This window comes from Oncorhynchus clarkii, chromosome 13 (genome assembly GCF_045791955.1).
Source record: "Oncorhynchus clarkii lewisi isolate Uvic-CL-2024 chromosome 13, UVic_Ocla_1.0, whole genome shotgun sequence".
Classification (NCBI taxonomy): Eukaryota; Metazoa; Chordata; class Actinopteri; order Salmoniformes; family Salmonidae; genus Oncorhynchus; species Oncorhynchus clarkii.
This window is the reverse complement of record NC_092159.1, coordinates 8,452,922-8,567,921: the sequence shown is the minus strand read 5'-3', so window position 1 is coordinate 8,567,921 and position 115,000 is coordinate 8,452,922. Positions and strand designations below refer to the sequence as shown.

At 44.4% G+C, this 115,000-nt stretch overlaps 9 protein-coding genes across 11 annotated transcripts in view; 4 read left to right on the top strand and 5 right to left on the bottom strand.

Annotated features, from left to right (window-relative positions):
- Positions 1-13,011, top strand: part of LOC139424336 (guanine nucleotide-binding protein G(o) subunit alpha-like) — a 33,327-nt gene extending 20,316 nt beyond the window's left edge. The window contains exons 5-9 of the mRNA XM_071176069.1: positions 731-859; positions 7,249-7,378; positions 7,521-7,592; positions 10,624-10,711; positions 11,020-13,011. Of these exons, the coding sequence (XP_071032170.1) occupies positions 731-859; positions 7,249-7,378; positions 7,521-7,592; positions 10,624-10,711; positions 11,020-11,210 (610 nt within the window). The 3' untranslated portion in view covers positions 11,211-13,011. The remainder of the gene's footprint in view (positions 1-730; positions 860-7,248; positions 7,379-7,520; positions 7,593-10,623; positions 10,712-11,019) is intronic.
- A 1,044-nt stretch (positions 13,012-14,055) lies between these two features.
- On the bottom strand, positions 14,056-15,357 carry LOC139423737 (neuropeptide B-like). Its single transcript, XM_071175352.1, has 2 exons — positions 14,925-15,357; positions 14,056-14,254 (listed from the first exon to the last, which is right to left on the bottom strand). Exons 1-2 carry the CDS (start codon positions 15,192-15,194, stop codon positions 14,126-14,128), a joined length of 399 nt encoding a protein of 132 aa, XP_071031453.1. The 5' UTR covers positions 15,195-15,357; the 3' UTR covers positions 14,056-14,125.
- Positions 15,358-17,141: 1,784 nt separating this feature from the next.
- Positions 17,142-28,077, bottom strand: LOC139424335 (N-sulphoglucosamine sulphohydrolase-like). The gene is made up of 11 exons (XM_071176068.1): positions 27,704-28,077; positions 27,344-27,504; positions 26,812-26,917; positions 26,447-26,532; positions 25,808-26,041; positions 25,580-25,661; positions 24,456-24,659; positions 22,278-22,434; positions 21,460-21,666; positions 18,576-18,677; positions 17,142-18,314 (listed from the first exon to the last, which is right to left on the bottom strand). The coding sequence occupies exons 1-11, from the start codon at positions 27,792-27,794 to the stop codon at positions 18,206-18,208; spliced, it is 1,539 nt and encodes a 512-aa protein (XP_071032169.1). The 5' UTR covers positions 27,795-28,077; the 3' UTR covers positions 17,142-18,205.
- A 4,016-nt stretch (positions 28,078-32,093) lies between these two features.
- On the top strand, positions 32,094-41,836 carry LOC139423736 (sodium-independent sulfate anion transporter-like). Its single transcript, XM_071175351.1, has 15 exons — positions 32,094-32,255; positions 32,997-33,105; positions 34,696-34,888; positions 35,809-35,894; positions 35,967-36,046; positions 36,647-36,789; positions 36,881-37,059; positions 37,465-37,537; positions 37,778-37,889; positions 38,231-38,286; positions 39,357-39,497; positions 39,629-39,756; positions 40,092-40,191; positions 40,320-40,453; positions 40,618-41,836. The coding sequence occupies exons 1-15, from the start codon at positions 32,128-32,130 to the stop codon at positions 40,717-40,719; spliced, it is 1,764 nt and encodes a 587-aa protein (XP_071031452.1). The 5' UTR covers positions 32,094-32,127; the 3' UTR covers positions 40,720-41,836.
- Positions 41,837-48,322: 6,486 nt separating this feature from the next.
- LOC139423734 (uncharacterized) lies at positions 48,323-59,718 on the bottom strand. Of its 2 annotated transcripts, none has more exons than XM_071175350.1 (4): positions 59,575-59,718; positions 54,224-55,426; positions 51,378-52,582; positions 48,323-48,908 (listed from the first exon to the last, which is right to left on the bottom strand). In XM_071175350.1, the coding sequence occupies exons 2-4, from the start codon at positions 54,977-54,979 to the stop codon at positions 48,770-48,772; spliced, it is 2,100 nt and encodes a 699-aa protein (XP_071031451.1). In that variant the 5' UTR covers positions 54,980-55,426; positions 59,575-59,718; the 3' UTR covers positions 48,323-48,769. The 2 variants fall into 2 exon arrangements, with proteins under 2 accessions (XP_071031451.1, XP_071031450.1); XM_071175349.1 differs by having other exon boundaries at positions 54,224-55,379; positions 59,575-59,714.
- Positions 59,719-62,780: 3,062 nt separating this feature from the next.
- Positions 62,781-63,700, bottom strand: LOC139424221 (zinc finger protein 79-like). Its single transcript, XM_071175901.1, has 3 exons — positions 63,604-63,700; positions 63,026-63,512; positions 62,781-62,811 (listed from the first exon to the last, which is right to left on the bottom strand). The coding sequence occupies exons 1-3, from the start codon at positions 63,698-63,700 to the stop codon at positions 62,781-62,783; spliced, it is 615 nt and encodes a 204-aa protein (XP_071032002.1).
- A 7,450-nt stretch (positions 63,701-71,150) lies between these two features.
- LOC139423674 (zinc finger protein 479-like) lies at positions 71,151-78,975 on the bottom strand. Its single transcript, XM_071175285.1, has 3 exons — positions 78,805-78,975; positions 77,284-78,139; positions 71,151-73,873 (listed from the first exon to the last, which is right to left on the bottom strand). The coding sequence occupies exons 2-3, from the start codon at positions 77,575-77,577 to the stop codon at positions 72,833-72,835; spliced, it is 1,335 nt and encodes a 444-aa protein (XP_071031386.1). The 5' UTR covers positions 77,578-78,139; positions 78,805-78,975; the 3' UTR covers positions 71,151-72,832.
- Positions 78,976-81,880: 2,905 nt separating this feature from the next.
- On the top strand, positions 81,881-94,453 carry LOC139423680 (uromodulin-like). Its single transcript, XM_071175290.1, has 9 exons — positions 81,881-82,298; positions 82,718-82,804; positions 87,653-87,658; positions 91,442-91,623; positions 92,834-92,991; positions 93,237-93,500; positions 93,639-93,798; positions 94,235-94,310; positions 94,417-94,453. The coding sequence occupies exons 1-9, from the start codon at positions 81,881-81,883 to the stop codon at positions 94,434-94,436; spliced, it is 1,371 nt and encodes a 456-aa protein (XP_071031391.1). The 3' UTR covers positions 94,437-94,453.
- A 5,642-nt stretch (positions 94,454-100,095) lies between these two features.
- On the top strand, positions 100,096-108,618 carry LOC139423668 (uromodulin-like). Of its 2 annotated transcripts, XM_071175276.1 has the most exons (10): positions 100,096-100,123; positions 100,484-100,580; positions 103,194-103,997; positions 104,167-104,253; positions 104,710-104,897; positions 105,884-106,035; positions 106,474-106,722; positions 106,864-107,014; positions 107,771-107,846; positions 108,030-108,618. In XM_071175276.1, the coding sequence occupies exons 2-10, from the start codon at positions 100,517-100,519 to the stop codon at positions 108,047-108,049; spliced, it is 1,791 nt and encodes a 596-aa protein (XP_071031377.1). In that variant the 5' UTR covers positions 100,096-100,123; positions 100,484-100,516; the 3' UTR covers positions 108,050-108,618. The 2 variants fall into 2 exon arrangements, with proteins under 2 accessions (XP_071031377.1, XP_071031378.1); XM_071175277.1 differs by lacking the exon at positions 100,096-100,123 and having other exon boundaries at positions 100,492-100,580; positions 103,200-103,997.
- Positions 108,619-115,000: the final 6,382 nt, after the last annotated feature.

The following is a 115,000-nucleotide window of genomic DNA, read 5'->3' as shown; positions in this document are numbered from 1 at the left end:
TGATTCTATAAGGGAGCTGCAGCCCCTCCAGAACCTTGTGATTCTATAAGGGAGCTGCAGCCCCTCCAGAACCTTGTGATTCTATAAGGGAGCTGCAGCCCCTCCAGAACCTTGTGATTCTATAAGGGAGCTGCAGCCCCTCCAGAACCTTGTGATTCTATAAGGGAGCTGCAGCCCCTCCAGAACCTTGTGATTCTATAAGGAAATAAGTGATGAAATGCAACGCAGGAGAGATGAGTTGCAGGCTCCTGTCTATCAGAGCAGAGAGAGAACATACTCGCTTCTCACACAGCCACGCGTTGGTCTCAAACATGGGTTACAATGTTGCACAAACCATAAACGCGACCCAGCCAGAATCTACTCTTAGAAATATTAGGCCCGGGCTGAAAATCTACTTTTTCACATTACGTTTTTTTTTTGTGGGGGCAGGAGAATTAATCGAAGAGGCAACTCGAATGAACTTTGATTTGCTTTTTATTATAATTTTGAAACAATTATTTTTCATGCTTCGAGAGGAACCGGAATAAAACAGTCCAAAACTGAGAGGTGCTGGATCCTGTTCCGGCAGGATCCGGCTTAAATTAAGCACAGCCTGACAGGCATACTGTATGTCTCTCTGTCTGTCTCTCTCCATCTCTCTTTCTCTAGCTTTTGAAATTGTTACCTTTTCAGATATACAATGTTTAGATCAAATAATCTAATATTTGTCTTTCTCATCCTCCTCCTGTAGTTTCTTTGAGAACATGGGTCGTATCATCTCTCCGGACTACGTTCCCACGGAGACGGATGTCCTGAGGGTCAGACTGAGGACCACCGGGGTCATAGAGACGCAGTTCAAAGTCAAACACCTGCTCTTCAGGTAAATAATACTATTGTGTGTCTTCTCTTGTTGTTGTAGAAAATAAAACCTTCCCAAAATACGAAGGCCTACTATCAGGGCTCTACATTGTAAAGAAATGAATTGGTAGCACTGGTGCTCCCAATTTTAAAAATGTTAGGAGCACCAGATTAAATGTTAGGAGCACCAGATTAAATGTTAGGAGCACCAGATTAAATGTTAGGAGCACCAGATTAAATGTTAGGAGCACCAGATTAAATTTAGGAGCACCAGATTAAATTTAGGCGCACCAGATTAAATGTTAGGAGCACCAGATTCAATTTAGGAGCACCAGATTAAATTTAGGAGCACCAGAAAATGTTTTCCCAATTGATTGAGCGTATATTGGGCCTATATGAATTCTAGCTACTTCTGAAGCACATGTTGTGCCCTAGAAACTAACGCGTAACACTTCTAAGACATGTGTTTATTATAAAAGCTCCAATGTTGATATGAATACCTGTCATTGAAATTACAGAGTCATTCGTGTAATATTGTTTTTTTTTTACATGGTGTAAAAGCATCATTGCCCTATTGAGATATATTACATTGAAAATGGTGCACTGTCTCTTTAAAAACGTTGTGCGTTGACTATATGCAAGAAATCTGTCATTAATTCATGAATTAATTAATTGCTATGGTTATTGATCTCCTGAAGAAGCTATCCCTTCTCCTTTCGTTCCAACTGTTTGGATATCAGTGGAGGCTGGTGGGAGGAGCTATAGGAGGATGGGCTCATTGTGATGACTGATATGGAATGACTGGAACAGAGTCAAACAGGTGGTTTCCATACGCTCTGTGTTTGATACCTTTCCATCCATTCCATCCCAGCCATTACAACGAGCCCATTCTCCTGTAGCTCCTCCCACCAGCCTCCACTGTTCGATAATACTGGTCAAGGTACCAGGTTGTCAGCTAGCTAGCCAATGAGGTGACACGACCGAACACAGAGTGAACAAGTGGTTAACGATGCACAAGTAGTTTTAGAACAGCCCACGACGCAATGCTCCCAAAATAAAACTTGTGGTCACACGGCAAAATATTTTAGTCGCGTTGGTCTTTAAAGCCCCGCTGACAATAGTTTTCAGGTTTTAACTTAAAAGTGATCAAAAATACCTGTGACAGGTGCTGGTATCTTTTCATCTTTGGGACCATGTCATGTCATCTCACACAGCCTCATTTTGTCACTGTGACTTTATCTCTAACAGCCAATTTGGCTAGTGCCAATCAGACAAACTTATATCTGATTGGTCTGTGATTGAGTCAGCAGGAAGTCAATATGTCAATACCCTAACAGGCCTTATCAACACACAGTGGACTAGAGTCTGATAACCGGGCACACATACAAACAAACATAGCAGGGATGTGACAAATGGAGAGAAACGTTCATGTTAAACTGCCACTTATTTTTATCGGCTTCCATTAAAACAGTAAGACGAAACAACTGTTCCAATGGAGCTCCTCTCTCTAAACAACTGTTCTAATGGAGCTCCTCTCTCTCTCTCTCTCTCTCTCTAAACAACTGTTCTAATGGAGCTCCTCTCTCTAAACAACTGTTCTAATGGAGCTCCTCTCTCTCTCTCTCTCTCTCTCTCTCTCTCTTTCTAAACAACTGTTCCAATGGAGCTCCTCTCTCTCTAAACAACTGTTCTAATGGAGCTCCTCTCTCTCTCTCTCTTTCTAAACAACTGTTCCAATGCCGCTCCTCTCTCTCTCTCTAAACAACTGTTCCAATGGAGCTCCTCTCTCTCTAAACAACTGTTTCAATGGAGCTCCTCTCTCTCTCTAAACAACTGTTCCAATGGAGCTCCTCTCTCTCTCTCTCTCTAAACAACTGTTTCAATGGAGCTCCTCTCTCTCTCTAAACAACTGTTCCAATGGAGCTCCTCTCTCTCTCTCAACAACTGTTTCAATGGAGCTCCTCTCTCTCTCTAAACAACTGTTCCAATGGAGCTCCTCTCTCTCTCTCTCTCTCTCTCTCTCTAAACAACTGTTCCAATGGAGCTCTCTCTCTCTCTCTCTCTCTCTCTCTCTCTCTCTCTCTCTCAACAACTGTTTCAATGGAGCTCCTCTCTCTCTCTCAACAACTGTTCCAATGGAGCTCCTCTCTCTCTCTCTCTCTCTCTCTCAACAACTGTTCCAATGGAGCTCCTCTCTCTCTCTCTCTCAACAACTGTTCCAAACACAATCTGTATCCCAAGTGGGACTCTATTCTCTAAATAATACACTACTTTAGACCAGAGTAGTGTACCCTATAGGGAATAGGGTGTCATTTGGGATGCAACCCACACTCCAGTCTCCTACACCTGCTCTGTAAAATTCACTTCCTATGAATTATAATAACTAACAATATTACCTCTGCATTTCATATGAATTATGAAAACGTAACAATATTACCTCTGTATTTAAAATGATAAACCATATTACCTGGGCTGTGGCGAGAGGCTTTTCATAAGGTGCCTTTGTTTTGCATCTAAACATTGTCACACTGCATTGTGGGAACTGCATGTCAATACGACACAGACCCTTTTACCTGTGTGTGTGTGTGTGTGTGTGTGTGTGTGTGTGTGTGTGTGTGTGTGTGTGCGCTTCACAAATTGGCAGAATATCTGTGTGATGGCCTCTGTCTAGGAGCAATACAATAGTTGATTTGGTTTACCTGAATCAACACCACACCACACGCACATACAATCAGCATGTAGGGTCATGGACACATGAAATTGAAAGCTGTCAATCAAACTGCCCTATAGATGCTTTTATTGACAAAAATGACCCATCACATAAAACACACACACTCTCTCACACACACACACTCTCTCACACACACACACACTCTCACACACACACTCTCTCACACACACACTCTCTCACACACACACACTCTCTCACACACACACCCCACTCTCTCACACACACACGCTCTCTCACACACACACCCCACTCTAGTCGTAAATCTCTGTGGATGGGGGTACGGGGACCGAGTCCCCCGTTTTCAATTTCCTCAAAGACAATAACCCTCAGCACAACACAACACGGACGGACAGACGGGGAAAAGGTCAAATCTCTCCAAAGAAAATGATTTTTTTTGTCCATTTCATCTTTGTCTAAACAAGATAGATACTGAAGTGGAGGTATCTGTTATACACACTTACGGAGAGAGGAGAGGAGAGGAGGAGAGGGGAGGGGAGGAGAGAGGAGGGGGGAGGAGGGAGGAGAGAGGAGAGGAGAGAGAGGAGAGGAGAAAGGAGAGAGAGGAGAAAGGAGAGGACAAAGGAGAGGAGAAGGGAGAGGAGAGGAGAGGCAGAAAAAAACATATGACAGTTCTCTGGAATATCTTGTAACATTTATGAGATGAGACTTTTCCTGTGTGTATTTCACACCCAATTTCACTTCAATTTATGTTTTCAAACACATAATAAATTATGAATCACGCCAAATGTTCATTATTTGAATAATTGAAACGTAAACATTGGGCCAGGCATGTTGCACCACGTCTCTGGGCAGAGGCTCTTCCTGGTCTTTATATAGGGTGTGTTGTGCTTTGAAATGTTTGACCGTCTGTAGACGTCTCGATACATACGGCCCCTGTAGTAGTCTACGTTTCAGCCCCATAGGTGTGTGTGTGCGTCATCTAGATGTCAAATAAAAGTATTTTGAATTATTGCTGGCTGACAGGAAGTGGTTTCTGTTTGGTCTCTCTCTTGGTCTCTCTCTCTCGGTCTTTCTCGTTTTCCTCCTTTCTGGTCTCTCTCCTCCTCCTCACGCTTTGCTTTTGTTGTTTTTCTGTCACGTTGACTACTGCTAAATCCCACAGCCACTGCGGGGGCACTGCGGGGCACTCACTGCGGGGGCACTGCGGGGGCAGGTTAAATGGTAGAGCACTAAAAGGACCAGTGGATGAATGGGTGTGTAAGGCCTTCGTTGTCACCCATTGTCTGCCTCTCTTTCGAAAAGACACAGGCTTTCACAGGCTTTTTATGACCCATAGTTGTTGACAGTGTGTTTGCGTTGTGGGCGGAGCTGTAATACCTGATTAGGTAAAAGGAGGAGAGGCAGGCTTCATTATAATATCTGCATTCTCTATTCTCTCTTTCATTCTCTCTAAAGTATGTGGTGAGGGACCCAGAGGAAGATGGGGATGGAGAGATGTATTCCTGAACCTCACACACACACACACACACACTCTTCCTCAGTCAAGGTCAACGTAGGTCGCAGATCGTTAGCTAACCCCTAATTAACTATGTAATGAAAGAACACTTGTTTAATCCTCCAATCACATCGTCTCCTCCGTCTACCAGCCCTCGCCGCCCAGATATCACGGGACAGTTTAGTGCATACACACACACAGCCTGCTTACCATTGACCTGTGACCCCCTCATTCCGCCTCTAGAGAGATGAGACACCATCCCAAGTGGCACCCTATTCAGGCCCCATAGGGCTTTGGTGAAAAGTAGTGTACTATATAGGGAATAGGGTGCTATGGGGACGCGGCCTCTCTCCATTTCACCTTGTCTTCATCAGAGCATCAGATAATTAACCAACATTGATGAATGACCAAGGAATTTACAAGTTAAGTGGGGCTGGGGGGGGGGAAGAGAAGAGGGTGGGGCTGGGGGAGGGGAAGAGAAGAGGGTGGGGCTGGGGGAGGGGAAGAGGGTGGGGCTGGGGGAGGGGAAGAGGGTGGGGCTGGGGGAGGAGAAGAGGGTGGGGCTGGGGGAGGGGAAAGAGAAGAGGGTGGGGCTGGGGGAAAGAGAAAAGAGGGTGGGGCTGGGGGAAAGAGAAAAGAGGGTGGGGCTGGGGGAAAGAGAAAAGAGGGTGGGGCTGGGGGAAAGAGAAGAAGGTGGGGCTGGGGGAAAGAGAAAATGGGGTGGGGCTAGGGGAGGGGAAAGAGAAAAGAGGGTATTGGCTAGCATCATTAGTTCATTTTGTGATTTTGAGTTGTGGTTGAAATTCGTTTTTTTTTATTGGCATTCCATACATGGGGCCCTATTGCCTCTGGTCAAATGTAGTGCACTATATAGGAATTAGGGGAGTCATTTGGGATGTAGAATGCATCTCACTGTATCTGTCTATTGCCTTGGACTTATTTACCTCAGATAAAACCCTCAAAACACATCAAGAGAAATAAACTATTAAGTCCAATTAGCTACAGACCAGATGATCTGCTGCTCAAATGATATAGATGTGGCTGGATGATATGATATACTGCACACACACCGAACACAGTGATAACACTAGCTGAACAGATGTTATAGATGTGGCTGGATGATATGATATACTGCACACACACCGAACACAGTGATAACACTAGCTGAACAGATGGAGCTGCTAGACATCGTTGTGTACGAATAATAACCCCAAATAAATAGTATGCGAAAAACAAACCGTTTTAGGATGTGACGTTTTGTAAATTGTACTCTGATTGCATCCTCTAATGCGCCATTGCGTTAACCCCTGCCATTTGTTCATTTTGGTACAGCGTGTCAATTTATCTGATTATCAGCTGATTTCACACCATATTAGCCAGCACCAGTTTTAGTGTAGAATCTTCAGAGAGCAGAGACAAACTCACCAATACTCAACATGGACTGTAGCATATCAAGTTAATTGCAGATTAATAATTGTTATGGTTTATTGCGAGTAAAAAGTGATTTAAAAAAAAAACGGTATTCATTGCCGCAGAGTGTGACGGTGTTCAACCGTTCGCCCCCGGACCTTTTAGGAGGGGAGGAGAAAAGAGACTGGCATCACTAAATCCCAAATGAGATCCCTTGTTGTTTTAATGACGTTGGCTTACGCTAAAATACTACAGAGGTTTCCATCATCTCTGGCTTATTCTAAGCCCTCTGGCCGTGTCCCAAATGACACTCTATTCCCCATATAGTGCACTACTTCAACCAGAGCCCCGTGGGCCCTGATCAAAAAGACTGCTCTGAATCGGGAATAGTGTGCCAATTGGGACGCAAGCTCTGTGTGGACCTCGAGGGGCTTCACGGAGGACCCAGGTGTTCCTGAAGGACCCAACCGACGGTTCCCTCAATCTGAGTAAATTAATGAACTTACTAATGGTCTTTTAGCTAATTGATAAACACACACACACTATCTAAATAGTAGCAGGTGTCCTATTTGAACCTATGCTGTGAACATCCTGCTGACAGCTAACTGTCATTATCACATGGATCTAAAACACTCTAAACACATTGGCCAAACCACGACCACACTAATAACCTGTCTCACTGGCTGCCCAAGTTCACTACTCCACATAATCAATGACTCTGATGTGTTCCATCTAATGTACACATTTCTCACTCGCTCATTAAAAAAATGATATATTTATACAAAATAATTCTCTCCCCCTTCCCCCTCTCCAGGATGTATGATGTAGGGGGTCAGAGGACAGAGAGGAGGAAGTGGATTGGTTGTTTCGAGGACGTCCGGGCCGTGGTATTTGTTGTTTCTCTCAGTGGATACGACATGACTCTAGTAGAGGACCCATGTATGGTGAGACACCCTCTCTATTGTTACCCCGACATCTTTACCTGTCATTTCCCTGATGAACACTGTGACAATATTACTACACATGGTCTGACGTGACAGACGCCTGTTTTACTAATGTTACATCTAATGATTTCCCCTCTTTCAGAACCGCCTACAGGAGAGTCTGAAACTCTTCTCTTCCATCTGCAACAACATCTTCTTCAAGAGTACTTCAATGGTAAGAGACAGTCTCTATACTGTAGTACCTCAATGGTAACACAGTCTCTATACTGTAGTACCTCAATGATAAGAGACAGTGTATATACTGTAGTACCTCAATGGTAAGAGACAGTCTCTATACTGTAGTACCTCAATGGTAACACAGTCTCTATACTGTAGTACCTCAATGATAAGAGACAGTGTATATACTGTAGTACCTCAATGGTAAGAGACAGTGTATATACTGTAGTACCCCAATGGTAAGAGACAGTCTCTATACTGTAGTACCTCAATGGTAAGAGAGAGTCTAGATACTGTAGGACCTCCGTGGTAATAGGCAGTCTCTATACCGGGGTACCTCAGTGGTAATAGACAGTGTCTATACCCTAGGACCTCAGTGGTAATAGACAGTCTCTATACTGTAGGACCTCAGTGGTAACAGACAGTCTCTATACCGGGGTACCTCAGTGGTAACAGACAGTCTCTATACCGGGGTACCTCAGTGGTAACAGACAGTCTCTATACCGGGGTACCTCAGTGGTAACAGACAGTCTCTATACCGGGGTACCTCAGTGGTAACAGACAGTCTCTATACCGGGGTACCTCAGTGGTAACAGACAGTCTCTATAACGGGGTACCTCAATGGTAACAGACAGTCTCTATAACGGGGTACCTCAGTGGTAACAGACAGTCTCTATAACGGGGTACCTCAGTGGTAACAGACAGTCTCTATAACGGGGTACCTCAATGGTAAGGCCCTAGTCTAAAGCCCAATTCAAATGAAAAGCACATTTTTTTTTCCCCCCAGTTTGTAAACAACCTTGTACACGCTGTAATTAGAATACACAGGAGTGAATGAGAGAGAACAGATGGACCGTCAACGATGTCAGAAGTCTGACAGAATGGTGTTTGGTAAGAGATCATGTGACCAGCAGGCTGGGCGAGAAGAAAATTTGCCAAACTAGCCTAGCATGCAAAGTTCATTTATTTATCTTTTCAAATGTTGTAGTGCACAGATTTTGCCATGATTTATTTTATTTTATTATGGCTAGAAAAGTCCCATCCGTACAGAAACTCTTCCATTGGTAGTTACAGCTACTTGGCCAAGTCTAAACAGGGTTTGGTTGACATGGTTGTCCTCTAGTTGTCCTTTTGCTAATGGACAGGATGGAGAAGACGCTACACACACACACACACGCTACACACACACACACGCTACACACACACACTCGCTACACACACACACACGCTACACACACACACGCTACACACACACACACTACACACACACACATGCTACACACACACGCTACACACACACACACACGCTACACACACACACACACTATACACACACACACACACATACACACGCTACACACACACACACACACACACGCTACACACACACACGCTACACACACACGCTACACACGCTACACACACTACACACACACACACTACACACGCTACACACACACACACACACACGCTACACACACTACACACACACGATACACACACTACACACTCACTGTTACGCATAGAGAGTCCATGGGGAGGACAGAGTGGGAACGGATGAGTGAAGCAAACATGGAGGAAGTCTTTCTCCATCTCGTTCTCTCTCTTTCTCACTTGTCATTTATGTCACTCGTGGCTCCTGAGTGGACATGCCTCTGCAATGTCTTTGTCACCACACACACACACACACACACACACACGACCGACCACAGCCTTTGTTCTAATAGGTCCCTTGTCACTCGTAATTAAACAGCGAACAGTAATTTAGATGTGCATTCTGCTTGCTTCCAGCCCACACACACACACACACACACACCAACACACGCACCCGCCCTCATCAAATGAAGGACAGTGTAACGAGCTTGTTTAATGGGACCTCCTTTAGTGTGTTTTTCATGCCCACTTGGTGTGGTGGTGTGTGCATGCGTACGTGTGTGAGACCGAGTAATTAATCTATCAGGGCGTGTCTGTGAGTCTGCTAACCTATAACCCTCCACCCACTGTTCCACTGTGTTAATTACACACCACATTCACACACACACACACACACACACACACACACACACACTCTCTCATTATTCTCTTCATTCAATTCAGTTCATCCATCATTATCTAGCCAGTTGTTGTTCTTTTAACCAAATGAACCAAAGCCAGGTAGAATGAGAACTCCTCATAGACTTTTAATTGGTCAACTAGTGAACTAAGATGCGTCCCAAATGTCACCCGGTTCCCTTTATGTCCCTTCATATGGGCCCTGGTAAAAAGTAGTGCACTATATAGGGAGTAGGGTGCCATTCTGGTCAAAAGTAGTGCACTATATAGGGAATAGGGTGCCATTCTGGTCAAAAGTAGTGCACTATATAGGGAATAGGGTGCCATTTGGGATGCAAGCCTCTGAGTCAGAGTGTTGTGTACTGTGAAAGGGACAGTCAGTGGAGGGACAGTGTGTTGACTCACCCACAATACTTGCGACAGCTAGCTCAATCAATCCTCCTGTAGCCAAGGCTTCACTAGGTAATTGATCTGAATTCGCCAGTGATCGCTCTCCCAATCTCATGTACAGATTTGACCAATCATCAACTGGCATTTACGGTTGATTGATGAGCAATATAGTTCTGCAGTTATATCCGTATCACATGGAAGTGATATTTACAGTAAATGGTTTGTCACCAGTAACCACAATATTATTCTTGTTTGAATATTGATTGAACGTTGATTGAACGTTGTTTGAACGTTGTGTGAACGTTGTGTGAACGTTGTTTGAACGTTTGAACGTTGTTTGAGCGTTGATTGAACGTTGTTTGAACGTCCTCCCTGTTGTTCATCTGTATGTTTGTTTACCACTTTATGTATTTGTGTATAATTGCCGACCAGGGATGTCGGATAGTTTGTATTTATTAATGTATTTGTGTATAATTGCCGACCAGGGATGTCGGATAGTTTGTATTTATTAATGTATTTGTGTATAATTGCCGACCAGGGATGTCGGATAGTTTGTATTTATTAATGTATTTGTTTATTTATTGCAGATCTTATTTATGAACAAGATCGATCTTTTTCAAGAGAAGGTTTTACATTCGGGGCGGCATCTGCGGCTGTATGTGCCGCAGTTCAAAGGTCAGTCACACTGACCACACCCTAATACACACACACACACACACACACACGACACGTGCACCACACGCAATAGGTAAAACATATGTGACCAGACTGATAATGCTATTGCAATCCATTGGTGTTGGACAGGAAATGGCCGCCTTTGTCATTGATAAAATAACAATATACAGGCTTGAGATCAGATGAAGTCATCATGATAATACAACATCTTATCAAGATATGAAACTAACTCTGAAAACGGTATTGCCTTAAACCCTCTTTCTTTCCATCTCCCCCTCTTCCCTCTCTCTCGCTCTCTCACCCCTCAGGTGCAGACTGTGACGTTGACGCTGCGGCCCGATACATTGCCGGAATGTTTGTGTCTCTCAACGCCACGCCCAGCAAACTCATCTACCACCACTTCACCACGGCAACGGACACCTCCAACGTACAGATTGTCTTCCAGGTCGTCATGGACACCATCATCAAAGAGAACCTAGAGGCCGTCTCTCTGCTATGATTGGTTCTAAGAGTTCCTATGAGTTCTAACAGTTCCGATGGTGCTGGTTGGCTTCTGGACTCTGGGGTGAAGTTTCCCTCGGTACAGAGCTAGACGCAGCTTCCCCTCAACAAATCATAACCTTAAAGGGTCAATCAGCTGTTGCTACGTCCATTTTTGGACTTAGCAACTGGCCCATTGATTCTTGAATGTAACTTATAAATAAATGCCTCATGAGCTTAATTCAAAATATAAGCTTGTTTTACTCTGTTTGTAAACAACGTAAATGTGAACAAATAGCCTCAACATGGTTAAAACTAGAATGTTGATATCATGGATTGACAGTCTTTGCATCCATAGCTCTAGCTATGCATTTGAGAGAGGTTACAATTCTCCAGCCCCGTCCCTCAGCTGTTTACCAAAACGGGCGGGGAGACGGTTTGTTATCGTTTCAACTGCTGATTTCCCCTTTAACCGTTAGTGGGGATAATGGAAAACTGACCCAAGATCAACTGCTGATTTCCCCTTTAACCGTTAGTGGGGATAATGGAAAACTGACCCAAGATCAGTGACTAGGGGCTCCGGCACCCTACTCCGTTTTCTGGTTCTGGAAGAAAAGCGTGTTGAAGTCGACTTCATAATGAAAGACCCCTCGGTTCAGTTCCTCAGGAACTGTTTACATGACTTCACGGAACGAGGAGGAGGTCCATTGGAGAACATTTCACTTCCTGGAACGAGGACGAGGTCCATTGGAGAGCATTTCTCTTCCTGGAATGAGGAGGAGGTCCATTGGAGAACATTTCTCTTCCTGGAACGAGGACGAGGTCCATTGGAGAACATTTCTCTTCCTGGAACGAGGACGAGGTCCATTGGAGAACATTTCACTTCCTGGAACGAGGACGAGGTCCATTGGAGAACATTTCTCTTCCTGGAACGAGGACGAGGTCCAATGGAGAACATTTCACTTCCTGGAACGAGGACGAGGTCCATTGGAGAACATTTCACTTCCTGGAACGAGGAGGAGGTCCATTGGGGAAACATTTCTCTTCCTGGAACGAGGACGAGGTCCTTTGGGGAAACATTTCACTTCCCTCTCCTTGTTTTTGTGAACAATCATGGACTATGGTACATATTTATTTGTGTTATTGTTGTTGTTATGCAACCCTAATCAGAATAGGAATAATACAACATCAACATTTTAATTCTTAACATACTTGTTATATTTCTTATTCGTACCAGAGCTCATAGGAGGGACCCTGTAGACGGTAATGATAGGCTTCCTCTCAGCTTTGGTTGCTCGGTTACTGTCATCCAGCTAAATGCTCACTCAGCTTAGTGCATGTCTTAGTGTGTGTGTGGGGGCAGGCAGGCAGGAGGATTTACCGTTTGTCCATTAGATGCGCGGGCAGTGTGGTACTGATGTGGAGGTGTGGAGTTATGGGTCACTCATCCATACAGACTGTGTGTGTGAGGTAAGGGGTTCACTCATCCATACTGTGTGTGTGTGTTAAGGGGTTCACTCATGCATACAGACTACGTGCATTTTCCTTCCATCCATCAATGCCTATCACTCCTTAATGGGACAGAGATCACAGAAAACAACTGGCATTATTTAACTGCAGTAAATCTCATCACTCTTGTGTCCTGCTCTCCTTTCCCTCCCCCTCTCTCTCTCTCCCTCTCTCAAACACCTCTTCCTTTTTCTCTCGCTCCTCTTTTTTCTTAATTTACATGTTTTATTCTGTCATTCATTTGGGGATTTTTGTCTAAGTTGCTCAACAGACAAGTATCTGTTGGAAGACTATTGCTATCAAACTATTGTCTAAGCATTTGAGAAATAAAATCTTACCATTATGTATTTATGTGAATCATTCCTAATTGTGCCCGTTTATGGGGGTCTTGGGGGGTAAAAAAAGTATATTTTTATGTACGCCTTGTAGTATTTAAATTCTGTTTAATATGTTTCTGTCATCTAATAACATTTTAATCTTGAGTTTTTGGGTTGAGATTTGGACACAGAATTGGATTATAATTCAGTCGATCTTGTGAAATAACTTGGTGTCTTCAGATTAATTGATTAACACACTGCGGAGTGCCTTGATAAAGCCCTTAGCCGTGGTATATTGGCCATATACCACAAACCCCTGAGGTGCCTTATTGCTGTTATAAACTTTGTTACCAACGTAATTAGAACAGTACTTTTTTGTCATACTCATGGTATATGGTCTGATATACCATGGCTTTCAGCCAATCAGCATTCAGGGCTCTAACTACCCAGTTTAGAATAGGCTATGTAGTGCAACTGACTGCAGAAAAATGTGTTTCAGTGAAAACCATTGTCTGGATGAAAATACTTAAATATAAGTGATTTGTGTTGCTGAGGCTTCGAAATAGGCTAGGTCCTACTGCACAAAAGAACATCTTCATTTGTTTCCACAATGAATATGTAGCCTAGGCTACTATCAGTCAAGCATAAATACAAAATGTACACCAATCAAATTAGCAATATTTGTTCATTTTAATAAAATAAATAAAAGTACTTGGACAGGTTCTGCTCAGCAGGCAACGATTTATGAACGTGTAATAATAGCCTACATTAGGCAACGCAGGTAACCTACAAGGGAGGGTCTGGGTGGGGGTCGGCATAGGAATATAGGGGGGTGACAAAAGATAGCTTTGTAGCCTAGTAACAACTTCCTCTCACACACATTGCACTTTGGGTTTTTCGTTTGGTCTTTTTTTGTTTTGTTTTACACCGCTAGTATTAAACAAACATTATTCACATCCGTTTTTTTTATTTATATATATATAAATGATGAGAAAACATTCAATGTCATCATCGATCACCGGTCCTTTTTCTCTCACGCTGCCTGCGTTCTCGCCCGTCTACCTCGGTCAACTGTTGTTGTTGGCGCCGGCGGGAGATTTGTTGGGTCTCACGCGGCCAGGCAGTCCAGCGAGTCGAGGGAGAGGAACACGTCAGCCTTGCACTGGAACGTACTCGTCCCGTCCCGCAGCAGCTCGCAGCTCTTCAGGTTGGGAGAGATGTCTGTCACACAGATAGCCTGAGAGAGAAACGGCGAGTTAAATGATGTTCAGTCATTAATTGTGGCACATTAAAGTAGACCTGTTTGGGGGAAATGTGATGAAATGTAGAAAAATAGAAATGGATACAAATGTTCAAGAAATTAAAATGATTTGTACTTATTGTCACATTGAAATATAGACCGACTACTGAGACATTTTGTCTTTTCAAAGGTTGGTTTTAGTTCCGTTTTTGTCACATTCAGGTTACTATTTATAGGCTATTATTCAAGTAGGTCTAGCCTATAGTCTACAATGTATTTTACCGGGTATAAAGACTGCTAAAACGTTTTAATTTCTTTGACAGTAGGCAAATTGCGCGTCTCTTTGGTGCTGAAGGACAGCGCCTTTTACGCAGTGGTCTGATATCTGGCGCGCTACTTCCTAGTCGATTCCAATTTATATAATCTCACGTTTAAAAGATGTTTCAACTTTTAAATGTGACTACGGCACTTTGCCCCCCAAAAAATACATTGTCAAATTTTGCCATTGTAATAATGGTAATCAATTCACTTCATTCATTTGGGTGCAGGTAGAATCTCAGCAGAAATGTACTGTATTTTACCACATATCGAACTAATAGGGCCTCTCTTTGGGTACCATCTACCTTAGACTTTAATTCAACGATTTTACCTCCCAAATCACACTTACCATGTTTTTGAGTACGGGGGTCTGTCGGTTACCGTCAGTCACCAAGTTGTTCTCGGTGCCGGTGTTCTCCCCGCTGTCCATCACCGTTTCTTCTGACTCAGACCTCCGGATGTACGGGGACCTCCGGATCCCGGACAGCAGACCCGAGGCTCGGCCGACCGAGTGGTAGCTCGGTCCGGTGGACTGCTTGTACCACGCCTCGATAGGGTGGCACGAGATAAGCATGGAGATACCGACGCACACCACGGCGAATCTAACAGACCTCTCCATCTCGTGACTCCTTTTTTACGCAGCTGGATGGAATGTCGGTTTGACGGTTGGTTCGGTTGGTTGGTTCGGTTCGGTTGTCGTCGGGATGTTTTTGGTTCTTCTGTTCTTGTCTTCTTCCCTGGTGAGCTGTAGCCTAGGTTACCAATATCAACGGACGTTCTTGTTGGCGGGTTCTTCCCTTGGTTGGGTGTTCTCGAATGTTGTGACCGTTTTATATAGGCGCGCGGCACGATCGTGACCTGTCAATTGGATCAGAAAGATTGAATGATTCATCTTTTACGCACGCAGATGAACAATCCAATCCGGATTTATGCGTTTTCTCTTTACCCCTGTGTTTGGGGAGGTTGACATAGTGACATCACACCGATCCTCATCTGTTTCTTGAAAACTAGAAAGTAAATTACGTTTATTGGCATATGACTTGAATTCCGTCATAAATGGTCCAGCTTCAGATGCTTTAACTTTACAGAAGTGAGAGAGAGAGAGAGAGAGAGAGAGAGAGAGAGCCCACTGAATGGATTAGGAAATGTGTTCAAGTGCTCGTAAATTATAGGCTATCCTAAAAAGCACACGTTTTCAGTTGTTAGTTTATCCTTCTGTAGAACCCCGTACCCCCACAACAGTGTAAATAAGATCCCCATTTTTAGATAACAGCCTATATAACCAATGAATGGTGTGGCTGCTGAACAAGTTGAGACTAAATGACTTGGTGTTACCTTAGAGTCTAAACTGTCATGGTCAAAACATAAATATTCAACGGTTGTACAGATGGGGAGAGGTCTGTCCGTAATAAATAATCATCTGCTTTTATGACATCTCACTCCAAAAAGCAAGTGTGGGCTCTAGTTTAGTCTTCTCTTGATTATTGCCCAGTCGAGTGGTCAAGCTGCAGCTGGCCCAGAACAGAGCGACACGTCTTGCTCTTCATTGTAATCAGAGGGCTCAATTTACACACAGCTCTGACACACACACTTAACCCACTAGACATGTCACCAGGGGTCTTTTGTTTTACAGTTCCCAAATCCAGAACAAATTCAAGAAAGCGTACAGTATTATATAGTCATTATTGAAGGGAACTCCCGTCTCTTATTGCTTAAATGAACAGCAAACCTGGTTTCAAAAGACAGATAAAGCAACACCACAAGGCACAACACCTCAAGGCACAACACCACAAGGCACAACGCCTCTCCCCTATTTGATAGTTTGGGTGTACAGTATGTATTGATATGTAGGCTACATGTGCCATTTTAAAAAAAAATTGATGTTCTGTCCTTGAGATGTTCTTGTCTATTACTGTTCTGTATTATGTCATGGTTTGTGTGGACCCCAGGAAGAGTAGCTGATGCTATCGCAACCGCTAATGGGGATCCTAATTAAATACCAAATACCACCTTGTCGTCCATACATGACCAAATGGGAATATAATAATTACAGGCTCCATTAACTTTTTTTTTTTTTAACTAGGTTAACTTAAAAGTGCTGACCAAAGGCCATCTCCAATATCGGAGAACAGATCATCAATAATCTGACTAAATAACGCGAATGGAATTGAGTAGTCTGATTTAAAAACGAATCGGTGAATCAAATCGTCGGTGGTTCTTGTGATTCAGCCTGATCTGATGGTAGCCGACTTGTGTGATCCACATGCAACAGGCTGATGATATAATATAGCCTAGAAACAATCCTAGATTTTCGTCTTGGGCTATAAAATATGTTTTCAGTGCACTGTTAGGCCTACGTAGCCTGTCACACATGCGTTTTCATCATCAGAAATAATTAACACAAGCTTGGAATGAAAAGGTCTGTAAATAAAACAGAACATTTGTTTCCTTCTTACATTTCCGTTCATCCCATCCCCAAATATAAGTTTGATACCAAAGTTCATAAAACGATATCAGCTTTTAAGAACTTAAATACAGATGACATTATGAAATAAACAACAAATAGGAGAAGCAAAAAAATACTTTATTTGACAAAATACATCAAATCCCAACGACATCTAGATGTTAAACTGACATCATACAGAACATAAATCAAATCCCAACGACATCTAGATGTTAAACTGACATCATACAGAACATAAATCAAATCCCAACGACATCTAGATGTTAAACTGACATCATACAGAACATAAATCAAATCCCAACGACATCTAGATGTTAAACTGACATCATACAGAACATAAATCAAATCCCAACGACATCTTGATGTTAAACTGACATACAGAACATAAATCAAATCCCAACGACATCTAGATGTTAAACTGACATCATACAGAACATAAATCAAATCCCAACGACATCTAGATGTTAAACTGACATCATACAGAACATAAATCAAATCCCAACGACATCTAGATGTTAAACTGACATCATACAGAACATAAATCAAATCCCAACGACATCAAGATGTTAAACTGACATACAGAACATAAATCAAATCCCAACGACATCTAGATGTTAAACTGACATCATACAGAACATAAATCAAATCCCAACGACATCTAGATGTTAAACTGACATCGTACAAAACATACATTGTGTGAAGTCCAGAACATTTGCACTGAAGCTATACCACATTTGTTTTGTTTTTCAGCCATCGATGGTCTTAATCACAACCCATAGTTCTTCCTGTTCAGGTCACGAGGTGGTTTCTGGTCAAAACTCCTGGCCCTATAGTCATAACTCATGGGTTATAACTCACATTAAAATAAAGACAGTTGTGGCTGGCACAAAATCCCCAAGTACTCCTTTAATGGCCACATGTACCCTTAACCTCTACCTGGTACAGCCAGAAAAGGATGGGTCATCGTCGGAGCCGGATTCCTGTCCTTCTTTATAGGGAGATGTTCCTGGCCACTGTGATTCGTCTTCTGCATTGATTGCTCTGTGGAGGTTCCGGCCGGCTAACTATGAAGCACACTGTGACTACTGCTGATGTTAAAAGGGCTTTATAAAATAAATATGATTGGATCCACAATCAATCACAGTCCAGTTGTGGTCTAGTTGCGGTCAGAGTCCGTTGTAGAGCGGTCGACAGTGTGGTTCCAGTTTGTCCTCCAGCACAGCGTCTGGTCCACAGACCCACGGATCCCCAGTGGCCCACTGCCACTTCAGCAGCCTGGCAACATTACATTAGGAAATAATTAACATAACACATAACATAAGATATAACATAAGAAATACCCCCAAGGGGGAAATGGTTTGGCTTTCTCGAAATTCCCAAGTTTGTGTTTGAAGAATTCCATATTTCTTGCTGATTCCATCCTGGTTCTGGGAATCTTCCAAACCGGATTTCTGGGAATTTTGCAACCCTCCATAATATCCATATCGATGATACACTAATCTATCCATAATATCCCTATAGAACAGTAATACTAACCTGTCTCTGAGGCTCTCCAGGACCGGGGCGAGAGCCGGGTCCCCAGCCAGGTTCACAGCCTCCTCTGGGTCCGACCGCAAGTCAAAAAGCTCCCAGCGGTCCCTGTCGTAGTCATAGAAATAGAATGAATTTCCAGGGTTAGAGGTTCCAAGCCCATTCTATTAATTATATTTCTATGGTAATAGTAGTATCATAGATATAGAACCATTTATTTTATATTGTATAGTTTTATATTGTATATAGAATCCTATGCTTTAAATTGTATAGTTTTATATTGTATATAGAATCCTATGCTTTAAATTGTATAGTTTTATATTGTATAGTGTTTATATTGTATGGTTTCATTTCTATGTTAATGAAGATGGTACTACTGTTCTTATACCGCTACATAAGAGAATAATTAAGCAAATACTAAAGGCCCAAAGGTGTGTGGTCTATTGACATGTCCCTCAACCCCCCCCTATTGACATGTCCCTCAACCCCCCCTATTGACATGTCCCTCAACCCCCCTGAGGTGCTTTATTGCTATTATAAACTGGTTACCAACATAAATAGAAAAGTAAACAAGTATTTTTGCACAACAGTGGTATATTTAAGCAATAAGGCACGGGGGGGTGTGGTATATGGCCAATATACCATGGCCAAGGGCTGTTCTTAAGCACGACACAACGTGGAGTGCCCGGATACAGCCCGTAGCCATGGTATATTGGCTATACCACAAACCCCCGAGGTGCCTTATTGCTATTATAAACTGGTTACCAACTAAATTAGAGCAGTAAAAATACATGTCATCATACATGTGGTGTACGGTCTGATATACCCTGGCTGTCAGCCAATCAGCATTCAGGGCTGGAACCACACAGTTTATAATGTCTGATATACAGTGCATTCTGAAAAGTATTCAGATCCCTTGACTTTTTCCACATTTTGTTACGTTACAGCCTTATTCTAAAATGGATTAAATAAATAAAAATCCTCAATCTATACACAATACCCTGTAATGACATCACAATACCCTGTAATGACATCACAATACCCTGTAATGACATCACAATACCCTGTAATGACATCACAATACCCTGTAATGACATCACAATACCCTGTAATGACAAAGTGAAAACAGGTTTTTAGACATGTTTGCAAATTTATTACAAATAAAAAAACAGATACCTTATTTACATAATTATTCAGAACCTTTGCTATGAGACTCAAAATTGAGCTCCGGTCCTTTCTGTTTCCATTGATCATCCTTGAGATGTTTCTACAACTTGGATTTACCACAGGCGGACTCCAATCAATTGATTGGACATGATTTGGAAAGGCACACACCTGTCTATATAAGGTCCAACAGTTGACAGTGCATGTCATAGCAAAAACCAAGCCATGAGGTTGAAGGATTTGCCCGTAGAGTTTCAAGACAGGATTGTGTCGGGGCACAGGTCTGGGGAAGGGTACCAAAACATTTATGCAGCATTGAAGGTCCCCAAGAACAGTGGCATCCATCATTCTTAAATGGAAGAAGTTTAGAACCACCAAGACTCTTGCTAGAGCTGACCGCCCGGCCAAACTGAGCAATCGGGGAAAAGGGACTAAGTCAGGGGGGTGACCAAGAACCCAATGGTCACTCTGACAGAGCTCCACAGTTCCTCTGTGGAGGGAGAAACTTCCAGAAGGGCAACCGTCTCTGCAGCTCCACCAATCAGGCCTTTATGAGTAACGGGTCTGAATACTTATGGAAATGTATTATTTCACTTATTTTATTCACAAACATTTCTAAAAACCTGTTTTTGCTTTATCATCACGGTGTGTAGATTGATGAGAAAAAACAACCATTTCATACATTTTAGAACGAGGCTGTAACGTAACAAAATGTGGAAAAAGTCAAGGGGTCTGAATACTTTCCGAATGCACTGTACATACGGCTGAAAAGTTGTTTCAGCCAATCAGCATCCAGGACCCAAAGTTCCCGGTTTATAGTCTAGTATAATAGTGTTGGATGTATCGGTCTAAGCTCCTGACTCCGAACCACAACCGCCACTGCAGCGACGGGGGTTCTCTGGGGTTTCTACACCCCTCACTATGTCTATCTGTCCTCTCTAAACTCAGATACAGAAAGGGATCTCCTTCAAAAAGTACCTGTAGTAGTATTGTTGCAGGGTCTTGAACCAGCCTGTGGGTCGCCTGGCCAGGGTGTTATTCAGATATATAGTAGTGTAAAATATAGTATAATAATGTATAATATAATAGTGTAAAATATAGTATACTAGTGTATAATATAATAGTGTAAAATATAGTATAATAGTGTAAAATATAGTTTAATAGTATATAATATAGTGTATAATAGTGTATAATATAATTGTGTATAGTATAATAGTGTATAATATAAGTGTAAAATATAGTATAATAGTGTATAATATAATAGTGTATAATATGTGTAAAATATAGTTTAATAGTATATAATATAAGTGTATACTAGTGTATAATATAATAGTGTAAAATATAGTATAATATTATATAATATAATAGTGTATAATATAGTATAATAGTGTATAATATAATAGTGTATAATATAGTATACTTGTGTATAATATAGTGTATAATATAGTATACTAGTGTATAATATAAGTGTAAAATATAGTATAATAGTGTATAATATAATAGTGTATAATATGTGTAAAATATCGTTTAATAGTATATAATATAAGTGTATACTAGTGTATAATATAATAGTGTAAAATATAGTATAATATTATATAATATAATAGTGTATAATAGTGTATAATATAATAGTGTATAATATAATAGTGTATAATAGTGTATAATATAATAGTATATAATATAATAGTGTATAATATAATAGTGTATAATAGTATTATACCAGTACCTGTAGTAGTATTGTTGCAGGGTCTTGAACCAGCCTGTGGGCTGTCCGGTCAGGGTGTTGTTCAGCAGGTCCTGGAAGGTGGGAGAGACGTAGAAGTCCTGGTCTATGGGGAAGGGCATGCGGTAGTGGAGGTTGTGGAGCAGGCGGTACGCCCCCTGGTGGATGGAGCGGATAGGGTAGTACATGGTCACCTCATGGAGGGACTGGCTGCCGTAGACATTGCGGAAGAACAAAGAAAACATTTTAAAAAAGCAATAATCCAAAGTACAGTGTAGTAATGAGTAATTACAATACTCGTTAGACTGAAATAATAATTAAACAGTAATAAGGACCCTGTAATGTAAAGTGTTACCTAATACACACAAAGAAAGAAAGTCACACTATGGGCCAGTTTCTCGGACACAGATTCTAACTAGTCCTGAACTAAAAATCATTCTCAACGGAGAATCTGCATGGAACATGATGTTAAGTCCAGGACTACAGTAGGTGTAATCAATGTCTGGGAAATCACCCTATTTATATATATATATATATATATATATATATATATATATATATAGTCTCAGTGGTTAACTGGTTATAACACCAACATATAACACACCGTGCCTTCCTTCCTTCCTTTGTACCTGGCGTAGACAGTGTGCCAGGCAGCGGGTGAGGGTTTTACCTGGCGTAGACAGTGTGCCAGGCAGTGGGGAGGGTTTTACCTGGCGTAGACAGTGTGCCAGGCAGCGGGTGAGGGTTTTACCTGGCATAGACGGTGTGCCAGGCAGCGGGTGAGGGTTTTACCTGGCATAGACGGTGGGTGAGGGTTTTACCTGGCGTAGACGGTGTGCCAGGCGGCAGGTGAGGGTTCGGAGACAAGGGCAGGGAGGAGGGAGCGGCCTGTGAGGCTGACAGGGGTGGTGGGGGTGCCCGGGAGGAAGTATGAGGGGTACGGGATGGAGAACCAGTCCAGTAAGGTGGGGGTGATGTCTGGAGGGAGGTAGAGGGGGAGAGATGGTTAGGTTCTATCACAATTTATCCAATTTCCTTGCCTCCTTAAAGCACATTGGAGAAGAACATCCAAGGTTTCCCCTCTGAACTTCTCCACCAATGGGCTTTGAGAAAGAGGAGAGAGAGGATGTGAGGAATTGTGGAAAGGCAAATTGAGATTTAAACATAGTGGTTAAATTACTTTTAAAATCCTTCCTTCCTCCTTTCCTTGAGGTGATCTCCCAAACATATACCGTAGAAGGGTAGTTATGTCTCCCCCTAATGGTAACAGTGGTATTACACATGCATCAAGAAATACATCCACACATCCATTAATTCATTCTCCCCAGCTATTATCAGTCAATCCACCAATACCTTCTTCCCTCCTCCCTTTTCCTCTCTCTCTCCCTCCAACCATCATTCTCTCTCCCTCCCTCCACCATCATTCTCTCTCTCCCTCCAACCATCATTCTCTCTCTCCCTCCAACCATCATTCTCTCTCTCTCCCTCCAACCATCATTCTCTCTCCCTCCCTCCAACCATCATTCTCTCTCTCCCTCCAACCATCATTCTCTCATCCCTCCCTCCACCATCATTCTCTCTCTCCCTCCAACCATCATTCTCTCTCTCCCTCCAACCATCATTCTCTCACTCCCACCAACCATCATTCTCTCTCTCTCTCTCCCTCCCTCCAACCATCATTCTCTCTCCCTCCCTCCAACCATCATTCTCTCAACCCTCCCTCCAACCATCATTCTCTCTCTCTCCAACCATCATTCTCTCTCCCTCCAACCATCATTCTCTCTCTCTCCCTCCAACCATCATTCTCTCTCTCTCCCTCCAACCATCATTCTCTCTCCCTCCAACCATCATTCTCTCTCTCTCCCTCCAACCATCATTCTCTCTCTCTCCCTCCAACCATCATTCTCTCTCCCTCCCTCCACCATCATTCTCTCTCTCTCCCTCCAACCATCATTCTCTCTCCCTCCCTCCACCATCATTCTCTCTCTCTCCCTCCAACCATCATTCTCTCTCCCTCCCTCCACCATCATTCTCTCTCTCCCTCCAACCATCATTCTCTCATCCCTCCCTCCAACCACCATTCTCTCATCCCTCCCTCCAACCATCATTCTCTCATCCCTCCCTCCAACCATCATTCTCTCTCCCTCCCTCCACCATCATTCTCTCCCTCCCTCCACCATCATTCTCTCTCTCCCTCCAACCATCATTCTCTCATCCCTCCCTCCAACCACCATTCTCTCATCCCTCCCTCCAACCATCATTCTCTCATCCCTCCCTCCAACCATCATTCTCTCATCCCTCCCTCCAACCATCATTCTCTCATCCCTCCCTCCAACCATCATTCTCTCTCCCTCCCTCCAACCATCATTCTCTCATCCCTCCCTCCAACCATCATTCTCTCTCCCTCCCTCCAACCATCATTCTCTCATCCCTCCCTCCAACCATCATTATCTCATCCCTCCCTCCAACCATCATTCTCTCATCCCTCCCTCCAACCATCATTCTCTCTCCCTCCCTCCAACCATCATTCTCTCTCCCTCCCTCCAACCATCATTCTCTCTCCCTCCCTCCAACCATCATTCTCTCATCCCTCCCTCCAGTAGGCTGACGTAGGCCTGGCTGGTCCCTCCTTCCCTCCCTCTCACCCAGTAGGCTGACGTAGGCCTGGCTGGTCCCTCCCTCCCTCCTGCTCCCCCTCCCTCCCTCCTGCTCCCCCTCCCTCCCTCTCACCCAGTAGGCTGACGTAGGCCTGGCTGGTCCCTCCTTCCCTCCCTCTCACCCAGTAGGCTGACGTAGGCCTGGCTGGTCCCTCCTTCCCTCCCTCTCACCCAGTAGGCTGACGTAGGCCTGGCTGGTCCCTCCCTCCCTCCTGCTCCCCCTCCCTCCCTCTCACCCAGTAGGCTGACGTAGGCCTGGCTGGTCCCTCCCTCCCTCCTGCTGGTCCCTCCCTCCCTCCTGCTCCCCCTCCCTCCCTCCTGCTCCCCCTCCCACCCTCTCACCCAGTAGGCTGACGTAGGCCTGGCTGGTCCCTCCCCATCTCTCCCTGTGTTCAGGTGATGACACCAACATGGGTTCTGCGGTGCCTGATCCGTACAGGTTGGTGCGTCCGTTGGGGAAAGGGATACCGTTATCAGAGCTGTAGATCACCAAGGTGTCATTCTCATAACCAGCCTCCCTCAACTCAGCCAGCACCAGACCAATACCTATGGAAGACAGGAGAGGACACGTTGTGAACAGAGTGCCCCATGGTGGCGGTGGGGTTATGGTATGGGCATAAGCTACGGACAACGAACACAATTGCATTTTATCGATGGCAATTTGAATGCACAGAGATACCGTGACGAGATCCTGAGGTCCATTGTGAGGCCCATTTTTTTTTAAGGTAATGTGGCCAACAGATGCATATCTGTATTCCCAGTCATGTGAAATCCATAGATTAGGGCCTAATGAATTTATATCAACCGACTGGTTTCCTTATATGAACTGTAACTCAGACAAAGTCTTTCAAATTGTTGCGTTTATATTTTTGTTCAGTATAGTTTGTGAAATGTAGAAAACAGAACTCTGAATGGGTCATGTGATGAGCGATTGTGTTGCCTCCCGCCATTAGTTCATTTTGGTAGTGAGTCAATTTATCTGATTATCAGCTGTTGTCAAACACGTGAGGTGGGAAAAGACGAGTGAATTCTACTAGAAATGAGTATGCAGTTTAAGTATGTAGTACGCTAGTGTGGGTATTCGGACACGGCCGTGGATGGATTCATGGTGTAGAATCAGACTAATACCTACAGCGGAGAAGTTTACTTGTCATGTATTAGCTGTGTGATAAATAGAGTTCAAATACACGTCTGTGAGTGTTCTTGCATGTGGGTGTGTTCCTCTCTCTATTCATGTCGGTGTGTGTGTGTGTGTGTGTGTGTGTGTTCCTCTCTCTATTCATATCGGTGTTTGTGTGTGTGTGTGTGTGTGTGTTCTTGCATGTGTGTGTTCCTCTCTCTATTCGTGTGTGTGTGTGTGTGTGTTCCTCTCTCTATTCATATCGGTGTTTGTGTGTGTGTGTGTGTTCCTCTCTCTATTCATGTGTGTGTGTGTGTGTGTGTGTGTGTGTTCTTCCTCCTCTTACCCTGGTCCAGTCTGCTAACTGTAGTGTACTGGGCAGCCAAATCAGCTCTCACTACAGGGGTGTCTGGGACGAAGTGGGGCACCTGGGTAAGTGTTAAATTACATATGATAATATATTCAATGAAATAATTAATGACCGTACTCTCAAATAGCAGGTGTAAAGTGATATAGTGTCTTAGAATAGATGAGCATAGAACAGAGAACAACAGAACCAGCACCAAATCCTTACCTTGACTTGGTCTGGGGTGTAGTATTCTGGCTTCCAATCTGGAATCCTCCCCGTTCCACTCTGGCCGTTCCCAAACTTCTCACAGAATGCTCCGTACTGCGGCTGGGAATGGCCACAGCGGTGGGTGTCGTGGAACGCCACATACAAGAAGAACGGTCTCTCTTCCTCTTCCTTTCTCTGGGTCTGGAAGAACTTCCTGACCAGTAGTTTGATCCGGGTGATATTCCGACCCACCTAGTAGTAGGAGTAGTAGCAGTAGCAGTAGTAGTAGCAGAAGCAGTAGTAGCAGTATAGGAGGAGTAGTAGTAGTAGTAGTAGTAGTAGTAGTAGTAGTAGCAACGGTAGTATAGGAGGAGGAGTAGTAGTAGTAGCAGTAGTAGTAGTAGCAGCAGTAGCAGAAGCAGTAGTAGCAGTATAGGAGGAGTAGTAACAGCAGTAGTAGTAGCAGTAGTAGTAGCAGTAGCAGTAGTAGTAGTAGTAGTAGTAGTAGTAGTAGCAGTACAATTTATTGGTTGAGCTGATTAACTGTTTATTAATTATACACCAATTTACAATCATAGATTGTCATAAAATAAGATTCTAAAATAGCATAATAACGCTAAACAAACAATATATAAAATAATGGTTTAATGATTGTACCTGAAGTACAGAGTTGTTTTCCTCTGTGTAGGCGAAGTCAAAGGGATAGACAGGACCAGGGCCTACGTGTTTCTTCCCAATGATCCCTGTATGGAGGAGGAACAGGGAAACTGGCACTCTGGTACACTCCATCAAAACACACATGTCCCCGCGCACGTGTCATGAATGTGTGTGCGTACGTGTGATGATGAGTGTGTGTTATCTACCTGTGTGTGTGTGTGTGTGTGTAAGGTCTTGACAATGCTACGTGTGATGATGTGTGTGTTATCTACCTGTGTGTGTGTGTGTGTGTGTGTGTAAGGTCTTGACAATGCTACGGGTGGGTGTGTGATGATGAGTGTGTAGGGTGAATGTGTGTTAACTACCTGTGCGTATGTTAGCTTGGCCCAGCAGTAAAGGTAGGCTTTGTACTCCGTCAAACGAGTTGAAGTGATGGACTCCCTGGTGCAGGCCGTACATACCATTCTGATGCTGAGGACAGAGGAACACGGGAAAACAAAATGGATGAATATTAGACCTGCCCTGGAAGGCAACCTATTCCCTATGTGGCTCTGGTCAAAAGTAGTGCACTGTATAGGGTATAGTGTTCCATCTGGGATGTCCCCACTTTATGTTGCTGTATGCAGGCTTCTACACCTGCATTTCTTGCTGTTTGGGGTTTTAGGCTGGGTTTCTGTACAGCACTTTGAGATATCAGCTGGTGTACGAAGGGCTATATAAATAAATTTGATTTGATTTGATTTATGCATCATGAAGGAAAATTAGGAGTGTGTTCCAAACGGCACCCTGTTATTTAGTACACTACTTTTGACCAGGAACCATAGGGAGGAGGTGAACACACACACTTTTTCCTCTCTCTCGCTCTTGCTTTCTCTCTATACACACACACACACACACCTGTGGCAGGCCTGTCAGTATGGTGGATCGGCTGGGAGAACAGCTACTGACGGAGGTGAAGGCATTCTGGAACACCAGGCTGCGTCGACCCAGAGCGGCTAGGTGAGGCGTACGGACCACGGTGTTGTTATAGACTGACGTCTCGAAGCCTGCGTCGTCCGCTGAGAGAGCGAGGGGGGAAGGGAGTGGAGAGAGTGAAGGGGGGAGAGATGAAGTGTGTTGACCGAGTAGCTAAGTTGAAGAACTGATGTCAAAAACTCACAAATACATCTGATCGAATTCATTGATAAGTGACACGCAGTGTCGATCTTTGATTAATTCAACTGCAGTTAATATAACCCAGAGCAAAAAGTGACTTACCGATAATAAGAAGAACGTTCCTCTTCTTGCACTCTACAACACAGCATATTACCGCCAGCAACAAAACTATCACATCATGACCAACAGCCATATCCGTCTCATAAAGTTCCAAATCATAAACACAATCTTTTCAGTTGCAGTATATTGCAGAGTCCACTTTAAGAAAATATAGCATCAGCTCTATAAAGCTTATCTTAAACACTCCAGTCAAAGTGTTTGTTTGACATTATTGACATATTCTACATTGAAGTAAGCCTATCCTCTATTTACTGATTACTTTCGCAATAATCAATGTTTTGTTTTCTCTTGTTCAAAGAAAATGCAGTGTGAAAATCAATTTGATCTACTCCCGGAAACAGCGCGAACACAGCGCTTCAAACCCCGCCCACTTTGGTCACATGATCGTGGTCACATGAGGCGGAGTGTTTAAGTTTTGCCTGGAGAAGAGTGGACGCAACGGAAGTCTCTCTTTTTTACTTTCTTGCTCAGCGCAAGTGACATTTAGGGAAGCTGGTTTCTTGATCAGCACAAGTTACATTTAAGGGAAGTGGTCACTGCAGTGATTATGTTGCTGACCTCGCTTAGTTGCTGCGGTCAGTAAACGAAAAAATAGATGTATTGTGATTGAAGAACACAGGCGTTTCATAAAGAATAGATCGCCTGGAAATAGGTTTGTCTATTTAAGTAATTCATTCTATGTCCATTCCACTGGATCATTTTATTTCCAATCAGTATTTGCCTGCCCAGTATGTGTGTCCGTGTGTGTATCCGTCCGTCCGTGTGTGTATCCGTCCGTCCGTGTGTGTATCCGTCCGTTCGTGTGTGTATCCGTCCGTCCGTGTGTGTCTGTCTCTGTCTGTACAATGTATATTGTAATAAACCCAGGGTCATTACAATGTGTGTGTGTGTGTGTGTGTGTGTGTGTGTGTGTGTGTGTGTGTTTGTAAGGTCTTGGCAATGCTGTGTGTGTGTGTGTGTGTGTGTGTGTGTGTGTGTGTGTGTGGGTACGTGTAATGATGAGTGTGACGGGTGAATGTGTGTTAACTACCTGTACGTATGTTAGCTTGACCCAGCAGTAAAGGTAGGCTTTGTACTCTGTCAAACGAGTTGAAGTGATGGACTTCCTGGTGCAGGCCGTACATACCATTGTGTGCGTGCGTGCGTGCGTGCGTGCGCGCCTGAGGCCTGAGCAGCTATGAAAATGACTGTGGACCCAATGACAAATTTAAAACTGTATGAGACCAGAATGCAAATTGTAAAGTAGATCTTCAACCAAATTGTCATGTGATCGTGGCTAGCCAGTGTCAAATAAATTTGGCAGCCAGCGCCATAGCAGTATATTCTACATGGGATGTGGTGGGTTGGCATGGTGATACCATAGCAGCATATTCTACATGGGATGTGGTGGGTTGGCATGGTGATACCATAGCAGTATATTCTACATGGGATGTGGTGGGTTGGCATGGTGATGCCATAGCAGTATATTCTACATGGGATGTGGTGGGTTGGCATGGTGATGCCATAGCAGTATATTCTACATGGGATGTGGTGGGTTGGCATGGTGATACCATAGCAGTATATTCTACATGGGATGTGGTGGGTTGGCATGGTGATGCCATAGCAGTATATTCTACATGGGATGTGGTGGGTTGGCATGGTGATACCATAGCAGTATATTCTAAATTGGATGGGGTGGGTTGGCATGGTGATGCCATAGCAGTATATTCTAAATGGGATGGGGTGGGTTGGCATGGTGATACCATAGCCATATATTCTAAATGGGATGGGGTGGGTTGGCATGGTGATACCATAGCCATATATTCTAAATGGGATGGGGTGGGTTGGCATGGTGATACCATAGCCATATATTCTGGATGGGGTGGGTTGGCATGGTGATACCATAGCTGTATATTCTAAATGGGGTGGGTTGGCATGGTGATACCATAGCCATATATTCTAAATGGGATGGGTTGGCATGGTGATACCATAGCCATATATTCTAAATGGGATAGGTTGGCATGGTGATACCATAGCCATATATTCTAAATGTGGTGGGTTGGCATGGTGATACCATAGCCATATATTCTAAATGTGGTGGGTTGGCATGGTGATACCATAGCTGTATATTCTAAATGGGATGGGGTGGGTTGGCATGGTGATACCATAGCCATATATTCTAAATGGGGTGGGTTGGCATGATGATACCTTAGCCATATATTTTGGGTGGGTTGGCATGGTGATACCATAGCTGTATATTCTAAATGGGATGGGGTGGGTTGGCATGGTGATACCATAGCCATATATTATAAATGGGTTGGCATGGTGATACCATAGCCGTATATTCTAGATGGGATGTGGTTAGTTGGCATGGTGATACCATAGCTGTATATTCTAAATGGGATGGGGTGGGTTGGCATGGTGATACCATAGCCATATATTATAAATGGGTTGGCATGGTGATACCATAGCCGTATATTCTAGATGGGATGTGGTTAGTTGGCATGGTGATACCATAGCAAATTCTAAATGGGATGGGATGGGTTGGCATGGTGACCCCATAGCCATAAATTCTGGATGGGATGGGGTGGGTTGGCATGGTGATACCATAGCCGTATGTTCTAAATGGGATGGAGTGGGTTGGCATGGTGATACCATAGCCATATATTCTAAATGGGATGGGTTGGCATGGTGACCCCATAGCCATAAATTCTGGATGGGATGGGGTGTGTTTGCATGGTGATACCATAGCCGTATATTCTAAATGGGATGGGTGTGCTGGCATGGTGATGCCATAGCCGTATATTCTAAATGGGATGGGTGTGCTGGCATGGTGATGCCATAGCCGTATATTCTAAATGGGATGGGTGTGCTGGCATGGTGATGCCATAGCCGTATATTCTAAATGGAATCAGGTGGGTTGGCATGGTGATACCATAGCCATAGATTTTAAATGGAGTGGGTTGGCATGGTGATAGTTAAATCAATCTGCGTATGTTCTTTTGCCTCGACTGAATTTAGAAACAATTTAGATTCAATAAATAAGTGAGACAAAAATATTTTGCTCATGCTCTGTTGGCAGTACAGTAGAACTCAGAACTCGTGAAAGTAGAGTACAGTAGACTGACTGATAAATGCACGTAGCTCACAGTCTAGTTCATCTTGGTTGGCACCCTGATATAAATCTCAGACTTGTGGGTAGGATTTTAATAGTTAAAGGAAAACAACCCTTTGGTACAGTATTTGTTTCATGAGTCCATTGTTGACAAAGTCCCAACATGTTATGCTAGTCAGCAATCCAATTTTTAAGATAAGCAACTTTCAAAATACCGACATCATCACCATATGATGCCGAATACGTCATACGGGGATGATTTCTGTATTTTGAAAGTAGCTTATCTTGAAAACTCGATTGCTGACAAGCAAAACCATTTTCCTTTAAGTCTGTCAGGAGACGACAGTCTACAGTATGTCCTCTATTTTACCATCTTTGTCTTCGTTCTTTATGGGCTTTTATTGCTGGATTTAATGGACCACTTTTCTCCTTTCTTTCTGTTCTTTCATCACAGTGAGTGCACCAGTAATACCACACATAGAATGGAGACACACTGGGAGGATCTTGCCTTTCTGGATTCTAGAATGATGTGAGATCTGACGGTTCTGGGAACGTTGGTGATTCTCTGCTCTCTTGGTGTTTCGTCCTCTTTTACCTGCCTAGTTGGAGTGTGGAGACGTGGATGTCATATTATAGTCGAGTTTGAACCTCACCCACCCTGAGGACTGAGGACTGAGGACTGAGGACTGAGGTCTGAGGTCTGAGGTCTGAGGTCTGAGGTCTGAGGTCTGAGGTCTGAGGTCTGAGGTCTGAGGACTGAGGACTGAGGACTGAGGTCTGAGGACTGAGGACTGAGGTCTGAGGTCTGAGGACTGAGGACTGAGGACTGAGGACTGAGGTCTGAGGTCTGAGGTCTGAGGTCTGAGGACTGAGGTCTGAGGACTGAGGACTGAGGTCTGAGGACTGAGGACTGAGGACTGAGGACTGAGGACTGAGGTCTGAGGTAAGCAAACACAACCTACCTGGCCTACTGCTGCCACCTACAGTACCTTCCTGGTTTTGCCTGTTTGTGTGTCTATGGAATGAAGACACTGGATTGGTTTTCGTGTGTGTGTGTGTGTGTGTGTGTGTGTGTGTGTGTGTGTGTGTGTGTGTGTGTGTGTGTGTGTGTGTGTGTGTGTGTGTGTGTGTGTGTGTGTGTGTGTGTACTGTAGTCTCAAAATCTGCTTGTCAGCACTTTGTGTGTCTGCCTGTCTGTCTATGACTCTGCTCTCTGTCTACATTAACATCTCTCCGCCTCCTCCATCTCATGTTCGGCCCTTCACCAACTACAGACCCTCCTCTGTCCTGTTCCGTCCTGCTTCCAGGCAACATGATGGAGCCCCTAGTCGACCGGCCCGGGCCCCAGATAGGAAGGTCCTCTCTGGGGGAGAGAATGGCCTCCTGCTGCTCCTACAGAACCCTCCAGGCCTGGCTCCCCATCCTCACCTGGTTACCCAAGTAGGTGTCCCACCCTCATCTCTTTCTCTGGTGATGAGAGACAAAGGCTGCCCAGCTAGCACACACTGTTCTGAGAACCACGTGTTTCTTAGGTGGAAACGTCAGTACTTCAGCATGACGTTTTCTACAGGTTTCTTCATGGTTCGATTTAAAGTCATGTTCTCAGAACATTAAGAGAACCTTCCATAAAAACCACGAGAAAACATTCTAAACGTTCTTAGAATGTTATTTAAAAACATATACATTCCGTTCTCAGCGTCAACAAAACTCTCTCCTTTATTTTTTTAACATAATGTTCAGTTGTTGGCCCGTGCCCACTAATTGGCCAACCCTGATCTTAATGAGTGGTTGATTACTTTGATATGGGGTCTAAATGAGCTAAAAGGAACAGCTTTGAAAGAGTTAATAAAACATGGCTTGCTAGCTCCATCCTGGTGGCGCAGTGGACTAATTCCATGGATAGAGAACAGAAGAGCACAGATATGAATGTCACTGACGCCTTGCCTCAATAAAAAAAGACATGTATTTGCCTGATTGATACTTAGGACACATGGGAATTCATCTGCTTATCTGTGCTGGGAGTCCAGAACAGTTAACCCAAACTAAACTAGCAGGGTTAGTAAGTCTTATTGAAGCACGGTATTTATTTACTTTCAAATATGTCTTGGTCTCTGTCTCTCTCTTTCAATCTAAATCCTTGGGGAGCTAACACAAGTCTTTCTGTGTTTTCTCCACCTCCAGGTACAGGCTGAGCTGGCTCCAGATGGACCTGATAGCAGGTCTCACCGTGGGTCTAACCACCGTACCACAGGCCCTGGCTTATGCTGAGGTGGCCGGCCTACCTGTACAGGTGAGAGATCCAATGGATCACAGTTCATAGGCCTGAGTGTCTATAGACCATAGAATGTACAGGTGAGAGGGAGGAGCAAGGGGCAGGGGTTTGTCTGTACAGGTGAGAGGGAGGGGCTGGGGGCAGGGTTTATCTGTACAGGTGAAAGGGAGGGGCTGGGGGCAGGGTATATCTGTACAGGTGAGAGGGAGGAGCAAAGGGCAGGGTTTATCTGTACAGGTGAGAGGGAGGGGCTGGGGGCAGGGTTTATCTGTACAGGTGTGAGGGAGGGGCTGGGGGCAGGGTTTATCTGTACAGGTGAGAGGGAGGGGCTGGGGGCAGGGTTTATCTGTACAGGTGAGAGGGAGGGGACAGGGGCAGGGTTTATCTGTACAGGTGAGAGGGAGGGGCTGGGGGCAGGGTATATCTGTACAGGTGAGAGGGAGGAGTCGGGGTTAAATAGTTAGGCCTACCTGTACTGGTGAGTGGTAGTAGAAGTACCTGCTATATCTCTGGGACAAGGCCTCTCACGCCAGAAGGATCACATGCTGTTTCTAGTGTTGTATTAATACACTTTTGGCACACCCATGTTGTTACATTTTCCAACCCCTCACAGTAAGCATAGTTGAGTGTAATGTTGAACATGTTATTGGATCATATAGCTTTATAGACCTCAGTGTGCATCCCAAATGGCACCCTATGTCCTATATAGTGCACTACATTTGACCGGAGCCCTATGGGGGAATGAATAGTTTAGAGAATAGGGACACAGTTGGGACACAGTTCATAGGCCTGAGTGTCTATAGACCATAGTCATCAAGTCCTCTCATGTTTTAGTACACTACAGCTTTACCTTGGGGACTCTTTTACCTGCTACCTGACATAACACTCTTCTCCCTCCATTTTCTCCTACAATCCCCCTCACTTCTCCTCTACTCTCTTTTTGTTTCCTACCCAGACCCCTCTCTGTCTGTCTGTCTGTCTGTCTGTCTGTCTGTCTGTCTGTCTCTCTGTCTCTCTGTCTCTCTGTCTGTCTCTCTGTCTCTCTGTCTGTCTCTCTGTCTCTCTGTCTGTCTGTCTGTCTGTCTGTCTGTCTGTCGCTCTCTCTCTCTCAATTCAATTCAAATGGCTTTATTGTTATGGGAATCATATGTTAACGTTGCCAAAGCAAGTGAAATGGATAAACAAACATGAAATAAACACTAAAAACTAACAGTAAACATTACACTCACACATTTTCCAAAATAATAAAGACATTTCAAATGTCATGTTATGTCTATATACAGTGTTGTAGCGATGTGCAAATAGTTAGTTAAAGTACAAAATGGAAAATAAATAAATATGGCTTGTATTTACAATGGTGTTTGTTCTTCACTGGTTGCCCTTTTCTTGTGGCAACAGGTCACAAATCTTGCCGCTGTGATGGAACAATGTGGTATTTAACCCAGTAGATATGGGAGTTTATCAAAATTGGATTTGTTTTCAAATTCTTTGTGGATCTGTGTATTCTGAAGGAAATATGTGTCTCTAATATGGTTATACATTTGGCAGGAGGTTAGGAAGTGCAGCTCTCTCTACTTCCTTTAAGTCAAATTATCCCCTTCTCTACAGTACGGCTTGTACTCAGCCTTCATGGGTGGGTTCATCTATACGTTTCTGGGAACCTCCAAGGATGTAACCCTGGGTCCTACTGCCATCATGTCCCTGCTGTGTGCCTCCTACGTGGGGGGAGACCCGGTCCGAGCCGTCCTCCTCAGCCTGATCTGTGGAACCATACAAACCGCCATGGCTCTACTACGTTTGGGTAGGGGAGAAATAATAGTTTGTTGTAGATTGTCTTCATAGTTCTGGTTCTAGATCATCCTCATAGTTCTGGTTCTAGATCACCCTCATAGTTCTGGTTCTAGATCACCCTTGTAGTTCTGGTTCTAGTTCACCCTCGTAGTCATGGTTCTAGATCAACCTCGTAGTCATGGTTCTAGATCAACCTCGTAGTCCTGGTTCTAGATCAACCTCGTAGTCCTGGTTCTAGATCACCCTCATAGTTCTGGTTCTAGATCACCCTCAGTTTTGGTTCTAGATCACCCTCAGTTCTGGTTCTAGATCACCCTCATAGTTATGGTTCTAGATCACCCTCGTAGTCCCGGTTCTAGATCACCCTTGTAGTCCTGGTTCTAAATCAACCTCGTAGTCCTGGTTCTAGATCAACCTTGTAGTCCTGGTTCTAGATCAACCTTGTAGTCATGGTTCTAGATCAACCTCGTAGTCCTGGTTCTAGATCAACCTTGTAGTCCTGGTTCTAGATCAACCTCGTAGTCCTGGTTCTAGATCAACCTCGTAGTTCTGGTTCTAGATCATCCTCGTAGTTCTGGATCATGGTTCTGGTTCTAGATCACCCTCATGGTTCTAGATCACCCTCATAGTTATGGTTCTAGATCACCCTTATAGTCCTGGTTCTAGATGAACCTCATAGTCCTGGTTCTAGATGAACCTCGTAGTCCTGGTTCTAGATGAACCTCGTAGTCCTGGTTCTAGATTAACCTTGTAGTCCTGGTTCTAGATCATCCTTGTAGTCCTGGTTCTAGATCATCCTCGTAGTGCTGGTTCGGGATCATCATAGTGCTGGTTCTAGATTACCCTCATAGATATGGTTCTAGATCATCCTCATAGTTCTAGTTCTAGATCATCCTCAAAGTTCTATTTCTAGATAATTTCTGGTTTCAGGGTTTCTTCTGGACTTCATCTCATTTCCGGTGATCAAAGGCTTCACCTGTGCTGCCGCGGTAACCATAGGCTTCGGTCAAGTCAAGGTGAGACACATACACACACACACACCATCCCTGTGTGAGGACAGTGTTAATTCAGTGTTGTTTTGTCTCCAGAATGTGCTGGGACTGAAGGACATACCTCATGAGTTCTTCCTGCAGGTCTACTACACCTTCTACAGGATACCTGAGACCAGGTAGAGTAGAGGACTAGTCTACACCTTCTACAGGATACCTGAGACCAGGTAGAGTAGAGGACCGGTCTACAACTTCTACAGGATACCTGAGACCAGGTAGAGTAGAGGACCGGTCTACACCTTATACAGGATACCTGAGACCAGGTAGAGTAGAGGACCGGTCTACACCTTATACAGGATACCTGAGACCAGGTAGAGTAGAGGACCGGTCTACACCTTATACAGGATACCTGAGACCAGGTAGAGTAGAGGACTGGTCTACACCTTCTACAGGACACCTGAGACCAGGTAGAGTAGGCCTACAGTAGGCTACACTTTTGTGTGTGTGTGTGTGTGTAATGTTGTTGTAACGTGTGTGTAATGTTGTAATGTGTGTGTGTTTGTGTAATATCGTTGTAATGTGTGTGTGTGTGTGTGTGTGTGTGTGTGTGTGTGTGTGTGTGTGTGTGTGTGTGTGTGTGTGTGTGTGTGTGTGTGTGTGTGTGTGTGTGTGTGTGTGTGTGTGTGTGTGTGTGTAGGATAGGAGACGTGGTTCTAGGTCTGCTGTGTCTGTGTGTAGGATAGGAGACGTGGTTCTAGGTCTGCTGTGTCTGTGTGTAGGATAGGAGACGTGGTTCTAGGTCTGCTGTGTCTGTGTCTGCTGGTGACGTTGCAGTGGATGAAGAGTACCCTGGAACCCCCGTCAGAACAGAACGCCCTCCTCACCAGGGCCGCTCACAGTCTGGTCTGGGGCATCGCTACCGGTCAGTACTGTGTGTGTGTGTGTGTGTGTGTGTGTGTGTGTGTGTGTGTGTGAGAGAGAGAGAGTATAATGTGTGTGTCTCCCCACCTCAGTGCGTAATGCGTTGGTCGTAGTGGCGGCGACCTTCGTGGCGTTCTCATGGAACGCGTTTGGCTCACCGGTCTTCACCATTACCGGGAAAACATCCCAGGGCCTGCCGCCGTTCAGAGCCCCTCCCCTCTTCGAGACCACGCCCAACGGTACCAGCATCAGCTTCGGAGAGATCATAGAGGTGAGTGACAGACCAATAGGGATACAGAGTTGGTGAGTGACAGGGGGACAGACCAATAGGGATACAGGGTGGGGGAGTGGCAGGTGGATGGACCAATTTGGATACAGAGTTGACACTGGAGAGTGGGTGTCGTGATTTAGTTATCACCGTTGGGGAGAGCAGGGGGAGAGTGAGCTGAACCAATGATATTACAGTATTGATTTGTTACAGTGTTGAGTTGTCACAGTATTATGTTTCCAATTAGGTTACAGTGAAAAGTAACAAGTAGCTATTACAGCAAAGGTCCCCAGTCGCTCTTGGTCAGTATGCTAAGCCAATCAGGGAACAGTAATTAGTCATTAGTCATTAGTCATCACATCTCGGATATGAGTGATTGAAAACCCCTTCTGACCAATCCCGTGGCAGGATTTTGGAGGAGGGCTGGCTGTCATCCCCTTCATGGGAGTACTGGAGAGCATTGCCATCGCTAAAGCCTTCGGTGAGAGCTGTGTGTGTGTGTGTGGTTGTGTGTGTGTGTTTGAGCGATGTTAATGGTGCGCTCCTTCTGTACCAACGTGTGTTGTTAAATGTTTATTTGTTATTTATTTGACCAGAGAAGTCACATTGAAGATGGAATATCTCAAAAATCTTCCATAATTATTCTGTTTCTCTATCTTCTTTGCTGTTAAGTGAGTTTAAATGCACTTTGAATAAAGTTTGATTTGATTTGAATCCCCAGCCAGTCAGAATGACTATAGGATCAATGCCAACCAGGAACTGTTTGCTATTGGTCTAACCAACATTATGGGATCCTTCGTCTCAGCCTATCCGGTCACAGGAAGCTTCGGAAGGTGTGTGTGCATTAGTGTTGCCATGACACCAGTATGGTGATACTAGGATGTAAGGAAACAAAGGAAACACAACATGAAGCAGACTGAAGCTCTTGAAACAGTCCTAATGTTGGAAACAAACAGCCTGATGTTGTCACCCAGAATCACAGTTGTTTATTTTGCAAGTTGTACCACACAATATGTTACAAAAGTAGGTTTTAAATGAGTTTAGTCTGCTTAGTGTTTTATTTTTTTGCCATGGAAAATACTGACATGGTGACAACACTAATGTCCGTGTGTTTCCTGTGTAGTGTGTGTGTTTGTGTTATATACACACTAATGTATAATCTGCCCATGTTCAGGACTGCAGTGAACTCCCAGACAGGGGTGTGTACACCAGCCGGAGGCATAGTCACTGGTAAGACAGAATTTACTACAAATATCACTTCCATTTCTCTTTCTCTCTCTCCTATCCATCCATCTCTCTCTCTCTCTCTCTCCTATCCATCCATCTTTCTCTCTCTCTCTCCTATCCATCCATCTTTCTCTCTCTCTGTACTGTACTGCAATGTTGTTGCAGTATTGTACTGTAGTATAGTTGTTTACTGTATAATACAGCAGTATACTTGTAATTATTGTGTAGTGTCTGACGCCCCCTGGTGTTGAGGTGTAGTAGGTAGTATACTGTAATTAATGTGTGGTATCTGTCTGGTGTTGAGGTGGGGTTGTGTAGTAGTTAGTATACTGTAATTAATGTGTGGTATCTGTCTGGTGTTGAGGTGGGGTTGTGTAGTAGTTAGTATACTGTAATTAATGTGTGGTATCTGTCTGGTGTTGAGGTGTGGTAGTGTATTGTGTAGTAGTTAGTATACTGTAATTAATGTGTGGTATCTGTCTGGTGTTGAGGTGGGGTTGTGTAGTAGTTAGTATACTGTAATTAATGTGTGGTATCTGTCTGGTGTTGAGGTGTGGTAGTGTATTGTGTAGTAGTTAGTATACTGTAATTAATGTGTGGTATCTGTCTGGTGTTGAGGTGGGGTTGTGTAGTAGTTAGTATACTGTAATTAATGTGTGGTATCTGTCTGGTGTTGAGGTGTGGTAGTGTATTGTGTAGTAGTTAGTATACTGTAATTAATGTGTGGTGTCTGTCTGGTGTTGAGGTGTGGTAGTGTATTGTGTAGTAGTTAGTATACTGTAATTAATGTGTGGTATCTGTCTGGTGTTGAGGTGTGGTAGTGTATTGTGTAGTAGTTAGTATACTGTAATTAATGTGTGGTATCTGTCTGGTGTTGAGGTGTGGTAGTGTATTGTGTAGTAGTTAGTATACTGTAATTAATGTGTGGTATCTGTCTGGTGTTGAGGTGGGGTTGTGTAGTAGTTAGTATACTGTAATTAATGTGTGGTATCTGTCTGGTGTTGAGGTGTGGTAGTGTATTGTGTAGTAGTTAGTATACTGTAATTAATGTGTGGTATCTGTCTGGTGTTGAGGTGTGGTAGTGCTGTTGTCCCTGGCCTTCCTGATGCCAGCGTTCTACTACATCCCTAAAGCCTCTCTGGCAGCAGTCATCATCTGTGCTGTGGCTCCCCTGGTCGACTACCGCGTCGTCATGCAGTTCTGGAGGATACGCAGTGAGTCGTTTGTGTTGAATCTGTGTGTTTGTCTCACAGTTTGTACATCTTTGTGTGTCAGTGTATATTTCAAATCTCTGTGTGTGTGTGTGTGTGTGTGTGTCAAATCTGTGTGTGTGTGTGTGTCTTAGAGCTTGATCTGGTGCCGTTCCTGATCACCTTCCTGTTGAGTTTCTGGGAGGTGCAGTACGGCATTGTGGGAGGTGTAGTTGTTTCTGGACTCATGCTGCTCTACAATGTAGCCAGGCCCAACATAAAGGTAATGTGTATGTATGTGTGCGTGCGTGCATTCATTTGTGTGTGTGTGCATAATACTATGGGCTGTGTGTGTGTGCACGTGCGCATGTAACAGGTGTGTCTGTGTGTAACGTGTGTTCTCTATGTGTGTACAGGTGTGTGTGTTCTCTCTGTGTGTAACAGGTGTGTGTTCTCTCTGTGTGTAACAGGTGTGTGTGTTCTCTCTGTGTGTAACAGGTATGTGTGTGTGTTCTCTCTGTGTGTAACAGGTGTGTGTGTGTGTGTTCTCTCTGTGTGTACAGGTGTGTGTGTTCTCTCTGTGTGTAACAGGTGTGTGTGTTCTCTCTGTGTGTACAGGTGTGTGATCATGGTGTTTTGGTGATGGAGTTAGATAGTGGACTCAGTTTCCCCTCCACAGAGTACCTCAACACTGTCCTATACACTCAGGCACTGCAGGGTAAGAGAGAGTGTGTGTATTCTGGAATGCTGGAACATTGTTAATGTGGGAGGCAATCCGTCTGCCTAGGGAGACTAATCTTTCCTCCTCTTGTGCGTGCCCCCCCCCCCCCCCTCTGTCTCCCTCAGCCTCTCCTCCTAGGTCAGTGGTCCTGGACTGTCATCATGTCAATACTGTAGACTATACAGTTGTCAACGAGCTCAGGGACCTGCTACGACAGTTCAAACTACGAGGGGTCGGACTCATCTTCTCTGGCCTGCAGGTACTGACTGACTGACTGGGTGTGTTCTGGCCTGCAGGTACTGACTGACTGGGTGTGTTCTGGCCTGCAGGTACATTAGTCGACCAACAATGATGAAGTATAATCAGACTGATTGCATCTCTCTTTGTCTCTTCTCTTTTCTTCCCTCGGTCTCCCTCTCTCAGTATTCGGTCTTGGAGGTCCTGTTGGCAGCAGACCTGCCGGATCTTAGACACACCGCCAGTGTGGAGGCGGCACTAACCATCCTATCGGGTAGCACTCAGTGACTGACACTGCAACCAACCAATCACAGACGAGAACAGTGATATATATATATATATTTTTTTTATATATATTTTTTTTTTATGCTGTCCTGAACCAATTCCTGCTGAGTACACCGATTACACTCGACTCAACGGACCCTGACACTGAAATCAGAATGATTGGTATGGATCTGGACCAATCAGGGTACAGCGGTGGCCAAGAATGTCCCGCCCCCTCACCAATTGATTGGCTGTCAAGCAGTTGACAGGTTGTCAATCCCCTTTTTTTAACCAAGCATGAGAACCGATCTCTTATGCTTTTCCACTTTGAAGATGCTGCTGTGTGATCAGTTTCATCTTGTAGCTTTTATAATGACTTTTATGTTGAAGTTATCTGTAGATACTGATCAAGTCTAGAGTAGGTTTGTGGTTTCTATCACTAATGGACATTTGAATGTCTCAGTGTGCAGTTTGAAGGTAGTTTCTGGCCCATTGCTAACTAGCGTTAGCATAATGACTGGACGTTTACAGGAACAGCTAGCACACACACACTACCTTTATCCTGGGTCTGTTTTAACACGTTTGCTCTGTGCGTTAACCCCTTCAGAGCCAACATACACAGAGAAACTGTGGACAGGAAATCACTTCTCAGGAAGTGACGTAAGGAAAGAAGCCCCACCCTCTCAGCACTTAACTTCCTGTTTGTGTTCCAAATCAAAATTTCAAATCCTTTCCAAGCCCCTACCCCTGTGTCCCAATGCTGGTCCCGCGGACCCTTAAGGGGGGCACATTTTAGTTTTTTGCCCTCGCACTCACAAACCTGATTCAACCAAATGCTTGATGATAGTTTGATTAGTTGAATTAAGCTAAAAACAAAACCTGTGCACCGCCTTGGGTCCCCGGACCAGGATTGGGAAGCCCTCACCGGAGTCAGTGTGTGTGGATAGGTCGAAGCAATATGGAGGAAATAGCACTTAGCCTGTCCAGAGATATAACTGTATATCTAATACCTATGGAATGTTTTGATTTGATTTACATAGGTGTTAGGGTTCTATCTGGTATAGGACGTGTTAAATATCCTTAGACTGGTGAGGTACTTACACTATTGCAACTTTGTTTTTAACTGTTCTTCTTATACACATTAATACATATAATATATTATTGTATACATTTGCTTGATCAATTAGACTTTGATAAATTACAATTATTGATCACTTTCAAATTGATCAATTGTGCTTTATTGGTTGCCTCTATTGGATGAGAAGTTGACTGTCTCCTACTCTCTCTCTCTCTGTGTGTGTGTGTGTGTGTGTGTGTGTGTGTGTGTGTGTGTGTGTGTGTGTGTGTGTGTGTGTGTGTGTGTGTGTGTGTGTGTGTGTGTGTGTGTGTGTGTGTGTGTGTTTACCTGTACGATCATGACCATAAGAAGAATATCACATTCCAAATGGTTTGTGCCTTGCATGTTCTGCACTTAATACAATTATTATGTTGTTTTTTAACACTTTGAAACTTTCTAATTCTTACTTAGAAATGTATTTGATAAGACTGACAATTTGTATCCAGCTCCAAGCGTAGTTTTATGCAGTGAATTAACCAGTGTTGTAAAGTGCTTAAGTAAAGATACTTTAAAGTACCACTGAAGTCGTTTTGGGGGTATTTGTACTCTACTATTTATATTTTTGACTACTTTTACTTTTTACTCCACTACATTCCTAAAGACAATGATGTACTTCTTACTCCACTACATTCCTAAAGACAATAATGTACTTCTTACTCCACTACATTCCTAAAGACAATAATGTACTTTTTACTCCACTACATTCCTAAAGACAATAATGTACTTTTTACTCCACTACATTCCTAAAGACAATAATGTACTTCTTACTCCACTACATTCCTAAAGACAATAATGTACTTTTTACTCCACTACATTCCTAAAGACAATAATGTACTTTTTACTCCATTTTCCCTGACAACCAAAAGTACTCGTTACATTTTGGATGATTAACAGGACAGGAAAATGGTCTAATTCACATCCCTGGTCATCCCTACTGTCATCCCTACTGCCTCTGATGTGGTGGACTCACTAAACAGAGAACATCCCTGGTCATCCCTACTGCCTCATGTGATGGACTCACTAAACACATTCTTCATTTGTAAATGATGTCTGGGTGTTGGAGTGTGCCCCTGGCTAGCTGTAAATAAATAAATAAAAACATAAATTGTGCTGTTTGGATTGCCTAATAGATGTCATTTGAAATTATTTATACTTTATACTTTTGATACTTCAGTATATTTTTTCAATTACATTTGATACTTAAGACTATTTAAAACCAAATACTTTGACTTACTCAAGCAGTATTTTTCTATTAAGGTATGAATGCGCTCTGTGGTGTGGTCAGCATGTAACATGAGCGAGCGTTGCAAAATAAATGTAGACATCTAATTCAATCATTGCATCCACACTGCTTGCATGAGTCAACGAGCGTCTGTGGAGCCAGGCGCTAAAATAGAACCGGATTCTATTTGTCATGCTTGACGCGCTGCAAGTCCCGCCTCTCCTCATTGGTTTTTAGGAGCATATACCCACGTGGGTGATTGAAAGATGAACTGAGGTCTACACTCCAGTCCAGTTGGTGGTGGTAATGCACCTTAAAGTTGTTTGCCAACAGCAATATAAAGTCCAAAGTGGAAGAAGCCTGAAGGAGGAGAAATTTCTAGAAACTAACTCGGTTTACCCTTTTATCTGTGGAGTAGAGGACCTTGTGTATTTAAGGTAAAATAACAACCCAATGTTTATATCCCAGGAAAAATGAGCTAGCAACAGCAAGCTAGCTAAATTCAACCTGTCCCCAAATTAATATAGTTGGTTCAGAGTTTGTTTTTATATTTCAACCTGTTTCTCCTGATTGCATCTGGTGTGGGTGGACAAAATCAATACTCTTTGTGTACGGGGGCTTTGTCATGTTGAAACAGGAAAGGGCTTTCCCCAAACTTGCCACAAATTTGAAAGCACAGAATCGTCTAGAATGTCATTGTATGCTGTAGCGTTAAGATTTCCCTTCACTGGAACTAAGGGGCCTAGCCCAAACCATGAAAAACAGACCAAGACCATTATTCCTCCTCCACCAAACTTTACAGTTGGCCCTATACATTGGGGCTGGTAGCGTTCTCCTGGCATCTGCCGAACCCAGATTCGTCTGTTGGACTGTCAAATGGTGAAGCGTGATTCATTACTCCAGAGAACGCGTTTCCACTGCTCCAGAGTCCAATGGTGGCGAGCTTTACACCACTCCAGCCGACACTTGGCATTCCGCATGGTGATGTTAGGCTTGTGTGCGGCTGCTCTGCTATTGCATGAATCTCCTGAGGAACAGTTATTGTGCTGACGTTGCTTCCAGAGGCAGTTTGGAACTCTGTAGTGAGTGTTGCAACCGAGGACAGACGATTTTTACGCGCTACACACTTCAGCACTCGGGGGGTCTCGTTCTGTGAGCTTGTGTGGCCTACCACTTTGCGGCTGAACCGTTGTTGCTCCTAGATGTTTCCACTTCACAATAACAGCACCTACAGTTGACTAGGGCAGAACTTTGACGAACTGACTTGTTGGAAAGGTGGCATCCTATGACGGTGCCACGTTGAATGTCACTGAGCTCTTCAGTAAAGCCATTCTACTTCCAATGTTTGGTTATGTTACTGTAACTTTACAAGTCAACATGTAAATAGCTACCAAACAGGTTTATGGCTAACTAGTGTGGTAGCAATTCTATAGAAAACGAGACTGCAGACTCCTCTTACAACGACGTTATTATAAGATGTGCAAAAATGAAGCTATCAACCATCACCAAGAACGGTTTAGAGTTGAAAGCTTAACAAACATAGTCGGGACTTGTTTTATTTTTATACGAAAAGTACAACCTCTTTTGTCTACGTGTCAGTTTAGCAGATGTGTGGAAACGGGCGGAACATAGTGGAAAAGGCAGTTTAGCAGATGTGTGGAAACGGGCGGAACATAGTGGAAAAGGCAGTTTAGCAGATGTGTGGAAACGGGCGGAACATAGTGGAAAAGGCAGTTTAGCAGATGTGTGGAAACGGGCGGAACATAGTGGAAAAGGCAGTTTAGCAGATGTGTGGAAACGGGCGGAACATAGTGGAAAAGGCAGTTTAGCAGATGTGTGGAAACGGGCGGAACATAGTGGAAAAGGCAGTTTAGCAGATGTGTGGAAACGGGCGGAACATAGTGGAAAAGGCAGTTTAGCAGATGTGTGGAAACGGGCGGAACATAGTGGAAAAGGCAGTTTAGCAGATGTGTGGAAACGGGCGGAACATAGTGGAAAAGGCAGTTTAGCAGATGTGTGGAAACGGGCGGAACATAGTGGAAAAGGCAGTTTAGCAGATGTGTGGAAACGGGCGGAACATAGTGGAAAAGGCAGTTTAGCAGATGTGTGGAAACGGGCGGAACATAGTGGAAAAGGCAGTTTAGCAGATGTGTGGAAACGGGCGGAACATAGTGGAAAAGGCGATTGGTTTGTCTGTGCATATTAAGATCGCATGAGGGCTCAACCGTATAACTGCGTTCTGTCACAGTTCACACCATAATGTGCTCCTCCTTCATGCAAGGTTCCACACAGCTCACAGTCTCACATGCTGCGGTCGCACCTAACAGATCTTAGCTATACGCCCAGTCTTATGACTAAGTCACACAAATACAAGTTTGTATCAGGTTAGAAAAACACTAGCATATAACGAGACTGATCTTTAAGCAGTAAAACATGGGATAGCGTGACTAATTCTGTAATTTTCCACAACACTAGGGATTGATGCAACAAAGTCAACAAAATCATACTTCCTGATGTAATCCACTACTCTCATACAGCCGTACCATTCTGATGTAATCCACTACTCTCATACAGCCGTACCATTCTGACCCCTGACTACGTATATGGGAGGGTCTCAAAGTGTCTTTACAGGCTAGGCCCAGTACCTCAAGTCAAACAAGTCATATTACTTTGTTATAATACAGGAAAACTGAAATGAGTTTGACCTCTTTTCTAACAGCATGGCACGTGTTCCACTAGAAGAGAAAAACACTCTAGACGACCTTTACACAGAGACAAATACAAAGCTCTCCCTCGCCCTCCTTTCGGCAAATAGGACTATAACTCTTATCTTCCTGAATCCTGCTCACAGGCAAAAACTCAAACAGGAAGTACCAGTGATGCGCTCAATACGGAAGTGGTCCGATCAAGCGGATGCTCAGCTACAGGACTGTTTCACTAGCACAGACTGGAATATGTTCCGGGATTCATCCAATAACATGGAGGAGTTAACCACATCAGTCAAGGACTTCATTAACAAGTGCATCGACAACGTTGTCCTCACAGTGACCGTACAGGTACATATTTCAACCAGAAGCCCTGGATTACAGGCAACATCCACACTGAGCTATAAACCACAGCTCCCGCTTTCAAGCAGTGGGACACTAACCCAGACTATTATAAGAAAATCCGCTATGTCCTCCGACAAACCATCAAACAGACAAACGTCAATGCAGGATTAAGATGGAATCCTGCTACACCAGCTTTGATGCTCGTCGGATGTGGCAGGGTTTACAAACTATCTCGGATTATAAAGGGAAACCCAGCCGTTAAGCTGCCCAGTGACGCGAGCCGACCAGACGAGCTAAATGCCTTCTATGCTCACTTCAAGCAAGGCAAGCAATACTGAACCATGCTTGAGAACAACAGCTGTTCGGAACGACTGTTTGATCACATCCGTAGCTGATGTGAGTAAGACCTTTAAACAGATTAACATTCACAAGGCCAGACGGATTACAAGGGCATGTACTCAGAGCACGCCGCTTGCAAGTATCTTAACTTTCTGTCTGAACTGTCTGAAATACCTACATGTTTCAGGCAAACCACCATAGTCCCTATGCCCAAAAAAGGTAACCTAAATGACTATTGCCCAGTAGCATTCACATCTATAGCCATGACATGTTTTGAAAGGCTTGTTATGGCTCACATCAACACCATCATCCAAGACACTTTGGACCCACTTCAACTCAGATACCACCTCAACAGATCCACAGATGATCTCTACTGCACACTGTCCTTTCCACCTGGACAAAAGGAACACCTACACGAGAATGTTGTTCATTGACCACAGCTCAGCGTTCAACACCATAGTGCCCTCCAAGCTCATCACTAAGCTAAGGACCCTGGGACTGAAAACCTCCCTCAACAACTGGACTTCCTGATGGTTCGCCCCCAGGTGGTGAGGGTAGGCAACAACACACCTGTCACGGTGGCCCTCAACACGGGTGCATAAAATTGGATTTGTATTACATGTGACCCTGTCAATCAATACGCATAGTCCAGTGGAGGCTGCTGAGGGGAGGACGGCTCATAATGATAATGCTGAGGGGAGGACGGCTCATAATGATAATGCTGAGGGGAGGACGGCTCATAATGATAATGCTGGGGGAGGACGGCTCATAATGATAATGCTGAGGGGAGGACGGCTCATAATGATAATGCTGGGGGAGGACGGCTCATAATGATAATGCTGAGGGGAGGACGGCTCATAATGATAATGCTGAGGGGCGGATGGCTCATAATGATAATGCTGAGGGGAGGACGGCTCATAATGATAATGCTGAGGGGAGGACGGCTCATAATGATAATGCTGGGGGAGGACGGCTCATAATGATAATGCTGAGGGGAGGACGGCCCATAATGATAATGCTGGGGGGAGGACGGCTCATAATGATAATGCTGAGGGGAGGACGGCTCATAATGATAATGCTGAGGGGAGGACGGCTCATAATGATAATGGAACAGAACAAATGGAATGGCATCAAACCATGTATTTGATGTATTGGATACCATTCCATTGATTCAGCTCCAGCCATTACCACGAGCCCGTCCTCCCGAATTAAGGTGCCACCAACCTCCTGTGGCAGAGTATACGTTGGTAACTTCCTGTTTTAGTTTCAAGATATTTTCTGACCTTTTTTTCTGAGGGTTTCTTTGATTTTAATGTAGAATCTCTCCAATCGAACAATATACGGACGCTCCTTCAGTGCAGTTGAACCATTTTGTTATTCATTGGTCCTTATCACAACAAGACTATTGATTAAGGGTCCAAAGGTGATAAGAGTATGGAAGACACGTATCCACTGTCCCCTCCCATCAGTCCAGCCAGGCAATTCATAAACTTCATCTCCACTTGGAGAAAAAGCACCAAGACATTATTGCCCTTTGCTTCTAGCCCAGCATTTGGTTTGCAACAGTGGGGGTTTGCATAAACCTTGCTGTCTGCCCCTCCGACCTCGGCAACTGTTGTGACTTCTGGCTATGGATATTCAAGATTATTTTATCTAATTTATTTAACTCATTTGGTAGTCCTATCCAAATGAATCTAAGAGGGGCACCATTAAGGGTTTTAATATAGAGATTGAATTAACTCGATCAGTAGTTATCATTAACCGGTATACCATCTAATCCTCTATCAACAACAGTGTTAATCAACAGTCAATTGACTATGTTCTCATTCTGAACGGTTGTCGAGCTCTAAAACGTCCAAGAACCCAATGTCTTGCAAATTAACTCAATGCCACAAATAATTAATTCATGGTTTTATTTACTAGACTAAATAAGTTGGAAAATTCAATAGTTAACAGATACGATCTAGAGGCAGGGTATACAAGATACAGCACAGTTGTCTAAGGGATCATCTCCACAGGTCAATTAACTTCCGTACCCAACTCAGCAAATACAACAGCACATACATTCACAAGACTTTTGAGGACGAGATAGACCTTATCAATTGAGAGGGAAATATGAGAGGCTCCACCAACACATGCCTTCACAACCGTGAAATGCTCGTTCTGTCACCCAGAAATCTCCAGTGGGACCAGGCTATCAGATCACATCTGAATGTGGACAGTGCAGAGACAGTATGGATCATGGGTTGGTAAATTAGACCTGCCGTCTTACACACACACACAACGCCACTTTCATAGAACAGGAATAATGCAACAGGGACATTCATTGTATGTCGATGCTGCCTCTCAGTGGGATTCCATCAGGATGGGATAAGTGCTTGGAGGATGGTGGTCTCTCTTTCTCGTGGAGCTGAGGCCAGGGGGCTGGAAATAGCTCACAGCCAAAGGAGTGATTACCTCACATCTTCCTCTCTTGGTTCTTTTACTGAACAAAAATATAGAAACGCAACATGCAACAATTTCAAATATTTTACTGAGTGACAGTTCATATAAGGAAATCAGTCAATTTAAATAAATGGATTTCACATGATTGGGAATAGATACCTTAAAAAAAAGTAGGGGCCTGGATGGATGAGAAACAGTCTCTGGTGTGACCATTATTTGCCTCCTGCAGCGTGAAACATCTCCTTCACATAGAGTTGATCAGGCTGTTGATTGTGGCCTGTGGAATGTTGATTGTGGCCTGTGGAATGTTGATTGTGGCCTGTGGAATGTTGATTGTGGCCTGTGGAATGTTGTCCCACTTCTCTTCAATGGCTCTGCGAAGTTGCTGGATATTGGCGGAAACTGAAACAGGCTGTCGGACACGGTCGATCCAGAGCATCCCAAACATGCTCAATGGGTGACATGTCTGGTGAGTATGCAGGCTATGGATGAACTGGGACATGTTCAGCTTCCAGGACTTGTGTACAGATCCTTGCGACATAAGGCTGTGCATTAACATGCTGAGACAGGAGGTGATGGTGACAGGTAAATGGAATGAAAATGGGCGTCAGGATCTCATCACGGTATATCTGCGCATTCAAATAAATGCAATTGTGTTCGTTGTCCACAGCTTGCCTGCTCATATCATAACCCCACCGCCACCACGGGGCAGTCTGTCAACGTCGACATCAGCAAACCCGCTCGTCCACATAATGCCATACACGTGGTCTGCGGTTGTGAGGCTGGCTGTGCGTACTGTAAAATTCTCTAAAATGCCATTGGAGGTGGCTTATGGTAGAGAAATTAACATTCAATTATCTGGCAAAAGCTCTGATGGACATTCCTGCAGTCAGCATTTTGATTGCACAAGCCCTCAAAAACTTGAGACATCTGTGTTGTGGGACAAAAGTGTACATTTTAGGGTGGCCTTTTATTTTCCCCAGCACAAGGTGCACCTGTGTAATGATCATGCAGTTTAATCAGCTTCTTGATATGCCACAACTGTCAGGTGGATGGATTATCGTGGCAAATGAGAAATGTTCACTAATAGGGAGGTAAACAAATTTGAGCACAACATTTGAGAGAAATAAGCTCTTTGTGTGTATAGGACAAATTAGATTTTTTATTTCAGCTCATGAAACATGGGACCAACACTTTACATGTTGCATTTATATTTTTGTTCAGTGTAGTTATCAGTCCAGGAAAGTAGGCCTAAAGTCTATGAGAGTTAATGTAATTATTTCTCTAACGCCGCAGGATGTATTGTGAACTCAGTCCGTGGTCTTGAATGAACAACAGTGAGCTCCGCAGGGTCCTCTCTCTAAACTCTTCTGTCGGAGTAGGATAAGACTTCCTCGATCTGTGTTTTGGTTTCCAAGGAGATTAGCTCATCCTTCGACCTTGGCGTGGCCTCGCCTTGGAGAAGTTGATCTCATTGATGTTTAGTAAGTCCTCTAATTTATAGGGAGACTCACAGAAGGCAGGCTCTAAGACGAGTGGGCTTTTCGTCACAACAATATCACCTGGAAGTGTTGCAAATAAGGGACAAGTTGATTCTCTTTTAGACTTCAGAGGAACAATGAATGCTTGGTAGCTTTTACAAAACAGAGGGGTGTGTTTGAAATGGCATCCTATTTCCTGTATAGTGCACTACATTTTTGTTCTGCAAAGAGAGGAAGAGAAACAGTAACGCGGGGAGGGGGGGAACAGTAACACGGGGAGGGGGGGAACAGTAACACAGGGAGGGGGGGAACAGTAACACGGGGAGGGGGGAACAGTAACACGGGGAGGGGGGAACAGTAACACGGGGAGGGGGGGAACAGTAACACGGGGAGGGGGGAACAGTAACACGGGGAGGGGGGAACAGTAACACGGGGAGGGGGGAACAGTAACACGGGGAGGGGGGTACAGTAACACGGGGAGGGGGGGAACAGTAACACGGGGAGGGGAGAACAGTAACACGGGGAGGGGGGAACAGTAACACGGGGAGGGGGGAACAGTAACACGGGGAGGGGGGAACAGTAACACGGGGAGGGGGGGAACAGTAACACGGGGAGGGGGGAACAGTAACACGGGGAGGGGGGAACAGTAACACGGGGAGGTGGGGAACAGTAACACGGGGAGGGGGGCACAGTAACACGGGGAGGGGACACAACACTACTTTTGATCAGAGCTGTAGGTTTATTTGGTCATTTAGTAGTGCACTATATTAGGGAATAGGGAACGCAGCTAGGTGTCTGTATGAACAAAGTCCAGTTCCCCTCGTCAAAACACCTGAGAACCCTCTCACCTACGTGGCTGCTTACAGCTGTACTGCTTTAAGGACCCACTTTCCAGTTCTCTCCAGTTCCTACACTCAGAACACTGGGGCTGGTGCCAAATGGCACCCTATTCAGTGCTCTACTTTTGACCAGTGCACAATTTAGAGAATAAGGTACCATTTGGGGCGTAGCCCCGAGGTTCCTCTCACCTGGTTTGCTGCTCACACTTGTGCCTCTTCAGGGACCCACTCTGACTGTAGCTCCTACAGCACTCTGTGCATTTGTACGGCTTCTCTCCTGTGTGGACAACCATGTGCACTTTACGAGACGCCGAAGTGATGAAGCACTTGTCACACTCTGAGCATTTGTATGGTTTCTCCCCCGTGTGTCTCCTCATGTGCTGCGCTAGATGCCCACTCTGACTGTATCTCCTACAGCACTCTGTGCATTTGTACGGCTTCTCTCCTGTGTGGACAACCATGTGCACTTTACGAGACGCCGAAGTGATGAAGCACTTGTCACACTCGGAGCATTTGTATGGTTTCTCCCCTGTGTGTTTCATTGTAACGTGGTCTTTCAATTGGTACCCCTGTTTGAACTGCTTCCCACAGTCCTGGCAAGAGAACGGCGTCTCCCCGGTGTGCTGTCGCCGGTGGATCATAAGGGTGTGCGGCCGGGCAAAGGTCATGGGACACTCTGGGCAGGACAGCGGGCGCTCGCCGGTGTGGCTCAGCCGGTGATACTTCAGACTAATGTAACGGACAAAACTCTGGCCACACTCCGGGCACAAGTACGGTTTATTCCCGCTGTGGGCCGTCATGTGGCTCTTCAGGTGGTCGGAGATTTTGAAGCTTTGGCCGCACTGGGGGCAGACGTAGGGCCGCGCGTCGCTGTGGAACCGCATGTGCCGGGTCAGGTTGGATTTGAACGTGAAGGTTCTGCCACATTGGAGGCAGGCGAAGGGGCGCTCCACCTCATGGATTGGTCGGTGCTCGTCTAGACTGCCTTTCCGGGAGAAGGTTTTATGGCACACCTCACAGGAGTGCGGCCGGTACTGGGTGTGGCTCCGGGAATGAAACTTAAACTGAATTTTGGAGAAGAACTTCTGGCCGCAGTCTGGACACGGGAACCTGGGGACCTTCTGGTTGTGAGGCCAACATTCCAGGTCAGACCGCAACGCAGCCGGATTGAATGGCTGAACGGTAGACGACTGCAGCTGCCTCACATCATCCTGGTGGTACAGGGGGGCATCCTTCATCTTCATACCCAAGTGATGTGCATCTGTCCTGGGGTCGCTCTCTGTAGGTCCCCTGGTGTTACCCATGTCTGGGTCGTAGCTCTCTGGCTTCACAGAGTTCAACCAGTGTTCATCACTTATTGGCCCGATAGGCAGCTCGTCCATCTCTTGTTTCACCTGGTTTAGAACAGAATAGCTTTATTTTCCCAGAGGAAACTTCAGTGATAGTAAGATACTACGTCAAGATATCTAGTAAATATATACAGTGCACTCGGAAAGTATTCAGACCCCTTGACTTTTTCCTCTATCTTACATTAGCCTCGTTCTAAAATTGATTAAATACACCCCCCACCCCTCAATTTAATAAACAATACCCAATAATGACAACGCAAAAACAGTTAAAAAATGTTTTGTTTGTAAATGTATTAAAAAGTAAAAAACTATCACATTTCCGTAAGTATTCAGATCCTTTACTCAGTACTTTATTGAAGCACTTTTGGAACCTTTGGCAGTGATTACAGCCTTGAGTCTTCTTGGGTATGACGCTACAAGCTTGACACCTGCATTTGGGGAATTTCTCCCCATTCTTCTCTGCAGATCCTCTCCAGCTCTGTCAGGTTGGATGGGGAGTGTTGCTTCACAGTTGTTTTCAGGTCTCTCCAGAGATGTTCAATCGGGTTCAAGTCCAGGCTCTGGCAGGGCCACTCAAGGTCATTCAGAAACTTGTCCCGAAGCCACGCCTGCGTTGTCTTGGCTGTGTGCTTAGGGTGGTTTTCCTGTTGGAAGGTGAACCTTTGCCCAAGTCTGAAGTCCTGAGTGCTCTGGAGCAGGTTTTCATCAAGGATCTCTCTGTACTTTGCTCTGTTCATCTTTGCCTCGATCCTGACTAGTCTCCCAGTCCCTGCCGTTGAAAAGCATCCCCACAGTATGATGCTGCCACCACCATGCTTCACAGTAGAGATGGTGCCAGATTTCCTCCAGACGTGACGCTTGGCATTCAGGGAAAAATTGTTTAATCTTGGTTTCATCAGACCAGAGAATCTTGTTTCTCATGGTCAGAGTCCTTTAGGTGCCTTTTGGCAAACTCCAAGCAGGCTGTCATGTGCCTTTTACTGAGGAGTGGCTTCCATCTGGCCTCTCTGCCATAAAGGCTTGGTTCGTGGAGTGCTGCAGAGACGGACAAACCTTCCAGGAGGACAACCATCTCCACAGAGGAACTCTGGAGCTCTGTCCGAGTGACCATCGGCTTCTTGGTCAGGACTCTTGGTGGTTCCAAACTTCTTTCACTTAAAAATGATGGAGGCGACTGTGTTCTTGGGGACCTTCAATGCTGCAGATTTTTTTTGGTACCCTTCCTCAGATCGGTGCCTCGACACAATCCTGTCTCGGAGCTCTACAGACAATTCCTTCGACCTCATAGCTTGGTTTTATCTCTGACATGCACTGTGAACTGTGGGACCTTATATAGACAGGTGTGTGCCTTTCCAAATCATGTCCAATCAATTGAATTTACCACAGATGGACTCCAATCAAGTTGTAGAAACATATCAAGGATGATCAATGGAAACAGAATGGACCTGAGCACAATTTTGAGTCTCATAGCAAAGGTTCTGAATACTTTGTAAACATTTCTAAAAACCTGTTTTGCTTTGTCATTATGGGGTATCGTGTGTAGATTGATAAACATTTTTTATGTGGAAAAAGTCAAGGGGTCAGAATACTTACCGAATGAACTGTAGCTGCAACATTCACACAGATACAAATGGTATAAAATATCTTAATTACATTTTAATTTAAAAGCTACAAGTTTAAACCTACCTCTTGTTTTGCTGCGTCAGGCCTCAAGATGGAGCGGGAGAATTTGAGAATGATCTTGGGTTTATTTTTGCTTCCCTTCAGACAGTGCTGATGTCTAGACACTAGTGATACCTGGCTAGAAACACTTTTGTTGTCAGCAGAGTTGTGTCCATTTCCTGTGGATTGTTTCTTTCCTCTGCTGGTGGTGTTTTTCTTCTTCGTTGGTTTTCTACCTGGTTTGTTGTTCTTCGGGTTGTTCTGGTTAAGTCTGGGAGCACAGAGAGACAGTTGATCCTTTGTCAGTCTGTGGAGTCTCAAGATGGGTAAAGAAACAGCAGCGGACATCTTGAGTTGATTCAGGTTAACGCTATGCAGAGAATCTCCTTCCTCCATCTTGAGTTGATTCAGATTAACGCTATGCAGAGAATCTCCTTCCTCCATCTTGAGTTGATTCAGATTAACGCTATGCAGAAAATCTCCTTCCTCCATCTTGAGTTGATTCAGGTTAACGCTATGCAGAGAATCTCCTTCCTCCATCTTGAGTTGATTCAGATTAACGCTATTGGGAGAATCTCCTTCCTCCATCTTGAGTTGATTCAGGTTAACGCTATGCAGAGAATCTCCTTCCTCCATCTTGAGTTGATTCAGATTAACGCTATGCAGAGAATCTCCTTCCTCCATCTTGAGTTGATTCAGGTTAACGCTAAGCAGAGAATCTCCTTCCTCCATCTTGAGTTGATTCAGGTTAACGCTATGCAGAGAATCTCCTTCCTCCATTTTGAGTTGATGTAGTTAACCTGGGCAGAGAAACTTGTTCTGTTAAACTATGCTGGTGCCATGTGGGTAACTGTGATGGCTTGTCTTCTCCTTATAAGACAGCTCTAGGCTGGTGCCATGTGGGTGACTGTGATGGCTTGTCTTCTCCTTATAAGACAGCTCTAGGCTGGTGCCATGTGGGTGACTGTGATGGCTTGTCTTCTCCTTATAAGACAGCTCTAGGCTGGTGCCATGTGGGTGACTGTGATGGCTTGTCTTCTCCTTATAAGACAGCTCTAGGCTGGTGCCATGTGGGTGACTGTGATGGCTTGTCTTCTCCTTATAAGACAGCTCTAGGCTGGTGCCATGTGGGTGACTGTGATGGCTTCTCTTCTCCGTATAAGACAGAGCTGGTCATCATCTGTAAGAAGTAATGGAGAGACATGTAAGAATAAAGAAGAATATCAACTAGACCAAATCAAATTGACAAAATCATAATAAGGGAATCCAAGGCCTGTTCACCCCGCTATTATCCAGAAGGTGAGGTCCATACAGGTGCATCAAAGCTGGGACCGAAAGATTGAAAAACAGCTTCTATCTCATGGCCATCAGACTTTTAAATAGCCATCTCTAGCAGGCCTCTATCCAGTATCCTGCCCTGAACTTAAGTCGCTGTCACTAGCTGACTATCACCCAATTACTCATCCCTGCACCTTAGAGGCTGCTGCCCTATGTACATAAGACATGGAACACTGGTCACTTTAATAATGTTTACATACTGTTTTACCCATTTCATAAGTGCAGTATGTTCTAGTCAAGTACATCTTATTCAACTATTGCTGTACATACAGTGCCTTCAGGAAGTATTCAGACCCCTTTAATTGTCCACCATTTTGTTACATTAAATTCTTACTCTAAATTGAAAAAAATAAATACTAAAATCCTCAGCCATCTACACACAATACCCAATAATGACAAAGCAAAAACAGGTTTTTAGAAATGTTTGCAAATAAATAAAAATATATTTACAAAAGTATTCAGACCCTTTGCTATGAGACTCGAAATTGAGCTCAGGTGCATCCTGTTTCCATTGACCATCCTTGATGTTTCTACAACTTGATTTGAGTACACCTGTGGTAAATTCAATTGATTGGACATTATTTGTAAAGGCACACACCTGTCTATATAAGGTCCCACAGTTGACAGTGCATGTTAGAGCAAAAACCAAGCCATGAGGTCGAATGAATTGTCCTTAGAGCTCCGAGACAGGATTGTGTCGAGGCACAGATCTGGGGAAGGGTTACCAAAACATTTATGCAGCATTGAAGGTCCCCAAGAACACAGTGGCCCCCATTTTTAAAATGGAAGAAGTTTGGAACCACCAAGATTCTTCCTAGAGCTGGCCACCTGGCCAAACTGAGCAATCTGGGCCTTGGTCAGGGATGGTCACCTGACAGAGCTTTAGAGTTCCTCTGTGGAGATGGGAGAACCTTCCAGAAGGACAACCATCTCTACAGCAACAACAAATACAGGTGTGCCAACCTTGTAGCATCATACCTTAGTCGTTATGTGGTATTGTGTGTAGATTGAAAACGATTTTAGAATAAGGCTGTAACCTAACAACATTTGTAAAACGTCAAGGGGTCTGAATTCTTTCCGAAGAATTTCTCACCCGAGAAAGCACCCGAGCAAGCAAAACAGTGCCTCTCTGTATGTGTAGGCCATCTATCTGATGCTGTCTGGTCAGAAAGACTATGACATTGATGCTAGCCATAGCTGAATGCAAAAGGGAAGCCAGCAAGCATTTGGCCTCCCTTGATAAAAAAAAGTATAAAATAGTAGCCAATCAGCATTGAGCTAAACTGAGTGAGCTCAGCTGTGAATGGTCCTGGCACACCAAAAAAAAGGGTCAAGGGATGCCAGTTTGGATTTGGCTTCACTTCTATCACATCAAGAGAAATAAGTAATTGACAGAAACAACATGAATTGTTGCATCTCGTTGTGTTGTTGTCCTTCGGTATTCTAGCTAGCTAGATAAAATTGTCCTTTTCCTAAATTAGACATGGATGGAGATAGGGATTTGGACTTGTGGTTTTACTTAACTCTCCATACTGGCTAATGATTATAAGGATGGAAGTTCAATATGTAGCTAGATGCAGAAGGCTAATATTAACTAGCTAACATTGCCCATGAAATGAAGTTAGGATAATGAGCAAACATTTTAGCCAGGTAGCACAGGACAACACAAAATTAAAGTGTTTACAATATGACGTCATAGACCGTTTCATCAACATGGAAAAAGAAGAGGAAGGCATTGTTCTCTAGAACTGGGGAGAGTCAACATGTTTTTTCTACTTGCATGATAGCACACACAAAGCAGAACCATGGACTGCCACATCATATTTAGCTTACGTTGATTGAACTAAATGGTTTTTCTAACCTTTTATTGTCACTGTCCTAGACTAATAAGCACACGTAATTTGATGATGTTGACCTGGTGCTGGAATAGTGGAGGCAGCTCCTGTTTTCTTTGCGACTTGCGGTAACTCTCCGTGGTTCTAAATTCAGTAGTTGTTTAGTAGTTTGAAAATGTGGGAAACATTCATTTGCTTGACCATGATGTAGGTCAAGCAAGAGTTTGTAAGATGCAATATGCTTTGTGGACTTGTGAATGGTTTTGTGATGAAACAAAGGTGTGGTTGAATATTCTGCCACTGTCTTCTTATTGAGGCAAGGCATATGACCTAACAGGTTCTAGAGCAAACAATGCAATCATCACAACACATAGGTTGCAATATGTTTTTGTTGGGCTCGGAATCGTCCGCCACAGTGGACGTGTCATAATGGCCATAAAAACACGGAAATGGTTCCAATGGTTTTTTTCCGACATTAATTTCTCACATTCACATGAATTGTGTGTTTGGTGTACGCTTACCTTGGCCTGACATTTTGATAGCCTTGTAATTCTCTCTTGGACAAGGGGAGTTTTATCACTATATTCACCTCAATTTACTCCCCAAAATGTGCTATGCTAATTATTGATAAAAGTTATCTTGTCCGAGAGACCGTTGTCATCAGAATGTCACGCCAGGGTAAGCCTACACTAAACACTGACCTTATATGAAGTAGTTCTAAAATCCCAGATGGAAGAATTAATTGTGAAAAAAATGATTGGAACCATTTCCGGGTTTTATGACTCGTATCACAGAAAGAACAATGAGACAGATATTTCAGTGGATGTATACATGTGAAGCATCTGCTTGGTGTTTCCACTCACTACCAAATACGGAATTACAGTTAATATGAGGAAATCAGTCAATTGAAATACGGGGAAACAGATATGCATCTGTTGGTCACATTAGATTATAAAACATTTTATAAAATGGGCCTCAGGATCTCGTCACAATATTTTTGTGCAATCGATAAAATGCAATTGTGTTCGTTGTCCATAGCTTATGCCCATACCATAACCCCATCGCCACCATGGGGCACTTTTCACCACGTTGACGTCAGCAAACCGTTCGCCCACTCAAACGCCATACATGTGGTCTGCGGTAGTGAGGCCGGTTGGACCTACTGCCAAATTCTCTGAGGTGAAGTTGGAGGTGGCTTACGGTAGATAAATGAACATTAACTTCTCTGGCAACAACTCTGGTGGACATTCCTTCAGTCAGCATACCAATTGCACGTACCCTCAACTTGAGACATCTGTGGTGTTGTGTGACATAAGTGCATGTTTTCAAGTGGCCTTTTATTGTCCCCAGCACAAGGTGTACCTGTGTAATGATCATAATCAGCTTGTTGATATGCCAGACCTGTCCAATGGATGGAGTATATTGGCTAAGGAGAAATGCTCACTAACAGTGATGTAAACAATAGTTCAGCAAATGAAACATGGGACCAACAGTTTGTTGCGTTTATATTTGTGTTCATTGTATGAGCAGAACTGTCCGAGTCTATATTCAAGTAATACAAATAAATTACCATCGACCACGCCCATAAATTGGGGGAAACAATCATTCTTTCCCATTCACCACCATCTTCGTTGTTGATTTTACAACAATAACAAAACATGTTCAATGTACATGTAACCAGATAAAAAATCCCGACCTGCGGATCGCAAACAAGGAAATAAAGCCTGTGTGCCTTCAGTATATTCGCCATTGGAGAGTGGGAAATGCAGGGAGCAGGTGTCCAAGTACAGTAGGCAACACGTAGCTATGTGTGTGAAAAATATTTGATCACAGGTAATACATTTAACTTGTTTAGTATAGTTAATTTGTAACTCCACTCGCTACTTTTAGCTGTATAGTCTATGTGTTGTTGGTCGTGGTTTGATTATGTTCCGGTCCGAAGCTAGCTACAGTAGCTAGCTGCTAACGTTATTAGGTGAAAAGGGGCACGAGGGAAGCCCTAAATTATAAAAAAAATTCTAACTAGGCAAGTCAGTTAAGAACAAATTATTATTTACAATGACGGCCTACCCCAGGCTAAACCCGGACGACGCTGGGCCAATTGTGCGCCGCCCTATGGGACTCCCAATCACAGCCGGATGTGATCCAGCCTGGATAGACAACAACTGCATTAACTGTCAAGTCTAGAAACGGACAGTCTACCTGCAGAGATGAAGGCAGCAATCTTCAGCGGGTATGAGTGATCCGAGTTGGTCCGACAAGCTAGTACATTTATCTCTGGGAAATAATTACGATCCCTGTTTGTAATAAACACTGTTATCCATACACAGGGTTGCCAGGTCATGTGAAAAACCTGTGCAAAATACCTTAAAACGAGGACAATTTTTTTTTTCAAGAGATGAGTTGTAATAAACCATTTTCCCATAACGTTATTAGCCTATTAACAAGGACCATAGACGTAACTACATGCTAAATGTGTTATGCGTGAAGCAACGCAGAGTGCCTGGACACAACCTTATTGGACATATACTACAAACCTCCAGGGTGCCTTATTGCTATTATAAACTGGTTACCAACGTAAAAGTTGTCTGATATACCACAGCTTTCAGCCAATCAGCATTCAGGGCTTGAACTCGGGTTATAATTGTAAATAAATCACTTTTGTGCATAACTATAGATCAATCCACAGAGTTTGAGTGATGAAAGTTGGACAATGTTCAGGGACGGAGGATCTACAAATCTGAGCGAGAAACACTTGGATAGGAAAAAAAACCCTGAATGTTTTGCTATTTTCTGTCAATTGTGCTGTTAGTATGAAGCCAGATGTTAAGATAACAAACCGTTATAAATTGACCATTTGTGAGATTACCTTGTCACTTTAATAAGCAAAGGCTACAAACTAAAATCTGGGGTCATGATTGTAATTCAACTTTGCCATGGTTTGCCTAGATGCAGGTATTTGCTTAGATGTAGCCTATAGCCCCTGATAGGCCTGCAGCTAATAGATAGTCTACAGTAGACGAGGCAAAATGTAAACTGAACAATTTAGCGTATTGCTTAGTTCAAATTAATACTCATTTATTCTACATGAATAGTTTGGCGATTTGAGGTAAGAAGTGCTTGTGTTTCCCAATAACCTGCTGGGATGGGCTACTGAGGATCAGTCTTAATTTCAATCATTGGATAAAATATTCATATGTATATCAACTGAATGTTTGTCAACAGCCAGTGTTTATTTTTTAAGAGAAATGCCATGGCGACCGCAGTGCAACTTAGAAGTAGCCCAAAAACCCGCAACCCGTGACCAATACATTTTCACCCGTGACATCATTTTCAAAGTTACCCAAATGTCAAAACTGCGAACATGGCAACCCTGAACAGACAGATCAAAGGAAGTTGTGACTGCTTCTGCTGCTCTTCTTGGTCAAGACATCCACATTACCATTACTGCCACCTAGCGGAGCGGAGGAATTAGACATTTCGTTCCATTTAATACATGTACAATACCAATTAGATAGATTCTTATGGGTTTCCCCTATTCATCTGTGCGTGTACGATCTACAATCATTACCTCTAACATAAACCTTAAAGATACAGTATAAACTGAGTGTACGAAACATCAAAGACACCTTCCTAATATTGAGTTGAACCCCCACCAGCCACCACGTTTCCCCTCAGAACAGCCTCAATTCATTGGGGCACGGACTCCAGAGACGCTGGTCCATGTTGACTCCAATGCTTCCTACTGTTGTGTCAAGTTGGCTGGATGTCCTTTGGGTGGTGGAACATTCTTGATACACACGGGAAACTGTTGAGCGTGGAAAAACCCAGCAGTGTTGCAGTTCTTGACACAAACCGGTGTGCCTGGCACCTACTACCATACCCTGTTCAAAAGCACTTAAATATGTTGTCTTGCCCGTTCGCCCTCTGAATGGCACACACACACAACCCATGTCTCAAAGCTTAAACATCCTTCTTTAACCTGACTCCTCCCCTTCATCTTTAACCTGACTCCTCCCCTTAATTTTTAACCTGACTCCTCCCCTTAATCTTTAACCTGACTCCTCCCCTTAATCTTTAACCTGACTCCTCCCCTTAATCTTTACCCTGACTCCTCCCCTTAATCTTTAACCTGCATCCTCCCCTTCATCTTTAACCTGACTCCTCCCCTTCATCTTTAACCTGACTCCTCCCCTTCTTTCACCTGACTCCTCCCCTTCTTTCACCTGACTCCTTCATCTTTAATCTGACTCCTCCCCTTCATCTTTAACCTGACTCCTTCATCTTTATCCTGACTCCTCCCCTTCATCTTTATCCTGACTCCTCCCCTTCATCTTTACTGATTGAACTCTTTAACAAGTGATCATAGCTTTCACCTGGTTAGTCTGTCATGGAAAGGTGTTCTTAATGTTTTGTACACTGTAGATATTTTCATTCATTTGTTAAATAATTAGTTTACATTAAAAAAATCTCAATTTATTTCATGATTTGTTACAAATGTGTTGGACAACAATGCAGAATGTTTTGAGAATTCTGTATCTCCTTAATGACATATGACCATCATTCACACTCTCATAAAATGGGAGTAAATAAAAGTCAACAATGAGTCGAACCAAAACTTAGATCAAAGCTCTGTAATTCAATGTAGTCATAATGTATTGATTTTCACATCACCATCTTGTATTTTGCTCCATAAGTCATCAATGATCAATTTGAACACAGCTCCAACTGCCACTAACATCACCATGGTGACCACCAGACCCTTCTTTCTCCCTTACTGGGTGTGTTGACATTGAAGTGGTTTCCACCATTGCTCTCCTCCATCTCCTCTCTCTTCTCCAGCAGCTCTGTGACCTGAGTGTGGTCACCTTTCTCCTTGTTGTTGAAGACATGATATCTGCCCCTGCAGGTACTGATTAGTTGTAGCAGTTGACTGTTGTCCTTCAGTAGGACCTCCACTGGTCTCCCCTCTAGCTGGTCTCCCCTCTAGCTGGTCTCCCCTCTAGCTGGTCTCCCCCAGTGAACAGCACCACAGTGTACATTAAATACTTCTCTAAAGTTCTCCTGGATCCACCTCATGAGGGTATCCCTCTGCGAACCTCACCCCCTGATCACCAGCAGGAACGTGTGAGATCCTGGAGAGGCGGAAAGACCCGGGGTGTGGTCGACGTGGCGGGAGGCCCGGGGTGTGGTCGACGTGGCGGGAGGCCCGGGGTGTGGTCGACGTGGCGGGAGGCCCGGGGTGTGGTCGACGTGGCGGGAGGCCCGTCTGGTTGACCCTCTAGCGGTAGTAGCAGCTGGCCCGGTCCAACTCTCACAATCTGTGGTCATGGCAACCATAGAGAAGTCCACTCAGAAGGTCTCTGCCAATGACGGTGTTTCCTGCTGAACTCTGACCCTGCCCAGTGTTACCAATCAGAAGCAGCCTCAACGCTGCCACTATGGAGACACATTCACACAATACAGTCAAACAAGTCAGTTTATTGATCCGTTCAATTCATCAGTCAACCATTTGGGCAGGACCGTTTCAATACAGCTTCTCTATGTACCAGTAGGGCCTGGTCCTGGGATAAAAACCCTATTTCAATGGAGATTCTCTTGCTTTATAGGGAATAGGGTGGCATTTGGGATGTACCCCGGAGGTTCCTCTCACCTGGGTGTCTTCTTACACCTGTGCCTCTTCAGGGAGCCAGTTTGACTGTAGCTCTTACCGCACTGCGTGCATTTGTACGGCTTCTCCCCTGTGTGGACAACCATGTGCACTTTACGGGACGTAGAATTGACAAAGCACTTGTCGCACTCAGAGCATTTGTATGGTTTCTCCCCTGTGTGTTTCCTCATGTGCTGCGTTAGATTCCCACTCTGACTGTAGCTCTTACCACACTCCATGCATTTGTACGGCTTCTCTCCGGTGTGGACAACCATGTGTGCATTACGGGACGCCGAAGTGACAAAGCACTTGTCGCAATCGGAGCATTTGTAAGGTTTCTCCCCTGTGTGTTTCCTTCTGACGTGGTCTTTTAGCTTGCACCGCTGTTTGAACTGGCTTCCACCGTCCTGGCAAGAGAACGGCGTCTCCCCGGTGTGTTTCAGCCAGTGGACCATAAGGATGTGCGGCCGGGCAAAGGTCATGGGACACTCTGGACAGGACAGCGGGCGCTCGCCGGTGTGGCTCAGCCGGTGATACTTCAGACTCATGTAACTCTGGCCACACGTACAGTTTACACCCACTGTGGGCCGTCATGTGGCGCTTCAGGTGGGCGGAGATCTTGAAGCCTTGGCCGCACTGGGGGCAGACGTAGGGCTGCGCATCACTGTGGAACCGCATGTGGCGGGTCAGGTTGGATTTGAACGTGAAGGTTCTGCCGCACTGGGGGCAGACGAAGGGACGTTCTGCATCGTGAATTGGTCGTCCAAGGTGGCTTTCCAGGAGAACGTCTTGCGGCACACCTCGCAGGAGTACGGCCGGTACTGTGTGTGGATCCGGGAGTGGAACTCCAGCGTGGTTTTGGAGAAGAACTTCCGTCCACAATCTGGGCACGGAAACCGGCGGACCTTCTGGTTGCGAGGCCGCCATTCTGGGTCGGACCGGAATGCAGTCAGATTGAACGGCTGGCTGGTAGCCGACCGCAGGCGTCTCCTTCCATCTTGGAAGTACAGGGGGGCATCCTCTGCCCTGATACCCAGGTAATGTGCATCTGTCTTGGGGTCGCTCTCTGTAGGAGGTCCCTTGGTGTTACCCATCTCTGGGTCGTAGCTCTCTGGCTTCACAGCGTTCAACCAGTGTTCAATTTTTGTCCGGATAGGCAGCTCGTCCATCTCGTTTCACCTGGTTTAATTTAGAATACCTTTATTTTTCTCTGAGGAAACTTACAAACCAGTCAAGATATCTAGTAAACATATAGCTGTAACATTCACACAGACAGATACAAATGCGATACAAGATCTCAATTAAATGTTAATTTAAAAGCCACAACTTTAAACCTACCTCTTGTTTTACCTCGTCAGGCCTCAAGATGGCGCTGGAGAGTTGTAGACTTATCTTGGGTTTGTTTTTACTTCCCTTGGGGCGACCCCACCACTTAGGGGCCGATGATACCTGGCTAGAAACACTTTTACTGTCAGCAGAGTTGTTTCCTTTTCCTATGGATTGTTTCCTTCCTCTGGTGGTGGTGGTGGTGGAGCTTTTCTTCTTCGTTGGTTTTCTGCCTGGTTTGTTATTGTTCTTCTGAGCAGCGAGAGACAGTTGATCCTTTGTTAGTCTGTGGAGTCTCACGATAGGTAAAGAAACGATAGCAGCCATTTTGAGTCGATGTAAGGCGAGTTTCTCTGGTCAAAAGTTGCTGACACCTGACAGATCTTACTTAAAATACCTATCCAGGCATTGTGTCAACTAACCAAATCATGTTATAGCAATCTGTCAGTCTATAACACCGTTGATGGTGTGGCAGGCAACCATTGGTTGATGAATGTAACATCTGAGCAGGAGAACGTTACCCCTAGTCTCAATCTGGGCAGAGAAACGTGTTCTGTTAAACTAATGTCTCAGGCTCTTGTAGCTCTAGGATGGAACCATGTGGGGGATGTCTTGTCCTCTCCTTTGAAGACAGAGCTGGTCATCATTCTAGGGTCTTGTAGCTCTAGGTTGGAACCCTGTGGGGGATGTCTTGTCCTCTCCTTTAAAGACAGAGCTGGTCATCATTCTAGGGTCTTGTAGCTCTAGGATGGAACCCTGTGGGGAATGTCTTGTCTTGTCCTCTCCTTTAAAGAAAGAGCTGGTGATCATCTGTAAGAAACAATGGAGAGAAAGTCAATAAGAATTGAGAAAATTAAGCCTACAAAGTAAGAAAAGAAGCATATCAACCCACATTTTTTTTTTGAATTGACCAGAATAAGAATAATGGAAACGAATAGTATCATCTCTCCAAAGTAGATATATTACTATAGTAAAGATGTCCTATGCAGAAATCCCTCCGCCATTTCCTGGTTGATAATGTTGGAATAGTTCACCTACTTTCAGTTTGACAAAACCAGCATGTACAGTGTAGAGAATCATTGTACCCTAAACCACTGTGTAGTATCTTTTCCATAACCAGTGTAGTATTTTCAGCTGTCTGAAGCTGGTGTACAAAACTGAAAGTAAAAGATGCATAAAACACATTTTATGAACAGGAAGCATAGAAATAGTACACACAGAACAGATCAACCGCTTCTAAGACTTGCTTTCAATGAGAATGACAGATCTATAACTTACATTTCTATGTGAATTTGGTCCAGGTAGCCCAAAAAGTTACATATTGCATCTTTAAATAAACAATTATGTGTCTAAGACCGTTTTTTAAAATTACTTTTAACATCCCTAAACTAAAAATCCACAAGATAACTCCAGGTTAAACAGAACTTCATGGTGAAATACAACACTAATTAAATGTTGCTGTAAGAGTCTTTTTTAAGGATAAAACAAAGTCCATCAAATGCATTCTGTTGGTGCAAAACGAATCCGTATCTAAAGTTACTTTTGGATAAATACCGCATTGATTATATAGTGATAATCAACTCCCCCGTTGGATATTTGCAGCGAAGTGTATTTGATAGCTTGCATTGTGGAAAGCGAAAGCTACTGTAGTTATTCGGGAGCTAGCTAGTCGATGATGCTTGGTCAGCTAGCTCTGGTCTACTACTGCAACAGACATCAGCAGGGACGGAGGCAACAATCTGCAGTGGTCATGGCTGGTACGAGTCGATTTACTGAGAAGCCTGTACATTTCATTTCAGATAAATAATTGCAATCCCCGTTTGCAAGAAACACTGTTGCATTCCAAGATAAATAATACCACATGTATCCACAGCGCATGGGAAGTAGTGACTACTGTTGCTGATTTTGTTCCAAGACCTCCACATTCTCAGTGCTGCCACCTAGCGGAGCGGATGAAGACATTTCGTCCCATTTCCATACTACAATATGCTCTATTAGAGATATTCTTATAGACCCAATTCTTATGGATTTTCTCTTTTCATCTGTGGATATACTGTCTGCAAATGAATTATCTGCACCTAAAACCATAACCACATAGTAATACACGTAGCTACTGTTTGAAGAGACAACTTAATGTAGCTAGTTGTGCTAGATATTTTATGTCCGAATTTGTTTTGCCTCCTGTAAGGCAGAAAATGTATGTTGTAAAATATTGTCTTTCTTTGCTCTTCACCTTCACCTCTCTCTGCCCCTTCTCTCCTCCGTTGCTCTTCAGCTCTGTTCTTTCTGCCTCTTCTCTCCTCCGTTGCTCTTCAGCTCTGATCTCTCAGCCTCTTCTCTCCTCCGTTGCTCTTCAGCTCTGATCTTTCTGCCCCTTCTCTCCTCCGTTGCTCTTCAGCTCTGATCTTTCTGCCTCTTCTCTCCTCCGTTGCTCTTCAGCTCTGATCTTTCTGCCTCTTCTCTCCTCCGTTGCTCTTCAGCTCTGATCTTTCTGCCTCTTCTCTCCTCCATGGCTCTTCAGCTCTGATCTTTCTGCCTCTTCCATGTAGTAGTATCCCCAGTTCTGGTATGATAATGTATAAATATTGTCATGCAGTCATTTAACTTCTCCAATGTTGCCTTTGACTTCAATGTTGAAGACATTGGATCCACCACCAGTTAGCATTGAGCACCTGAAGGTCTGGACTGCTCTTCAGAAAGGCCATTATAGGTTTACCCTTCAACAGGTCTTTAACAGCACTCGTGAACTTTGTGATCCAAAACTCTCCTGGATTGACTTCACAGTGTTCCTTCTCCTCGTCAGTGAACCATAACCATTAAATCATAATTTATCTGCATGAACAACAGAGTGAAATGCATGAATCAAATGTAAAACACAGTAAAAATGAGTGTCAGTAAGACTCTGAGCTACTGATACTCTAGACGACAAGGCCAGGGGCTTTCTGCCCAGAGAAAATCACAGACAATCTAAATGAGTGTCAGTAAGACTCTGAGCTACTGATACTCTTGACGACAAGGCCAGGGGCTTTCTGCCCAGAGAAAATCACAGACAATCTAAACGAGTCCTATAAGTGATGATATTAATGAACCTGAAACCAGGAAAAGTCGAGACACCAAAAACTAAATGAAAAGCTCATTCTGAGGGGCTTCTTACCTGAGTCGGTCTGTTCTCCTCTAATTACCTCAGCCATACTGTGGTAGTCTCCTTTAATTACCTCAGCCATACTGTGGTGGTCTCCTCTAATTGCCTCAGCCATACTGTGGTAGTCTCCTTTAATTACCTCAGCCATACTGTGGTAGTCTTCTTTAATTACCTCAGCCATACTGTGGTAGTCTCCTCTAATTACCTCAGCCATACTGTGGTAGTCTCCTCTAATTACCTCAGCCATACTGTGGTAGTCTTCTTTATTGTAACAGAGGTGAAATCAAAACATTAGAAATACAATCTAACACTACTATATCTATTGATTCAAAGCATTTATTTTATTTTTAAGTCAGAATATTTGACACAATTCTGGTATCAACTATGACTCCTCCTGACAGCCCAGGAGTTACAGCATTACTTCCTTTTTTGTTCATTATCAAAACGCTTTATTTTCCCGGTAATTCCTTCCCTCCTGACATAAGCAAATATTTAATAACATTTACCTCGACAGTATGGTACGCAGGTGCCTCCATTTGTCCTATTTCACACTTGTACAAGTGTGTAGTTGTGTGAATTTGTAAATGTTTGTATATCTCCCCGAGACAGTCTGAAGGGCTGAGGTCGAAGCCAAGGTCAGCCATTATCAACGGGGTTACAGGAAGTGCCATGGAATGACCTCATCAGTGAAAAAGGTGCGGTTTACTTTGATACGTCGTCGTCTACTGAAAGAATTAATAAAAAAAATAAAAAAAGTTGCTTCAAGAAAAACAGGTCACCAAATGACTGAACAGATGTTATGGGACATCTTGTCCCAATGTAACTTATAGCAAGCAATATTACAGCAATTTGAAATGGATTCCTGTTATATTTCATATTGTTTTTAAGTCTTTAATATACCTCCTTAATCAGTATAAGTAAAAATTATATATTCATTCGTAGTCCATTTTAGTTCGCTCAGAACATAGCAGATTCATTCATCTACTTTTAGTCAACTCTCAAGTTTAAAGTTCATGCAGTGCTGGCGTGTTCCGTAGTGCCCTTCAACTGCCCCGTTAGGCTACAAGGTCAAAGGTCAAAGCAAAATGTCACATAGATCCTCCCTACAGCCAACCCTGTTAATCACACTAACCTGCTGGATACGTAAGACATGGCTCTGGTTTAGTAGCCAAAAGGGATCTCACCTTTTAAGCAGTGTGATTCTTCAGTTACATTGTAATCTCCTCCATCATTCCTTAAAGAGCGTCCCTGAACCTGTCAGTGTTGTTTAAACCAGCCCTGAACCTGTCAGTGTTGTTTAAACCAGCCCTGAACCTGTCAGTGTTGTTTAAACCAGCCCTGAACCTGTCAGTGTTGTTTAAACCAGCCCTGAACCTGTCAGTGTTGTTTAAACCAGCCCTGAACCTGTCAGTGTTGTTTAAACCAGCCCTGAACCTGTCAGTGTTGTTTAAACCAGCCCTGAACCTGTCAGTGTTGTTTAAACCAGCCCTGAACCTGTCAGTGTTGTTTAAACCAGCCCTGAACCTGTCAGTGTTGTTTAAACCAGCCCTGAACCTGTCAGTGTTGTTTAAACCAGCCCTGAACCTGTCAGTGTTGTTTAAACCAGCCCTGAACCTGTCAGTGTTGTTTAAACCAGCCCTTTTACTGTCTCCTCTTTCTGACTAGCCCTTATCACTCACCAACACGTTTATTGATCCGTTCTATTAAATCAGTTGGGCATAAATGACATAAGCATGGCACCACAGGAGGTTGGTGGCACCTTAATTGGGGAGGACGGGCTTGTGGTAATGGATGGAGCGGAACAGGTGGAACGGCATCAAACACACGGTTTCCATGGTTTCCATGTGTTAGAATCCATTCCATTTACTCCGTTCTACCCATCATCATGGTACAACCTGTTCTATACATCCTGATAATCATCACATACGGTTTCCATGATTTCCATGTGTTAGAATCCATTCCATTTACTCCGTTCCACCCATCCTCATGGTACAACCTGTTCTATACATCCTGATAATCATCACATACGGTTTCCATGGTTTCCATGTGTTAGAATCCATTCCATTTACTCCGTTCCACCCATCCTCATGGTACAACCTGTTCTATACATCCTGATAATCATCAAATCAAATGTATTTATAAAGCCCTTCGTACATCAGCTGATATCTCAACGTGCTGTACAGAAACCCAGCCTAAAACCCCAAACAGCAAGCAATGCAGGTGTAAGAATCGTCTCCAACAAAAGGCTTTCAGTCTCAACCATGCCATTAATAGTAGATGCATGTTTTTTTATACAAAGCATTTTGCTACACTCGCATTAACATCTGCTAACCATGTGTATGTGACCAATAACATCTGCTAACCATGTGTATGTGACCATTAACATCTGCTAACCATGTGTATGTGACCAATAACATCTGCTAACCATGTGTATGTGACCAATTACATCTGCTAACCATGTGTATGTGACCAATAACATCTGCTAACCATGTGTATGTGACCATTAACATCTGCTAACCATGTGTATGTGACCATTAACATCTGCTAACCATGTGTATGTGACCATTAACATCTGCTAACCATGTGTATGTGACCATTAACATCTGCTAACCATGTGTATGTGACCAATAACATCTGCTAACCATGTGTATGTGACCAATAACATCTACTAACCATGTGTATGTGACCAATAACATCTACTAACCATGTGTATGTAACCAATAACATCTGCTAACCATGTGTATGTGACCAATAACATCTGCTAACCATGTGTATGTGACCATTAACATCTGCTAACCATGTGTATGTGACCATTAACATCTGCTAACCATGTGACCAGTAACATCTGCTAACCATGTGTATGTAACCAATAACATCTACTAACCATGTGTGTGACCATTAACATCTGCTAACCATGTGTATGTGACCATTAACATCTGCTAACCATGTGTATGTGACCATTAACATCTGCTAACCATGTGTATGTGACCAATAACATCTGCTAACCATGTGTATGTGACCAATAACATCTACTAACCATGTGTATGTGACCAATAACATCTACTAACCATGTGTATGTAACCAATAACATCTGCTAACCATGTGTATGTGACCAATAACATCTGCTAACCATGTGTATGTGACCATTAACATCTGCTAACCATGTGTATGTGACCATTAACATCTGCTAACCATGTGACCAGTAACATCTGCTAACCATGTGTATGTAACCAATAACATCTACTAACCATGTGTGTGACCATTAACATCTGCTAACCATGTGTATGTGACCATTAACATCTGCTAACCATGTGACCAGTAACATCTGCTAACCATGTGTATGTAACCAATAACATCTGCTAACCATGTGTATGTAACCATTAACATCTGCTAACCATGTGTATGTAACCAATAACATCTGCTAATTATGTGTATGTGACCAATAACATCTGCTAAGCATGTGTATGTGACCAATAACATCTGCTAACCATGTGTATGTGACCAATAACATCTGCTAACCATGTGTATGTGACCAATAACATCTGCTAACCATGTATTTGACCAATAACATCTGCTAACCATGTGTATGTGACCATTAACATCTACTAACCATGTATGTGACCAATAACATCTGCTAACCATGTATGTGACCAATAACATCTGCTAACCATGTGTATGTGACAAATAAAATGTGATTTGAAGTTTCAATACAAAGACTGTTTAACAACATGGAGGGCCGGTTTCCACAGATGAAGCCTAGCGCTTAGGATAAAAACCTATTACACTGGAGATTCTCCTGCTTTTAGTTCCAGGACTTGGCTTAATCTGCGTCTGGGGAACCCGTCCCGCAACGTTCACATCACACATCAGGTGAGAGTGGGACTGCATCACAGGGAAAACTGGTCAGCCCATTGAGGGTTCAATAACTGATAGAACAGTCAATGGAACAGCCCATTGAGGGTTCAATAACTGATGGAACAGTCCATTGAGGGTTCAATAACTGATAGAACAGTCAATGGAACAGCCCATTGAGGGTTCAATAACTGATAGAACAGTCAATGGAACAGCCTATTGAGGGTTCAATAACTGATAGAACAGTCAATGGAACAGCCCATTGAGGGTTTAATAACTGATAGAACAGCCAATGGAACAGCCCATTGAGGGTTCAATAACTGATAGAACAGTCAATGGAACAGCCTATTGAGGGTTCAATAACTGATAGAACAGCCAATGGAACAGCCTATTGAGGGTTCAATAACTGATAGAACAGCCAATGGAACAGCCTATTGAGGGTTCAATAACTGATAGAACAGCCAATGGAACAGCCTATTGAGGGTTCAATAACTGATAGAACAGTCAATGGAACAGCCCATTGAGGGTTCAATAACTGATAGAACAGTCAATGGAACAGCCCATTGAGGGTTCAATAACTGATGGAACAGCCCATTGAGGGTTCAATAACTGATAGAACAGCCAATGGAACAGCCTATTGAGGGTTTAATAACTGAGAACAGCCAATGGAACAGCCCATTGAGGGTTCAATAACTGATAGAACAGCCAATGGAACAGCCTATTGAGGGTTCAATAACTGATTGTACTGCTTTAAGGATCCACTCCAGTTCTCTCCAGTTCCTACACTCAGAACACTGAGTCTACATCCCAAATGGCACCCCATTCCCTATATAGTGCACTACTTTTGACCAGAGCCCTATGGTCCCTATATAGTGCACTACTTTTGACCAGAGCCCTATGGTCCCTATATAGTGCACTACTTTTGACCAGAGCCCTATGGTCCCTATATAGTGCACTACTTTTGACCAGAGCCCTATTCCCTATATAGTGCACTACTTTTGACCAGAGCCCTATTCCCTATATAGTGCACTACTTTTGACCAGAGCCCTATTCCCTATATAGTGCACTACTTTTGACCAGAGCCCTATTCCCTATATAGTGCACTACTTTAGACCAGAGCCCTATTCCCTATATAGTGCACTACTTTTGACCAGAGCCCTATGGTCCCTATATAGTGCACTACTTTTGACCAGAGCCCTATGGTCCCTATATAGTGCACTACTTTTGACCAGAGCCCTATGGTCCCTATATAGTGCACTACTTTTGACCAGAGCCCTATTCCCTATATAGTGCACTACTTTTGACCAGAGCCCTATTCCCTATATAGTGCACTACTTTTGACCAGAGCCCTATTCCCTATATAGTGCACTACTTTTGACCAGAGCCCTATGGTCCCTATATAGTGCACTACTTTTGACCAGAGCCCTATGGGCCCTAGTGCACTAGTTAGAGAATAGGGTGCCATTTGGGGCGTAGCCCCGAGGTTCCTCTCACCTGGTTTGCTGCTCACACCTGTGCCTCTTCAGGCCCCCACTCTGACTGTAGCTCCTACAGCACTCTGTGCATTTGTACGGCTTCTCTCCTGTGTGGACAACCATGTGCACTTTACGAGACGCCGAAGTGACGAAGCACTTGTCACACTCTGAGCATTCGTATGGTTTCTCCCCTGTGTGTTTCCTTCTAACGTGGTCTTTCAGTTGGCACCCCTGTTTGAACCTCTTCCCACAGTCCTGGCAAGAGAACGGCGTCTCCCCGGTGTGCTGTCGCCGGTGGATCATAAGGGTGTGTGGCCGGGCAAAGGTCATGGGACACTCCGGGCAGGACAGCGGGCGCTCGCCGGTGTGGCTCAGCCGGTGATACTTGAGACTCATGTAACGGACGAAACTCTGGCCACACTCCGGGCACACGTACGGTTTATACCCGCTGTGGGAAATCATGTGGCTCTTGAGTTGGGCGGAGATCTTGAAGCCTTGGCCGCACTGGGAGCAGACGTAGGGCCGCGCGTCGCTGTGGAACCGCATGTGCCGGGTCAGGTTGGATTTGAACTTGAAGGTTCTGCCGCACTGGAGGCAGGCGAAGGGGCGTTCCACCTCATGGATTGGTCGGTGCTCGACCAGACCGCCTTTCCGGGAGAAGGTTTTATGGCACACCTCACAGGAGTACGGCTGGTACTGGGTGTGGATCCGGGAGTGTAACCCCAGCGTGGTTTTGGAGAAGAACTTCTGGCCGCAGTCTGGACACGTGAACCGGCGGACCTTCTGGTTGCGAGGCCACCATTCCGGCTCAGACCGCAACGCAGCCAGATTGAACAGCTGAACGGTAGCCGACCGCAGCCGCCTCCCTCCATCCTGGTGGTACAGGGGAGCATCCTCTGTCTTGATACCCAGTTGATGTGCATCTGTCCTGGGGTCGCTCTCTGTAGGTCCCCTGGTGTTACCCATCTCTGGGTCGTAGCTCTCTGTCTTCACAGAGTTCAACCAGTGTTCATCACTTCTTGTCCCGATAGGCAGCTCGTCCATCTCTTGTTTCACCTGGTTTAGAACAGAGAAAACTTCAGTGGTGGTCGTATGATACATAAAGATGCAGTGCCTTGCGAAAGTATTCGGCCCCCTTGAACTTTGCGACCTTTTGCCACATTTCAGGCTTCAAACATAAAGATATAAAACTGAAGAATCAACAACAAGTGGGACACAATCATGAAGTGGAATGACATTTATTGGATATTTCAAACTTTTTTAACAAATCAAAAACTGAAAAATTGGGCGTGCAAAATTATTCAGCCCCTTTACTTTCAGTGCAGCAAACTCTCTCCAGAAGTTCAGTGAGGATCTCTGAATGATCCAATGTTGACCTAAATGACTAATGATGATAAATACAATCCACCTGTGTGTAATCAAGTCTCCGTATAAATGCACCTGCACTGTAATAGTCTCAGAGGTCCGTTAAAAGCGCAGAGAGCATCATGAAGAACAAGGAACACACCAGGCAGGTCCGAGATACTGTTGTGAAGAAGTTTAAAGCCGGATTTGGATACAAAAAGATTTCCCAAGCTTTAAACATCCCAAGGAGCACTGTGCAAGCGATAATATTGAAATGGAAGGAGTATCAGACCACTGCAAATCTACCAAGACCTGGCCGTCCCTCTAAACTTTCAGCTCATACAAGGAGAAGACTGATCAGAGATGCAGCCAAGAGGCCCATGATCACTCTGGATGAACTGCAGAGATCTACAGCTGAGGTGGGAGACTCTGTCCATAGGACAACAATCAGTCGTATATTGCACATATCTGGCCTTTATGGAAGAGTGGCAAGAAGAAAGCCATTTCTTAAAGATATCCATAAAAAGTGTTGTTTAAAGTTTGCCACAAGCCACCTGGGAGACACACCAAACATGTGGAAGAAGGTGCTCTGGTCAGATGAAACCAAAATTGAACTTTTTGGCAACAATGCAAGACGTTATGTTTGGCGTAAAAGCAACACAGCTCATCACCCTGAACACACCATCCCCACTGTCAAACATGGTGGTGGCAGCATCATGGTTTGGGCCTGCTTTTCTTCAGCAGGGACAGGGAAGATGGTTAAAATTGATGGGAAGATGGATGGAGCCAAATACAGGACCATTCTGGAAGAAAACCTGATGGAGTCTGCAAAAGACCTGAGACTGGGACGGAGATTTGTCTTCCAACAAGACAATGATCCAAAACATAAAGCAAAATCTACAATGGAATGGTTAAAAAATAAACATATCCAGGTGTTAGAATGGCCAAGTCAAAGTCCAGACCTGAATCCAATCGAGAATCTGTGGAAAGAACTGAAAACTGCTGTTCACAAATGCTCTCCATCCAACCTCACTGAGCTCGAGCTGTTTTGCAAGGAGGAATGGGAAAAATTTCAGTCTCTCGATGTGCAAAACTGATAGAGACATACCCCAAGCGACTTACAGCTGTAATCGCAGCAAAAGGTGGCGCTACAAAGTATTAACTTAAGGGGGCTGAATAATTTTGCACGCCCAATTTTTCAGTTTTTGATTTGTTAAAAAACGTTTGAAATATCCAATAAATGTCGTTCCACTTCATGATTGTGTCCCGCTTGTTGTTGATTCTTCACAAAAAAAATACAGTTTTATATCTTTATGTTTGAAGCCTGAAATGTGGCAAAGGGTCGCAAAGTTCAAGGGGGCCGAATACTTTCGCAAGGCACTGCAGCTAGTAAAAGATATACCTGCAACATTCACACAGACATATATATATAGTAAACTACCAGTAAATTTTTAGAACACCTACTTCAAGGGTTTTTCTTTATTTTTTACTATTTTCTACATTGTATAATAACAGTGAAGACATCAAAACTATGAAATAACACATATGGAATCATGTAAGCAAAAAAGTGTTAAACAAATCAAAATTTGCCTTGACAGCTTTGCACACTATTGCCATTCTCTCAATTCTCCTTTCCAACAGTCTAGAAGGAGTTCCCACATATGCTGGGCACTTGTTGGCTGCTTTTCCTTCACTATGTGGTCCGACTCATCCCAAACCATCTCAAATTGGTTGAGGTCGCAGGACTTTGAAGGCCAGGTCATCTGAGTCAGCACTCCATCACTCTCCTTCTTGGTAAAATAGCCCTTACACAGCCTGGAGGTGTGTTGGGTCATTGTCCTGTTGAAAAACAAATGATAGTCCCACTAAGCGCAAACCAGATGTGAAGGCGTATCACTGCAGAATGCTGTGGTAGCCACGTTGGTTAGGTAAGTGTGCCTTGAATTCTACATAAATCACAGACAGTGTCACCAGCGAAGCACCCCCACACCATAACACCTCCTCCTCCAGGCTTTACGGTGGGAAATACACATGTTCACCCACACCGCATCTCACAAAGACACAGCGGTTGGAACCAAAAATCGCAAATTTGGACTCCAGACCAAAGGACACATTTCCACCGATCTAATGTCCATTGCTCGTGTTTCTTGGTCCAAGCAAGTCTCTTCTTCTTGTTGGTGTCCTTTAGTAGTGGTTTCTTTGCAGCAATATCGACAATGAAGGCCTGATTCACACAGTCTCCCCTGAACAGTTGATGTTGAGATGTGACTGTTACTTGAACTTTGAAGCATTTATTTGGGCTGCAATTTGAGGCTGGTAACTCTTATGAACTTATCCTCTGCAGCAGAGGTAACTCAGGTTTTTGCGACTGCACTTGAAGAAACATTCAACGTTCTTGAAATGTTCCACATTGACTGACCTTCATGTCTTAAAGTAATGGACTGTTGTTTCTCTTTGCTTATTTGAGCTGTTCTTGCCATAATATGAACTTGGTATTTTACCAAATAGGGCTGTCTTCTGTATACCCCCCCTTTATCACAACAAAACGGATTGGCTCAAATGCATTGAGGAACGAAATTCCACAAATGTAACTTTTAACAAGGCACACCTGCTAATTGAAATGCACTCCGGGTGACTACCTCATGAAGCTGGTTGAGAGAATGCCAAGCATGTGCAAAGCTGTCATCAAGGCAAAGGGTAGCTACTTGAAGAATCTCAAATATAGTTTGCTTTGTGGTTACTTTTGGTTACTACATGATTCCATATGTTTATTTAGTAGTTTTGATGTCTTCACTATTCTCCTACAATGTATAAAATAGTAAAAATAAAGAAAAACCTTGAATGAGTAGGTGTTCTAAAACTTTTGACTGGTAGTGTATAGCTGCAACATTCACACAGACAGATATATAGTAAACATATAGCTGCAACATTCACACAGACAGATATCTAGTAAACATATAGCTGCAACATTCACACAGACAGATATCTAGTAAACATATAGCTGTAACATTCACACAGGCAGATATATAGTAAACATATAGCTGTAACATTCACACAGACAGATACAAATGCGATACAAGATCAATTAAATGTTAATTTAAAAGCCACAACTTTAAACCTACCTCTTGTTTTACCTCGTCAGGCCTCAAGATGGCGCTGGAGAGTTGTAGACTTATCTTGGGTTTGTTTTTGCTTCCCTTAGGGCGACCCCACCACTTAGGGGCCGATGATACCTGGCTAGAAACACTTTCACTGTCAGCAGAGTTGTTTCCTTTTCCTGTGGATTGTTTCCTTCCTCTGGTGGTGGTGGAGTTTTTCTTCTTCGTTGGTTTTCTGCCTGGTTTGTTATTGTTCTTCTGAGCAGCGAGAGACAGTTGATCCTTCGTTAGTCTGTGGAGTCTCACGATAGCAGCCATTTTGAGATGATTCAGGTTAACGCTATGCAGTGAATCTCCTCCCTCTATTTTGAGTTGATGTAAGAAGCGTTCCTCTGCTCAGAAGTTGCTGACGCCTGACCTGATCTCACAACGCCTGGATATGTATTTTAAGTTTCAACTAACCACATCATGTTATAGCAATGGTTGATGAAATAACATCTGAGTAGGTGAACATTACCCCTAGTCTCAATCTGGGCAGAGAAACGTGTTCTGTTAAACTAATGTCTCAGGATCTTGTAGCTCTAGGATGGAACCCTGTGGGGGATGTCTTGTCCTCTCCTTTAAAAACTGAGCTGGTCATCATTCTAGGGTCTTGTAGCTCTAGGATGGAACCCTGTGGGGGATGTCTTGTCCTCTCCTTTAAAGACAGAGCTGGTCATCATTCTAGGGTCTTGTAGCTCTAGGATGGAACCATGTGGGGGATGTCTTGTCCTCTCCTTTAAAGACAGAGCTGGTCATCATTCTAGGGTCTTGTAGCTCTAGGATGGAACCATGTGGGGGATGTCTTGTCCTCTCCTTTAAAGACAGAGCTGGTCATCATCTGTAAGAAATAATGGATTCAATGGAGAGAAAGTAAATAAGAATACTAGAATTGAGAAAATTAAGCCTACATCGTAAGATTTAAGAACATAAATTAGACTCAATCAAATTAACTAAGAATAAGGAATCCAATAGTATTATCTCTCCAAAGTAGATATATTAAACAAACTATTATTGGTGAGAAAGACCACCTGACTGGTTTTAAACCTTTCACATCATTAACCTAAAAATCTATGAAATCATTATAGGATAAATAGATCTTCATTGTGAAATTCAACACTACATTTTGCTGCTAGAGAGGTCTCTTTTAAAGATTAAAAAAAGTCTACCAAATGTATTATGTTGGTGCAAAACGAAGCAGTAACTTAGTTACTTCCGGATGAATAATGCATTGATTACATATTGACAATTAACTCGACATATACTTAAAGCGAAGTTTATTTGATAGCTTGCATTGTGGAAAGCTATAGCTACTGTAGTTATTCAGTTGATTGCCTGATTTATGACGTTTGGCCAGCTTGCTCTGGTCTAATCGCGCAAAGACAACGAGTTGCTCCTAAATAGAGTTACACGCACTGGACCAGAGCTAGCTAAACATCAACTGGACCAGAGCTAGCTAAACATCAGCTAGCTAGTTACTACTGCAAGAGACATCAAATAGCCTACCTACAGAGACGAAGGCAACAATCTGAGGCGGGCATGGGTGTTCAGAGTCGGTTTACTGAGAAGCCAGTACAGTTATATCAAGAAATAATTGCAATCCCAGTTTGAAATAAACACATTTGTATTCAAAGATAAACAATAACGCACATTAATCCACAGCGCAAGGGAAGTAGTGACTGGTTCTGCTGATTTTGTTCGACGTCCACATTCTCAATGCTGCCACCTAGCGGATCGGATGAATCAGACATATCGTCCCATTTCCAAGCATGCTCTTTTAAGAGATAAAGATAGACCTACCCCCTAATTCTCATGGGTTTCCCATAGTCATTTGTATGTGTACTGTCAGTGAAATAACTATCTGTTCGTAAATCCACATGGTAAAACACGTATCTACTGTTTGAAGAGACAGTATAGATTTGTTTTTCATTCAATAGTGGTAGCAGCCGGTCCAACACTGGCACTCTGTTGTCACGGCAACCAGAGAGAAGAACGCCTCAGAACGCCTCTCTGACCCGGATGGCTTCCTGCTGCACCCCGACCCTGGCCAGTGTTACCAATCAGGACCAGACTCAACACTGTGGAGGGGTTTGATTTACAACAGTGAGGGACGACTTCCCGGACACAGATTAAACCTAGCTAGTCCTACAGGCTAATAACCAAGAGTTCTCTTGCTCTTTAGACCAGGACTTGGATAGATCACCCACATTACATTCAGCAGTCTATGGACAAGCTATGACAGCAACAGATGCTTTGGTGTTGTTTACCTGGTCACTGTTTCAAAAGCTAACTTTTTAGCATTTACGGCACGAATCCAATGCACGTCAATGGTACCTAAGCGTTTTCACACTTCATGTCCAATTCACCTATAAGTAACTTCATTGAGCTACACAGTACATTTGTAGATACTTTAGGATGATTTGGAAATGAAGAGCAAAAAAAAAGACCCACTATAGCCTTTCTCACTTTGTGCATTTGTCATGTTTCTCTCCCGTATGGACGACCATGTGGTTGGATTGGAACATGAAGGCAGGCACACTTTCAGTTTGATTACTAACTCATAGAAGTCGAATGGAGATGGCCCTTAATGGTGTTGCCTATGGACCTGATCGTACAGCTCAGAGCGAGCACCTGCTCTTTTCTGTCCATAAAAACAAATGGATTGGTGGAAGAGGCAGGGCAGGAGCAAGGAAGGAGGGTGTGGTCAAGCAAGGCATTCCCCCAGGCTAAATGCCCAGAGGTTTTTTTTATCAGAACAGGCATAGATTAGTTTCACCTTTTTTATTTTCCTGAAATGAGTTTGTTGTGTTTAAAATCAGCTTTATTCAAATTATAGCTCACCACTGTGCGGGGGAAGAGGGGTGGGGGCGCAAAGGAGTGCATTCACATATATCTACACACTTTCATACACACACACCTTCCACCTCTCTCCATTGTTACTGTTGGTTGAGGACCTTCCACCTCTCTCCATTGTTACTGTTGGTTGAGGACCTTCCACCTCTCCATTGTTACTGTTGGTTGAGGACCTTCCACTTCTCTCCATTGTTACTGTTGGTTGAGGACCTTCCACCTCTCTCCATTGTTACTGTTGGTTGAGGACCTTCCCTCTCTCTCCATTGTTACTGTTGGTTGAGGACCTTCCCTCTCCCTCCATTGTTACTGTTGGTTGAGGACCTTCCACTTCTCTCCATTGTTACTGTTGGTTGAGGACCTTCCACCTCTCTCCATTGTTACTGTTGGTTGAGGACCTTCCACTTCTCTCCATTGTTACTGTTGGTTGAGGACCTTCCACCTCTCTCCATTGTTACTGTTGGTTGAGGACCTTCCCTCTCTCTCCATTGTTACTGTTGGTTGAGGACCTTCCTTCTCCCTCCATTGTTACTGTTGGTTGAGGACCTTCCACTTCTCTTCATTGTTACTGTTGGTTGAGGACCTTCCACCTCTCTCTCCATTGTTACTGTTGGTTGAGGATCTTCCACTTCTCTCCATTGTTACTGTTGGTTGAGGACCTTCCACCTCTCCATTGTTACAGTAAACTCAATGTGGGTGGTGCCTTCAGGCCCCGTGTGTGTGTGTGTGTGTGTGTGTGTGTGTGTGTGTGTGTGTGTGTGCGTGTGTGCGTGCGTGCGTGTCACATTTCCTAGCTCAGACCATCATGTACTCAAATCAGTTGTGAATGTATGTAATCAAACCACTGACCATCAAGGTTAACCAGTATGTTTGATGAAAGAAGCAATCTTGAATACAAACAACTACATACTGACTCAAACTTGAGCAAGGTCACTAAAAGTGTTAATGAATAGCCCCCAGTGGGAGTTGTGTAGCCTAGGAAACGATGTGATCATAATCAAAACATTATTATCAACACTGTTATCTTAAAAAACTGTAATCCTTTCTCAAACCCTCTAATCAGTCATTTGGAAATAATGACTGTTTATTCTAATAGCCACACGGCTCCCCCTCCCCTATTACCATTGTATATTGAAAGCCTAATGCTCCACTCTGACATTCGTCCTCTGTGAATGGTACGCTAATACAACTTGATGTAAGTAATGCAAGGCTGTTGTCGTAGAGACTCCACAGAGATGGTATTTGTTGGATAAAATGATATCTTACTAACGACGAGGTTTAAACTAAATCAAAACTTCTTATCTATTCTGTACCAAATAGCATGTGAACGAAAGTAACCCATTAAAACATATATTTTAAGGTTCTTGCACGCTTGAGCTGGAGACTTCTGTGCAGAATGATGACAGCGAACTGGTTGTTTCTTCTCTTGGTGATAATCTCAGGTAGAGAAGAATGGTATGTCACATGCTGTAGATGATAAGATTGTCTGAGGTTAATAGGGATGCTTGTAGGGAAGTGTGTGGGATCGAGGGGAAGGTGAAAGGTGCAAGCATTACAAACTACTTTTGTATAGAAACACATTTTGTAATAAGGATAATCTTGTTCTTGTTTGTTGTCATTCAATTAATTTGTCGTACTGTATTTAGGGTGAATTGTAACGTATACCGTTTTCAACCTAATATATTAACTCAGTTTTGCAGGATTGGTTGGAACCAGCTGTGGTGTGTGTGATATGGGGGAGGACTGTATCAGTGCTGGTGGAACATCTTGCTGTGCAGACCCCTGCCAGCACTACACCGTGCTTAATGACGGCTGGCGTGCCACCAACAACAACGCCAACGGTTATGGCGAGCACTGCGACAAGGATGTCAACTGGCAGGGATGGTATCGCCTGTTCCTGGGGAACACCAGTGTTCAGATGCCAGAGAGGTGTGTGGACAGTTACATGTGTGGGACCGCCTTCCCCATGTGGCTCACGGATCCCCATCCCCAGCTGTTAGACGGGGTGGTTCAGAGGGGTGTCTGTGGGAGCTGGTATGGTGACTGCTGCTACTGGAGGCAAAATCCCATCCATGTCAAAGCCTGCTATGGAAACTACTATGTCTACAAGTTTGTCCCTACAACAACATGCAACATGGCCTACTGTGCAGGTATGACATCATAATGTCATTGTCACTGTGCAGGTATGACATCATAATGTACCTGGAACCAACACCACAGTTCAAATCCCCGAGCTGACAAGGTACAAATCTGTCGTTCTGCCCCTGAACAGGCAGTTAACCCACTGTTCCTAGGCTGTCATTGAAAATAAGAATTTGTTCTTAACTGACTTGCCTAGTTAGATAAAGGTTAAAAAACATTAAGAATGTTCCAAGGTGTCCAATTCACTCTCTGAACCCATGTGCCACATTTATGTCACGAGAGACTTTAGACACCACACAACGTGTGTAAAAACAATGTGTGCAAAAAATATATTTTTGTGGCAAATACATTGTACATCAGTGGTATAACCTGAGTGTGTACTAGTCACACCAAATCCATGAACCCCCCTCCCCCTCTGCTCTTCCAGACGTCAACACCAAGGTGTGTTCTACCTGTAGAGATGATGACACCTGTATGAGTGAGGATAAGATCACCTGGAGGTGTAAGAGGAAAGGTGAGTGTTGAGAAAACTACATCTTACTCCTCAGTGTAGATACAGTATGTGGTGGCAGGACCATGGTGGAAGGCAAAGGTGTGCAATGCCTTGTGGTTGAGTTTCATAATGTCTGTGTTTTTGACAGTAGTAGGTACTCATGCTCATCTTGACTGATAGTAACTCTATACCTTGTTTCTTTCATTCTCTCTCCACTCTCCCTCTCAGTCACCCTCATCTCATTTTACTCTCTCAAAGAGCAATCTTCTACAACTACCTGTAAACCCACAACTACATCCACAAAAACTACTCCTGTACCTGAAACCACCACCACAACTCCTTTACCTGGATCCAACACCACAACTCCTGTACCTGGAACTACCACCACAACTCCTGTACCTGGAACTACCACCACAACTCCTGTACCTGGAACTACCACCACAACTCATGTACCTGGAACCATCAGCACAACTCCTGTACCTGGAACCAACACCACAACTCCTGTACCTGGAACCCCAAATCTAGTACCTGGAACCATCACCACAACTCCTGAACCTGGAACCACCACCACAACTCCTGTACCTGGAACCACCACCACAACTCCTGTACTTGAAACCATCAACACAACTCCTGTACCTGGAACCAATACCACAACTCCTGTACCTGAAACCACCACCACAACTATTGTACCTGGAACCATCACCACAACTCCTGTACCTGGAACCCCAAATCTAGTACCTGGAACCACCACCACAACTCCTGTACCTGGAACCACCACCACAACTCCAGTACCTGAAACCAACACCACAACTCCTGTACCTGGAACCATCACCACAATTCCTGTACCTGGAACCCCAAATCTAGTACCTGGAACCATCACCACAACTCCAGTACCTGGATCCCCCAACACAACTCCAGTTCCTGGAACCATCACCACAACTCCTGTACCTGGAACCACCACCACAACTCCTGTAGCCGGAAACATCACCACAACCCCTGTACCTGGGTCCACCACCACAACTCCAGTACCTGGAACCAACACCACAACTACTGTATCTGGAACCATCACCACAACTCCAGTACCTGAAACCATCACCACAACTCCAGTACCTGAAACCATCACCACAACTCCTGTACCTGGAACCCCAAATCTAGTACCTGGATCCCCCACCACAACTCCTGTACCTGGAACCAACACCACAACTACTGTACCTGGAACCAACACCACAACTACTGTACCTGGAACCATCACCACAACTCCAGTACCTGAAACCATCACCACAACTCCTGTACCTGGAACCCCAAATCTAGTACCTGGAACCATCACCACTACTACTCCAGTACCTGGATCCCCCACCACAACTCCTGTACCTGGAACCAACACCACAACTACTGTACCTGGAACCAACACCACAACTACTGTACCTGGAACCATCACCACAACTCCAGTACCTGAAACCCCCAACACAACTCCAGTTCCTGGAACAATGACCACAACTCCTGTACCTGGAGCCACCACCACAACTCCTGTACCTGGAACCACCACCACAACTCCTGTACCTGGAACCATCAACACAACTCCTGTACCTGGAACCAACACCACAACTTCTCTAACTGGAACCATCACCACAACTCCTGTACCTGGAACAAACACCGCAACTCCTGTACCTGGAACCCCACATCTAGTACCTGGAAACATCTCCACAAGTCCTGTACCTGAAACCATCACCATAATTCCTGTACCTGAAACCAACATCACAACTCCTGTACCTGGAACCCGAAATCTAGTACCTGGAACCATAACCACAACTCCTGTACCTGGAACCGCAAATCTAGTACCTGGAACCATAACCACAAATACTGTACCTGGAACCCCAAATCTAGTACCTGGAAACATCACCACAAGTCCTGTACCTGAAACCATCACCATAATTCCTGTACCTGAAACCAACACCACAACTCTTGTACCTGGAACTGCAAATCTAGTACCTGGAACCATAACCACAACTCCTGTACCTGGAACCCCAAATCTAGTGCCTGGAACCATAACCACAACTACTGTACCTGGAACCATCACCACAACTCCTGTACCTGGAACCCCAAATCTAGTACCTGGAACCACCGCCACGACTCCTGTACCTGGAACGATCACCACAACTCCTGTACCTGGAACCACCACTGCAACTCCTGTACCTGGAACCATCACCACAACTCCTGTACCTGGAACCCCAAATCTAGTACCTGGAACCATCACCACAACTCCTGTACCTCGAACGACCACCAAAACTCCTGTACCTGGAACGACCACCACAACTCCTGTACCTGAAACCCCAACCACAACTCCAGTACCTGGAACCAACACCACAACTACTGTACCTGGAACCCCAAATCTAGTACCTGGAACCAACACCACAACTACTGTATCTGGAACCATCACCACAACTCCAGTACCTGAAACCATCACCACAACTCCAGTACCTGAAACCATCACCGCAACTCCTGTACCTGGAACCCCAAATCTAGTACCTGGATCCCCCACCACAACTCCTGTACCTGGAACCAACACCACAACTACTGTACCTGGAACCAACACCACAACTACTGTACCTGGAACCATCACCACAACTCCAGTACCTGAAACCATCACCACAACTCCTGTACCTGGAACCCCAAATCTAGTACCTGGAACCATCACCACTACTACTCCAGTACCTGGATCCCCCACCACAACTCCTGTACCTGGAACCAACACCACAACTACTGTACCTGGAACCAACACCACAACTACTGTACCTGGAACCATCACCACAACTCCAGTACCTGAAACCCCCAACACAACTCCAGTTCCTGGAACAATGACCACAACTCCTGTACCTGGAACCACCACCACAACTCCTGTACCTGGAACCACCACCACAACTCCTGTACCTGGAACCATCAACACAACTCCTGTACCTGGAACCAACACCACAACTTCTCTAACTGGAACCATCACCACAACTCCTGTACCTGGAACAAACACCGCAACTCCTGTACCTGGAACCCCAAATCTAGTACCTGGAAACATCTCCACAAGTCCTGTACCTGAAACCATCACCATAATTCCTGTACCTGAAACCAACATCACAACTCCTGTACCTGGAACCCGAAATCTAGTACCTGGAACCATAACCACAACTCCTGTACCTGGAACCGCAAATCTAGTACCTGGAACCATAACCACAAATACTGTACCTGGAACCCCAAATCTAGTACCTGGAAACATCACCATAATTCCTGTACCTGAAACCAACACCACAACTCTTGTACCTGGAACTGCAAATCTAGTACCTGGAACCATAACCACAACTCCTGTACCTGGAACCCCAAATCTAGTGCCTGGAACCATAACCACAACTACTGTACCTGGAACCATCACCACAACTCCTGTACCTGGAACCCCAAATCTAGTACCTGGAACCATCACCACAACTCCTGTACCTCGAACGACCACCAAAACTCCTGTACCTGGAACGACCACCACAACTCCTGTACCTGAAACCCCAACCACAACTCCAGTACCTGGAACCAACACCACAACTACTGTACCTGGAACCCCAAATCTAGTACCTGGAACCAACACCACAACTCCTGTACCTGGAACGACCACCACAACTCCTGTACCTGAAACCCCAACCACAACTCCAGTACCTGGAACCAACACCACAACTACTGTACCTGGAACCCCAAATCTAGTACCTGGAACCAACACCACAACTCCTGTACCTGGAACCCCAAATCTAGTACCTGGAACCATAACCACAACTCCTGTACCTGGAACCATCACCACAACTCCTGTACCTGGAACCATCACCACAACTCCTGTACCTGGAACCATAACCACAACTCCTGTACCTGGAACCATCACCACAACTCCTGTACCTGAAACCACCACCACAACTACTGTACCTGGAACCATAACAACAACTCCTGTACCTGGAACCATCACCACAACTCCTGTACCTGAAACCACCTCCGCCACTCCTGTACCTGGAACCAACACCACAACTACTGTACCTGAAACCACCACCACAACTCCTGTACCTGGAACCCAAAATCTAGTACCTGGAACCATCACCATAACTCCAGTACCTGAAACCCCCAACACAACTTCAGTTCATGGAACCACCACCACAACTCCTGTACCTGGAACCACCACCACAACTCCTGTACCTGGAAACATCACCACAACTCCTGTACCTGAAACCATCACCACAACTCCAGTACCTGGATCTCCCACCATAACTCCTGTACCTGGAACCCAAAATCTAGTACCTGGAACCATCAACACAACTCCTGTACCTGGAACCAACACCACAAGTCCTGTACCTGAAACCATCACCACAATTCCTGTACCTGAAACCAACACCACAACTCCTGTACCTGGAACCCCAAATCTAGTACCTGGAACCATAAACACAACTCCTGTACCTGGAACCACAAATCTAGTACCTGGAACCATAACCACAACTCCTGTACCTGGAACCCCAAATCTAGTACCTGGAACCATAACCACAACTCTTGAACCAAGAACCATCACCACAACTCCTGTACCTGGAACCATCACCATAACTCCAGTACCTGGAACCACCACCACAACTCCTGTACCTGGAACCATCACCACAACTCCTGTACCTGGAACCACCACTGCAACTCCTGTACCTGGAACCATCACCACAACTTCTGTACCTGGAACCCCAAATCTAGTACCTGGAACCATCACCACAACTCCTGTACCTGGAATGACCACCACAACTCCTGTACCTGGAACCCCAAATCTAGTACCTGGAACCATCACCACAACTCCTGTACCTGGAACCCCAAATCTAGTACCTGGTACCATCACCACAACTCCTGTACCTGGAATGACCACCACAACTCCAGTACCTGAAACCCCCACCACAACTGCAGTACCTGGAACCAACACCACAACTACTGTACCTGAAACCACCACCACAACTCCTGTACCTGGAACCCCAAATCTAGTACCTGGAACCATCACCATAACTCCAGTACCTGGAACCACCACAACAACTCCTGTACCTGGAACCATCACCACAACTCCTGTACCTGGAACCACCACTGCAACTCCTGTACCTGGAACCATCACCACAACTCCTGTACCTTTAACCATCACCACAACTCCTGTCCCTGGAACCCCAAATCTAGCACATGGAACAATAACCACAACTCCTGTACCTTTAACGATCACCACAACTCCTGTCCCTGGAACCCCAAATCTAGTACCTGGAACCATAACCACAACTACTGTACCTTTAACCATCACCACAACTCCTGTCCCTGAAACCCCAAATCTAGCACCTGGAACCATCACCACAACTCCTGTACCTGGAACAATCACCACAACTCCTGTGCCTGGAACCCCAAATCTAGTACCTGGAACCATCACAACAACTCCTGTACCTGGAACCACCACCACAACTCCTGTACCTGGAACCACCACCACAACTCCTGTACCTGAAACCACCAACACAACTCCTGTACCTGGAACCATCACCACAACTACTGTACCTGGAATCATCATCACAAATCCTGTACCTGGAATCCCAATTCCTGTACCTGGATCCCCAAATCTAGTACCTGGATCCATCATCATATATCCTGTACCTGGAACCACGACCACAACTCCAGTACCTGAAATCACCACCACAACCCCTGTACATGGAACCCCAAATGTAGTACCTGGAACCATAACCACAACTCCTGTACCTGGAACCACCACCACAACTCCTGTACTTGGAACCCCAAATCTAGTACCTGGAACCATTACCACAACTCCTGTACCTGGAACCCCAAATATAGTACCTGAAACCTTTACCACAACAACTGTACCTGGAACCACCACCACAACTCCTGTACCTGGAACCATCACCACAACTCCTGTACCTGGAACCACCACTGCAACTCCTGTACCTGGAACCATCACCTCAACTCCTGTACCTGGAACCCCAAATCTAGTACCTGGAACCATCACCACAACTCCTGTACCTGGAATGACCACCACAACTCCTGTACCTGGAACCCCAAATCTAGTACCTGGAACCATCACCACAACTCCTGTACCTGGAACCCCAAATGTAGTACCTGGAACCATCACCACAACTCCTGTACCTGGAATGACCACCACAACTCCAGTACATGAAACCCCCACCACAACTGCAGTACCTGGAACCAACACCTCAACTACTGTACCTGGAACCCCAAATCTAGTACCTGGAACCACCACCACAACTCCTGTACCTGGAACCCCAAATCTGGTACCTGGAACCATAACCACAACTCTTGAACCAAGAACCATCACCACAACTCCTGTACCTGAAACCATCACCACAACTCCTGTACCTGGAACCATCACCACAACTCCTGTACCTGGAACCACCACCACAACTCCTGTACCTGAAACCACCACCGCAACTCCTGTACCTGGAACCAACACCACAACTACTGTACCTGAAACCACCACCACAACTCCTGTACCTGGAACCCCAAATCTAGTACCTGGAACCATCACCATAACTCCAGTACCTGGAACCACAAGCACAACTCCTGTACCTGGAACCATCACCACAACTCCTGTACCTGGAACCACCACTGCAACTCCTGTACCTGGAACCATCACCACAACTCCTGTACCTGGAACCCCAAATCTAGTACCTGGAACCATCACCACAACTCCTGTACCTGGAATGACCACCACAACTCCTGTACCTGGAACCCCAAATCTAGTACCTGGAACCATCACCATAACTCCAGTACCTGAAACCCCCACCACAACTCCAGTACCCAAAATCACAACTCCAGTCCTTGAAACCATCACCACAACTCCAGTACCTGAAACCACCACCACAACTCCAGTACCTGAAACCCCCACCACAACTCCAGTACCTGAAACCACCAACACAACTCCTGTACCTGAAACCACCACCACAACTCCTGTACCTGAAACCACCAACACAACTCCTGTACCTGGAACCCCAAATCTAGTACCTGGAACCATCACCATAACTCCAGTACCTGAAACCCCCACCACAACTCCAGTACCTGAAACCCCCACCACAACTGCAATACCTGGAACCAACACCACAACTACTGTACCTGGAACCCCAATTCTAGTACCTGGAACATTCACCACAACTCCTGTACCTGGAATGACCACCACAACTCCTGTACCTGGAACCCCAAATCTAGCACCTGGAACCATCACCATAACTCCAGTACCTGAAACCCCCACCACAACTCCAGTACCTGAAACCCCCACCACAACTCCAGTACCTGGATCCCCCACCACAACTCCTGTACCTGGAACCCCAATTCTAGTACCTGGAACCATCACCACAACTCCTGTACCTGGAACCACCACCACAACTCCTGTACCTGGAACCCCAAATCTAGTACCTGTAACCATCACCACAACTCCTGTACTTGGAACCCCAAATCTAGTCCCTGGAACCATCACCACAGCTCCTGTACCTGGAATAACCACCACAACTCCTGTACCTGGAACCTCAAATCTAGTACCTGGAACCATCACCATAACTCCAGTACCTGAAACCCCCACCACAACTCCAGTACCTGGAACCAACACCGCAACTACTGTACCTGGAACCCCAAATCTAGTACCTGGAACCACCACCACAACTCCTGTACCTGGAACCCCAAATCTAGTACCTGGAACCATCACCATAACTCCATTACCTGAAACCCCCACCACAACTCCAGTACCTGGAACCAACACCACAACTACTGTACCTGGAACCCCAAATCTAGTACCTGGAACCACCACCACAACTCCTGTACCTGAAACCATCCCCACAACTCCTGTACCTGAAACCACCACCACAACTCCAGTACCTGGATCCCCCACCACAACTCCTGTACCTGGAACCCCAAATCTAGTACCTGAAACCACCACCACAACTCCTGTACCTGAAACCACCACCACAACTCCTGTACCTGGAACCCCAAATCTAGTACCTGGAACCATCACCATAACTCCTGTACCTGAAACCACCACCACAAGTCCTGTACCTGAAACCACCACCACAACTCCAGTACCTGGATCCCCCACCACAACTCCAGTACCCAAAATCACAACTCCAGTCCTTGAAACCATCACCACAACTCCAGTACCTGAAACCCCCACCACAACTCCAGTACCTGAAACCCCCACCACAACTCCAGTACCTGAAACCACCAACACAACTCCTGTACCTGAAACCACCACCACAACTCCTGTACCTGAAACCACCACCACAACTCCTGTACATGAAACCACCACCACAACTCCAGTACCTGAAACCATCACCACAACTCCTGTACCTGAAACCACCACCACAACTCCAGTACCTGAAACCACCACCACAACTCCAGTACCCAGATCCACAACTGCTGTACCTGGTACCCCCATCACAACTCCAGTACCTGGAACCCCAAATATAGTACCTGGAACCCCCTCCACAACTCCAGTACCTGAAACCCCAAATATAGTACCTGGAACCCCCACCACAACTCTAGTACCTGAAATTACCACTACAACAACTGGCCCAATACCTGTCACCACCATCAAGAAACCTACGCGTCCTCCTATCACGGCCCCAGAGCTGGTGTGTGGGTGGAGCCTGGTACAGGTGGGTCTAAACAGGGCCCACTTGGAGGCTGCTGGTCGGAACGCTTCCTCTGCCCACCTGGCTGACGGACGCTGCTCTGCCCACCAGGAGGCTAACGGCACAGTGTGGTACCAGGTGGAGCGACGGGAGGGACTCTGTGGAAACACTCTGGAGGTGAGAACACGTTACCTCAATGTCTGACTGGAGGTTATTCAACACTGGAAGAGTTTAGACCATAACTGATCCTTAATGTTAGTAGGTCTGTGTATAAGACCTTAATGTTAAAAGGTCTGTGTATAAGACCTTAATGTTAGAAGGTCTGTGTATAAGACCTTAATGTTAGTAGGTCTGTGTATAAGACCTTAATGTTAGTAGGTCTGTGTATAAGACCTTAATGTTAGAAGGTCTGTATATAAGACCTTATGTTAGTAGGTCTGTGTATAAGACCTTAATGTTAGAAGGTCTGTGTATAAGCCCTTAATGTTAGTAGGTCTGTGTATAAGACCTTAAAACTTCTTAGGGATCAAATCCTTTTAGCGGGATCAATTTGCCAACATCTGGTGAAATGGCAGAGCGCCAAATTCAAATGAAATTACTATAAATATTAAACTTTCATGAAATCACAAGTGCAAATTAAATTAAATTAAATCCAAATTAAAACTACACTTGTTGTTAATCCAGCCAACGTGTCAGATTTCAAAAAGGCTTTACGGCGAAAGCAAACCATGCGATTATCTGAGGACAGCACCCCATCAAACAAACACAGACAATCATAATTCAACCCGCCAGGCGCAACACGAAACTCAGAAATAAAGATGTAATTCATGCCTTACCTTTGAAGATCTTCTTCTGTTGGCACTCCAATATGTCCCATAAACATCACAAACGGTCCTTTTGTTCGATTAATTCCGTCGTTATATATACAAAATGCCCATTTATTTGGCGCGTTTGATTCAGAAAAACACCTATTCCAACTCGCGCAACATGACTACAAAATATCTCATAAGTTACCTGTAAACGCTGTCCAAACATTTAATACAACTTTCCTAATACAACTTTAGGTATTTTTTTACGTAAATAATCGATAAAATTTAAGACGGGATAAACTGCGTTCAATACCGGACGAAAACAAAGTGGCGCGTGCTTTCAGGTCACGCGCCTCTAACAAACAGTTCTGAACAGGGCTACTTCTTCATTACACAGGAAAAACATCAACCAATTTCTAAAGACTGTTGACGTCCAGTGGAAGCGATAGGAACTGCAAGCAAATGCCTTAGAAATCCAGATCCCCATAGAAAACCCATTAAGACCTTAATGTTAGAAGGTCTGTGTATAAGACCTGAATATTAATTTAACTGTAAACACTTCTCTTCTTCTATTTCAGACTAACACCACCCATGCTGTCTACTCCAACAGCTTAGTAGTTTATCCAGTAGATGGGAGAAACGACTCTCTCTCCCGACCCGTGAGCTATCCTCTCTCATGTGTCTATCCCCTGGAGACAGAGAGCAGACTGGATGTGGCCCTCAGACCCTACCTACTGTGAGAAAATACACCACACATCATTCTGCTTTGTTTGTGCAGACCAGCCATAATGACACAACATTGTTAATTTCATCAAGGATGTAGAATGACAAGATAACTCATTTAAGTTGTGCCTACGCCAGGTCAATGGTCAATTCAATGGGATGACGCATTGGTTAGGTCTGCCAGTACACCTGTCAATCTACCTTCATGATTTTATGTTTGCAATCTTTGTTTTGACTTTTGGCTTCACCTCTTGACAGACCTGGTAATGGAGTTGTTAGAGTCGGTGCCAAAGCCAGAGCTTCCATGTCTCTGTACCTTAACTCCAACTACACAGAGCCTTACCCAGCAGGCAGAGTCACCTTGCCGGTGGGCTCCATCCTGCATGTGGGCGTGTCTGTAGAGGTGGGCGTGTCTGTAGAGGAGTCCGAGGCAGAGCGTTATGTGGTCGTTCTAGACAACTGCTACGCCACGGAATCCCCCAGTCCTGATGACCTTCCGCGATTCTACATGATTCAACACAGGTCTGTGACTCTATTCATCAGCTGTTTGCATGTCTATGTGTGTTTGTGTTATGTGGGTGTGTAGTATGAGTTGGTATGTCTGTGTAGCTGTAAATAAATTGAACCCTACACTTTGCGACTTCTTGGCTCTTCTCCCAGGTGTCCTAGCAATCGAACCCAGGTGAGGGTGGAGGAGAGCGGCTCGTCTCTCAGGGCTCGCTTCTCTGCTCTGCTGTTCCTGTACCAGGGGGACTACCGGGACGTCTTCCTGCACTGCAGCATCAGCCTGTGTGACCAGAGGAGGTCCTCCTGCACTCCAGTGAGTCCTCAACTCCTCCACAGTCTCTCTCTCTCTCTCTCTCTCTCTCTCTCTCTCTCTCTCTCTCTCTCTCTCTCTCTCTCTATCTCTCTCTCACTCTCTCTTTCTGACTTGGTATCGGTTAGGTTTCTCTGACTTAGTGTTTGGTCTCTCTGACTTAGTGTTTAGTCTCCTTAGTGTTTGGTCTTTCTGACTTAGTGTTCTGTCTTTCTGACTTAGTATATGGTTTCTCTGACTTAGTTTTTGGTCTCATTAGTGTTTGGTCTCCTTAGTGTTTGGTCTCTCTGACTTAGTGGTTGGTTTCTCTGACTTAGTGTTTGGTCTCTCTGACTTAGTGTTTGGTCTCTCTGACTTAGTGTTTGGTCACTCTGACTTAGTGTTTGGTCTCATTGGTGTTTGGTCTTTCTGACTTAGTGGTTGGTTTCTCTCTCTACAGGTGTGTTCCAGGAGGAGATCCCTCTCTGTGTCCAAGTCCGTCCCCCTCAAGCTCCTCACTATTGGGCCAATCACCTGTAAGTGTTTTATTTAAGTACTTAGTTCATGAGGTAATATACCGTACAGGCATTGGGCCTAAATTGAGTCCAGAGTCTGGACTGAGCCTTGGGAATCCCCCCCCAGGGGCCCAGAGTCTGGAGTGAGTCTTGGGAACCCCCCCCCCCCCCCCCCCCCAGTGGCCCAGAGTCTGGAGTGAGCCTTGGAAGCCCCCAGCATGTCATATGAAGGATGGAGTCCCTCCTGCACTAATCCCCTGATCTCCATCCCAACCTACAGCCCAGTGTAACTTTCAAGGGCACAGAAATACTTGTTTTGATTCTAGTAATGAATTTATGCACTACAGTGTGATTTCATTGTACTGTGTATGTTGTATGCACACAGACTTGCATTGTTTTAGGACTGATCATTTCCTCAAATCATTGTGTAAGTTCCAACCTTACCTGAGTTGCTGTGTGTGTGTGCTGTGATTTGATGATGTCAATAAATAACTCTGTATGATGAAGGTCATTGTCTAATGATTGTCTATTTAACAGGTTGTAAACATGTCTATATGTATTTATTGTAAGGCAGGTTAAACACATATTTACAGAACAACAAGGGATTGAGGCAGAACAATGTGTGGTTTAATTGGTATAGGCGAAAGTACTAATTGACCATAGCAGATTTTAGGAAAACTGGCTAAACTTGTTAAAGACAAGTGACATTCATGATATGTATTTAGTCAGTGTACTGAACACTTCCTAGGTTGTTTTACCAAAGCAGGAAGACTGATTGGTGTATTGAAATAGTACTGTTTGTTCCACTGTAGAATAACACAATGAAAGTCTTCTGAATGACCATGACAGTCTGAGTAGTAGTTTATGATGCCCCTTTCTTATGACTCCATTGTTACTGTTGGTTGAGGACCTTCCACCTCTCTCCATTGTTACTGTTGGTTGAGGACCTTCCACCTCTCTCCATTGTTACTGTTGGTTGAGGACCTTCCACTTCTCTCCATTGTTACTGTTGGTTGAGGACCTTCCACTTCTCTCCATTGTTACTGTTGGTTGAGGATCTTCCACTTCTCTCCATTGTTACTGTTGGTTGAGGACCTTCCACCTCTCTCCATTGTTACTGTTGGTTGAGGACCTTCCACCTCTCTCCATTGTTACTGTTGGTTGAGGACCTTCCACCTCTCCATTGTTACTGTTGGTTGAGGACCTTCCACCTCTCTTCATTGTTACTGTTGGTTGAGGACCTTCCACCTCTCTACATTGTTACTGTAAACTCAACGTGGGTGTTGCCTTCAGGCCCCTGTACTGGGGGTGAGATTCAATCCAATTCAACACACGACAATATACATCATAGATAGCTGCTCTATAACACACCTTGGGTTAAATCCAGGTGTGTGTGTGTGTGTGTGTGTGTGTGTGTGTGTGTGTGTGTGTGTGTGTGTGTGTGTGTGTGTGTGTGTGTGTGTGTGTGTGTGTGTGTGTGTGTGTGTCTGTGTGTGTGTGTGGCAGTGTGTGTGTGTGTGTGGCAGTGTGTGTCCTATTTCCTAACTCAGTTGTGAATTTATTTAATTAGACCACTAAGATTAACCAGTAGGCTACATTTTATGATGTTTTTGAGAATGGACCAGCGGATTGTTTGTACAGCATTAGATAAGAGTTTCTTGCGTAACTGACTGATGACAATTACACACGTTTATAGACTCTGTGTGTGTGTGTGTGTGTGAGTGTGTGTGTGTGTGTGTGTGTGTGTGTGTGTGTGTGTGTGTGTGTGTGTGTGTGTGTGTGTGTGTGTGTGTGTGTGTGTGTGTGTGTGTGTGTGTGTGTGTGTGTGTGTGTGTGTGTGTGTGTGTGTGTGTGTGTGTGTGTGTGTGTGTGTGTGTGTGTGTGTGTAAGTAAATGTACTGTGAGCACAACTCTGAAGATTATCATGGGAAGATATTGGGTTCTCCAATAAATGTAACTTGATATCAGTGACAGCATCTTTCCAGGGGGTGAACTGGTACATCATTCTGCCTCACACTACAGAAACAGGAGATAGACTAGTGTCCTGTCCAGGGGGTGTACTGGTACATCAGGCTGCCTCACCCTACAGAAACAGGAGATAGACTAGTGTCCTGTCCAGGGGGTGTACTGGTACAAGCTGCCTCACCCTACAGAAACAGGAGATAGACTAGTGTCCTGTCCAGGGGGTTACTGGTACATCAAGCTGCCTCACCCTACAGAAACAGGAGATAGACTAGTGTCCTGTCCAGGGGGTGTACTGGTACAAGCTGCCTCACCCTACAGAAGCAGGAGATAGACTAGTGTCCTGTCCAGGGGGTGTACTGGTACATCAAGCTGCCTCACCCTACAGAAACAGGATATAGACTAGTGTCCTGTCCAGGGGGTGTACTGGTACAAGCTGCCTCACCCTACAGAAACAGGAGATAGACTAGTGTCCTGTCCAGGGGGTGTACTGGTACAAGCTGCCTCACCCTACAGAAACAGGAGATAGACTAGTGTCCTGTCCAGGGGGTGTACTGGTACATCAGGCTGCCTCACCCTACAGAAACAGGAGATAGACTAGTGTCCTGTCCAGGGGGTGTACTGGTACATCATTCTGCCTCACCCTACAGAAACAGGAGATAGACAAGTGTCCTGTCCAGGGGGTGTACTGGTACATCATTCTGCCTCACACTACAGAAACAGGAGATAGACTAGTGTCCTGTCCAGGGGGTGTACTGGTGCATCATTCTGCCTCACACTACAGAAACAGGAGATAGACTAGTGTCCTGTCCAGGGGGTATACTGGTACATCAGGCTGCCTCACCCTACAGAAACAGGAGATAGACTAGTGTCCTGTCCAGGGGGTGTACTGGTACATCATTCTGCCTCACCCTACAGAAACAGGAGATAGACTAGTGTCCTGTCCAGGGGGTGTACTGGTACATCATTCTGCCTCACCCTACATAAACAGGAGATAGACTAGTGTCCTGTCCAGGGGGTATACTGGTACATCATTCTGCCTCACCCTACAGAAACAGGAGATAGACTAGTGTCCTGTCCAGGGGGTGTACTGGTACATCAAGCTGCCTCACCCTACAGAAACAGGAGATAGACTAGTGTCCTGTCCAGGGGGTGTACTGGTACAAGCTGCCTCACCCTACAGAAACAGGATATAGACTAGTGTCCTGTCCAGGGGGTGTACTGGTACATCAAGCTGCCTCACCCTACAGAAACAGGAGATAGACTAGTGTCCTGTCCAGGGGGTGTACTGGTACATCATTCTGCCTCACCCTACATAAACAGGAGATAGACTAGTGTCCTGTCCAGGGGGTGTACTGGTACATCATTCTGCCTCACCCTACAGAAACAGGAGATAGACTAGTGTCCTGTCCAGGGGGTGTACTGGTACATCAGGCTGCCTCACCCTACAGAAACAGGAGATAGACTAGTGTCCTGTCCAGGGGGTGTACTGGTACATCAAGCTGCCTCACCCTCCAGAAACAGGAGATAGACTAGTGTCCTGTCCAGGGGGTGTACTGGTACATCAAGCTGCCTCACCCTACAGAAACAGGAGATAGACTAGTGTCCTGTCCAGGGGGTGTACTGGTACATCATTCTGCCTCACACCACTCATTGTTTCTCAGTCCTGGTCCTTGGGACCCAAAGGGATATACATTGTTGTGTTTACCCCAGCACCCACACACTTCATTCCACTAATCAACATCATCATCATCATCAAGCATTTGATTTGAATCAGCTGTGTTAGTACAGGGGCGAAGCCAAAAACGTGCCTCTCTTTGGATCCCTGGGAAACACCTGGGCTAGAGAAAGAGGAAATCAAAATGGGATTTTTGGTCTTCGTTTAAAGTCATGGTTAGACATAAAGTAGGCAGTGTGGTTGGTCTTCATTTAAAGTCATGGTTAGACATAAAGTAGGCAGGGTGGTTGGTCTTCATTTAAAGTCATGGTTAGACATAAAGTAGGCAGGGTGGTTGGTCTTCGTTTAAAGTCATGGTTAGACATAAAGTAGGCAGGGTGGTTGGTCTTCATTTAAAGTCATGGTTAGACATAAAGTAGGCAGTGTGGTTGGTCTTCGTTTAAAGTCATGGTTAGACATAAAGTAGGCAGTGTGGTTGGTCTTCATTTAAAGTCATGGTTAGACATAAAGTAGGCAGTGTGGTTGGTCTTCATTTAAAGTCATGGTTAGACATAAAGTAGGCAGTGTGGTTGGTCTTCATTTAAAGTCAAGGTTAGACATAAAGTAGGCAGTGTGGTTGGTCTTCATTTAAAGTCAAGGTTAGACATAAAGTAGGCAGTGAGGTTGGTCTTCATTTAAAGTCATGGTTAGACATAAAGTAGGCAGTGAGGTTGGTCTTCATTTAAAGTCATGGTTAGACATAAAGTAGGCAGTGTGGTTGGTCTTCATTTAAAGTCAAGGTTAGACATAAAGTAGGCAGTGTGGTTGGTCTTCATTTAAAGTCATGGTTAGACATAAAGTAGGCAGTGAGGTTGGTCTTCATTTAAAGTCATGGTTAGACATAAAGTAGGCAGGGTGGTTGGTCTTCATTTAAAGTCATGGTTAGACATAAAGTAGGCAGTGTGGTTGGTCTTCATTTAAAGTCATGGTTAGACATAAAGTAGGCAGTGTGGTTGGTCTTCATTTAAAGTCATGGTTAGACATAAAGTAGGCAGTGAGGTTGGTCTTCATTTAAAGTCATGGTTAGACATAAAGTAGGCAGTGAGGTTGGTCTTCATTTAAAGTCATGGTTAGACATAAAGTAGGCAGGGTGGTTGGTCTTCATATAAAGTCATGGTTAGACATAAAGTAGGCAGGGTGGTTGGTCTTCATTTAAAGTCATGGTTAGACATACAGTAAGCAGTGAGGTTGGTCTTCATTTAAAGTCATGGTTAGACATAAAGTAGGCAGGGTGGTTGGTCTTCATTTAAAGTCATGGTTAGACATACAGTAAGCAGTGAGGTTAAGGTTAGGTTTAAATTCAGATTAGAAGAAGAAACATTTTTGAAAGAGGCGGAGCTTCTGACTTTACCACTCGCTCATAATGACGACCGATAGGCTCCCGCCCAATGGGCCCTTCTGGCTCCGACCAGTATGACCTATGGTCATGACTTATTATCAATGACAGACCAACATAACACTCGGAGTGATGAGCTCATTAGTTCAGCTCCACACAGTTATTAAAGGGACATTACACCTTCAACTAAAAGGTTGTCAGACGTTTTCAGTTTTCAGACTTCCAAAGTTAACTCATGTCAGAGTGAAGGGAAAAGATCAGCACTGGAGAAACCCTTTGGATTGAGGCATATGGCATGATCTACACAACCAATGTTGTGGGTTCCATCTTGACATTAGTCTACTTTTGAGGTCTGAAAGTCTTTAATTTATGAGTGAAATGTCCCTTTAAAGCTGTGTTTCCCAATCCTGGTCCTGGGGATCCGAACGGGGACACATTTTTCCAATGTGCTAACATACCTGATTCAAGTCAAATTTGATTGATGGTGAGTTGATTAGCTGAATCAAATGTGTTCGGTGCTAGGGCGAAATGTAACCCCCCCTCCCCCCCCCCGTTTGGTATTGGGAAACACTGCTTTAAACAATACACTTTATTCAGTTGTTCAATGTTTCAGTGTCATCACCATGGGCACATTGGCACAAGGCTAACTGGCATAGATTATATTTCTAATAGTTAATTAGTAACGATTAATTAGTAACTCCGTTAAAAACAATATCCCTTTACTGTAGTCACATGATGCGCCCCACCACCCCCTCCTCCCCTGAAAACCTACTGGATATATTCTCTAGCTCAATGGTCAAATCCATCATGTGCTGATTGGTAAGTGAGCGATGTCTTTTTCCATAGTTTCAACTATATCTTATTCCTTCTGCATGAAAATACTTCACATTTTATTGTTTGATTTTGCCACAATTGAAGTGAATTCAGGAACTCTGGGAGTGGAAGTTGATCACTTGTTATTTTTAAACGCTTCTTCAATTATAAAACTAAAACGTGTTTGTTTCGCTCGTTATCCTTTATCATGTTTTGACCCTGATGGAGACTTTTAGGCCAAAATACGTAGGTTTATGATGTAAGAAAACATTTTTTTATCAACTTCCTCTGCCAGAAGTGCTCCCTTTGGCTATAACTGTACCAAAAAAAAAAATCTATATTATTTTTTTATTCTTTATTTTCCAGTCGTGTGTCTGATCAGAAGAGAAGCTGAACAGAATGATGTCATCGGGTGTTCTGATGGTGCTCCTGTTCTTTAAACATGTTACTGCAGACAGCTCAGGTAAAGGGTTGATTCTCATTTAGGGAACGGAATGAGAGCTTCACACAGAATACTGTTGCTCCCCAGTGCAGGTTATGGGTTATGCTTTGTGTGCAAGAATAAAGCAATGGGGAGCAGCTATATATATATATATATATATATACAATAATAATATAATATAATAATATAATAATACTGAGAGGAATATACCTCAGTATTATTATATTATTATATTATAAGGAAGGAGAGGAATATATAGGAATATATATATATATATTCCTCTCCTTCCTTTATCTCAGTATTATTATTTATTAACTCAGCACGGTATTCTTCAAGTGTACGATGTGTATTTAACCTTCTTTATTGCCCTTTCAAGACGTTGGTTTGAGTCCCAAATGACTTCCTAATCCCTTTGTTCTTCTGTTCCGTTGATTTCAGTGGCTTATTGTCTGTGTACTCAGAGCTAAGGGACTGTCTTAAAAGTGCAAGTGATTAACTGAAAAATGTCTTTGCAACCACATGACTTAGACATCTCTAACCAACTGTAATAGGTTCACTATGTCATGTGGTTGAGAAGATATTGACATTTTTTTCACATGCAATAGTAGGTGTTGCAGTTTTAAGATGGTCCCTTAATCCTTAAAGCAGTGGAGGGCTACTGCCGTGTTCATGTGCAGGAAATTCAGACATTTCTGACTTGTAGTTTGTGGTTGTAGTTTTTCACATGCCGAGTTTAATGAATCAGCAAGTAGGATACACAGCATAGATTTTGCCTCCAAAAAAGGATATATGACAGCGAATTTCATAAACAATGGACTTGTTCCCTATCTTCAGATAACTTAGAACATGTTTGTAATTTCTATCATTCTGGAACGTTCCTTTGGAGGGGTATTGATGATTAAAGTCTGGATCATTAATATAAAGCTTATTATAAACCGGGTAGTTCGGGTCTTGGATGCCGATTGGCTAAAAACAGCATTCCAGCCGTATGTTAGGCAATATACCATGGGTATAACGCAAAACAATTTGTTTACTGTTATATTTATGTTGGTAACCGGTTTATGATAACAATAAGGCATCTCAAGAGTTTGTGGAGTACAGCCAATAAACCACTAATGAGGGCTGTATCCAGGCACAGGAACAGCCCTTAACCATGGAACATTCTTAGAAAATAGGGTTCCAAAAGGGTTTTTTGCAGAAGGTCAGAGTTCTACCAAAAACCATTTTCATCTGAAGAACCCTTGTTGGAAGATGAGGGGAAAACAATTGTAGACCTCCACAAGTCTGGTTCATCATTGGGAGCAATTTCCAAATGGTGGAAGAGGACTCCAGTGGCAACCTGTGAAGCTCTGGTGAACTCCCAAGAGGGTTAAGGCAGTGCTGGAAAATGATGGTGGCCACACAAAATATTGACACTTTGGGCCCAATTTGGACGTTTTCACTTAGGGGTGTACTCACTTTTGTTGCCAGCGGTTTAGACATTAATGGCTGTGTGTTGAGTTATTTTGAGGGGACAGCAAATTTACACTGTTTTACAAGCTGTACACTCACTACTTTACATTGTAGCAAAGTGTCATTTCCTCAGTGTTGTCACATGAAAAGATATACTCAAATATTTACAAACATGTGAGGGGTGTACTCACTGTTGTGATATACTGTATATCCACAGTAAAAGCCCTGACCTCAATCCTATAGAACATTTGTGGGCAGAACTGAAAACGTGTGTGCGAGCAAGGAGGCCGACAAACCTGACTCAGTTACACCAGCTCTGTCAGGAGGAATGGGCCAAAATTCACCCAACTTATTGTGGAAGGCTACCCAAAACGTTTGACCCAAGTTAAACAATTTAAAGGCAATGCTACCAAATACTAATTGAGTGTATGTAAACTTCTGACCCACTGGGAATGTGATGAAAGAAATAAAAGCTGAAATAAATCATTCTCTCAGCTATTATTCTGACATTTCACATTCTTAAAATAAAGTGGTGATCCTAACTGACCTAAAACAGGGAATTCCTTACTAGGATGAAATGTCAGGAATTGTGAAAAACTGAGTTTAAATGTGTTTGGCTAATGACTTCAACTGTACTACTGGATGAGATAAATTGTCATTGTTTTTTAGCAGAATTATGTGAGGTTTTGTGTGTTGTTGTTCTTAGGCACGATGTGAAGGGGAGTGCCTGGATACAGCCCTTAGCAGTGACATATTGGCCATATACCACAAACCCCTGATGTTCATTATTGCTTTTATAAACTAGTTACCAAAGTAATTATAACAGTAAACAAGTAATGTTGCATCATACTTGTGGTATATTTAAGCAATAAGGCACGAGGGGGTGTTGTATATGGCCAATATACCACGGCTAAGGGCTGTTCTTAGCCTGTGCTATATTGGCCATATAGCACAAATCTTCAAGGTGCCTTATTGCTATTATAAACTGTTTACCAACGTAATTAGAGCTGTTTTTTCATACCCGTGGTATATGGTCTGAATACCACAGCTTTCAACCAATCAGCATCCAGGACCCAAACTACCCAGTTTATAACGGCCAAAATATCACACCTCCTCGGGCCTTATTGATTAAATTGAATGTAGTGTCTTGTCATAAGCTTTATGGGGGAATTGTTTTCTCAGGTACAGTTGTTACCAGTTGTGAGGCGTGTCATGACCAAGCCACCTGCCTAGACTCACCTGTGGAACGTGAGAGGGGAGATGCTTTCCAAACCTGGTCCGTCACTTGCACCTGTCAAGATGGCTTCGTTGGCGACGGCATCACCTGCTACGACCTTGAGTTCTGCGCTAAAGGCTCCTGCTGTCGTCAAGGTTACGGCTGGTCCTCGGAGCTGGGCTGTGTGGACGTTGACGAGTGTTCCCTCCCAGACCAACCCTGCAGCCCTCCTCAGGTCTGTGAGAACACCCCCGGATCCTTCAACTGCCTGGTGCCTCCTGAAGACGACCTCCACTCCAGTCCTGGCGACTCCCGTTCAGTGCAGTTTCAGTGCGGGGGGAGACGGTGTCCAGTGGGAGAGGACTGTATCAGTGTTGGTGGATCGTCCCTCTGTGCAGACCCCTGCCTGCACTACTCTGTACTGAATGACGACTGGCGTTCCACCACCAACTACGGTCCAGCTAACGGCTACCACTGTGACTCGTCTGTCAACTGGCAGGGCTGGTATCGCCTGTTCCTGGGGAACACCAGTGTTCAGATGCCAGAGAGGTGTGTGGAGAAATACATGTGTGGGACGGAGATCCCCTTGTGGCTTCCATTAGCTCATCCCCAGCTGTTAGACGGGGTGGTTCAGAGGAGCGTCTGTGGACACTATTATTATGACTGCTGCTACAGGAGGCAAAATCCCATCCATGTCAAAGCCTGCTATGGAAACTACTATGTCTACAAGTTTGTCCCTACAACACTATGCAACATGGCCTACTGTGCAGGTATGACATCATAATGTCCTTGTCACTGTGCAGGTATGACATCATAATGTCCTTGTCACTGTGCAGGTATGACGTCATAATGTCCTTGTCACTGTTTCTTAAAGACATCAAGAGTGTTCAAATAACTAGACATAACAAAGTAATTTAACACTACCTCTGTCTCTTCCAGATGTCAACACCACGGTGTGTTCCACATGTGGAGTGTTTGATGCTTGTGTGAGAGACAATGAGACACACTGGAGATGTGAGAGGAAAGGTGAGTGCTGAACAAATATAAACTGTATTGTCAGATCGGTCTTTTTTTCAAACACTATGAAACGCAGAGATTTCGGGGTGAAATGATGCATCTTTAAGAGGCGTATCTTTTAACCAATAAGGTCAGAGGAGGCGTGGTATATTGGCCATATGTCACAAACCCCCAAGGTGCATTATTACTATTATAAACTGATTACCAATGGAATTAGAACAGTAAAAATACATGTTTCCTCATACCCGTGGCTTTCAGCCAATCAACATTCAGGGTTCCAGCCCTGAATGATGATTGGTTGAAAAGGCAGCTTGGGGGTTTGTGGTACATGGCCAACATACCACGGCTGGGGGATGTATGCAGTCATTCCGTGTTGCGTGGTGTATAACACAGAGATCTCAGTCTCACACATGTACCTGTTCACACGCCTTATTGCTTAAATAACCTCCTGAGTGGTTTACTTAGCTCCAGAGCTGGTGTGTGGGCGGAGCCTCCTGAAGGTGGGCCTTCCAAATGTTTACCTGGAGGCTGCTGGTCTGGATGCTTCCTCTGCCCACCTGGCTGACGGACGCTGCTCCGCCCACGAGGATCGTAACGGCTCAGTGTGGTACCAGGTGGAGCGACGGGAGGGACACTGTGGAAACACTCTGGAGGTGAGAAATATATATATATTTTTTTCACTTTATGTTCAAGAAGGTTCTATATTGCTGCCCCAATATTTTCCCTGGAGACGTTTTGTGAATTATTACCAAACACACACTTTAGTTGGTTCACATCTTACATATGGAACGACCTTCAGAGTTCATTAAACGTTAGAGACTCACATACTTATGTAACAACCTTCAGAGCTCATTAAACGTTAGAGACTCACATACTTATGTAACAACCTTCAGAGCTCATTAAACGTTAGAGACTCACATACTTATGGAACGACCTTCAGAGTTCATTAAACGTTAGAGACTCACATACTTATGGAACGACCTTCAGAGCTCATTAAACGTTAGAGACTCACATACTTATGTAACGACCTTCAGAGCTCATTAAACGTTAGAGACTCACATACTTATGTAACGACCTTCAGAATTCATTAAACGTTAAGAGACTCACATACTTATGTAACGACCTTCAGAATAACCCACAGTCACATTTGACATTTAGCAGACGCTCTCATCCAGAGCCACTTGCAGTAGTGAGTTGATACGTTGATACCTTTCATACCGGTCCCTGGTGGGAATCGAACCCACAACTCTGGCGCCATACTCTACCAACCGAGCTACGCGGGATGCAGTGGTGCCTTTCAGTTCAGATTGTTGGTGGAGGAACCTCTGCTTGTTTTTTCAATTGTGTTTTTGTATTTGTGTGTTTTCTATGCTCCTGCCTTGTGAGTGTGTGAGTCTCTACCGTTTAATGTCTAATAGCTGCTGGTCTGGTCACGAGACCTTGGTCTCAACAGGACTCTTTAAATAAAGGTCAGGTAAATAAATAGGGCTGAAGACGACATGACATTAGTGTTAACGGTGGTTAATTGTCAAACCAATCCCTGTGATCTCACGGTAGTCTACACATCACTAATGCAAGCAGGTCTAATAAATGCATGAATATGACATATTTCTGAACCCCCCTCCTCCCTTTTTCCCAGACAAACACCACCCATGCTGTCTACTCCAACAGCTTATTCGTTTATCCAGTAGATGGGAGGAACGGCTCCCGACCCTTCGGCTTTCCCTTCTCCTGTGTCTATCCTCTGGAGACAGAGAGCAGTCTGGATGTGGCCATCAGACCTCTCCCACTGTGAGAAAATATGCAGAAAGTCCATTCTGTTTATTCTGTTGTCTTTGTGCAGACGACACTATTATATAAAAAAAGTGATATCTAGAACCTAGAAGGATTCTTCGGCTGTCCCCATAGGAGAACCCATAGGAGAACCCATAGGAGAACCCATAGGAGAACCCTTTGAATAACCCCTTTTGGTTCCAGGCAGAAACCTTTTGGTTTCAGATATAATTATTTTGAGTTCCATATAGAACCCTCTCCACAGAGGGTTCTACCTAGAACCAAAACAGGTTCAACCTGGAACCAGAAAGGGTTCTCCTATGGGGACAGCCAAAGAACCCTTTTGTAACTGTTTTTTCTAACAGTGTCATCATTATGAACATTCAACTGTTATTTTAATGTTCATAAAGTTTGATTTGTAGCGTCACCTCTTTGTACCTTTGTACCTCTTCACAGAACTGATCATGAAGTTGTCCGAGTCGGTGCCAAGGCCAAGGCCTCCATGTCTCTGTACCGCGACTCCAACTACACACAGCCTTACCCAGCTGGTCAGCCAGTCACCCTGATTGCGGGTTCCTCCCTGCACGTGGGCGTGTCCGTAGAGGAGTCCGAGGCAGAACGTTTTGTTGTTGTTCTGGAAGACTGCTACACCACGGAATCCCCCAGCCCTGATAATCTCCCACGGACCTACATGATTCAGGACAGGTCCATGACTCTGTTTATCGGCTGTTTGCATGTCCATGTGTGTTTGTTTTGTGTGTGAAGTATGGTGTGTTTGTTGCTGTGTACGGTCTGTGTAGCCGTGCATGCCTTGAAACCTTTGCTGTTTCTTGGCTCTTCTCCCAGGTGTCCTACAAATCGTACCCAGGTGACAGTGGAAGAAAGTGGCTCGTCCCTCAGGGCTTCGTTCTCTGCTCTACTGCAGGGGGAATACCGTTACATCTTCCTGCACTGCAGACTCAGCCTGTGTGACCAGGGGAGCTCCTCCTGCACTCCAGTGAGTCCTGATGTTCTTCTCAGACTCATTAGCTCTCTCTTTGGGCTTTCAGGTCTCTCTGACTTAGTGGTTGGTCTCTGACTCAGTGTTTGGTCTCTGACTTAGTGGTTGGTCTCTCTGACTTAGTGGTTGGTCTCTCTGACTTAGTGGTTGGTCTCTGACTTAGTGGTTGGTCTCTCTGACTTAGTGTTTGGTCTCTGACTTAGTGGTTGGTCTCTCTGACTTAGTGGTTGGTTTCTCTGACTTAGTGGTTGGTCTCTCTGACTTAGTGGTTGGTCTCTCTGACTTAGTGGTTGGTCTCTGACTTAGTGGTTGGTCTCTCTGACTCAGTGGTTGGTCTCTGACTTAGTGGTTGGTCTCTCTGACTTAGTGGTTGGTCTCTGACTTAGTGGTTGGTCTCTCTGACTTAGTGGTTGGTCTCTGACTTAGTGGTTGGTCTCTCTGACTTAGTGGTTGGTCTCTGACTTAGTGGTTGGTCTCTCTGACTTAGTGTTTGGTCTCTGACTTAGTGGTTGGTCTCTCTGACTTAGTGGTTGGTCTCTCTGACTTAGTGGTTGGTCTCTCTGACTTAGTGGTTGGTCTCTCTGACTTAGTGGTTGGTCTCTGACTTAGTGGTTGGTCTCTCTGACTTAGTGTTTGGTCTCTGACTTAGTGGTTGGTCTCTCTGACTTAGTGTTTGGTCTCTCTGACTTAGTGTTTGGTCTCTGACTTAGTGGTTGGTCTCTCTGACTTAGTGGTTGGTTTCTCTCTCTACAGGTGTGTTCCAGGAGGAGATCCCGCTCTGTGTCCAAGTCCATCCGCCTCAAGCCGCTCACCATCGGGCCAATCACCTGTAAATATTTTACTTTAGTAATGACTTACATAGTTTATGAGCTCATATATTGTAGAGGTTTTGGACCGAAATGTAGAGTAGTCGGGAAATGAACAAAAATTAATGGCCGATAATCTGGTCAAAAGCACTCGGCCGTCGTTCTGGTGTTTCCTCTCTAACAGTCAGATTCTCTTTGACCCCCAGGGGCCCAGAGTCTGGAGTGAGCCTTGGGAGCCCCCAGCATGTCATATGAAGGATGGGGTCCCTCCTGAACTAATCCCCTGATCTCCATCCCAACCTACAGCCCAGTGTAACTTTCAAGGGCACAGAAATACTTGTTTTGATTCTAGTAATGAATTTATGCACTACAGTGTGATTTCATTGTACTGTGTATGTTGTATGCACACAGACTTGCATTGTTTTAGGACTGATCATTTCCTCAAATCATTGTGTAAGTTCCATCCAAACCTGAGTTGCTGTGTGTGTAAGTTCCATCCAAACCTGAGTTGCTGTGTGTGTAAGTTCCATCCAAACCTGAGTTGCTGTGTGTGTAAGTTCCAACCAAACCTGAGTTGCTGTGTGTGTAAGTTCCATCCAAACCTGAGTTGCTGTGTGTGTAAGTTCCATCCAAACCTGAGTTGCTGTGTGTGTAAGTTCCAACCAAACCTGAGTTGCTGTGTGTGTAAGTTCCATCCAAACCTGAGTTGCTGTGTGTGTAAGCTCCAACCAAACCTGAGTTGCTGTGTGTGTGTGCTGTGATTTGATGATGTCAATAAATAACTCTGTATGATGATGGTCATTGTCTAATGATTGTCTATTTAACAGGTTGTAAACATATATGTATTGTAAGGCAGGTGTATACATATTTACAAAAGGCAGAACAATGTGTGGTTTATTTGGTATAGGCGAAAGTACTAATTGACCATAGCAGATTTTAGGAAAACTGGCTAAGTGACATTCATGATATGTATTTAGTCAATGTACTGAACACTTCCTGGGTTGTTTTACCAAAGCAGGAAGACTGATTGGTGTATTGAAATAGTACTGTTTGTTCCACTGTAGAATAACACAATGAAAGTCTTCAGAATGACCATGACAGTTTGAGTAGTAGTTTATGATGCTCCTTTCTTATGACTCCATTGTAACTGTTGGTTGAGGACCTTCCACCTCTCTCCATTGTTACTGTTGGTTGAGGACCTTCCACCTCTCTCCATTGTTACTGTTGGTTGAGGACCTTCCACCTCTCTCCATTGTTACTGTTGGTTGAGGACCTTCCACCTCTCTCCATTGTTACTGTTGGTTGAGGACCTTCCACTTCCCTCCATTGTTACTGTTGGTTGAGGACCTTCCACCTCTCTCCATTGTTACTGTTGGTTGAGGACCTTCCACCTCTCTCCATTGTTCCTGTTGGTTGAGGACCTTCCACTTCTCTCTATTGTTACTGTTGGTTGAGGACCTTCCACCTCTCTCCATTGTTCCTGTTGGTTGAGGACCTTCCACTTCTCTTCATTGTTACTGTTGGTTGAGGACCTTCCACTTCTCTCCATTGTTACTGTTGGTCGAGGACCTTCCACCTCTCTCCATTGTTCAAATCAAATCAAATTTTATTTGTCACATACACATGGTTAGCAGATGTTAATGCGAGTGTAGCGAAATGCTTGTGCTTCTAGTTCCGACAATGCAGTAATAACAAGTAATCTAACTAACAATTCCAAAACTACTGTCTTGTACACAGTGTAAGGGGATAAAGAATATGTACATAAGGATATATGAATGAGTGATGGTACAGAGCAGCATAGGCAAGATACAGTAGATGGTATCGAGTGCAGTATGTACAAATGAGATGAGTATGTAAACAAAGTGGCATAGTTTAAAGTGGCTAGTGATACATGTATTACATAAGGATACAGTCGATGAAATAGAGTACAGTATATACGTATGCATATGAGATGAATAATGTAGGGTAAGTAACATTATATAAGGTAGCATTGTTTAAAGTGGCTAGTGATATATTTACATCATTTCCCATCAATTTCCATTATTAAAGTGGCTGGAGTTGAGTCAGTGTCAGTGTGTTGGCAGCAGCCACTCAGTGTTAGTGGTGGCTGTTTAACAGTCTGATGGCCTTGAGATAGAAGCTGTTTTTCAGTCTCTCGGTCTCAGCTTTGATGCACCTGTACTGACCTCGCCTTCTGGATGATAGCGGGGTGAACAGGCAGTGGCTCGGGTGGTTGATGTCCTTGATGATCTTTATGGCCTTCCTGTGACATCGGGTGGTGTAGGTGTCCTGGAGGGCAGGTAGTTTGCCCCCGGTGATGCGTTGTGCAGACCTCACTACCCTCTGGAGAGCCTTACGGTTGAGGGCGGTGCAGTTGCCATACCAGGCGGTGATACAGCCCGCCAGGATGCTCTCGATTGTGCATCTGTAGAAGTTTGTGAGTGCTTTTGGTGACAAGCCGAATTTCTTCAGCCTCCTGAGGTTGAAGAGGCGCTGCTGCGCCTTCTTCACGATGCTGTCTGTGTGAGTGGACCAATTCAGTTTGTCTGTGATGTGTATGCCGAGGAACTTAAAACTTGCTACCCTCTCCACTACTGTTCCATCGATGTGGATAGGGGGGTGTTCCCTCTGCTGTTTCCTGAAGTCCACAATCATCTCCTTAGTTTTGTTGACGTTGAGTGTGAGGTTATTTTCCTGACACCACACTCCGAGGGCCCTCACCTCCTCCCTGTAGGCCGTCTCGTCGTTGTTGGTAATCAAGCCTACCACTGTTGTGTCGTCCGCAAACTTGATGATTGAGGACCTTCCACCTTCCACCTCTCTCCATTGTTCCATTGTCAATGTGGGTTGTGCCTTCAGGCCTCGTTTGTGTGGGTGTGTGTGTTTATTACAAAGAGCTCATTAACACAGGGTCAAGCTAGAGTCTATAAAACAGTTACTGTTATCAAGATGACAGTTTCATTTAATACCCTCTAAACTTCAACAGAGCTGTCTGTAAAGCACCAAGGTGCTGTTGGTTTGGGGAAAGTTTTAAGAGGTATCAGTTCTCCAGTCTTTCCACTAGGTGGAGCTGTGGCGCTGTGGTAAGAGACAGGTTGGCTGTTGGCCCAGTCCTGAATCAATCCCGAGCAGTAGAACTTGCTGAGGGGAGGACGGCTCATAATAATGGCTGGAACGGAGCAAATGGAATGGCATCAAACAACTGGAAACCATGGAAACCATGTGGTCCACCAACGTTCTGTGATTCCTAGACTCAGTGTTTCCCAAACCCCTCCTGGATCACTCTAGTCTCTCCACTTGTTTGATGTATTCCAGTAGTAGCACCAGCTAGTCTAGTCAACCTGTGTAGATCTGAGAGAATGGGATAAATAAGCAACATGGTGGTAGGTCAACCCTGCCCTCTGATAGGCCAGGAGTTTTCACCATATTGCTTTCCTCTCTGTCCAGGGACCATATGTAATTTTGGGTCGGCAGGTAGCCTAGTGGTTAGTGCATTGGGCCAGTAACCGAAAGGTTGCTGGATCAAATCCCAAGGTTGTTCTGCTCTTGAAAATGGCAGTTAACCCACTGTTCCCCGGTAGGCCATCATTGTAAATAAGATTTTGTTCTTAACCGACTTGTCTAGTTAAATAAAGGTAAACAAATATATATGTACACAGCAGCTCTGAGTAGGAGTGATTTATAATTGCCTTTTAGATCATAATATGACATGGAGGGTGGGGTCAGGGGGGGTCTGATAAGATGACATGGACAGGGTGGGGTCAGGAGGGGTCTGATAAGATGACATGGACAGGGTGGGGTCAGGAGGGGTCTGATAAAATGACATGGACAGGGTGGGGTCAGGGGGGGTCTGATAAGATGACATGGACAGGGTGGGGTCAGGAGGGGTCTGATAAGATGACATGGACAGGGTGAGGTCAGGGGGGGTCTGATAAGATGACATGGACAGGGTGGGGTCAGGGGGGGTCTGATAAGATGACATGGACGGGGTGGAGTCAGGGGGGTCTGATAAGATGACATGGACAGGGTGGGGTCAGGAGGGGGGGTCAGGGGGGGTCTGATAAGATGACATGGACTGGGTGGGGTCAGGGGGGGTCTGATAAGATGACATGGACGGGGTGGGGTCAGGGGGGGTCTGATAAGATGACATGGACAGGGTGGGGTCAGGGGGGTCTGATAAGATGACATGGACAGGGTGGGGTCAGGGGGGTCTGATTAGATGACATGGACAGGGTGGGGTCAGGTGGGGTCTGATAAGATGACATGGACAGGGTGGGGTCAGGAGGGGTCTGATAAGATGACATGGACAGGGTGGGGTCAGGGGGTGTCTGATTAGATGACATGGACAGGGTGGGGTCAGGGGGGGTCTGATAAGATGACATGGACAGGGTGGGGTCAGGGGGGGGTCTGATTAGATGACATGGACTGGGTGGAGTCAGGGGGGGTGAGGGGGGGTCTGATAAGATGACATGGACAGGGTGGGGTCAGGGGGGGTCTGATAAGATGACATGGACAGGGTGGGGTCAGGGGGGGGTCTGATTAGATGACATGGACTGGGTGGAGTCAGGGGGGGGGGTGAGGGGTGGTCTGATAAGATGACATGGACAAGGTGGGGTCAGGGGTGTCTGATAAGATGACATGGACAGGGTGGGGTCAGGGGGGGTCTGATAAGATGACGTGGACTGGGTCCGGTCAGAGGGGATCTGATTCTAGATCTGTGCTCTTGATACAATACCTTGATGCAGTATTCATACCCATTGGATTACTTCACATTTTATTATCTTTCAACGTGGAAGTCAAATGGATTTAAATGTAATTTTTGGTCAATAACCTACTGAAATAACTCTGGAATGTCAAAATGGAAGAAAAATTCTAATAAAAAATAAAAAGATTCATAAAAATGTCAAAACTCAAATCTGGTCGTTGCGTAAGTATACAGACGCTTTGTTTAGGAAAGCCTAATACGCCTTATAAGTTACATGAACTCACTCTGTGTGAAATAACAGTGGTTGAATGACTAACCCATCCTCTGTCCCCCATTCATACAACATCTGTATGGTCCCTCAGTCAAGATTCAACAACAAAGAGCAGGGAGCTTTGAGAAAGCCTCATGAAGAAGGGCAGTGATTGGTAGATGGGTAACAATAACAAATCAGACATTGAATATCTCTTTAAGCATGACCAAGTTAATAATGATGCTGTGGATGATGAATTAAACCACCCAGGCACATCAAAGATACAGTCGTCCTTCTGAACTGAGCTGCAGGACAGGAAGGAACCTGCTCAGGGATGTTAACATGAGGCCATTGGTGACTTTAAAACAGTTACAGAGTTCAGTGACTGTGATAGGAGAAAACTGAGGATGGATCAACAACATTGTAGTGACTCCACAATGATTACTTAAATGTGTGAAAAGAAGAATACAAGTATATAGAATACAAATATTCCAAAACATTCATGTACGCAACAAGCCACTAAAGTAATACTGCAAAACAGTACTGAAAAGGAATAAACTTTTTGGCCTAAATGCAAAGCCTTATGTTTGGGGCAAATCCAACACACCACATCACTGAGTAACTACCTTTTATTTTCAAGCATGGTGGTGGCTGCATCATGGTATGGGTATGCTTGTCATCGGCAAATACTAGGGTTTTTTTCAGGATAAAATGAAAAGGGGTGGAGCTAAGCACAGGCAGAATCCTAGAGGAAACCCTGCTTTACACCACACTCTGGCAGAGGATTTCACTTTTCAGCAGGACAATAACTTACAACACAAGGCCAAATCTACACTGGAGTTTCTTACCAAGAAGTGAATGTCCCTGAGTGGCCTAGTTACAGTTTTGATTTAAATCTGTTTGACAATCTATGGCAAGACTTGGCCATTTCTGTCTAGCCATGATCCCCAACATCTTGACAAAGCTTGAGGAATTCTGAACAGAATAATGGGCTAATGTTGCACAATCCAGGTGTGTGAAGCTCTTAGAGACTTACCCAAGAAGACTCACAGCTGTAATCGCTGCCAAAGGTGATTCTAACATGTATTAACTCAGAGAGCTGAATACTTATGCAACAACTAGATTGATGTATTTTCCCTTCAGAAATAATTCACTTTTCTCTTCCACTTTGACATTACAGAGTATTTTGCGTAGATTGTTGATTTTCTTGTCACAATTAAATCCCTTTGAATCCTACTCTGTAACAATACAATGTGAATAAATCCAAGGAGCAGGACTACTTTTACAAGGCAGTGTACCTACAGCCCTGATCTACACAGGTGCCTGGGCTTGGGGACAGGAGCTGTGGACTGTTTCTAGACCACGTCATCCTCTTGTCTTCACTTTGAGTTGAGTCGTTCATATGTGAACTTTGAGTTGAGTCGTTCATATGTGCACTTTGAGTTGAGTCGTTCATATGTGCACTTTGAGTTGAGTCGTTCATATGTGAAACTTGAGTTGAGTCGTTCATTTGTGAACTTTGAGTTGAGTCGTTCATATGTGCACTTTGAGTTGAGTCGTTCATATGTGCACTTTGAGTTGAGTCGTTCATATGTGCACTTTGAGTTGAGTCGTTCATATGTGAAACTTGAGTTGAGTCGTTCATTTGTGAACTTTGAGTTGAGTCGTTCATATGTGCACTTTGAGTTGAGTCGTTCATATGTGCACTTTGAGTTGAGTCGTTCATATGTGCACTTTGAGTTGAATCGTTCATATGTGCACTTTGAGTTGAGTCGTTCATATGTGAAACTTGAGTTGAGTCGTTCATTTGTGAACTTTGAGTTGAGTCGTTCATATGTGAACTTTGAGTTGAGTCGTTCATATGTGAACTTTGAGTTGAGTCATTCATATGTGAACTTTGAGTTGAGTCGTTCATATGTGAACTTTGAGTTGAGTCATTCATATGTGAACTTTGAGTTGAGTCGTTCATATGTGAACTTTGAGTTGAGTCGTTCGTATGTGAACTTTGAGTTGAGTCGTTCATATGTGAATCATGAAGACAGAACACTATTTTAAGGTTTTATTTATTTTACCACGTGGTTAAAGTGAGCTTCAAGTGAAGTTTATAATGGAAGATTTCTGCATCATCTTCATTAAACAAAGGCTTGTGTGGCAACATGAAATCCTTTAAGACGTTTTATACCAGTGCTAAGTCTCAATAATGAGGCTATTGAAATTTAAAG

What these genes read in the sequence shown, in the direction of transcription:
- LOC139423674 (XM_071175285.1), bottom strand. Translation starts at nt 77,577, where the DNA reads ATGGCTGCTATCGTGAGACTCCACAGACTAACGAAGGATCAACTGTCT. An exon ending in CTGACGAGGTAAAACAAGAG is followed by an intron (nt 73,874 to 77,283) that starts GTAGGTTTAAAG and finishes GTTCTAAACCAG; the next exon opens with GTGAAACAAGAGATGGACGA.
- LOC139423668 (XM_071175276.1), top strand. Translation starts at nt 100,517, where the DNA reads ATGATGTCATCGGGTGTTCTGATGGTGCTCCTGTTCTTTAAACATGTT. An exon ending in ACTGTGGAAACACTCTGGAG is followed by an intron (nt 104,898 to 105,883) that starts GTGAGAAATATA and finishes CCTTTTTCCCAG; the next exon opens with ACAAACACCACCCATGCTGT. An exon ending in CACCATCGGGCCAATCACCT is followed by an intron (nt 107,847 to 108,029) that starts GTAAATATTTTA and finishes TTTGACCCCCAG; the next exon opens with GGGCCCAGAGTCTGGAGTGA.
- LOC139423737 (XM_071175352.1), bottom strand. Translation starts at nt 15,194, where the DNA reads ATGGAGAGGTCTGTTAGATTCGCCGTGGTGTGCGTCGGTATCTCCATG. An exon ending in CCCCCGTACTCAAAAACATG is followed by an intron (nt 14,255 to 14,924) that starts GTAAGTGTGATT and finishes TTTCTCTCTCAG; the next exon opens with GCTATCTGTGTGACAGACAT.
- LOC139424221 (XM_071175901.1), bottom strand. Translation starts at nt 63,700, where the DNA reads ATGCGGTTCCACAGTGATGCGCAGCCCTACGTCTGCCCCCAGTGCGGC. An exon ending in GCGCCACATGACGGCCCACA is followed by an intron (nt 63,513 to 63,603) that starts GTGGGTGTAAAC and finishes TGTCCTGTCCAG; the next exon opens with AGTGTCCCATGACCTTTGCC. An exon ending in AGGTGTAAGAAGACACCCAG is followed by an intron (nt 62,812 to 63,025) that starts GTGAGAGGAACC and finishes GTGTCTCCATAG; the next exon opens with TGGCAGCGTTGAGGCTGCTT.
- LOC139424335 (XM_071176068.1), bottom strand. Translation starts at nt 27,794, where the DNA reads ATGGCTGTTGGTCATGATGTGATAGTTTTGTTGCTGGCGGTAATATGC. An exon ending in GAACGTTCTTCTTATTATCG is followed by an intron (nt 27,505 to 27,703) that starts GTAAGTCACTTT and finishes TCGCTCTCTCAG; the next exon opens with CGGACGACGCAGGCTTCGAG. An exon ending in CCAAGCTAACATACGCACAG is followed by an intron (nt 26,533 to 26,811) that starts GTAGTTAACACA and finishes TCCTCCATACAG; the next exon opens with GGATCATTGGGAAGAAACAC.
- LOC139423734 (XM_071175350.1), bottom strand. Translation starts at nt 54,979, where the DNA reads ATGGAGGAAGGAGATTCTCTGCATAGCGTTAACCTGAATCAACTCAAG. An exon ending in CTGACGCAGCAAAACAAGAG is followed by an intron (nt 52,583 to 54,223) that starts GTAGGTTTAAAC and finishes GTTCTAAACCAG; the next exon opens with GTGAAACAAGAGATGGACGA. An exon ending in AAGTGTGAGCAGCAAACCAG is followed by an intron (nt 48,909 to 51,377) that starts GTGAGAGGAACC and finishes ATTTTTGTTCAG; the next exon opens with TAAAAGAACCAAGAGAGGAA.
- LOC139423736 (XM_071175351.1), top strand. Translation starts at nt 32,128, where the DNA reads ATGATGGAGCCCCTAGTCGACCGGCCCGGGCCCCAGATAGGAAGGTCC. An exon ending in GTCACAGGAAGCTTCGGAAG is followed by an intron (nt 37,890 to 38,230) that starts GTGTGTGTGCAT and finishes GCCCATGTTCAG; the next exon opens with GACTGCAGTGAACTCCCAGA. An exon ending in TCATCTTCTCTGGCCTGCAG is followed by an intron (nt 40,454 to 40,617) that starts GTACTGACTGAC and finishes TCCCTCTCTCAG; the next exon opens with TATTCGGTCTTGGAGGTCCT.
- LOC139423680 (XM_071175290.1), top strand. Translation starts at nt 81,881, where the DNA reads ATGGGGGAGGACTGTATCAGTGCTGGTGGAACATCTTGCTGTGCAGAC. An exon ending in TCTGTGGAAACACTCTGGAG is followed by an intron (nt 91,624 to 92,833) that starts GTGAGAACACGT and finishes CTTCTATTTCAG; the next exon opens with ACTAACACCACCCATGCTGT. An exon ending in GGAGGTCCTCCTGCACTCCA is followed by an intron (nt 93,799 to 94,234) that starts GTGAGTCCTCAA and finishes CTCTCTCTACAG; the next exon opens with GTGTGTTCCAGGAGGAGATC.